Below are 144,179 nucleotides of genomic sequence, written 5' to 3' on the forward strand. Positions count from 1 at the left end.
CTCCTCTCTGTTGTTGAGATCATAATACAGCTCCCTCCGAGGCTGTTGGGGAGGATCTATAAGGGGATTGCTTTTTTTTTACTGAAGTGTAGTTAATTTGCAAAGTTGTGTTAGTTTCAAGCGTACAGCAATGTGATTCAGTTGTACATACATATATACTTTTTCAGATTATTTTCCATTATAGGTTATTATAAGATATTGAGTAGAGTTCCCTCTGCTATACAGTAGGTCCTTGTTGTTTATCTATTTTACGTAGTGTGTATGTTAATCCCAAACTGCTAATTTATTCCCTCCATCCCTTTCTGTAATGATAAGTTTGTTTTCTATGTCTGTGGGTTGACTTCTGTTTTGTAAATAAGTTCATTTGTATCATTTTTCTATACTCCGCAAATAAGTGGTATCATATAGTATTTGTTTTTCTCTGATTTACTTCGCTTTGTATGATAATCTCTAGGTCCATCCATGTTGCTGCCAACTGCTTTATTCTATTCTTTCTAAAGCTGAGTAATATTCCATTAAATATATGTACCACGTCTTCTTTATCCATTCATCTGTCAGTGGACACTTAGGTTGCTTCCATGTCTTGGCTATTGTAAATGGTAATGCTGTGAACATTGGGTTGCATGTGTCTTTTTGAATTATGGTTTTCTCTGGATATATGCCCAGAAGTGGGATTGCTGGATCATATGGTAACTCTGTTTTTAATTTTTTAAGGAACCTCCATACTGTTCTCCAAAGTGGTTGCATCAATTTACATTCCCACCAACAATGTAGGAGGGTTCCCTTTTCTCCATACCCTCTCCAGTATTTATTGTTTGTAGATTTTTTGATGATGGCCATTCTGACTGGTGTGAGGTGATACCTCATTGTAGTTTTGATTTTCATTTCTCTAGTAATTAGCAATGTTGAGCATCTTTTCATGTGCCTGTTGGCCATCTGTATGTCTTCTTTGGAGAAATGACTATTTAGGTCTTCTGCCCATTTTGTGACTGGATTGTTTGTTTTTCAATATTAAGCTGTATGAGCCGTTTGTATATTTTAGAAATTAATTCTTTGTCAGTCACATCGCTTGCAAATATTTTCTCCCAATCCGTAGGTTGTCTTTTTGTTTGCTTGTTTATTGTTTCCTTTGCTGTGCAAAAGCTTTTAAGTTTAATTAGGTACCATTTGTTTATTTTTCTTTTTATTTCCACTACTCTAGGAGACAGATCCAAAAAAATATTGCTGCGATTTATGTCAAAGAGTGTTCTGCCGATGTTTTCCTCTAGGAGTTTTATAGTATCTGGTCTTACATTTAGGTCTTTAATCCATTTTGAGTTTATTTTAGTATATGGTGTTAAGGAGTGTTCTAATTTCATTCTTTTCCTATAGCTGTCCAGTTTTCCCAGCACCACTTATTGAACAGACTGTCTTTTCTCCACTGTATATCCTTGCCTCCTTTGTCATAGATTAATTGATCATAAGTGTGTGGGTTTATTTCTGGGCTTTCTATCCTGTTCCATTGATCATTATGTCTGTTTTCTGTGCCCGTACCATATTGTTTTTTTGTTTTTAATAAATTTATTTTTGTTTGCATTGGGTCTTCGTTGCTGTGTGCAGGCTTTCTCTAGTTGCAGCGAGCAGAGGCTCCTCTTCGTTGTGGTGCATGGGCTTCTCATCGCGGTGGCTTCTCCTGTTGTGGAGCGTGGGCTTCAGTAGTTGTGGCTCACGGGCTCTAGAGCGCAGACTCAGTAGTTGTGGCGCACAGGCTTAGTTGCTCTGCGGCATGTGGGATCTTCCCGGACCAGGGCTCGAACCCATGTCCCCTGCATTGGCAGGGGGATTCTTAACCAATTTGCCACCAGGGAAGCCCACTATGTAGCTTTGTAGTATAGTCTGAAGTCAGGGAGCCTGATTCCTCCAGCACTGTTCTCTCTCAAGTTAGTTTTGGCTATTTGGAGTCTTTTGTGTCTCCATACATATTTTTAAAAATTTTATTCTAGTGCTGTGAAAAATGCCATTGGTAACTTGAGAGGGATTGCATTGAATCTGTAGATTGCATTGAACAGTATGGTCATCTTAACAGTATTGAGTCTTCCAATCCAAGAACACAGTATATCTTTCTGTTTGTTACAGGGAATTCTTGCAAAGCACTCTGAACAGGTCTTGGCCTGCAGCCAGGCTGTAGGACCAGTGCCGCCTCTCTGTCTTGCCTGGCCTGGCCCACACCTCCGTCCTGTTTCAGAAGAGCCCCAAGCCTGTCCCCCTCCCAGCGCTAGGGAGAGCAGCAGTGCCCTGTGCACAGCTCTGGCCCCCAGCGACTCTGGCCCAGCCACATAAATATACCCGGTGTGACCCGGAGCCTGCCAACACACCCTCCAAGACAAGGTGCTCACTCCCTCCTGCATAGCTGATGGCGAGAGGCTGTTCCTCTGCTCACAGAGCTGTGGTTCTTCCAGCCAGGCCCAGCCCTGCGCTCTGGGCTCATCCTGCCCTGGAGCCCATTTGGAGACTCAGGGGCATTGCTGGGCCCCGACCCAAGCTAAAGGGACTCCATACAGCAGACCCAGCACTCACCTGCCTCAGTGGCTTCCCCTGCACACAGAACAAAATCCGTAGTCCCCACTCAAGCCTCATGCCTGGGCCCTGCAACCTCGAGCCCCACACCCCTTCCTGGCCTCCTTTCTCTTCCTGAGCCCACCAACCTCATTCCACCTCACTTGCACTTGTTGTGCCCTCTGCCTGGGACACTCTACCTCTAGATATCAGCACAAATGTCACCCCGACCCCTGAACTAAAGCCCCCGGTCACTCTATCCCATGACTCTCTGGTTCTCTCCGCTGCACTGTCTACCTCTTAGAATAATTCCTTATGACTCGCTCACTGGTTCACTGTCTTGCACGAGAATATAACCCTCCTGCATGCCAACAGGTCCTCATCTGTCTTGTTCATGAAGTTTGCCAAGGCGGTAGAACGATGCATACTATGTTAGTGCTTTTTGAATTAATGCATTAATCAAAAGCAGGTGAGATGCGACAAGATCCAGAAGAAAGATGACTCTTGCCAACCTCTGATTTTCTTCTTTATTTTAAATTGACGAATAGTTCATTTAAAATACTGTTAGGTTCTGAAATACCCCGGAGTGATTCAGATATATATGTATATATAAATTTAAATATAGGGCTTCCTTGGTAGCGCAGTGGTTAAGAATGCACCTGCCAGTGCAGGGGATACGGGTTCGAGCCCTGGTGTCAGAAGATCCCACATGTCGTGGAGCAACTAAGCCCAGGAGCTACAACTGCTGAGCCTGCGCTCTAGAGCCCGTGTGCCACAACGACTGAAGCCCGTGCGCCTACAGCCCGTGCTCCGCAGCAAGAGAAGCCACTGCAATGAGAAGCCCGCGCACCACAACGAAGAGTAGCCCCCGCTCGCCGCAACTAGAGAAAGCCCGCACGCAGCAACGAAGACCCAACGCAGCCAAAAATAAATAGATAAATTTTTAAAAATTAAAAATAAACTTAATTTAAAAATATATTCTTTTTCAGATTCGTTTCCATTATAGGTAATTAGAGGATATTGAATCTAATTCCCGGTATGTATACTAGGACACTGTTGATTATGCACTATGTGTATAGTAGTCTGTATCCCTGAAACCCAACCTCCTATTTATCCTTCCCCCACACATGTCTCCTTTGGTAACCGTAAGTTTCTTGTCTATTTCTGTTTTGTAAATAAGTTCGTGAGTATCATTCTTCTAAATTCCACATGTAGGTGATATTATAAAATATTTCTTTTCTCTGACGTCTTTCACTTAGTATGATAATCACTAGGTCTGTCCATCTTGCCAAAAATGGCATTATTTTATTCTTTTTGATAGTTGAGTATTCTGCTTTGTGTGTATGTATATATATACACACACATGCCACATCTTCTGTGCAATTTGTCTCTCACTAGACACTTAGGTTGCTTCCATGTCCTGGCTATTTTAAATAGCGTTCCTATGAACGCTGGGGTGCATGTGTCCTTTCGAACTATGGTTTTCTCCAGATACATGCCCAGGACTAGGATTTCTGGATTGCTAGGTAGCTCATGTTTTGGATTTTTAAAAATCCTACACACTTTTCTCCATAGTGGCTGTTCCCAATGTGCATTACGACCAGCGGCCGAAGAGGTTCCCACTTTATCCATATCCTCTCCAGAATTTATACTTTGTACTCATTTTGACGATACACATTCTGACTAGTGCAAAGTTATCTCAATGTAGTTTTCATTTGCATTTCTGTAATAATTACTAATATTGAGCAGCATGTCATATACATTTGTATTATTACAATGTGAGTAAACTTTGCCATTTAAAATTCGGCTTCTTGAAACTCTGTGTCTTTCGATTTTTTTTTCGATTACCTAACCCACGTCATTTTTGAGGACAGGTGTCATTAAAAGCCCCACAGCTTCATGAATACCAGGTGCCCTGAGGCACGCTTTGTAAAGCTGTTGTTACAGGAAATGTCCACAAGGTGGCGGAATTTCTTCGTGCCCAACTCTTTTCCCTCTGCAAACAAAAGCTTTAGGAACAGTCACCTTACTGGGTGTGAATTAGAGGGGAAGGTGCCAAACGGAACACTCAAGGCCTTGTGTGTCACTACCTCTTCCCCGTTAACCTTCTCACCCCGCCCGGAAAATTCCGAACCCTGGCTAAACCACCCTGCTGGGGGTGCTGCACTGTGTAGGTGGGGTGACTCCTGGCAAGGAAGCTGGGTGTGGGAACCCCAACACCAGCAGCCGTGGAGTCTCAGTCACTTTTTGAACCTCCTGAGGCCCAGACGGGCCACCAGGGTTTGGGTGCACTTGGCTTCCTTTTAGCTCTAGGAAGGCCCACCTAGGTTTTGAAGTTTTGGTTCCACCCAGAAAGGAAGAGACACGACAGCTTTAAGGGGCTGCATTTGCAGGCACATCCTCCTCACGTCTCTCCGCTCCACCTCAGTGCACCCTTGGGACCGCAGGCTGCTGAGGCTGTGGGGATGTGACACCAGCGCATATCACCGAGGCAGGAGGCGAAAAGTGTACCCATTTCTGTCCTTTTGCATTCATTTTTAGTTGAATTCTTATGGTATGTTGCATTAGGGGTAATTTACAGTGTGGTGTTTGGTGTAGGTGAACAGCAAGCTGATTCAGTTACACATGTAATGTAGCTACTGTTTTTTGGATTCCTTTTATATATAGATTATTGCAGAACGTTGTCTAGAGGTCCTCGTGTTTTACACTAGTCCTTGTCGAGTGCGTGTTTTATACATATGTTTATAGGTATTTTACTGTGTATGTGTTCATGGGAACCGCCTAACTTATATCTCCTACCCCACTTACTTTTTGGTAACTCTAGGTTTATTTTGAAAGTCGGTGAGTCTGTTTCTCTTTTGTAAACTAGTTCAGTTGTGTGTTTCCATTCCTCCTATAAGTGATATTATATACTATGTGTCCTCCTCTATCTGGCTGACTTCACTCAGTATTTGGGCATCCCAGGTCCATCCATGTTGCTTCTAATGGCATTGTTTCATTCTTTTTCCTGGCTGAGTAACAGTCCCTTGTATACACGTAGGACCTCCTCTTTATGTATTCATCAGTTGCTGGACTATTGGTTTCTGTGTCTTGGCGAGTGTACATTTTCAACAATGAACGTTGGGGTGCATGTGTCTTGTTGAGTTATGGATTTTGCCGAGTGACGCCCGGAAGTGGGACTGCAGAAGTATAGGTTCACTCTCCCTTTCGTTTTCTAGGAACTCGGATACAGTGCTTTCTAGGGGCGGTTCTCAATGTACGTTTCCGCTCACCGAATGGGAAGGTACCCTTTTCTCCACACTCACTCCCCCATCGACTGTTTGGAGACATTTTCGTGCTGGCCATTTTGCATGCCGCGAGGCGATGCCGCGCTATACGTTGCGTTTGCATTTCTCCAATATTGAGCGATGTTCTGCATCGTGTCGTGGTGTGAATTTTTTTTTTTTAAACAGTGCTAGTAAACTTTCCCTCTTGAAATTTGGCTTCTTGATAGTCTGTGTTTTTGGAATTATTTTTCGGTTACCTAACTCAGATCACTTTTGAGAACACGTGTCATTAAAAGCCCCACAGGCTTTGTGAATATGAGGTGCCCTGAAGCACCGGTTGTAACGTTGTTGTTACGGAAAGCGTCCACAAGGCGGCAGCATTTCTTCGTGCCCGACTCTTTTCCCTCTGCAAACAAAAGCTTTAGGTAGAGTCATCTTACTGGATGTGAATTAGAGGAGAAGGTGCCAGAGGGAACACCCAAGGGCTTGTGTGTCACTACCTCTTCCCCGTTAAGCTTCTCGCCCCGGAAAATTCCGAACCCTGGCTAAACCACCCTGTGGCGGGTGCTGCGATGGTTAGGTGCGGTGACTCCTGGCAAGGAGGCTGGATGTGGTAACCCCAACACCAGCAGCCTTTCGGGCTCGGTCACTTTTTGAATCCCCTGCAGCCCAGATGATCCCCCACGGTTTGGGTGCACTTGGCTTCATTTTACCTGTATGAAGGCGCACCTAGATTCTGAAGTTTTGGTTCCACCCAGAAAGGAAGAGACACGACAGCTTTAAGGGGCTGCATTTGCAGGCACATCCTCCTCAGGTCTCTCCGCTCCACCTCAGTGCGCCCTTGGGACCGCAGGCTGCTGAGGCTGTGGGGATGTGACACCAGCGCATATCACCGAGGCAGGAGGCGAAAAGTGTACCCATTTCTGTCCTTTTGCATTCATTTTTAGTTGAATTCTTATGGTATGTTGCATTAGGGGTAATTTACAGTGTGGTGTTTGGTGTAGGTGAACAGCAAGCTGATTCAGTTACACATGTAATGTAGCTACTGTTTTTTGGATTCCTTTTATATATAGGTTATTGCAGAACGTTGTCTAGAGGTCCTCGTGTTTTACACTAGTCCTTGTCGAGTGCGTGTTTTATACATATGTTTATAGGTATTTTACTGTGTATGTGTTCATGGGAACCGCCTAACTTATATCTCCTACCCCACTTACTTTTTGGTAACTCTAGGTTTATTTTGAAAGTCGGTGAGTCTGTTTCTCCTTTGTAAACTAGTTCAGTTGTGTGTTTCCATTCCTCCTATAAGTGATATTATATACTATGTGTCCTCCTCTATCTGGCTGACTTCACTCAGTATTTGGGCATCCCAGGTCCATCCATGTTGCTTCTAATGGCATTGTTTCATTCTTTTTCCTGGCTGAGTAACAGTCCCTTGTATACACGTAGGACCTCCTCTTTATTCATCAGTTGCTGGACTATTGGTTTCTGTGTCTTGGCGAGTGTACATTTTCAACAATGAACGTTGGGGTGCATGTGTCTTGTTGAGTTATGGATTTTGCCGAGTGACGCCCGGAAGTGGGACTGCAGAAGTATAGGTTCACTCTCCCTTTCGTTTTCTAGGAACTCGGATACAGTGCTTTCTAGGGGCGGTTCTCAATGTACGTTTCCGCTCACCGAATGGGAAGGTACCCTTTTCTCCACACTCACTCCCCCATCGACTGTTTGGAGACTTTTTCGTGCTGGCCATTTTGCATGCCGCGAGGCGATGCCTCGCTATACGTTGGGTTTGCCTTTCTCCAATATTGAGCGATGTTCTGCATCGTGTCGTGGTGTGAATTTTTTTTTTTTAAACAGTGCTAGTAAACTTTCCCTCTTGAAATTTGGCTTCTTGATAGTCTGTGTTTCTGGAATTATTTTTCGGTTACCTAACTCAGATCACTTTTGAGAACACGTGTCATTAAAAGCCCCACAGGCTTTGTGAATATGAGGTGCCCTGAAGCACCGGTTGTAACGTTGTTGTTACGGAAAGCGTCCACAAGGCGGCAGCATTTCTTCGTGCCCGACTCTTTTCCCTCTGCAAACAAAAGCTTTAGGTAGAGTCATCTTACTGGATGTGAATTAGAGGAGAAGGTGCCAGAGGGAACACCCAAGGGCTTGTGTGTCACTACCTCTTCCCCGTTAAGCTTCTCGCCCCGGAAAATTCCGAACCCTGGCTAAACCACCCTGTGGCGGGTGCTGCGGTGGTTAGGTGCGGTGACTCCTGGCAAGGGGGCTGGATGTGGTAACCCCAACACCAGCAGCCTTTCGGGCTCGGTCACTTTTTGAATCCCCTGCAGCCCAGATGATCCCCCACGGTTTGGGTGCACTTGGCTTCATTTTACCTGTATGAAGGCGCACCTAGATTCTGAAGTTTTGGTTCCACCCAGAAAGGAAGAGACACGACAGCTTTAAGGGGCTGCATTTGCAGGCACATCCTCCTCAGGTCTCTCCGCTCCACCTCAGTGCACCCTTGGGACCGCAGGCTGCTGAGGCTGTGGGGATGTGACACCAGCGCATATCACCGAGGCAGGAGGCGAAAAGTGTACCCATTTCTGTCCTTTTGCATTCATTTTTAGTTGAATTCTTATGGTATGTTGCATTAGGGGTAATTTACAGTGTGGTGTTTGGTGTAGGTGAACAGCAAGCTGATTCAGTTACACATGTAATATAGCTACTGTTTTTTGGATTCCTTTTATATATAGGTTATTGCAGAACGTTGTCTAGAGGTCCTCGTGTTTTACACTAGTCCTTGTCGGGTGCGTGTTTTATATATATGTTTATAGGTATTTTACTGTGTATGTGTTCATGGGAACCGCCTAACTTATATCTCCTACCCCACTTACTTTTTGGTAACTCTAGGTTTATTTTGAAAGTCGGTGAGTCTGTTTCTCTTTTGTAAACTAGTTCAGTTGTGTGTTTCCATTCCTCCTATAAGTGGTATTATATACTATGTGTCCTCCTCTATCTGGCTGACTTCACTCAGTATTTGGGCATCCCAGGTCCATCCAAGTTGCTTCTAATGGCATTGTTTCATTCTTTTTCCTGGCTGAGTAACAGTCCCTTGTATACACGTAGGACCTCCTCTTTATGTATTCATCAGTTGCTGGACTATTGGTTTCTGTGTCTTGGCGAGTGTACATTTTCAACAATGAACGTTGGGGTGCATGTGTCTTGTTGAGTTATGGATTTTGCCGAGTGACGCCCGGAAGTGGGACTGCAGAAGTATAGGTTCACTCTCCCTTTCGTTTTCTAGGAACTCGGATACAGTGCTTTCTAGGGGCGGTTCTCAATGTACGTTTCCGCTCACCGAATGGGAAGGTACCCTTTTCTCCACACTCACTCCCCCATCGACTGTTTGGAGACTTTTTCGTGCTGGCCATTTTGCATGCCGCGAGGCGATGCCTCGCTATACGTTGGGTTTGCCTTTCTCCAATATTGAGCGATGTTCTGCATCGTGTCGTGGTGTGAATTTTTTTTTTTATACGGTGCTAGTAAACTTTCCCTCTTGAAATTTGGCTTCTTGATAGTCTGTGTTTTTGGAATTATTTTTCGGTTACCTAACTCAGATCACTTTTGAGAACACGTGTCATTAAAAGCCCCCAGGCTTTGTGAATATGAGGTGCCCTGAAGCACCGGTTGTAACGTTGTTGTTACAGAAAACGTCCACAAGGCGGCAGCATTTCTAAGTGCCCATATCTTTGTCCTGGGTAACCAAAAGCTTTAGGTAGAGTCATCTTACTGGATGTGAATTAGAGGAGAAGGTGCCAGAGGGAACACCCAAGGGCTTGTGTGTCACTACCTATTCCCCGTTAAGCTTCTCGCCCCGGAAAATTCCGAACCCTGGCTAAACCACCCTGTTGTGGGTGCTGCGGTGTGTAGGTGGGGTGACTCCTGGGAAGGAGGCCTGATGCGGGAACCTCAGCACCAGCAGCCGTGGAGACTGGGTCACTCTTTGAATCTCCTGCATCCCAGATGATCCCACACGATTTGGGTGCACTTAGCTTCTTTTTATCTGTAGGAAGGTGCACCTAGATTCTGAAATTTTTTTGCACCCTAAAAGCAAGTGACACGACAGCCTTAAGGGGCTCCATTTGCAGGCACATCCTCCTCAGGTCTCTCCGCTCCACCAGAGTGCACCCTTGGGACCGCAGGCTGCTCAGGCTGGGGGGATGTGACACCAGCGCATATCACCGAGGCCAGAGGCGAAAAGTGTACCCATGTCTTTCCTTTTGCGTTCTTTTTTAGATTAATTCATATGGTATGTTGCATTAGGGGTAATTTACAGTGTGGTGTTTGGTGTAGGTGAACAGCAAGCTGATTCACTTACACATGTAATATAGCTACTGTTTTTCGGATTCCTTTTCCGTATAGGTTATTGCAGAACGTTGACTAGAGGTCCTCATGTTTTACACCAGTCCTTGTCGAGTGCGTGTTTTATATATATGTTTATAGGTATTTTACTGTGTATGTTTTCATGGGAACCGCCTAACTTATACCTCCTCGCCACCTATGGTTTTTAGTAACCCTAGGTTTATTTTGAAAGTCAGTGAGTCTGTTTCTGTTTTGTAAACTAGTTCAGTTGTATGTATGTTTCCATTCCTCCTTTAAGTGGTATTATATACTATGGGTCCTCCTCTGTCTGACTCACTTCACTCAGTGTTTGAGCATCCCAGGTCTGTCCATGTTGCTTCTAATGGCATAATTTCATTCTTTTTCCTGGCTGAGGAACAGTCCCTTCTATACACATAGAACCTCCTCTTTATGTATTCATCACTTGCTGGACTATTTTGTAGTTTCTGTGTCTTGGCGATTGTAAATATTGCAGCTGTGAATGTTGGGGTTTGTGTCTTTTTGAATTATGGATTTTCCCGAATCACGCTTAGAAGTGGGACTGCAGAAGTATAGGTTCACTCTCTGTTTAGTTTTCGAAGAACTGTGATACAGTGCTCTTTTCTAGTGGCGGTTACTAATGTACTGTTCCACTCACCGAATGGGAAAGTTCCCGTTTATCCACACTCATTCCCCATAGATTGTTTGTAGACTTTTTGATGCTGGCCATACTGTCTGCTGCGGGGTGATGCGTCTTTATACTTTTGATTTGCATTTCTAGAATAATCAGCGATTTTCTGTTTCCTGTCGTGGTCGGGTTTTTTTTTATATAAACAATGTGAGTAAGCTTTCCCTTTTGAAATTTGGCTTCTTGAATGTCTGAGTGTTCCGAATATTTTTCGGTTACCTAACCCAGGTCATTTCTGAGGACAAGTGTTTTTAAAAGCCCCACAGGCTTTGTGAATATTAGGTGGCCTGCAGCACCGGTTGTAAGGTTGTTGTTACGGGAAGAGTCCACAAGGCGGCAGCAGTTCTTCGTGCCCATCTCTGGTTCCTAGGGAAAAAAAAGCTTTAGAAAGAGTCATCTTCCTGGGCTGTGAATTAGAGGGCATGGTGCCAGAGGCAACACCCAAGGGCTTGTGTGTCACTACTTCTTCCCCCGTTCAGATTCAGGCTCCCGAAAATTCCTAACCCTGGCCAAACCAACCTGCTGGTGGTGCTATGGTGTGTAGGTGGGGTGACTCCTGGCAGGGAGGCTAGATGTGGGAAGCCCACCAGCAGCAGACGTGGAGGCTCGGTCACTTTTTGAATCTCCTGCAGCCTAGATGGTCCCCCATGGTTGGGGTGCACTTGGCTTCCTTTTAGCTCTAGGAAGGCCCACCTAGATTCTGAAGTTTTGGTTCCACCCAGAAAGGAAGAGACACGACAGCTTTAAGGGGCTGCATTTGCAGGCACATCCTCCTCAGGTCTCTCCGCTCCACCTCAGTGCACCCTTGGGACCCCAGGCTGCTGAGGCTGCGGGGATGTGACACCAGCGCATATCACCGAGGCAGGAGTCGAAAAGTGTACCCATTTCTGTCCTTTTGCATTCATTTTTAGTTTAATTCTTATGGTATGTTGCATTAGGGGTAATTTACAGTGTGGTGTTTGGTGTAGGTGTAAAGCAAGCTGATTCAGTTACACATGTAATATAGCTGCTGTTTTTCGGATTCGTTTTTCCTTATAGGTTATTGCAGAACATTTAGTAGAGGTCCTGGTGTTGTACAGTAGTCCTTGTTGAGTGCGTGTTTTATATTTATGTTTATAGGTATTTTACTGTGTATGCGTTCATATGAACTGCCTAACTTGCATCTCCTACCCCACTTACTTTTTGGTAACCCTACGTTTATTTTGATAGTCAGTGAGTCTGTTTCTGTTTTGTAAACTAGTTCAGTTGTATGTATGTTTCCATTCCTCCTATAAGTGATATTATATACTATGGGTCCTCCTCTCTCTGGCTGACTTCACTCAGTGTTTGGGCATCCCAGGTCCACCCATGTTGCTTCTAATGGCATTATTTCATTCTTTTTCCTGGCTGAGTAACAGTCCCTTGTATACACGTAGCACTTCTTTATGTATTCATTACTCGCTGGACTATTTGTTTTTATGTCTTGGCGATTGTAAATAGTGGCGCAATGAACGTTGGGGTGCATGTGTCTTGTTGAATTATGGATTTTCTCGGGTAACACAGGAGTGGGACAGGAGAAATATAGGGTTGCATTCTCCGTAGTTTTCTAGCCACTGGGATACAGTGCTTTCTAGTGGCGGTCACCAATGTACATTCCCACTCACCGAGTGGGAAGGTTCCCTCTTCTCCACACTCACAGCCCCATCGATTGTTTGTAGACTTTTTGATACTGGCAATTTTGCCTGTTGGGAGGCGATGCGTCGTTACACTTTGGATTTTTATTTCTCCAATAATGAGCGATGTTCTGCATCTTGTTGTGGTGTGTATTTTTTTTAAAGTGTGTGTAAAGTTTCCCTCTTGAAATTTGGGTTCGTGGAAGTCTGTGTGTTTCGAATCCTTTTTCGGTTACCTAACCCAGGTTATTTTTGAGGACACGCGTCATTAAAAGCCTCACAGGCTTCGTGAATATGAGGTGCTCTGAAGCACCGGTTGGAAAGTTGTTGTTCCGGGAAACGTCCACAAGGCGGCAGCATTTCTTCGTGCCCAACTCTAGTTCGTTGGCAACCAAAAGCTTTAGGAAGAGTCATCTTACTGGGCTGCGAATTAGAGGGGAAGGTGCCAGAGGCAACACCCAAGGACTTGTGTGTTACTACCTCTTCCCCGTTAAGCTTCACGCCCCCGAAAATTCCGAACCCTGGCTAAACCACCCTGCTGGGGGTCCTGAGGTGTGTAGGTGTGGTGACTCCTGGCAAGGAGGCTGGATGTGGGAACCCCACCACCAGCAGCCGTGGAGGCTCGGTCGCTTTTTGAAGCTCCTGCATCCCCGACAGTCCCCCATGGTTTGGCTTCACTCAGCTTCGTTTAGCTGTCGGAGGGCCCACCTGCAGCTGGTGATTGTGGTTCCATGGAGAAGTGACAGAAAGTGCAGCTCTTTGGGATTCTCCTTTGTGGGCACATCCTCTCCTGCTCTCCCACCTCCACTTCAGTCCAGCTTTGGGTCCGAAGCCTCCTCATGCTTAGGGTATATGATACCAGCCTAGAGCACCCTGGCCGGAGGGGAATGTAGTAGGCATTTCTCTTCTTTTCTTTTTTAATTTAACATTTATGGTATGTTGGTATATAGTTGATTTACAATGTGGTGTTTTTTGAAGGTGTACAGTAACCTGATTCATTTATATGTATAGTTATGTCCTTTTTTGTTTTGTTTTCCATATAGGTTTTTGCAGAACGTTGAGTAGACTTCCTTTTGCTGTACAGTAAGTCCTTGTTCATTATTTTTTGTATATTATTGTGTATACATTAATCTAAATGTCCTTATTTATTTCTTCCCCTGAGCTTTCCTGTTTGGGAATCCTAAGTTTGTTTCCTAAATCTGTGAGTCTGTTGTGTAAATAAGTTCATTTGTATCATTTTTTTAGGTTCTAGCTATAAGTGATATCATATGCTATTTGTCTTTCTCTGACTGACTTCACTTAGTCTATGATCATCCCTGTTCCATCCATGTTTCTTCCTTTGGCATTATTTAGTTGTTGTTTATGGCTAAGAGTCCATTGTACACAGGTACCATATCTTCTTTATGCATTCATCTATATGTGGGTAATTTGGGTGTTTTTTTGTCTTGGCTATTGTAAATAGTGCTGCAATCAACAGTGGGGTACATGTATCTTCTTCAATCATGGATTTCTCCAGAAATACACCCCCATGTGGGACTGCTGGAACGTAGGGTAGCTCTCTTTTTAGTTTTATAGGGATTTCGATACTGCCCTTTATAGTGGCTGTTACCAATGTACATCCCCACGAACAGTTTAGGAGGATTCTTATTTCTCCACACCGTCTGCAGCATTTAGTATTTGTGGACTCTTTGATGATGGCCATTGTGACTGCAGTGAAGTGGTAGTTCCTTGTAGTTTTGACTTGCATTTCTCTAATAACTAGTGATGTTGAGCATCTTTTCTCGTGTCTGTTGACCATCTGCACGTGTTCTTTATGAAATGTTTATTCTTCCTATTTTTATTGGTTTTTTTGTTGTTGTTGATTTTTATAAGCTGTTTGTGTATTTTGGAAATTAAGCCTTTGTCATGAGATCATTTCCAAATATTTTCTCCCCATCTCAGGTTGTCTTTTCGTTTTGTGTATGTTTTCCTTTGCTGCACAAACACTTTCAAGTTTTGTTTAGGTCCTATTTCTTTGCTCTTTTATTTCTATTGCTTTGGGAGACTGGCTTATGAAAACATTGTTATGTTGTGTGTCAGAATATTTTGCCTATGTTCTCTTCTAGGAGTTTTGTAGTGTCATGTCTCCTATTTAAGCCAATCTGAGTTTATTTTTGTGCATGGCATAAGGGAGTGTTCTGATGTCATTGATCGATCGATTTACATGCAGCTGTCCGACTTTCCCAGCACCACTTGCTGAATAGACTGTCTTTCTCCATCGTATATTCTTGTCTTTCTCCATCGTATATTCTTACCTCCTCTGTCGAAAATTAATTGACCATAAGTGTGTGGGTTTTTTTCTGGGCTTTCTATTCTGTTCCATTGATCCATATGTCCATTTTGTGCCAATACCGTGCTGCTTTGATTACTGTAACTTTGTAGTATTGTGTAAAGTTTGGGAGGATTATTCCTCCAGGTTTGTTCTTTTTCCTCAGAATTACTTTGGCAATTCTGGGTCTTTTGTGGTTCGACAGAAATTTTAGGATTATTTGTCCTAGTTTTGTGAAAACTGTCATGGGTAATTAGATAGGTATCACCAGCCTATGTTTTTTTGTTTTAAAAAGACACACTAATCCAAGTGCTTTTAAATAATTTTTTTAAAAAAGATCATCTCAACAGCACCCCCCTCCCCCCACTCCCACGTCACTGCAAGTCGGTAGGGCAAATGTACACGTGGGCCCCAAGGAGACCCCAAGTGGCCTTTACAGTGCCACCCCTTGGCATGTGTGCTTCCCGAGAGCCCTAAGAAAACCCCATGTAGAAAAATACAAGGAATATGCTCCAATCTCAGCCAGAGAAAAATACAGCTTTTAGGGGGTGGAAGGGGCATGTCCCAGGGGCTGTACCCAAAATGCATAGGCAGGCAGGATGCTCACTGGGGGACAGGTGTCAGGAGGTGTCAATTCTGGGGTGAACAATCCCCATGAGAAGACAGAGGAATATTGCATATGAGAAGGCCGGCGTGGCCAGGAGATCCACCTGCCTGGCCTGGTTGCATACGTCTGGGGGAATCGCAGAGGCCTCAGCCCGAGGAGGGCAGAAAACTGTTCAGGGTCGCTGCATCTTCCTCGGCTGCTGTGGAGCGTAGCTTTCCCAAGCCCAGCGGGCAGACATGGTTCCGCCCTGACAGGCAGGCCAGTACCTGCTCAGAGACTGTCAACCCCTTAATTGTCCAGGGGGGTCAGACCAGAGGAGTTCACACAGCACGAGCAGGGACCCAGGGTGGAAGGAAGAGACGTCTTGACTCCCTATCGAGTCCCTTGAGTGGAAGAGCCTTTTTCAGGCTTCCAGGGATTCAGGGGTAGAGGAGGAGGAAGGTGGGAGTGGGCACCCCCTGTTTTCCTGAGACCCTGTTAAGAGCTGGGAAGGGGCAGAACAGGTCCCAAGACCTGGCTGAATCCTTTCTGCCCACCTCCATCTCAGGGGCCACAGCCCAGGCCACCAGGTGGAGACCCCGGGCCCTTCTCAAAACCAAAAGGGTTTCTGGGCTGCAGAAAATGAGGAAAGCGGTTTTAAGGGATACCGGTGCTTCCAGATTTCAAGTGAGAATCAACTTCCTTGAATGACCACTTTGGACACTGTCGCTGCGGGGTGTGAGAAAGAATGGCCTGTCTCCCCTGCCTGTCTGTCCGGCTCTGCTTCTCTCTCCTCCTTCACTGATTTATTTGGCTAGGAACTCTATCATCTTACATATCCTACTTATTGCCATGGTTTTCCCATCTTCACAGTAATAGCAGCTGAATGGAACCCCCTGGGTCTTTTGTCCTGAAATGACTCCCACCCACCCTGAGAGGCCTGGGCTAAGACGGGTGTACTCATGGTCCAGTGGCCACACGTCCTACTGAAGCAGCAGGAGGGGCTGACAGCGCAAAGCCTGACACCAAGCTCGCCCAATGGGCCCAGAACTGCGGTCTCAAACTACAGAGGCTTCGACCAGAGTCTCAGAAATGAAAGAACCCCTCAAAGGGCAGTGCTTCCTGGGAATCCAGACACCCCAGTTCAGAGTCTCCTAAGTGAGGATGCTGGTGAGCCCTGAACACCAGAGTCTGGAGAAGGGAAGCGGCTGGCCTCTTCCGCTGAGCAGCCTCCTTCCTGGTGGGAGGCTGTCCAGATGAAGTAGCCCCCACCTTCCCCCTCAATGCTCCCCCGGGGGACGCTAACCACCTGAGCCAGCATGACGCATCGCCGGGAAGCTGCACCCACCTGCCTGCGACCGCACACGTGGGATCAGGTCCCGCCCTGCTCACCTCCTGAGACACGGCACTCACTCCTCCCTCACAGCCACTCAGGCTGCATAGCTCTTCTGGGAGAAGACTCCTTACGTGGAGCTGAGCTGTCCCCGCACTAGACGCTATTCCCAGGGGTTCTAGAGGTACCTGGGGCAGCCCCTGTACTCCCAGCTGAGCAGCCTGCCTTGACCCCTACTGGGCAGGCCCCACACTGGGCATCTTGGAGGTCCAACTGGAGAAAGACCTCGATATCACCGCAACTGGGCCCGGCCCCCTGTTGCCGCAGACGTGGAGAAGAGTCTGGTCAGAGCCTGCCAGATGACAGATGGACGAGTGGGTGGCCACTTCTTCAGCCTGGCTGCATGTGTGGGCGCCAGGATCTTCCAAGGTGTCCAGACCACGTGCTGACATCACAGCATCCGTGGGCCTCTGGGGCCCGGTGCTCGTGGGGCCCGGCTGCTCTGGGCCAGCGGGTTGCGGCTGATGACCAGCTCCACGACATCGCCCGCCTCAGCCAGGAGCGGCACCGTCAGGCAGCAGTCAAGGTCCCGCGTGTGAACGTGGTTGACCTGCACGTGCACAGCCATGGGGCAGAAGGCGTCAGCTCAGCCTGCACTGAAGTAGGTGAGAATTTCCTCAAATACAGACCCTGCCCAGCCCAGACACAGGGTGAATCTGAGCACTCACACAGAGGAAGGCACTCTCATTTCAGTCTTTCAACCCTTCCATGCATCCTTCACCCTCCAGCACCTGCATGTCTCCCTTTTTTTTTCTCATCTGAAAAATCTTATTTATTTTTTGCGGTACACGGGCCTCTCGCTGTTGTGGCCTCTCCCGCTGCGGAGCACAGGCTCCGGACGCGCAGGCTCAGTGGCCGTGGCTCACGGGCCCAGCCGTTCCGCGGCACGTGGGATCTTCCCGGACCGAGGCACGAACCTGTGTCCCCTGCATCGGCAGGCGGACTCTCAACCACTGCACCGCTAGGGAAGACCCTTAGTTATTTATTTTTTAAATGTTTCTTTATTGTGGTAAAAGTCACATAATATAAAACATACTATTTTAACCGTATTTAACTGTAGAGTTTAGTGGCACTAAGTGCATTCACATTGTTGTACAGCTCTCACCATCATCCGTCTCCTGAATTTTTCACCCTCCTAAACTGAAACTCTGTCCCCATTAAACACTAACTCTGAAATCCACCCCCAACCACTGGCCCCTGGCATCTACCAGTGTACTTTCTGACTATGAATTTGGCCATTCTAGGTACCTCATATAAGTGGAGTCAAACAGTGTTTGTCTGCACATCATGTATATTGGAATGCATTTTTAAGGTTAACTTAATATATGTCCTGCAAACAGACTGGACCTTTTTTTCCCCCCATGCTATACAGTAGGCCCTCACTAGCCATCTACTTCATATATAGTAGTGTACATACATCAATCCCAATCTCCCAATCCATCCCACCCCCCTCCCCACTTGGTGTCCATATGTTTTATACATCGGTGTCTCTATTTCTGTTTTGCAAATAGGTTCATCTCTACCTTTTTTCTAAATTCCACATATATGTGTTAATATACGATATTTGTTTTTTCCTTTCTGACTTACTTCACCCTATATGACAGTCTCTAGGAATAAACCTACTAAGGAGGCAAAAGACCTGTACTCAGAAAACTATAAGACACTGATGAAAGAAATCAAAGACAACACAAAAAGATGGAGAGATATACATGTTCTTGGATTGAAAGAATATTGTGAAAATGACTATACTACCCAAAGCAATCTACAGACTCAATGCAATTCCTGTCAAATTACCAATAGTGTTTTTCACAGAATTAGAACAAAATATTTTACAACGTGTATGGAAACACAAAAGACCACAAATAGCCAAAGCAATCTTGAGAAAGAAAATGGAGCTGAAGGAATCAGGCTCCCTGACTTCAGATTATACTACAAAGCAACAGTAATCAAGACAGTCTAGTATTGGCACCAAAACAGAAATATAGATCAATGGAACAGGATAGAAAGCCCAGAGATAAACCCACGCACCTATGGTCAACTAATCCATGACAAAGGGGGCAAGGATATACAATGGAGAAAAGAGTCTCTCCAATAAGTGGTGCTGGGAAAACTGGACAGCTACATGTAAAGGAATGAAATTAGAACACGCCCTAACACCATACACAAAAATAAACTCCAAATGGATTAAGGACCCAAATGTAAGGCTGGACACTATAAAACTCTTAGACAAAAGCATAGGCAGCACACTCTTTGACATAAATCACAGGAAGATCTTTTTTGATTCACCTCCTAGAGTAATGAAAATAAAAACAAAAATAAACAAATGGGACCTAATGAAACTTAAAAGCTTTTGCACAGCAAAGGAAACCATAAACAAGACGAAAAGACAACCCTCAGATTGGGAGAAAATATTTTCAAACGAATCAATGGACAAAGGATTAATCTCCGAAATATATAAACAGCTCATGCAGCTCAATATTAGAAAAACAAACAACTCTATCCAAAAATGGGCAGAAGACCTAAATTGACATTTCTCCAAAGACAACATCAGATGGCCAAGAAGCACATGAAAGGCTGCTCAACATCACTAATTATTAGAGAAATGCAAATCAAAACTACAATGAGGTATCACCTCACACCAGTTAGAATGGGCATCATCGGAAAATCTACAAACAACAAATGCTGGAGAGGCTGTGGAGAAAAGGGAACCCTCTTGCACTGTTGGTGGGAATGTAAGTTGATACAGCCACTATGGAGAACAGTATGGAGGTTCCTTAAAAAACTACAAATAGAACTACCATACGATCCAGCAATCCCACTACTGGGCATATACCCAGAGAAAACCATAATTCAAAAAGACATATGCACCCCAATGTTCACTGCAGCACTATTTACAATAGGCAGGTCATGGAAAAAAAAAAAACTACAATGAGGTATCACCTCACACCAGTCGGAATGGGCATCATCAGAAAATCTACAAACAACAAACGCTGGAGAGGGTGTGGAGAAAAGGGAACCCTCTTGCACTGTTGGTGGGAATGTAAATTGGTACAGCCACTATGGAGAACAGTATGGAGGTTCCTTAAAAAACTACAAATAGAACTACCATACGATCCAGCAGTCCCACTCTTGCGCATATACCCAGCGAAGACCCTGATTCCGAAAGACACATGCACCCCAATGTTCACTGCAGCACTATTTACAATAGGCTATCCATTGACAGACGAATGGATAAAGAAGATGTGGTACATATATACAATGGAATATTAGCCAAAAAAGGAACGAAATTGGGTCATTTGTTGAGACATGGATGAACCTAGAGACTGTCATACAGAGTGAAGTAAGTCAGAAAGAGAAAAATAAATATCTTATATTAACACATATATGTGGAATCTAGAAAAATGGTACAGATGAACCGGTTTGCAGAAATTGAGACAAAGATGTAGAGAACAAACGTATGGACACCAAGCAGGGGAAAGCAGCAGGAGGGCGGGGGTGGTGGTGGGATGAATTGTGTGATTGGGATTGACATGTATTCAGTGATGTGTGTAAAATTCATGACTAATAAGAACCTGCTGTATATATAAAAAAAAAACTACAATGAGGTACCACCTCACACCAGTCGGAATGGGCATCATCAGAAAATCTACAAACAACAAACGCTGGAGAGGGTGTGGAGAAAAGGGAACCCTCTTGCCCTGTTGATGGGAATGTAAATTGGTACAGCCACTATGGAGAACAGTATGGAGGTTCCTTAAAAAACTACAAATAGAACTACCATATGATCCAGCAATCCTACTCTTGCACGTATACCCAGAGAAGACCATGATTCCGAAAGACACATGCACCCCCAATGTTCACTGCAGCACTATTTACAATAGGCAGGTCATGGAAGCAACCTAAATGTCCACCAACAGAGGAATGGATAAAGAAGATGTAGTACATATATACAATGGAATATTACTCAGCCATAAAAAGGAACAAAATTGTGCCATTTGCAGAGACGTGGATGGACCTAGAGACTGTCTCCATTTTTTTAACATCACAAGCAGACCACACGCTGAGCCTCCTGCCTAGAATGTGGGGCATAGGAAAGGGTGTGCCGGAGATGCCCCACAGCTTCTATCTGCCCACTCACATTTCCCAGGCTCCCTTGCTGTGAGATCACATGACTTAGTTGCCATGGAGTCCAAGGCATTTACTAGAGGGTGGAGCCTCCACCAATCCAGGTGGAGCAAGGCCCACACTGGCCCACAGTGGACATAATCATATAAGTGATAAATAAATGTTCATGTGTATTAAACCACTGAGATTTGGGATTGTTTGTTCCTGCAGCATAATTTAGCCTAACCTCACCAATACAACTGTGTTGTCATTCCCTTCTTTCAGATGAGAAACCTGGGGCTCAGGGCTTCCCTGGTGGTGCAGTGGTTAAGAATCTGCCTGCCAATGCAGGGGACACGGGTTTGAGCCCTGGTCCGGGAAGATCCCACATGCCGTGGAGCAGCTAAGCCCGTGCGCCACAACTACTGAGCCTGCACTCTAGAGCCCGTGAGCCACAACTGCTGAAGCCCACGCACCACAACGAAGAGTAGCCCCAGCTCACCACAACGAGAGAAGGCCCGTGCACAGCAACGAAGACTCAACACAGCCAAAAACAAACAAACTAATTAATTAATTAATTAAATCTATAAAAAATAAAGGATTATTTTTAAAAAAAAAAAAGAAACCTGGGGCTCAGAGAGAGGAGGCAACCTGCTCAAGGCCACTCAGCCAATGTAGAAGTCAGGCTTTCTCCCCACTATGGGGCTAGGAACGGCCACTCCATCAATAGTGCCACCACCCAGCATTACCTGGAGGACCCTGTCAAAGGGCCGGAGACCCCCACGTTGAGCCGGCCCATCAGGGCGCACAGTGTGGACATAGACGCCCTTCTCCAGGAGGCCATCTGAGACACTAAAACCAAAGTCACTCCGTACAGGGTCCTTGTGCAGTGTCACCTGGGAACAGGAGGAGGAGACCTCTGGAGCCCCGATCTTTCCCCCTAGCCTCCCACAGCTGCCTAAGCCCCTTGGTCTGGCATCTGATGCCTCCGGGACCCAGCCCTAGCCCACCTGGCTGTTCTTCCACGTGTGTTACTGCCTCGGCATCGTGCCCAAGCCTTGGCTTCTGGAGCACCCCCTCCCCTCCACCTCCGCTGACCCTCCATCTACAGCACTCAGTCACAGTGGAAGCTGTAGGAAAAGGAGTTCCTTTCAGTTCTTTTTCAATCTTCCTGCTTCCGTTCCAGGAGAAAGTCTCAGTGGGGTGGACATGTGTTTTCACCACCCTTTGACACTTCCCATCTCCCCGTCCACCAAAGAGCTGGCTTCAGGCTCAGAGCCTTCTGAAGGTTATTATGGGCCGAGAGGTCTTTTTTCTCTTCTGTGTTTTGTTTTCCTAGACAGTAGCCTATAGATGGCAAAAACGCTGGCCTCTCATTTAAGGTACTGATATGCACGCACACATATATATATATACACACACATATAGAAGCCTTTATATTATACACGCACACGATAAGTAGGGAAAAAGTGAGTCTACTTAAAGAAAAGTATCACGAGTGTGTGTGTGTGTGTGTGTGTGTGTGTGTGTGTGTGTGTGTGTGTGTATCGCCCAAATGGCAGGAGTTTTGGAAAACTCTGCCTTCTATAAAATCTGTGTTTTATTGGTGGAGGAGAATGAAGCCCAGAGAGGGGCGGGGGCCATCTGGAGCTATGGCGAATACCCACGGCATCAGGACATGCATCCAGGCCTCCTGTGCTCCCCCAGCACCCACCTTGTGCATCTCCAAGGGTGTCGGCAGCAGCACCTCCTGCATTTCTTCTGGGGAAGCTCGTATCTCCTGGTTCCTCCTCCAGGGCCGGTGGCCAGGCCTGCCCTCGAGGGCCACGTTCTGCACGGTGCCTGTCATGATGGATGCCTGTAGGGACACAGCTCTTCACTCAGATGCTTCCTGCTCTGTGTGCGGTCAACATCTATGGACACCTACTGTGTGCCAGCCTTCAAGGTCACAATGGTTAACAGAATAGATGAGGTCCCTGCCCTCCTAGGGCTCTCAGCCCAATGATGAGCAATCAGAATAATAATCATTGGCACTGAATTATTAGCACTTATACTGCGTTGGACTCAGTTCCAAGCACTTGACACACAGAACTCATTTTATGCTCTACAATATTATGAGCCAGGCAAATAACTTCCCCCCACCGCCGCCCATTTTACAGAAGAGGAAACTGAGGCTTAGAAAGATTAAGATCTGAACTCAGAGTCTGGCTCCAGGGTCGAGGGTCTTAACCACTCTGCTAACTTGCTAGTCACAAAAATAAAGAAGGTGAAATTACACATGGCAGTAAATGTCACAGAGGCCAAGGTACACAGAATGTGAGCGGCTGGAACAGTGAAACTGTCAGTATGAGGGATCGGGAAAGCTTCCAGAGCCGAGATCTGAAAGATGAGCAAGAAACGGGGAGGAAGGAGAGTCCCTGGCAGGAAGCGGAAACAGCATGTGCACGACCCCAGCAACGGACAGATGCGGACGGAGGCCCTGCATTCGAGAGAGTGCAAGGATGGGGCTGGGAGCGCAGAGGCTTAACCCTGCAGCGCGTCCTCAGTGGCAGTGCTGGGGCCCCAGGGCAGTGGCTGGTGCCACGGAATGGGGGGAAGACGCAGCTAGGGGCAAGCGGGACTGTCAGTGGCCAGCTAGAACAGGGGCAGATGACATGGGGCGGAGAGTGGTGACACAGGACGCCTGGGAAGAGAGACAGACGGAGAGACAGGCGGCGGGGGGGGGGGGGGATCCATGGTGCAGCGCCAGAGGACAGTGTAGGACTTGAATAGACCATAAAAGTACAACTTAAACCCTGTGGGAGGCAGGTAAGTGCTTACAGGTAAATTCCTATCTTTAAATGCACGATGTTAGGGAGCAAGAAAGACTGAAGACTAAGGAGTTAAGAAACCAGGAAAAGTATCAAGATTTAAAGACAAAGTCGAAGGAAGGGAATATCGAAGCTAGACATACAAAAGAGTAAGGTAGGAGACAATGAAATATGAGACATAGTTAACAAAAACAAAACTTGGTTCTTTGATGAGCCTAGTAATTGGCAAGGCTGATAGAGAAAAAAAAAGGCTCAATCAATAATTTTAGGAACAAAAATAGGGCAAAAGCACAGACAAACAGAGTGTAAATTACTGCTCTCAGAATATGAAGGAGCTTCAGAATTGACCCAATGAGATCCTCCCTAGGTCTCCCCAGGCAGCCTTTCCCATCGTGGGCAAGGCTGACCTCACAGAAAGCCGCATTCACCTCTCGGCCTCTCATGTCCCATGCTGTTACTGATGTTGACATCCACAAGCTTCCACTGGGCATGCTAACGACATGCACACACAGACACCACAACTGCCCTTATGCATCCCAATGTGCACACTGACACACGTGTTCTGACAATACTCAGCACTGTGCATGCATGAGCGTGCTCACCTGCACGCACACACACACGCCCCCCGTGCGCACACACACGTTTTATGCCGAACACGCTCACATGTGCACACACCCCGATTAACGTGCCACACCACGGTGCTCAGTCACACTTGCACACGGGTCCATCCACAGTCTGTATGCACGTGAAGGCACCTTTACACAGAGGGTGCCAGGTGAGTACCCTTGTACGTGTTACACAAGAGCACAATGCCATCAACGTGCCACCTCCCACGGGGGCCTGGGGGGGGCAGGGCGTACCTCCAGCTCCCTCAGCAGCTCCGACTGACCACATGACTCCAGGTCTTCAAGGGCTTCCCCGAACATGCGCCAGAAGCCCTCCTCGCAGGTGGGGCCGGGGGCGGGGCTGTAACGTAGGAACCAGAGAGCGTCAGCTCCTGGCGGGTGGGCTGGGGCCTGAGGAGTCTTCCGGGCCCTGGGGCCCTGCGTTGGGCTCAAGGGGCCATTGGGTGGGTGGGCGGGCGGGCAGGAAGGCAGGCGTCCTCGGTGGCAGTGCCGGGGGCCCGGGGTGGTGGTTGGTGACACGGAATGGGGGGAAGACGCAGTTAGGGGCAACCGGGACTGTCGATGGCCAGCTAGAACAGGGGCAGATGAGACGGGGTGGAGAGCGGTGACACAGGACGCCTGAGAAGAGAGACAGACGGACGGACGGACAGACAGACAGACAGACAGACAGGAGATCCATGGTGTAGCCCCAGAGGAAAACCCCAGGTCCCACCCAGACACAAGGCATTGCAGGACAGTGACAGGGACAGAGCTGGAGCTGGCAAGGACACAGATGGATGGAGACGATGGAGTATTAGGGCTGGGGAAAGGGCTGTGCCACCCTATAACTTCCATCACGGGAGGTATGGCCCGTTATCAGCTCTAAAATCGGGTCTCATCAGAATGGTAACAAGCCACGTTTTCACGCTTCACCGTTTACAAAGCCCTTTGCCATCTACAAAGCCCTGGACGTTATCAAGTGTGCTGTGGTGTGCAAAGCACTCTCACGAAGGCATGCAGGCTTTCCTCTCAAAGGGAGTGGCCAGGACAGTGACGCAAATTAGGTGCCTCCTTCCCTTCCCGTTTCAGAGATGAGAAGACTTAGACTGAAGGCCATCTGCTCCATTCAAGTCAGTTCTACAAACGTTCTGAGCCAGGCCCTCTCCTGGGCACAGGGCTATGGAGGGGAATAAGGTGAAGGCCCTGTTCTTAAGGATCTGAGGGTCCCTCATGGAGCGCGTGTGAGCAGCTACTGGATGCCTGGCTGAGCTCGGGATGCCAAGTAGAAGACACGACAGCCAGATGATTAACAGGTAGACCACCAGTGCCACCAGGAGGGTGAGCAGCTGTGGGTACCAGCAGAGGGAGGGAGGATCAGGGAAGCCTCCCAGAGGCAGGTCTAAAGGATGAGTAGGCATCGGCCAGGAGAGGGGAGGGGACAGCATTCTAGGCAGAAGGAACTGCCCGGCCAAAGCAGAGCCGTGGGAAGCTGGTGGCTGGGGCCGCACGAGGACCAGCATTTCTCCACCGGGTGTGCTTCCCGCAGGAGCATCTGAATTCACCACAGAAACCACCACGTCCCCAGCCCAGGGCTGGTGCTTGTAACCATGACCCGAGGGCCACTGCAGGAGGCCATGACCATCTGGGCCAAGTCGGGAGGGTGTGGGTCCGAGCCCTCAGTGTCTGGGAACAGCTGAACACCAGGTGTGGGGAGGGCCGGCCAGGCTGCCTCTCCAGCCTCACACCTTTGCCCCTGCTGTGCCCTCCGGCCAGCGTGCCCTTCCCCCGCCTCAGCCTTCTGAGATGGCTCTGCTCCACACTTCCTCTCCTCTCCCAGGAGGTGCCCTCCTGAGGCCAGACAAGACTTGCCCATCGCCCCCATCGCCTTGGCACAGGGACTGGCTCCCCGCACCCGTCCTGGCCAAGAGGGCGAGCCGGTGTCCCCCCGTGGAGTCCCCACCACAGACCTAGCTGGTGGCCCCCAGTCGTCTTCCTCTTCCTCCTCGGGGAAGCTCTCGTCGGCAGGGGCTGGGGTGTAGCTCGTCCTCCGGGGCTCGGTGGGTGGGGGACTGCTTCTCAGCCGGCTGCACCGCCACTCCTGGGGGGTCACGCCCCGGGCTGCCGCCTGTGGAGTGTAGGAACCTGGCAGGTGGACAGAGCGGGCGCCTATATCCTCTCTGTGCCCTTAGCTTGCCCTCCTTCCTGCCCCATCTCTAGCTGTGCTGGGTGGCCCGGGAGAGGTCTTTGCCCTCTCTGGGCCTGCCTGACTACCCAGAGTCCCCTGAGGACCCCTGCCACCCGGACCCCTACCCCAGAACCCCCTTGATCTCCTGATCAACAGCAGACTTAATGCTGGGGCTCCAGGATCCTGTCCCAGCTCCACGGGGCTCGGCTTGGCCGATCCCTGCCTGAGAGGGAGGTCCACTGTGTTAACCATCCTCTTCTCCCTGCCAGCTCTGAAGGTCTTACCCCAGGGGGTGATGCTGAGAGATGCTGACCCACCTCTGGAGTTGGAGAAGCTGAGACTGAGATCGGGCAGATATCCAGTGAGTGAGGACCAGGGCCGAGGGCCACCTGAGGCTACCTAGAGGCCTCACTCCACTACTCCCTGAGCTGGGCCTTGGGGAGTCCCTGTGGTTCTGGGTCCCAGAGGCCAGAAGGCCAGCCACCAGATTCAGATACCCCCCAAGGGCACCCATGGGTCTCAACACGCATGGGCAGGGGAGCTTGTGTCCTTGGGGGCGCCCTGCGGGTGTCCACCCAAGAGGGTCTCATAGGATGGGGTGGGAGGGGGCTTTCTACCTTCCCGCCTTCAATGGGATGCAATCAACACCGAGCACTTGCTGTGTGCTGGCTGTCGGGCTGGGAACGAAGGAGGCAGAAGTAAGACCACTTGGTCCCAGGCCTCGTGGGGGGGATCTGAATGGGCAGCTGCAGTGCTGTGGATGCCGATCAAAGCCCAGGAAGGCCTGCAGTCCACACTCTCAGGAGTGAGCTGCCCTCAGGAATGGCTAATGGGGGCCCAATCAGGTCTGCCTTCAGGAAGTGTCCCTAAAGGATGGGGCCAGCAGAAGGGGAGCAAGAAGGGTTAGGCGGAGGGAACAGCCCCTACAAGGGCCCACGGAGAACACGGTGCTTGTCCAGGGGCCCGAGGGTGTTACCTGGGCCCCCAAAGCCACCCTCAGTGGCCAAGCTGCCCCAGGACTCACTGCGCTGTCCACACTGGGCACAGTGGACGAGGATCGGGCTGCCAGCAGGCCACCTTTCAGCGCCTCCTGGCGGGTCCTCATCTGCATCGCTGGCTTCACTGAGGCTGCCCGATTTGCGGGGTAGGAGGGGGCCTGGGAGAAAAAGCGGGGTGTCACTGCCACTGGCTTCTGACCTTGGAGACAAAGGTGCTCAACCTAGCATCCTCAGTTTCCCCACCTTCGCCCTGGTTTTGGGAACTCACAGGCCCTGGGCTCCCTGAGCCTCCTGCTGGGCAAGCTGACAGGTGAGATGGGAGGCACGCCAATAGGCAAACCCGTTTCAGAGATGTGAAAACTGAGGCTCAGAAAGGCTGCACAGCATGCCCAAGGTCACACGGTGAGCAACAGTGGAGCCCAGATAAGAAGGAAGGCTTTAAAGCTCAGGCTCCATCCACTCCCTACCAAAGCATGGGGGACAGATTCAGGGGAAACTGAGGAATGTATGAATGACGGCTACAAGGCAAAACAAGCAGGCACCTCAAGAGGCAGGAGGTGATGAAGAGCATGGTTCAGGCCCAGAGGGCCCCACACTGGCTGTATGACCTCAGGCCCATCGCTCCCATCACTCTGAGCCTTGTCTCCTCTGTCTCCACTGTCCCAGGTACCCTCCCACCTCCACGGGGTGAGCAACAATTCAGTGAGGTTGGGCCTCACAAAGCTTGGCACAGAGGCTGAGGGAGCTCTCTTCCTAAATGGGCTGGACGGCACCCAGGTGTGGGGTGAGGCTCACGGTCTAGCTGCTTCTTGATCTTCAGGGTGACGGTCTCACCAGCCACCTGCAAGAGGTGGATGGCCTCACTCAATGGCCGGCCCTTGAGGCTAACGCTGTTGATGGCCAGGATACGGTCCCCAACGTGGATAGCGCCAGTCCTGGAGAGGGGGCACAGGGTAGAGGATGGGAGTTAGACAGGGCCTTGAAGTGGGGGTCTGCCCTGGGGGAACTCAGGAACCCCGAAGCACAAGCCTGGCTGACCCCAGTTAAGCCCACCCTGGGTGGGGGGGAAAGCAAGTGTGATTGTATTAACAGAAGTATGAAGTCTAGCATCTGGGAGGGGCTTATCCTGCTCAAGTGTAAAAGTTAGGTTCTGGAACCAGTGTCTAGCGTGAGTTTTCAGGATGGTTTGAATGCCACATACTAGCTGACAACTGCTATGTGGTCTTAGGCCAGTTCTTTTTTTTTTTTTTTTTTTTTTTTTTTTTTTTTTTTTTTCGGTATGCGGGCCTCTCACTGTTGTGGCCTCTCCCATTGCGGAGCACAGACTCAGCGGCCATGGCTCACGGGCCCAGCCGCTCTGCGGCATGTGGGATCTTCCCAGACCGGGGCACGAACCCATGTCCCCTGCATCGGCAGGCGGACTCTCAACCACTGCGCCACCAGGGAAGCCCTAGGCCAGTTCTTTAACTTCCCTGAGTCTCAGTTCTTTCATCTGTAAAGTAAGGGTGATAATACGTATTTTATCAAATTATAATTGAAGGATGGATGGGTGGAATGAATTCACGTTTCCCTCCAGCTGAAATCCATGTGTAGCCTTTCCCTCTCCTTGGGTCTCAGTTTCCCCACCTAGAGAATAAGCCTAAGCCCCAGGGTCCAGCTGACTTCAGAGAGGGCTATGGTGGTGGGGGGGGGGGGGGGATGAAAAGGCCAAGCAGTAGCAGTGTACTAGCCCAATGGTTTTCTACCTAGATACTATTAGAATTACCTAAGGAGCTTTTTAAAAAGGGCAGATGCCTGGCCCCTCCCCCTGACCAATGAAATCGTAACCCTGGGAGCAGGGCCAGGGAAGATAATTCTGAGAAGCAGCCAGGGCTGAGGGTGGGGAGGGGGGTTGCAGCAGGTGCTGAGATGCACCTGACCTGGGTGGGGGAGAAGGAAGCAGTGGACTGGAGTGGGGGGGTCTTAAACTCTAAATGTAGATTTTGTTCTCCATGCCCAGCATTGCCCAGCAAGCTCCCTGAGGGCCTAGGGGAGTGACTGAGTCAGAATATGGTGGATTTGGGGGGAAGGCCAGAGCTGTGCCGTCCAGTATGATGGCCACCAGCCACATGTGGCTACTGGGCTCCTGAATTGTGGCTGGCCTGAACGGAGACATGCTGGAGGTGTAAAATACACACCAGATTGTGAAGACATAATATGGAAGAAGAATGTAAAATACTTTGTTAATTATTTTTATATTGATTACATGTTGAAATAAGTACATATTTAAGATCTAAAAAATTTCTTTTTACTTTTCTAATGTGGCTGCTAAAAAGTTTATAAATAAATTTGTGGCTCACATTATACTTCAGTTAGACAGCGCTGACCTGGATCGGCCAGGCAAAGGCAGACAGGTTGTCTACTGTGCCCTGTAGGGCTGGCGCACAGTAGGTACTCAGAAAATGCCAGAGTGGATGAAGACATTTGAGGTCAGAACGGGTCCCACTGGCCTCTGCAGTCTGCTGGACACCCCGCAGGGGGCGATCCAGCAGTACAGACTCCAACAGGTTGACGCCTCAGCCCCAGAATCCTTCCCATCCTCCTGCACCACCCCACCATGGTTTCGCCCCTTGTGCTGTGTCCTCCTCCAAGGGGCCATTCTGCCCGCCAGGCTGGGCAAGGCTTCCTTTTTACAGAAAGCTCTTCTCAGTGCCTGGAGCTCACTGCAAAGCTGTCCAGAGAAAGGCTGTCTCACCCACACTGGGGTTGCCTCCCTGTGACCCTCGTGGGGACCAGTTCCACTTCTGGGCCCAGATCCACCTGCTTCCCCCTCCAAACTGGACAGCCTGGACACCCCTCTTCTCACATCTCTCCCTTCTGCCACAATTTCAGGGAAACTTTCTAGGGGAGAGGATAGCAGGGACCCCTGCCCCAATGCCTCAAGAGAGGTGCCAGGCTGTGCTGGGACCCAGGTACCAGGGACATGGCCCCTGTACTATGAAGGCACATAGCAGGTGCTCCAAAAAGACTCACATGCTGACTTTCCAGAAATGGGGTGATCTCCAGGTTTGGGGGAGCAGAGGGATGAGCATACATTTATCCAGCAGTTACCTGAAGTAGGAGGTCTGCCAGGGGCTGGCCCGCATCTGAGGAACTGAGGCGCAGAGAGGGATGGGACAGGCCCCAGGTCACCCAGGCCATCGATGTTGGAACAAAGGTAAGATCCAGTTTGGCTGATCCCAAAGCCCAGCTCCTGCCCCATGGGGTCCCTGGGCTCACCTGTGTGTCCCCACAGAGCCCCGGCTCACCTCTCAGCCAAGCCACGCTTGGTGAGTCCTGAGATGACAATGGGATCGAAAGGCTCCTCTGTGCCTGAGATGGTGATGCCCAGGGGGCCCCCGTAGCGTTTCAACTCCACCGTGTAGCTGACGGCACCTGTGGCCTGTTCATCTGCAGGGGGGGTAAGCATCAGGGCTGGGGGACACCCATCAGGGGTAGGCCGTAGGAATGGGCACTCCCAGAGCCCCGCCAAGCTTTAATGCACTTCCACTCATCATACTCATCCATTAATTCACCCACTCCCTCAGACATTAATTCACTGATTTACGCAGCCACTAATACACCGATTCCCTAGGCCACTAATACAGCCATTCCCTCAGCCATTAGTTCAACCATTCTCTCAGATTTAATTCAGCCATTCCCTCAGCCATTAATTCACCTATATCCATCTGTCAGTAATACACCCATTGCCTGAGCTATTAGTTCACCCATTCCATTATGCCAATAATACACCCATTCTGTCACCCATTCATTCATTCATTTCCTAAGCCACTAACAAATCCATTCCCTCAGCCAATAGTTCACTCTTTCCTTCATGCCATTAATAAACCCATTCCCTTAGCCTTAATACACACATTCTCTCAGCCATTACTTCACCTGTTTCTTCACCATTAAGCCTCCATTTCCTCTTACATTAAATCACTGATTCCCTCATCCAAAAATATGTGTCGGATACCCACATTCCCTCAGCCATTAATATACCCATTCCCTCATGCCATGAATTCACCCATTCCCTTAACATTAATTCACCCATTCCCTCAGCTAATAATTCACCCATTTTATTAGCCATTAATACACCCATTCCCTCAGGCATTAATTTACCCATTCCCTCATCCAGTAATTGACCCATTCCCGCATGCCATTAATACATGCACTCCCTCAGCCATTAAGTCACCTAATCCCTCAGCTATTAACACACTCATTCCCTCATGCCATTGATTCACTCATTCACTCACCTATTAATACACACATTTCCACATCCATTACTTCACACACTCTCTCCCATTAATTCACCTATTTCCTCAGCCATTAATACACCCAATTCCTCATACTGTTAATTCACCCATTCCCCTCAGCTCTAATACACATATTGCATAGCCATTAATTCACCCCTTCCCTCAGCCATTAATTCATCCATTCCTACAGGCATCAATACACCCATTCCATCAGGCCATTAATACAACCATTCCCTCGGCAACTAATATACCTGTTCCCTAAGCCATTAATTCACCCATTCCCTCAATCATTAGTTCACCCATTCACTCATGGTAATAACGCATCCAATCCCAAAGGCACTATCATACCCATTACCACAGCCATTAATTCATCCATTCCCTCAGCTATTGATTCTCCATTCTCTCAGCCGTCAATTCACCCATTCCATCACCCATTAATTCCCCCATTCTTCCAGCCATTAATTTACTCATTTCGTCAGCCATTAATTCACCCATCAACCAGGCATAATACACTAATTCCCTCATGGCATTAATACACCCATTCCCTCAGCGGATTAGTTCACACATTCATTCATGCCATTAATAGTCCCATTCCCTCAGCCATTCATTCAGTCATTCCCTCTGCAATTAATTCACCTCTTCCCTCAGCCACTAATTCCCTCAGCCATTAATACAACTCCCTCATGACGACGTTAACACCCATTCCCTCACCAATTAGTTGACCCATTCATTCATTCATGCCATTAACAGACCATTCCCTCTGCCATTAACATACCCATTCCCTCAGCCGTAATTAATCCCTCCATTATTTCACCAGTTACTTCAGCCATTAATTCACCCATTAATCAGGCATTAACTTCACCTACCCTGCAGCCATTAACACACCCATTCCCTTTTCCTTTAATATATCCATTCCCTCATGCCATTAATACATCCATTTCCTCATGCCATTAATTCACACCTCTCCTAGCCATTAATTCACCTCTTCCCTCAGCCATTAATTCACCCATTCCCAGCCATTAATCACCCATTCCCTCAGTCATTAATACACACATTGCCTCATGCTATCATTTCACCCATTCCCTAGGCCATTCATTCAGCCATTCCCCCAGCCATCAATTCACCTATTTCCTCAGCCATTAATTCACCATTCCCTCAGCCTTTAGTTCACCCTTTCCTTCATGCCATTAATACACCCATTCACTCAGCATTTTAAATTCATCGATTCCCTCAGCTATTAATTCACCCTTTCCCCCAGCCACTAATTCACTCATTCCCTCAGCCAGTATTTCAAACATTCTGTCAGCCATTATTTCAGGCTTTCCCTCAGCCATTAAGTCATATTCCCTCAGCCACTAAAACACCCATTCTCTCAGCCATTACTTCACCCATTCCCTCAATGATTTTTTTCCAAAGCACTTTACTTTTATTAAACTCACATAACTCTCATAACAACTTTAGATACAGGTGTTATTTTAACCTTCATTTTGCAGATGAAGAAACTGAAACACTGAGGTAAGTTGTTCACAGTCACAACTTAGTAAATGGTGCAGTTATAAGCAATCTGGCTCTAGATTCTGTGCTCTGAAATAGAAGACTCTTGCCTTTCTAGAATATATGTAATCTGGGAGCTCTTACATTAGGTGAAAATGTCAAGTTATGTCATTATTGGGGTAAAATTGAGTTTTTTTAAGTTTCTAAGGATCAGATTTATCAAAGCTGCATTGAATATCTACTGATATCCATTGTTCCTGCCCTTACAGAGACAAAAAAGCAACTGTCCCCTGGGATACAGAGCCAGGAACAGCAGTGAGAAGACACCTAACCAAACAAACACAAATCAGCAGAGTAACATAAGAAAACTGCTGGGTCCAGCCCTGCCTAACAGCCTCATTAGTGCCCCTACTTAAATATGTCTTATTTTCACTAATAACTTAGAAAATATCTGGTCAGACAGAGTGGCTTGCCTTTCAGAGCAGTAAATAGGTATATCTATCAATTATATATACTGGGAGAAACAAGAACATTTCCAAACACATCATGTTTGAAAATCTCAACAGTAATATTCCCTTGTCAAATAGAAATAATCTAATATTCACTTCTATTTTTTTTCATGGAAAGGCACTTTTAAAAAATTTTATTTAATTTACTTTTGGCTGCGTTGGGTCTTCACTGCTGCGTGTGGGCTTTTTCTAGTTGTGGTGAGCGGGGGCTACTCTTTGTTGCAGTGCACGGGCTTCTCACTGCAGCGGCTTCTCTTGTTGCGGAGCACAGACTCTAGGCGTGTGGGCCTCAGTAGTTGTGGCACGCAGACTCAGTACTTGTGGCTCGTGGGCTCTAGAGCTCAGGCTCAGTAGTTGTGGCACACAGGCTTAGTTGCTCTGCAGCATGTGGGATCTTCCCAGACCAGGGCTCGAACCCATGTCCCCTGAATTGGCAGGCGGATTCTTAGCCACTGTGCCACCAGGGAAGCCCGGAAAGGCACTTTATTTTAAATATAGCAGTGTGTACATGTCAATCCCAAACTCCCAATCTATCCCTTCCTGCCCACCATCCCCCTTGGTAACCATAATTTCGTTCTCTTAAGTCTGTCAGTCCGTTTCTGTTTTGTAAATAAGTTTATTTGTATCTTTTTTTGTATTCTGCATATAAGCAATATCATATGATATTTGTTCTTCTCTGCCTTACTTCACTTAGTATAATATTCTCCAGGTCCATCCATGTTGCTGCAAGTGTTTATGTCATTCTTTTTAATAGCTGAGAAATATTCCATTGTATATATGTACATCTTCTTTATCCATTCTTCTGCTGATGGACATTTAGGTTGCTTCCATGTCTTGGCTATTGTAAACAGTGCTACAATGAACATTGGGGTGTATGTATCCTTTTGAACCATGTTTTTCACTGGATGTATGCCAAGGAGTGGAATTGCTGGATCATATGGTAGCTCTATTTTTAGGGTTTTTTTTTTTTTTTTGGCGGTATGCGGGCCTCTCACTGTTGTGGCCTCTCCCGTTGCGGAGCACAGGCTCCGGACGCGCAGGCTCAGTGGCCATGGCTCACGGGCCTAGCCGCTCCGCGGCATGTGGGATCTTCCCAGACTGGGGCACGAACACATGTCCCCCTGCACTGGCAGGCGGACTCTCAACCACTGCGCCACCAGGGAAGCCCTATTTTTAGTTTTTTTAAGGAACCTCCATACTGTTCTCCATAGTGGCTGCACCAATTTACATTCCCACCAACAGTGTAGCAGTGTTCCCTTTTCTCCTCACCCTCTCCAGCATTTACTGTTTGCAGATATTTTGGTGATGGCCATTCTGACTGGTGTGAGGTGATACCTCATTGTAGTTTTGATTTGCATTTCTCTAATAATTAGCGACCTCGAGCATCTTTTCATGTGCCTGTTGGCCATCTGTATGTCTTCTTTGGAGAAATGTCTCTTTAGGTCTTCTGCCCATTTTTTGATTGGGTTGCTTGTTTTTCTGATATTGAGCTACATGAGCTGTTTGTAAATTTTAGAGATTAATCCTTTGTCAGTCGCATCGTTAGCAAATATTTTCTCCCATTCTCTGGGTTGTCTTTTTGTTCTGTTTATGGTTTCCTTTGCTGTGCAAAAGCTTTTCAGTTTAAGTAGGTCCCATTTGTTTTTGTTTTTACTTCCATTACTCTGGGAGATGGATCGAAAAGGATATTGCTGCAATTTATGTCAGTGTTCCACCTATGTTTTCCTCTAAGAGTTTTATGGTATCTGGTCTTACATTTAGGTCTCTAGTCCATTTTGAGTTATTCTTGTGTGTGGTGTTAAAGAATGTTCTAATTCCATTTTTGCACATGTAGCAGTCCAGTGTTTCCAGCACCATTTATTGAAGAGATTGTCTTTCCTCCATTTTATAGTCTTGCCTCTTTTGTTGTAGATAATTGACCATAGGTGCGTGGGTTTATTTCTGAGCTTTTTATCCTGTTCCCTAAACGATTAATTCACCTATTCCCTCAGCCATTAATACACCAAGTTCCTCATCCCAATACATCCACTGCCTCAGCCATTAGTTCACCCATTCTCTCATGCCATTAATGAACCATTCCCTAATGGGTCACCAATTCCCCCATGCTATTAATATGATTCCCTAAGCCATCAATTCATCTATTCCCTCAGCCATTAATACACCCATTAATTCACCCCTTCCCTCAGCCATTAATTCACTCATTCCCACAGCCACCAATATACCCATTCCCCCAGCCATTAATGATTCCATTTACTCCACCACTAAAACACCATTACCTCAGCCATTAATTCAGCCATTCCGCCAGCCATTAATTCAGCCATTCCCTCAGCCATTAACTCACCTATTCCCTCAGCCATTAACTCACCTATTCCCTCATGAAATTGTTATATCCAACTGTCAGCCATTAGTTCACCCATTCATTCATGCCATTAAGATACCCATTCCCTCTGCCATTAATGCACCCATTCCCTTAGGCATTAATTCACCCATTCCCTCAGCCATATTTAAAACATTGTCTCAGGCATTAATATAGCCATTCCCTCTTCCTTTAATATATCCATTAGTTCATGCCATTAATATATCCATTTCCTCATGCCATTAATTCACCCATTATTACACACATTCCCTCAGCCATTAATTCACCCATGTCACCAACATTGATTCACTATATCCCTAAGCCATTAATTCACCCATTCCCTTAGTCATTAATTCACCTATTCCATCAGCCATTGGTTAACCTTTCATCTGTTATTAAAACACCCGTTCCCTCAGCCATTAATTCAGCCATTCCAACAGCCATTGATTCACCTTTTCCCTAAGCTACTGATTGAGCCATTCCCTCAGTCATTATCTCAAACATTCCCTCAGGCATTAATTCAGCCATTCCCTCAAGTACTAACACACCTATTCCCTCAGTCATTAGTTCACCCATTCATTCAGGAAATTAAACCCATTCCCTCAGCCATAGTTCACCCATTCCCTTTGCCATTAGTTCACCCATTCCCTTAGCCATGAAAAACCCATCCCCTCAGCCATGAAAACCCCATTCCCTCAGCCATAGTTCATCCGTTCCCTTAGCCATGAAAAACCCATCCCCTCAGCCATTAATACACCCATTCCTTCATCCATTAGTTCACCCTTTCCTTCATGCCATTAATACACCCACATCATCAACCTTTAATTCATCCATTCAGTCAGGCATTAATTCACCCATTCCTTCAGCCATTATGCCATTAATTCACCCATTCCATCAGCCATTAATTCACCCATTCCCTCATGACATTGATACACCTATTGCTCGGCCATCGTTCATTTATTCCCTCAAAAACTAATACATGCATTTCCTCAGCCATTAATTCACCCATTGCCTCAGCCGTTAAACCACACATTCCCTCAGCCCTTAATACACCCATTCTTCAGCCATTAATTCATCCTTTCCTTCAGCTAATACACCCATTCCCTCGGTGACTAATGCACCCATTGCTTCATGCCACTAATTTACCCATTCCCTCAGCCCTAATACACACATTCCCTCAGCCTTTAAAATCACCCATTCCCTGTCCATTAATTCACCACACCTCGAAGCCATTAATTCATCCATTCCTTCACCCATTAATATATCCATTGCCTCATGCCACTGAAATACCCATTTCCTCAGCCATTAATTCATCTATTCCCTCACCCATTAATACACCCATTCTGCCATCCATTAATTCACCCATCCCAAAGCCATTAATTCAGGCAATCCCTCAGCCATGAATTCACCCACTCCTCTGCCATTAACTCATGCATTCCCACGGCCATTAAAACACCCATTCCCTCATGCCATTATAGTTCACCCATTCATTCAGCGATTTTTTCACACATTCCCTCAGCTATTACTTCAACCATTCCCTCAGCCATTAATTCAGCCATTCCCTCATCCATTAATACACCCATTCCTTACGCATTTAAATCACCAATTCCCTCAGCCACTGATTGTCCCATTCTTTTAGCCATTACTCAACCATTCCCTCAGCCATTTTTTTTTGCGGTTCGCGGGCCTCTCACTGTTGTGGCCTCTCCCGCTGCACAGGCTCCAGACGCGCAGGCTCAGTGGCCATGGCTCACGGGCCCAGCCGCTCCGCGGCATGTGGGATCTTCCCGGACTGGGGCACGAACCCGTGTCCCCTGCATCGGCAGGCCCACTCTCAACCACTGCGCCACCAGGGAAGCCCTCCCTGAGCCTTTGAAACACCAGTTGCTGCAACCATTAATACATACATTCCCCCTTGCATTAATTTACCCATTCCCTCAGCCATAATTCACTTATACCCTCAAACATTGATACACCTATACCTTCAGCCATTTTTACACTAATTTCCTCACGCCTAATACACCCACCTCCTGAGCGATTCGTTCACCCACTCCCTCAACCACTAATTCACCACTCCTCTCAGCCATTAATTCACCCATTCCCTCATCATCAGTTTACACATTCCCTCAGCCATTACACACCCATTCCCTCTCTCATTAGTACACCTATTCCCTCCCCCATTAATTAACCCATTCTTTCCACCATTAGTTCACTCATTCTCTAATCTACTAATTCACCTAGTCCTTCAGGTATTAATTCATCCATTCCCTCAGCCATTAGTCACCCATTCCCTCAACCACCATAGAACCATTTACTAGGCCTCTAATGCACCCATCTCTCAGCCATTAATTCAACCATATTCTCAGCCATTAACTCAGTCATTCCTTCAGCCTGCCATACACCAATTCCCTCAGCCATTAATACACACATTTCTCCATCTGGTTTAATTCGCGCACTCCCGTATCCATTAATTCACCCATTCCCTAAGCTGTTAATTCAGGCATTCCCTCACACACGAATTCATCCAGTCCCTCCGCCATTAATTCACCTAAACCCACAACCATTAATACACTAATTTGCCCGTGCCTAATACACCCATCCCGTTAGTGATTCGTTCACCCATTCCCTCAGCCATTAATTCAAGCACTTTCTCAGCCACTAATACCTCCATTCCCATAGCCATTAAATCACCCATTCTCTCAACATTAATTGATCCCTTCCCACAGCCATTAATTCAGCCATTCCCTCAGCCATTAATACACCCATTCCCTCATGACATTGATACACCCATGCCATTGATCAGTGATGATCAATGGTATGGGTGTATCATTGATCAATCAGCCATTGATCACTTAATCCCTCAACCACTGATACATGCATTCCCTCAGTAATTAATTCAACTATTCAGTCGACCACTAATTCACCCATTCCCTCATCCACTAACTCACCCATGCCTTCAGCCATTACTTCAACTATTCCCTCAGCCCCTAATTCAGCTTTCCCTCAGCCTTTGATACACCAATTCCCTCAGCTATTAATACACACATTCCCACATCCATTAATTCACCCATGCCTGGATTCACTAATTCACCCTTTCACTCAGCCATTAATTCAGCCAACCCCTCAGCCATTAATTCACCATTCCCTCACCTATTTCCTCAGCCATTATATACTCATTCCCTCCGCCATTAGTTAATACATTCCTTCATCCATTACTTCACATATTCCCTCAGCCAATAATTCACCCATTTCCTAAGCCATTAACTCACCTATACCTTCAGCCATTAATAAACCAATTCCCACAGGTCTAATACATCTATTCCCTCAGCCATTAATTCACCCCTTCCCACAGCCATTAATACACCCATTCCCTCATGCCATTACTTCACTTGTTAATTCAGTGATTATTTCACCCATTTCTTCAGCTATTTATTCAACCATTCCCTCAGCCATTAATACACCCATTCCATCTGAATTTAAATCAACAATTCCTTTAGCTATCATTATACTTATTCCCTCAGCCACTGATTCTCCCTTCCCTTTAACCATTACTCAACCATTCCCTCAGCCTTTGAAACACCAGTTCCCACAACTGTTAATACACATATCCCCTCCAACCATTAATTTACCCATTCCCTCAGATATTAATTCAGACACTCCCAGAAGCCAATAATTCAGCCAGTCCTGAATCCATTAATTCAGCCATTCCCACAGCCACTAATCCACCTATACTCTCAACCATTAATTCACCTATACCCTCAGCAATTTTTACATCAATTTCTCATGCTTAATACACACATCCCCTCATGATTATTTCACACATTCTCTCAGCCATTGATACACCCTTTCCTTCATCCATTAATACACCCATTCCCTCAGTCATTAATTCATCTATTCCCTCAGCCATTACACATTTCCTCATGCCATTAATTCGCCAGTCCTCTCAGCCATTAATTCACCCATTCCCTCAGCCACTAATACACCTATTCCCTCAGCAATTCCCCCATTCCATCAGCCATAGATACACCCATTCCTTCATCAATTAATACACCTATCCCTCATGCCATTAATACACCCATACCCTCAGGCATTAAATCATCTATTCCCTCAGTCATTAATACACACATTTCCTCATGCCATTAATTTACCTATTCCCTCAGCCCTATACACACATTCCCTCACCCTTTAATTCACTCATTCCCTCTCCATTAATTCATCCATTCCATCACACATTAATATACCCATTGCCTCATGCCATTAATACACCCATCCTCTCAGCCATTAATTCACCCTTTCCCTTAGCCATTAATTCAGTCAGTCCCTCAGCCACTGATTCACTCTTTCCCTGCATCATTAACTCACCTATTACCTCAGCCATTAATACACTCATTCCCTTAGCCATTAATTCACCTATTCCATCAGCCATTAATACACCAATTCCCTCAGGCCTAATAAACCCATTCCTTTAGTGATTAGTTCACCCATTCCCTCATGACATTAATACTCCCATTCCCTCATGTCATTAATAAACCCAATCCTTAAGCCATTGGTTCACCATTCCCTCAATCATTAATTCACAGATTCCCTGAGCCATTAGTTTATCCATTCCCTCAGCCCTTACTACACACATTCCTTCACCATTAATTCATCCATTCCCTCACCTACAAATACACCCATTTCTTCAGGCCATTAATTTACCCATTTCTTCAGCCATAATACCCACATTCCCTTAGCCTTTAATTCATCCATTCAGTCCTTATTTCACTCATTCCCTCAGCCATTAATTCACCCATTCCCTAAGCCACTAATTCACCCATTCCATAAGTCATTAATTTACCCATTTTCAGCTGTTATTCAACCATTTCCTCAGCCACTTATTCAACCATTCCTTCAGACTTTGATACACCAGTACCTTCAGGCATTAATACACACAATGCCCACATCCATTAATTCACTCTTACCCTCAGCCATTAATTGTGGTATTCTCTCAGCCATTTATTCAGCCAATGCTTAAGCCATTAATTCACCCATTCCCTCAGTCATTAACTCACCTATTCCCTCAGTCATTAATACACTCATTCCCTCAGCCATTACTTCACACATTCCCTCAGCCATGAATTCACCCATTCTCTCAGCCATTAATATACCCATTTCCTCATGTCATTAATTCACACAAGCTGTCAATCCTAATACAAACTTTTCGTCAGCTATTAATACACCCATTCCCCCAGCCATTAGTTCTCCCATTCTCTCAGCCATCAGTACACCATTTCCCGAAGTCATTAATTCACCCATTACTTGTGCCATTAATTCACCCATCCTTTCTGCCATTAGTTTACTTATTGTCCAAACCACTAATGCACCCAGTTCCTCAGGCATTAATTCATCTATTCCCTCAGCCATTAGTTCACCCATTCTGACAGCCATATTCACCCATTTCCTAAGGCATTACCACTAATTACCATTTCCTAAGGTATTAACCACTAATACACCAATTTTCAGCCACTAATGCAACCATTCTCTCAGCCATTTATTCACCCATTCCCTCAGCCATCAATTCATCCATTCCCTAAGCCACTAATACATTCATTTCCTCAGCCATTACTTCACACATCCCCTCAGTCATGAAATCACCCATTTCTCAGCCATTAATACACCCATTTCCTCATGCCATTAATTCATGCAATCCATCAGTCCTAATACCTTTTCGTCAGCTATTAATACATACATTCTCTCAGCCATTAGTTTACCCGGTTCTCTCAGCCACCAATATACCATTTGAGGAAGTCATTAATTCACCCATTACCCCTGCCATTAATTCACACATTCTTTCTGCCATTAGTTCACTCACTCTCTAAGCCACTAATGCACCTAGTTCCTCAGGGATTGATTCACCCATTCTCTCAGCCATTAGTGCACCCATTCTGACAGCCATATTCACCCATTTCCTGACATTAGTTCACCCATTCCCTCAACCACTAATATACCAATTTTTCAGCCACTATTGCAACCGTTCTCTCAGTCACTTATTCACCCATTCCCTCAGTCATTAATTCAGCCAATCCCTCTGCCATTATTACACCCATTCCCTCAGTCATTAATACACCAATACTTTTATGCCTCATATACCTACCCATTCGGTCACTGATTAGTTCACCCATATCCTCAGCTATTAATTCAGCTAATCCCTCAGCCATTAATACACCCATTCCATCTGCATTTAAATCACCAATTCCTTCAGCTGTTAATTCACTCATTCCATCAGCCACTGATTCTCCCTTCCCTTTAACCATTACTCAACCACTCCCTCAGCCTTTGAAACACCAGTTCCCACAACCACTAATACACACATCCTCCATCCCTTAATTTACCCATTCCCTCAGACATTAATTCAGACAGTCCCTCAGCCAATAATTTATCCAATCCCGAATTCATTAATTCAGCCATTCTCTCAGCCATTAATTCACTTAGAACCTCAGACATTTTTACACCAATTTCCTTATGCCTAATACACCCATCCCCTCAGGAATTGATTCACACATTTTCTCAACCATTGATACACCCATTTCTTCATCCATTAATATACCCATCCCCTCATACCATTAATACAGCAATTCCCTCTGTCATTAATGCATCTATTGCCTCGGCCATTAATACACACATTTCCTCATGCCCTAATTCACCACTCCTCTCAGCCATTAATTCACCCATTCCTTAGTCATTAATACACCCATTCCCTCATTAATAGTCATTAGCTCGGCCATTAATTCACCCATTTCCTCAGCCATTAATACACCCATTTCCGCATGCTATTAATTTACCCATTCCCTCAGCCCTATACACATTCCCTCTGCCTTTAATTCACCCTTTCCCGTAGCCATTAATTCAGCCCACCCCTCAGCCATTAATTCACCCATTACCTGAGTCATTAAATCACCTATTCCTTTAGCCATTAATACATATATCCCCCATCCATTATTTTACTCGTTCCTTCAGACATTAATTCAGACATTCCCTCAGCCAATAATTCAGCCAATCCCTAATCCATTAATTCAGCCAGTCCCTCAGCCATTAATTCAGCCATTTACTTAGCCTTTGATACACCAATTCCCTCAACCATTAATACAGATTCCCTGATTCTTTTATTACCTATTCAGGCCTCCATAATTGACCTATTCCCTTAGCCATTAATTCAGGCATTCCCTAAACCATTAATTAAGTCAATCCCTCATTCATTAATTCATCCCATCCCTCAGCCTTTAATTCCCCATTCCCTCAGCCATTAATTCACCTATCTATACCGTCACCTATTAATTCACCTATACCTTCAGCCATTAATTCACCCATTCCCCCAGGCATTAATTCAGCTATTCCCTCAGCCCTTATTTCACCTATACCTTAATTCACCTATTCCCTCAGTGATTTGTTCACCCATTCCCTCATTAATAGTCATTAGCTCAGCCATTAATTCACCCACTCCCCCAGGCGTTAATTCACCTATTCCCTCAGCCATTAATTCACCCATCCCCCACACATTAATTCACCTATTCCCTCAGCCCTTACACCACCCATTCCATCAGCCACATTCACCAATTTCCTACGAAACTAGTTCACCCACTAGTTCCCCTGTTCCCTTAAACTCTAATACTCCCATTCATTCAGTCATTAACTCACCGGTTTCCCTCAGCTATTTAACTAAGCCATTCCCTCAGCCATTAATTCAGCCATACTCATCACCATTAAGTAAGCCATTTTCTCTTCCATTATTTCACCCATTCTTTCAGCCACTAATACACTTATTCTGCAGCTATTCATTTATCCATTCCTTCAGCCATTAATTCACTAATTCTGTTAGGAGTAGTTCACCCACTCCCTCAGCCAAAATTCACCCATTCCCTCAGCCTTTAGTTCATCCATTTCCTCAGCCATTAATTCACCCATACCCTCAGGCAATAATTCACCCATTAACTCAACTATTAATTCACCTTATCCCTCAGCCATTAATACACCTATTGCCTTACCTATAATACACCCATTCCTTCAGTCATTTTTCATCAATTCCCTCAGCCATTAATACACCCATTTCCTCATGGAATTAATTAACAAATACCCTCAGCCCTAATACCAACTTTCTATCAGCTATTTTTAAAAACTAATTAATTAATTAGTTTTATTTTTGGCTGCTTTGGGTCTTTGTTGCTGCGCACAGGCTTTCTGTAGTTGCGGCAAGTGGGGGCCACTCTTCGTTGCGGTGAGTGGGCTTCTCATCGCCGTGGTTCCTCTTGTTGGGGAGCTCGGGCTCCAGGCGCACGGGCCTCAGTAGGTGTGGCGCTTAGACCTCAGTAGTTGTGGCGTTCGGGCTCTAGAGTGCAGGCTCAGCAGCTGTGGTGCATGGGCATCGTAGCTCCGCGGCATGTGGGATCTTCCCGGACCAGGGCTCGAACCCACGTGTCCCACACTGGCAGGCGGATTCTTAACCACTGCGCCACCAGCGAAGTCCTAATTCACCCATTCTTTCTGCCGTTAGTTCAGTCATTCTCTAAGCCACTAATGCACCCAGTCCTTCCGGCATTAATTCACCTATTACCTCAGCCATTAGTTCACCCAGTCCATCAGCCACATTCACCCACTTCCTAAAAAATTAGTTCACCCATCCCCTCAAATTGTAATATACCCATTTTCTAGGCGACTAGTGCACCCATTCTCTCAATTATTAATTCACCCATTCTGTCACCCACTAATTCAGCCAATGTCTGAGACATTCTCTCGGCCATTAATTATACTATTTCTTCAGCCTTTCCCCCATTCTCTCAGCCATTAATACACCCATCCCTTCAGTGATTAGTTCACTCATTAGCTCAGCCATTATTTTACCCCAACCTAATGCAATGAGTTCACCCATTCCTTCAGTTATTATTTCAACCATTCCTTCAGGCACTCTTTCAGCCATTAATTCAGCCAATCCCTCGGCATTATTTCGGTCATTCACAAAGCATTTGATATACCAATTCCCTCAACCATTAATACCACACTCCCCCATCCATTACTTATCCATTTCCTTAGCCATTAATTCAGGCAATCCCTCAGCCATTAATTCACCCATTCCATCAGCCAATAATACACCAATTCTTTCTTTCCTAATACACCCATTCCCTCAGCAATTACTTCACCCAACCTCAGCCATTACTTCAGCCATTCCCCCCAGCCTTCAATACACCAATTCCCTCAACCATTAAAACACACATTATTTCATCTGTTAATTCACCCATCCCTCAGCCATGAATTCAGGCAATCCCTTAGCTTTTCATTCACCCTTCCCTTCAGCCATGAATTCACCAAGTCTCTTTCCGCCATTAATTCACCTATACCTTCAGCCATTTATACACCAATTCCCACAGGTCTAATACATCCATCCCCTCAGCGATTAGTTCACCCATTCCCTCAGCCATTAACACATCCATTCCCTCATGCCATTACTTCACCTGTTAATTCAGCGATTATTTCACCCTTTGCCCCAGCTATTATTCGATCATTCCCTCAGCCATTAATACACCCATTCCATCCACATTTAAATCACCAATTCCTTCAGCTGTCATTACATTTATTGCCTCAGCCAGATTGCCCCTTTCCTTTAGCCATTACTCAACCATTCCCTCAGCCTTTGAAACACCAGTTACCGCAACCATTAATACACACATCCCCCCATCCATTAATTTACCCATTTCCTCAGTCATTAACTCACCTATTCCCTCAGCCATTATTTCACCCATTCCCTCAGTCATTTATACACCAATACTTTTAAGCCTAATATACCCATTCAGTCACTGATTAGTTCACCCATATCCTCAGCCAGTAATTCAGCTAATCCCTCAGTCATTAATACACCCATTCCATCTGCATTTAAATCACCAATCCCTTCAGTTGTCAAGTCACTCATTCCCTTAGCCACTGATTCTCCCTTCCCTTTAGCCAGTATTCAACCATTCCCTCAGCCTTTCAAACACCTGTTCCCGCAACCATTAATACACACATCCCCACCATCCATTAATTTACCCATTCCCTCAGCCATTATTTCACCCATTCCCTCAGCCATTATTTCACCCATTCCCTCAGCCATTAATACACCCATTTCCTCATGCCATTAATTCATGCAATCCTTCAGTCCTAATACAGCCTTTCTGTCAGCTATCAATACTTCCATTCTGTCAGCCATTAGTTCACCATTCTCTCCATTATTACTTCACAGATTCCCTCAGACATTAGTTTATGGATACCCTCAGTGTTTAAAACACGCATTCCCCCAGCCATTAATTCATCCATATCCTCAGCTATTAATACACCCCTTACCCCAGGGACTAATATACCCACTTCCTCAGTCATTATTTCTCCCTTTCCCTCAGCCATAGTTCACCTATTCCCTCAGCCATTAAGTCACCCAACCCCTTCACCATAAATTCACCTACTATCTCAGCTATTCCCTGAGCCATTAAAACACCCTTTCCCTCAGCCATGATTCACCCATTTCTCAGCCATTAATATACCCATTTCATGCCATTAATTCACGCAATCTGTCAGCCCTAATACAAATTTTCTGTCAGCTATTAATACATCCATTCACTCAGCCATTAGTTCACCCATTCTCTCAGCCACCAATACACCATTTCTGGAAGTCATTAATTCACCCATTCTTTCTGTCATTAGTTTACTCGTTGTCCAAGGCATTAATGCAACCAGATCCTCAGGCATTAATTCAGACATTCCCTCAGCCCATAATTCAGCCAATCCTGAAATCATTAATTCAGTCATTCTCTCAGCCATTAATTCATCTACACCCTCAGCCATTTTTACACCAATTTCTCATGCCTAATACACCCCTCCGCTCACCGATGAGTTCACACATTCTATCAGCCATTGATACACCCTTTCCTTCATCCATTAATATACCCATTCCCACATGCCGTTAATACACCCATTCCCTCAGTCATTAATTCATCTATTGCCTCAGCCATTAATACACACATTTCCTCATGCCCTAATTCATCACTCCTCTCAGCCATTAATTCACCCATTCCCACAGCCATTATATATCCATTCCCTTATGACAATAATACACCCATTCCTTCAACCATTAGTTTACCCCTTCCCTCATCCATTAGTACACCCATTCTCTCAGGCATTAATTCACCCATTCCCTCAGTCATTAATACACACATTGCCTCCTGCCATCCTTTCACCCATTCCCTCAACCATTAATACACCCTTGCACTCAGACGTTAATTCACCCATTCCTTAGCCACTAATACACCTATTCCCTCAGCAATTTGTTCTTCCATTCCCTCATGCCATTAATAGAGTCATTAGCTTGGCCATTAGTTTACCCATTTCCTATGTCATTATTTCACTCATTCCCTCAGCCACTAATTCACCCATTCCCTCAGCCAATAATTCACCCATTCCTTTAGTTGTTATTCAATTATTCCCTCAGTCATTCCTTCAGCCTTGGATACACCAATTCTATCAGCCATTAACACACAACCCCCACATCCATTTATTCGCCCATTCCTGCATCCATTAATTCACTCTTTCCATCAGCCATTAATTCTGGTATTCTCTCAGACATTAAACCAGCCAATCTCTCAGCCATTAATTTGCCCATTCCCTCAGTCATTAACTCACCTATTCCCTCAGCCATTAATACACTCATTCCCTCAGCCATTACTTCACACATTCCCTCAGCCATTAATATACCCATTTCCTCATATCATTAATTCACACAAGCCATCAGTCCTAATACAAACTTTTTGTCAGCTATTAATACATCCATTCTCTCAGCCATTAGTTCTCCCATTCTCTCAGCCATCAATACATCATTTCCCGAAGTCATTAATTCACCCATTACTTCTGCCATTAATTCACCCATTCTTTCTGCCATTAGTTTACTTATTGTCCAAACCACTAATGCACCCAGTTCCTCAGGCATTAATTCATCTATTCCCTCAGCCATTAGTTCACCCATTCTGACGGCCACATTCACCCATTTCCTAAGACAGTAGTTCACCCATCCCTCAACCACTAATACACCAATTTTTCAGCCACTAATGCAACCATTCTCTCAGCCATTTATTCACCCATTCCCTAAGCCATCAATTCATCCATTCCCTCAGCCATTAATACACCATTCCCTCGTGAGAATGATACACCCAACACTCAGCCATTGTTTATTTCCTCAAAAAATAATACATGCCTTCACACAGCCATAAATTCACACGTTGCCTCAGCCATTAATTTATCTATTCCCACAGGCATTAATACAGCCATTTCCTATTGCCGTTAATTCACCCATTCTCGAGTCCCTCCCATCAGGAAGGTTGCACGAGCTTCTTAGATAGCCTCATCCACCAGAGGGCAGACAGGAGAAGCAAGAAGAACTACAATTCTGCAGCCTGTGGAACGAAAACCACATTCACCGAAAGATAGACATAAGGAAAAGGCAGAGGACTTTGTACCAGATGAAGGAACAAGATAAAACCCGCAGAAAAACAACTAAATGAAGTGGAGATAGGCAACCTTCCAGGAAAAGAATTCAGAATGATGATAGTGAAGATGATCCAGGACCTCAGAAAAAGAATGGAGCAAAGATTCAGAAGATGCAAGAAATGTTTAACAAAGACCTAGAAGAATTAAAGAACAAACACCTAGAAGAATTAAAGAACAAACAAACAGAGATGAACAATACAATAACTGAAATGAAAAATACACTGGAAGGAATCAATAGCAGAATAACTGAGGCAGAACGGATAAGTGACCTGGAAGACAGAATGGTGAAATTCACTGCTGTGGAACAGAATAAAGAAAAAAGAATGAAAAGAAATGAAGACAGCCTAAGAGACCTCTGGGACAACATTAAACGCAACAACATTCGCATTATAAGTGTCCCAGAAGGAGAAGAGAGAGAGAAAGGACCCGAGAAAACATTTGAAGAGATTATAGTTGAAAACTTCCCTAACATGGGAAAGGAAATAGCCACCCAAGTCCAGGAAATGCAGAGAATCCCAGGCAGGATAAACCCAAGGAGAAACATGCTGAGACACATAGTAATCAAATTGACAAAAATTAAAGACAAAGAAAAATTACTGAAAGAAACAAAGGAAAAATGACAAATAACATACAAGGGAACTCCCATAAGGTTAACAGCTGATTTCTCAGCAGAAACTCTAGAAGCCAGAAGGGAGTGGAATGATATATTTAAAGTGATGAAAGGAAAGAACCTACAACCAAGATTACTCTACCTGGCAAGGATTTCATTCAGATTCGATGGAGAAATCAAAAGTTTTACAGACAAGAAAAGCTAAGAGAATTCAGCACCACCAAACCACCTCTACAACAAGTGCTAAAGGAACTTCTCTAAGTGGGAAACACAAGATAAGAAAAGGACCTACAGAAGGACAGCGGGAAGATGGCAGAAGAGTAAGACGCGAAGATCACCTTCCTCCCCACAGATACACCAGAAATACATCTATACGTGGAACAACTCCTACAGAGCACCTACTGAACGCCGGCAGAAGACCTCAGACCTCCCAAAAGGCAAGAAACCCCCCATGTACCTGGTTAGGGCAAAAGAAAAAAATAAACAGAGACAAAAGGATAGGGACGGGTCCTGCACCAGCGGGAGGGAGCTGTGAAGGAAGGAAAGTGTCCACACACTAGGAAGCCCCTTCGCGGGCGGAGACTGCGGGTGGCGGAGTGGGGGAGCTTCGCAGCCGCGGAGGAGAGCACAGCAACAGGGGTGCGGAGGACAAAGAGGAGAGATTCCAGCGCAGAGGATCAGGGCCAACCGGCACTCACCAGCCCGGGCAGGCGGGGCTGGGAGCTGAGGCTCCGGCTTTAGCCGGAGCGCCGGGAGAGGACTGGGGTTGGCGGCGTGAACACAGCCTGCAGGGGGTTAGTGCACCGCGGCTAGCCGGGAGGGAGTCCGGGGAAGAGTCTGGACCTGCCGAAGAGGCAAGAGACTTTTTCTTCCCTCTTTATTTCCTGGTGCGCGAGGAGAGGGGATTAAGAACACTGCTTGAAGGAGCTCCAGAGACGGGCGCGAGCCGCGGCTAAAAGCGCGGACCCCAGAGACAGACATGAGACGCTAAAGGCCGCTGCTGCCGCCACCAAGAAGCCTGTGTGCGAACACAGGTCACTATCCACACCCCGCTTCCGGGAAGCCTGTGCAGCCCGCCACTGCCAGGGTCCCGGGATCCAGGGACAACTCCCCCGGGAGAACACACGGCGCGCCGCAGGCTGGTGCAACGTCACGCCGGCCTCTGCCGCCGCAGGCCTGCCCCGCACTCCGTGACCCTCCCTACCCCCCGGCCTGAGTGAGCCAGAGCCTCCGAATCAGCGGCTCCTTTAACCCCGTCCTGTCTGAGCAAAGAACAGACGCCCTCCAGCGACCTACACGCACAGGCGGGGCCAAATCCAAAGCTGAGCCCCTGGGAGCTGTGAGAACAAAGAAGAGAAAGGGAAATCTCTCCCAGCAGCCCCAGAAGCAGCGGATTAAAGCTCCACAATCAACTTGATGTACCCTGCATCTGTGGAATACCTGAATAGACAACGAATCATCCCAAATTAAGGAGCTCTGTGGATGAAAGGCTCTTGGTGCTGCAGCCAGGAGTTAGTGCTGTGCCTCTGAGGTGGGAGAGCCAACTTCAGGACACTGGTCCACAAGAGGCCTCCCAGCTGCACATAATATCAAACGGCGAAAATCTCCCAGAGATCTATTTCAACGCCAGCACCCAGCTTCACTCAACGACCAGCAAGCTACAGTGCTGGACATCCTATGCCGAACAACTAGCAAGACAGGAACACAACCCCACCCATTAGCAGAGAGGCTGCCCAAAATCATACTAAGTCTACAAACACCCCAAAACACACCACCAGATGTGGACCTGCCCACCAGAAAGACAAGATCCAGCCTCATCCACCAGAACACAGGCACTAGTACCCTCCACCAGGAAGCCTACACAACCCACTGAACCAACCTTAGCCACTGGGGACAGACACTAAAAACAACAGGAACTACGAACTTTCAGCCTGCAAAAAGGGGACCCCAAACACAGTAAGATAAGCAAAATGAAAAGACAGAAAAATACAGCAGATGAAGGAGCAAGATAAAAACCCACCAGACCTAACAAATGAAGAGGAAATAGGCAGTCTACCTGAAAAAGAATTCAGAATAATGATAGTAAAGATGATCCAAAATCTTGGAAATAGAAGAGACAAAATGCAAGAAACAGTTAACAAGGACCTAGAAGAACTAAAGATGAAACAAACAATGATGAACAACACAATAAATGAAATGAAAAATACTCTAGATGGGATCAATAGCAGAATAACTGAGGCAGAAGAATGGATAAGTGACCTGGAAGATAAAATAGTGGAAATAACTACTGCAGAGCAGAATAAAGAAAAAAGAATGAAAAGAACTGAGGACAGTCTCAGAGACCTCTGGGACAACATTAAACGCACCAACATTCGAATTATAGGGGTTCCAGAAGAAGAAGAGAAAAAGAAAGGGACTGAGAAAATATTTGAAGAGATTATAGTTGAAAACTTCCCTAATATGGGAAAGGAAATAGTTAATCAAGTCCAGGAAGCACAGAGAGTCCCATACAGGATAAATCCAAGGAGAAATACACCAAGACACATATTAATCAAACTGCCAAAAATTAAATACAAAGAAAGCATATTAAAAGCAGCAAGGGAAAAACAACAAATAACACACAAGGGAATCCCCATAAGGTTAACAGCTGATCTTTCAGCAGAAACTCTGCAAGCCAGAAGGGAGTGGCAGGACATATTGAAAGTGTTGAAGGAGAAAAACCTGCAACCAAGATTACTCTACCCAGCAAGGATCTCATTCAGATTTGATGGAGAAATTAAAACCTTTACAGACAAACAAAAGCTGAGAGAGTTCAGCACCACCAAACCAGCTCCACAACAACGGCTAAAGGAACTTCTCTAGGCAAGAAACACAAAAGAAGGAAAAGACCTACAATAACAAACCCAAAACAATTAAGAAAATGGGAATAGGAACATACATATCGATAATTACCTTAAATGTAAATGGACTAAATGCTCCCACCAAAAGACACAGATTGGCTGAATGGATACAAAAACAAGACGCATATATTTGCTGTCTACAAGAGACCCACTTCAGACCTAGAGACACATACAGACTGAAAGGGGATAGAAAAAGGTATTTCTTGCAAATGGAAGCCAAAAGAAAGCTGGAGTAGCAATTCTCATATCAGACAAAATAGACTTTAAAATAAAGACTATTAGAAGAGACAGAGAAGGACACTACATAATGATCAAGGGATCGATCCAAGAAGAAGATATAACAATTGTAAATATTTATGCACCCAACATAGGAGCACCTCAATACATAAGGCAAATACTAACAGCCATAAAAGGGGAAATCGACAGTAACACATTCATAGTAGGGGACTTTAACACCCCACTTTCACCAATCGACAGATCATCCAAAATGAAAATAAATAAGGAAACACAAGCTTTAAATGATACATTAAACAAGATGGACTTAATTGATATTTATAGGACATTCCATCCAAAAACAACAGAATACACATTTTTCTCAAGTGCTCATGGAACATTCTCCAGAATAGCTCATATCTTGGGTCACAAATCAAGCCTTGGTAAATTTAAGAAAATTGAAATTGTATCAAGTATCTTTTCTGACCACAACGCTATAAGACTAGATATCAATTACAGGAAAAGATCTGTAAAAAATACAAACACATGGAGGCTAAACAATACACTACTTAATAATGAAGTGATCACTGAAAAACTCAAAGAGGAAATCAAAAAATACCTAGAAACAAATGACAATGGAGACACAACGACTCAAAATCTATGGGATGCAGCAAAAGCAGTTCTAAGAGGGAAGTTTATAGCAATACAATCCTACCTTAAGAAACAGGAAACATCTCGAATAAACAACCTAACATTGCACCTAAAGCAATTAGAGAAAGAAGAACAAAAAAACCCCAAAGTTAGCAGAAGGAAAGAAATCATAAAAATCAGATCAGAAATAAATGAAAAAGAAATGAAGGAAACGATAGCAAAGATCAATAAAACTAAAAGCTGGTTCCTTGAAAGGATAAACAAAATTGATAAACCATTAGCCAGACTCATCAAGAAAAAAAGGGAGAAGACTGAAATCAATAAAATTAGAAATGAAAAAGGAGAAGTAACAAGTGACACTGCAGAAATACAAAAGATCATGAGAGATTACTACAAGCAACTCTATGCCAATAAAATGGACAACCTGGAAGAAATGGACAAATTCTTAGAAAGGCACAACCTGCCAAGACTGAACCAGGAAGAAATAGAAAATATGAACAGACCAATCACAAGCACTGAAATTGAAACTGTGATTAAAAATCTTCCAACAAGCAAAAGCCCAGGACCAGATGGCTTCACAGGCGAATTCTATCAAACATTTAGAGAACAGCTATCACCTATCCTTCTCAAACTCTTCCAAAATATAGCAGAGGGAGGAACACTCCCAAACTCATTCTACGAGGCCACCATCACCCTGATACCAAAACCAGACAAGGATGTCACAAAGAAAGAAAACTACAGGCCAATATCACTGATGAACATAGATGCAAAAATCCTCAACAAAATACTAGCAAACAGAATCCAACAGCACATTAAAAGGATCATACGCCATGATCAAGTGGGGTTTATTCCAGGAATGCAAGGATTCTTCAATATACGCAAATCAATCAACATGATACACCATATTAACAAATTGAAGGAGAAAAACCATATGATCATCTCAATAGATGCAGAGAAAGCTTTCGACAAAATTCAACACCCATTTATGATAAAAACCCTGCAGAAAGTAGGCATAGAGGGAACTTTCCTCAACATAATAAAGGCCATATATGACAAACCCACAGCCAACATCATCCTCAATGGTGAAAAACTGAAAGCATTTCCCCTAAGATCAGGAACAAGACAAGGTTGCCCACTCTCACCACTCCTATTCAACATAGTTTTGGAAGCTTTAGCCACAGCAGTCAGAGAAGAAAAGGAAATAAAAGAAATTCAAATCGGAAAAGAAGAAGTAAAGCTGTCACTGTTTGCAGATGACATGATACTCTACATAGAGAATCCTAAAGAGGCTACAAGAAAACTACTAGAGCTAATCAATGAATTTGGCAAAGTTGCAGGATACAAAATTAATGCACAGAAATCTCTGGCATTCCTATACACTAATGATGAAAAATCTGAAAGTGAAATCAAGAAAACATTCCCATTTACCATTGCAACAAAAAGAATAAAATATCTAGGAATAAACCTACCTAAGGAGACAAAAGACCTGTATGCAGAAAATTATAAGACACTGATGAAAGAAATTAAAGATGATACAAATAGATGGAGAGATATACCATGTTCTTGGATTGGAAGAATCAACACTGTGAAAATGACTCTACTACCCAAAGCAATCTACAGATTCAATGCACTCCCTATCAAACTACCACTGGCATTTTTCACAGAACTGGAACGAAAAATTTCACAATTTGTATGGAAACACAAAAGACCCCGAATAGCCAAAGCAACCTTGAGAACGAAAAACGGAGCTGGAGGAATCAGGCTCCCTGACTTCAGACTATACTACAAAGCTACAGTAATCAAGACAGTATGGTACTGGCACAAAAACAGAAAGATAGATCATTGGAACAGGATAGAAAGCCCAGAGATAAACCCACACACCTAGGGTCAGCTCATCTATGACAAAGGAGGCAGGAATGTACAGTGGAGAAAGGACAGCCTCTTCAATAAGTGGTGCTGGGAAAACTGGACAGCTCCATGTAAAAGAATGAAATTAGAACACTCCCTAACACCATACACAAAAATAAACTCAAAATGGATTCGAGACCTAAATGTAAGACCGGACACTATAACACCCTTAGAGGAAAACATAGGAAGAACACTCTTTGACACAGATCACAGCAAGATCTTTTCCCCCACCCCCAGTTTTAGCTGCTTTAATTGTTTAAACTCATTGTTTAGCATTCTTCCATGCTTTTTTTTAAACATCTTTATTGGAGTATAATTGCTTTACAATAGTGTATTAGTTTCTGCTTTATAACAAAGTGAGTCAGTTATACATATACATATGTTCCCATATCTCTTCCCTCTCGTGTCTCCCTCCCTCCCACCCTCCCTACCCCACCCCTCTAGGTGGTCACAAAGCACTGAGCTGATCTCCCTGTGCTATGCGGCTGCTTCCCACTAGCTACCTATTTTACGATTGGTAGTGTATATATGTCCATGCCACTCTCTCACTTTATCACAGCTTACCCTTCCCCCTCCCCATATCCTCAAGTCCATTCTCTAGTAGGTCTGTGTCTTTATTCCTGTCTTACCTCTAGGTTATTCATGACATTTTTCCCCCTTAGATTCCATATACATGTGTTAGCATACGGTATTTGTCTTTCTCTTTCTGACTTACTTCACTCTGTATGACAGATTCTAGGTCCATTCACCTCACTACAAATAACTCAATTTCGTTTCTTTTTATGGCTGAGTAATATTCCATTGTATATATGTGCCACAGCTTCTTTATCCATTCATCTGTCGATGGACACTTAGGTTGTTTCCATCTCCTGGCTATTGTAAATAGAGCTGCAATGAACATTGGGATGCGTAAGTCTTTTTGAATTATGGTTTTCTCAGGGTATATGCCCAGTAGGGGGATTGCTGGGTCATATGGTAGCTCTATTTGTAGTTTTTTAAGGAACCTCCATACTGTTCTCCATAGTGGCTGTACCAATTCACATTCCCACCAGTAGTGCAAGAGGGTTCCCTTTTCTCCAACCCTCTCTAGCATTTATTGTTTCTAGATGTTTTGATGATGGCCATTCTGACTGGTGTGAGATGATACCTCATTGTAGTTTTGATTTGCATTTCTCTAATGATTAATGATGTTGAGCATTCTTTCATGTGTTTCTTGGCAATCTGTATATCTTCTTAGGAGAAATGTCTATTTAGTTCTTCTGCCCATTTTTGGATTGGGTTGTTTGTTTTTTTGATACTGAGCTGCATGAGCTGCTTGTAAATTTTGGAGATTAGTCCTTTGTCAGTTTCTTCATTTGCAAATGTTTTCTCCCATTCTGAGGGTTGTCTTTTGGTCTTGTTTATGGTTTCCTTTGCTGTGCAAAAGCTTTGAAGTTTCATTAGGTCCCATTTGTTTATTTTTGTTTTTATTTCCATTTCTCTAGAAGGTGAGTCAAAAAGGATCTTGCTGTGATTTATGTCATAGAGTGTTCTGCCTATGTTTTCCTCTAAGAGTTTGATAGTTTCTGGCCTTATATTTAGGTCTTTAATCCATTTTGAGCTTATTTTTGTGTATGGTATTAGGGAGTGCTCTAATCTCATATTTTTAGATGTACCTGTCCAGTTTTCCTAGCACTACTTATTGAAGAGGGTGTCCTTTCTCCACTGTACATTCCTGCCTCATTTATCAAAGATAAGGTAACCATATGTGCGTGGGTTTATCTCTGGGCTTTCTATCCTGTTCCATTGATCTATATTTCTGTTTTTGTGCCAGTACCATACTGTCTTGATTACTGTAGCTTTGTAGTATAGTCTGAAGTCAGGAAGCCTGATTCCTCCAGCTCCGTTTTTCATTCTCAAGATCAGCAAGAACTTTTTTGATCCACCTCTTAGAGTAATGGAAATAGAAACAAAAATAAACAAATGGGACCTAATGAAACTTCAAAGCTTTTGCACAGCAAAGGAAACCATAAACAAGACCAAAAGACAACCCTCAGAATGGGAGAAAATATTTGCAAACGAATCAACAGACAAAGGATTAATCTCCAAAATATATAAACAGCTCATGCAGCTCAATATTAAAAAAACAAACAACCCAATCCAAAAATGGGCCAGAAATCCTAAACAGACATTTCTCCAAAGAAGACATACAGATAGATGGCCAAGAAGCAAATGAAAAGCTGCTCAGCCTCACTAATTATTAGAGAAATGCAAATCAAAACTACAATGAGGTATCACCTCACACCAGTTAGACTAGGCATCATCAGAAAATCTACAAACAACAAATGCCGGAGAGGGTGTGGAGAAAAGGGAACCCTCTTGCACTGTTGGTGGGAATGTAAATTGATACAGCCACTATGGAGAACAGTATGGAGGTTCCTTAAAAAACTAAAAATAGAATTACCTTATGACCCAGCAAACCCACTACTGGGCATACACCCAGAGGAAACCATAATTCAAAAAGACACATGCATCCCAAGGTTCACTGCAGCACTGTTTACAACAGCCAGGTCATGGAAGCAACATAAATGCCCATCAATATTTAGGATATTTAGACGAATGGATAAGGAAGATGTGGCACATATATACAATGGGATATTACTCAGCCATAAAACGGAAAGAAACTGGGTCATTTGTAGAGATGTGGGTGGATCTAGAGACTGTCATACAGAGTGAAGTAAGTCAGAAAGAGAAAAACAAATATCGTATATTAACTCATATATGTGGAACCTAGAAAAATGGTACAGATGAACCGGTTTGCAGGGCAGAAATACAGACACAGATGTAGGGAACAAACGTTTGGACACCAAGCAGGGGAAAGTGGCGGGTGGTGGTGGTGGTGGTGGTATGAACTGGGAGATTGGGATTGACATATATACACTAACATGTATAAAATAGATAACTAATAAGAACCTGCTGTATAAAAAATTAAATTCCAAGAAAAAAATTCACCCATTCCCTCAACATTAATTGACCTCTTCCCACGGCCATTAATTCATCCATTCCCTCAGCCATTAATACACCTTTTCCTCATGATACTGATATGCCCATCCCTCAGCCATTGTTCATTTATTTCCTCAAAAACGAATACATGCATTCACGTAGCCATAAATTCAACCATTGCCTCAGCTATTAATTTATCTATTCCCACAGGCATTAATATAGCCATTTCCTTATGCCATCATCCACCCATTCCCTTGCCATTAACTCACCAATTACTTCAGCCATTAATTTACCTATACCCTCAGCCAAAGTTCACCCAATCCCTAAGCCATTAATTTACCTATTCCTTCCACCATTAATACACCGATTCCCTCAGTCTAATACACCCATTCCCTTAGTCATTAGGTCACTCATTCCCTCATGACATTTACCCCTTCCTTCAGCTCTTTTTTTTTTTTTTTTTTTTCAGCTCTTTTTTTTTTTTCCTTCAGCTCTTATACACACATTCCCTCAGCCCTTAATTCATCCATTGCCTCTCCATTAATTCACCACTCCTCTCAGCCATTAATTCATCCATTCCATCACCCATTAATATACCCGTGCTTCATGCCATTAATACACTCATTCTCCCAGCCATTAATTCATCTATTTCCTCAGCATTAATACAACCATTGTTTCCTGCCATTAATTTACCCATTCCCTCAACCATTAATACACCCTTTCCTTCAGTCATTATTACTCATTCCCTTAGCCACTAATACACCCATTCCATAGTCACTAATTCACTCATTCCCTTAGCCATTAATTCACCCATTTCCTCATGCCACTGATACATCCATTCCCTCATGACATTGATACACCCATCGCTCAGCCATTGTTCATTTATTCCCTCAAAAACTAATACATGCATTTCCTCAGCCTTTAATTCACCCACCACCTCAGCCCTTAATTCACTTATTCCTTCAGCCATTACTTGAACTATTCCCTCAGCCATTAATTCAGCCATCCTCTCAGCCTTTGATACACCAATTCCATCAGCCTTTAATACACACATTCCCACACCCATTAATTCACCCATTCTCTCAGCTATTAATTCAGCCAATCCCTCAGCCATTACTTCACACATTCCCTCAGCAATAATTCACCCATTCCTTCGGCTATTAATTCACCCATTCCCTCTGCTGTTGATAAACCTCAGCCACTGACATACCTATTCCTTCATGCCATTATTCACCATTCCCTTGTCCCTAATAATGATTCCCTCAGCCATTAATTCACCCATTCCCTCAGCCCTAATATAGACTCCCTCAGCTATTCAGCCATTTCCTCAGCCATTAATATATCCACTCCCTCAGCCATTAATATATCCATTCTCTCAGCCATTAATTCACCCATTTCCTCGTGCCATTAACTCACCCATTCCCTCGGCCCTCAAGCAAGCTTTCCGCTACCTATTAATTCATCCGTTCTCTCAGCCTTAACTTCACTCATGCTCTCAGCCACAAATACACGATTTCCGTAAATCATTAATTCACCTATTCCCTCTGCCATATTTCACTCATTCTATCCACCGTTTGTCTTTCCACTCATTCTCTAAGGCACTAATGCACCCAGTCCCTCAGGCATTAATTCACCTATTCCCCAGCCGTTAGTTCACCCATTCCATCAGCTACATTCACCCATTTCCTAAGACATTAATTCACCCATTCCCTCAGCCACTAATATACCCATTTCCTAGCCCACTAATACACCCATTCTTTCAGTCATTAATTCAGTACTCCCTCAGCCTTTAATTAACCTATACCCTCAGCTGTTAATTCACTCATTCCATCAGCAACATTCACCCATTTCCTAAGACATTCGTTCACCCATTCCCTCAGCCACTAATGTACCAATTTCCTAGCCAACTAATATACCCATTCTCTCAGTCATTAATTCAGTACTCCCTCAGCCTTTAATTCACCCATTCCTTCAGCCATTAATAAACCTATACCCTCAGGTGTTAATTCAACCATTCCCTCAGGCATTAATAAACCTATACCCTCAGGTGTTAATTCAACCATTCCCTCAGGCATTAATTCACCTATTCCCTCAGCTATTAGTTCAGCCATTACATCAGCCACATTCACCCATTTCCTAAGACATTGGTTCACCCATTCCATTAGACTCAAATATACCCATTCACTCAGCTAACTCACCCTTTCCCTCTGCTATTCCCTCATCCATTAATACACCTATTCTTCAATCCATTAATGTACCCATTCCCTCATGCCACTAGTTCACCCATTCCCTCATCCACTAACACAGCCATTCCCTCCACATTAATTCACCCATTCCCTCAGCTGTTATGACTCATCCCGTCAGCCATTAATTCATCCATTCTGTCCATCATTAAGTCAGCCATTTTATCACCCATTCTTTCAGCCACTAATACATCTCTTCTGGCAGCTATTCATTCATCCATCCCCTCATCCATTAGTTTACTGATTACCGTAGGAATTAGTTCACCCATTCCCTCAGGCAATAATTCACCCATTAACTCAACTGTTAATTCACCTTATCCCTCAGCCCTTAATACACCCATTCCCTGAGCCATTGATACACCTATTCCTTCATCTGTAATATACCCATTGTCTCATGCCATTAATACAACCATTCCCTCAACCACTAATACATCCATTTTCTAGGCCACTAATGCACACATTCTTTCAACCATTAATTCACCCATTCCATCAGCCATTAATACACCAATTGTTTTATTCCTATACACCCATTCACTCAGCAGTTAGTTCACCCATATCCCCGCCATTAATTCAGCCAGTCCCTCAGCCATTATTTCACCCATTCTCAAAGCCTTTGATACACCAATTCCCTCAACCATTAATACACACATTCCCCCATCCACTAATTCACTCATTCACACCTCCATTAATTCACCCATTCCTTCAGCCATTTATTCAGTTTTCCCTCAGCCATTAAGTCAGCCAATCCTTCACCCACTAAATCACCCATTCCTCACCATTAATTCACCCATTCTCTCCAACATTAAGCCGGCCATATTCTCATCCAGTTTCACCCATTCTTGTAGCCACTAATACACCTCCTGGAGCCATTCATTCATTCATTCCCTCAGCCATTAATTCACTAGTTAACTTAGGAATTAGTTCACTTACTACCTCAGCCATTAGTTTATCCATTCTCTCAGCCATTAGTTTACCCATCCCCTCAACCATTAATTCACCTATTCCCTGAGCCTTTAATACACCCATTCCCTGAGCCATTAATACACATATCCCCTTATCTATAATATACCCATTCCATCATGCCATTAATACACCCATTCCTTCAGCCATTAATTCATCTATTCCCTCAGCCATTAATACACTCACTTCCTCTTGGCATTAATTAATGCATACCCTCAGGCCTAACACAAACTTTCCTTCAGCTATTAATTCATCCATCCGCTCAGCCACTAACCCACCATTTCCGTAAGTCATTCATTCACCCATTTTTTTCTGCCATAAGTTCAGTCATTCTCTAAGCCACTAATGAACCTAGTTCCTCCAAGCATTAATTCACCTATTACATCAGCCATTAGTTCACCCATTCCATAAGCTACATTCGCCCATTTCTTAAGAAATTAGTTCACCCATTCCCTCAAACAGTAATACACCCATTATCTAGGCGACTAATGCACCCATTTTCTCACCCATTAATTCAGCCAATCCCTGAGACATTCTCTCGGCCATTAATTAAACTATTTCTTCAGCCATTCCCCCATTCTCTCAGCCACAAATACACCCACATCTTCGGCCATTAATGCACCCATTTTCTCAGGTATTAATTTATCCGCTGTGTCAGTCATTAATACAGCCAATCCCTCAGCCATTATTTCAGCCATTCCCATAACCTTTGATACAGCAATTCCCTTAACCATTAATACACACACTCCTCCATCCATTAATTCACCCATACCCGTCTGTTAATTCACCCATCCCTAGCCATTAATTCATCCATTTCCTCAGCCATTAATTTACCCATTCCCTCTACCATTAATTCACCCATTCTTTCCGCCTTAGTTCACCCATACTGTAACCCACTAATCCACCCAGTCCTTCAGGCATTAATTCACACATTCCCTCTGCCATTAGTTCACTCATTCCCTCAACCACTAATACACCCATTTACTAGGCCTTCAATGCACCCATTCTCTCAGCACTAACTCAACCATTCTCTCAGCCATTAATTCAGCCATTCCCTTAGCCATTAATACACACATTTCTCCATTTCATTTTTTTATTTTATTGTTTAAAAATTTTTTTTTGATGATGACCATTTTTAAGGTCTTTTTAAACTGCTACAATATTGCTTCTGTTTTATGTTTTGGTTTTTGGCCACGAGGCATGTGAGATCTTAGCTCCCCGACCAGGTTTCAAACCCACACCCCCTGCATTGGTAGGCGAAGTCTTAAACACTGGACTGTCAGGCAAGTCCCTCTCCATTTCATTTAAATCATACACTCCGGCACCCATTCCCTCAGCCACTCATACACCCACAACCTAGGTCACTAATGCATCCATTCCTCCAGCCATTACTTCAGCTAGTCCCTCAGCCATTAATACAGCCATTCTCTCAGCCTCTGATACACCAATTCCCTCAGCTCTTAATACTGTACAGGCATTCCCACGTCCATTAATTCACCCATTCCCGTATCCATTAATTCACCTTTTCTCTCAGCCATTAATTCAGGCATTCCCTCAGTCATTAATTCACCCATCTCTAAGTCATTAACTCACCTATTCCCTCAGCCACTAATATACTCATTCCTTTAGTCATTACTTCACACATTCCCTCAGCCATAATTCACCTATTCCTGCAACCATTAATACACCGATTCCCTAATGCCTAATACACCCATTCTCTTAGCAATTAGTCCACCCATGCCCTCATACCGTTAATACACCCGTTCCCTGTCTCATTTATAAACCCATTTGCTCAACCATTAGTTCACTGTTACCTCAATCATTAGTTCACAGGTCCCTGAGCCATTAGTTTATCCATTGCCTCATTCCTTAATATACCCAGTCTTTCAGGCACTCAATCACACTTTCCTTTAGCCTCTAATCCTCAGCCATTATTTAAGCCATTCCCTCAGCCTTTGATACACCAATTCCCTCAGGCACTAATACATACATTCCCACATCCATTAATTCACCCATTTCCTCAGCCATTAATTGAGACAATCCCTGAGACATTAATTCAGGCATTCTCTCCACCATTAATTCAGCCAATCCGTCAGCCATTAATTCACCCATACCCTGAGTCATTAACTCACTTATTCCTTCAGCCATTAATACACTCATTCCCTCAGTCATTACTTTACACATTCACTCAGCCATTAATTCACCTCTTCCCTCTGCCATTAATACACCAATTCCCTCATGCCTAAAAAACCCATTCTCTTAGCCATTAGTTCATCCATTCCCTCATGCCATTATGGAGCCATTGCCTTGACCATTATGTCACCCATTCCCTAAGCCATTAATTCATCTATTTCCTCATGCCATTCATTTACCCATTCCCTGAGTCATAATACACAGATTCCTGCAGCCTTTAATTCATCCATTCCGTCTCCATTAATTCACCACTCCCCTCAGCCTTTAGCTCATCCATACCTGAACTCATTAATATACCCAATGCCTCAACCAATAATATACCCATTCCATCATGCCATTAAAACACCTATTCTCTCATCCTGTAGTTTACTCACTCCCTTAGCCCGGTAATCAACCATTCCCTCATGCCATTAATTCACCCTTTCCCTCAGCTCTAATCCAAAGATTCCCTCAGCCATTAATTCACCCATTCCCTCAGCCATTAATACACCCATTCCATCCTGCCATTTAAACACCTATTCTCTCCACCTTTAGTTCACCCCTTCCCTCAGCCTTCAATTCACCCATTCCCTCAGCCCTAATATAGATTCCCTCAGCCATTAATTCAGCCTTTCCCTAAGCCATTAACTCACCCATGCCTTCATGCCATTAATTCACCCATTCCTTCATGCCATTAATACACCCATTCCCTAAGCCATTAATTTACCCATTCCCTCTCCATTAATTCACCACTCTTCTCAGCCATTATTTCATCCATTCCTTCAGCCATTAATACACCCATTGTCTCAGCCATTAAAACACCCATTGCCTCCTGCCATTAATTTACCCATTCCCTCAACCATTAATGCACCCATTTTCTCTACCATTAGTTCAACCATTCCCTGATGCCATTAATACACCCTTTCCATCAGCCTAATTCATGTACTCTCTCAGCCACTAATACACACATTCCCTCAGCCACTCATACACCTATTCCTCCAGCCATTAATATAGCTATTCCCTCTGCCATTAATTCACTCATTACCTCAGCCATTAATTCACCCATTCTCTCAGTCATTAATTCAGCCATTCCCTCATGCCCTTACTCCACCCTTTCCCTCAGCCATTATATCATGCATTCCTTTTGCCACTAATACACCCATTCTTTCATGCCATTAATACACCTATTTCCTCAGCCATTAGTTCAAACATTCCATCAGTCATTAATTCACCCATTCCTCCCACATTAATACATCCATTCCCCCATGCCAGGACTTCAGATGGCACCAACTGAGGCCATCTTCTGCTTCCAGAAATGTCTCCTTCCACTCAAACAGCTATTCTAAAAAGGACAGAAATGTGGAAGCAGCATTTTATAATAAAGATTTCACACACCACACAAAATAACAAGGATATGGTGGTGATGATAATATCGACAGTAAGAAAACCCCAGATTTCCAGTTTTTCTTAAAAAAATTTGAAAGCTGCCCACAAGTGATCCTCTTTCCCAGGGTAGGAGCTGGCAGCAGCTGCCCGTCTGAACAAGAGATTCTCTCCCCTTCCTTCTGTCTACCCAAACTGTATTGTTTTTCTTACCTTCAGCCCAATTCACTCACTCCTATCAGCTGTTCAGCCTCAGATGTGTCTGAGTTTGCAGCCTCGGCTTACTCACAGCCACCCATGGAGTGGTACATCTCCCACCCCCACCCATTCACCAACCCACCCAATCATTTGCCCACAGCGGCTTTGCGCAGGGCTTGTTGGATCCAAGCTGCTGTCAAACTCCAGCCAACCTCGCAAGGGCCCTTGGAGAAGCCCAGACCCGGGGTAGGGAGGAATCTGCCATCCACCCCACTGCATCCTCATTCAAGGGGTCTCCACCAGCAGCCCCTGGGTGGCACCCACCACGCTCCCTCCTTGGCCGCAGGGAGCCCCGGACTGCCAGCTGGGCACTGTCTGGACTGCGCGGGCAGGGTCGGGGGCTGGTGGTGGAGCGGTCAGGGCCCTCACCGGAGTTGTCCTCATCCTTGCGGATCTTCAGCTTCACCAGGTCCTCACACTGGCGCAGGATTTGTACAGCGTCCTCCATGGGGCAGTTGTCCAGGCGGATGTTGTCGATGGCCAGCAGCTTGTCGCCCGGCTCAAGGGTGCCCGTCCTGCAGGAACAGGGTGGGGACAGGAAGGAGCCTGGCACACGCAGGCCCCGAGCCCATCCTTGTGGGCCAGCCCCCCGCCCTGCCAGGGGCTCCCCTACCTGTGCGCCACGCTGCCTTTCTTGATGTCGGAGATGACCAGGGTGCTCCCCTCGCTTTCCTGCTGGCCCGCTGGAGGGAAGGAGCCATGAAGCCCACCTTTGGTCACTTCAGCCTTGGGGGGCCCAGGAGCTGGGCGTATACTTGGATCCACGCGCCCTGCTCCCACAGCTCCCTGGCTGGCTGACTGTGGGCAAATCAGCTCCTCTCTCTGTGCCTCAATTTCCCCTCTGTAAAATGGGGATGAGGCCACAGAGTTCACGGGGACATCAGAGATTAACTAGACAAAGTGCGACAACACCTCCCATGCTCAGCCCATCTCCCAGCAAACAGAGCTCCCTGAGGGGCTGTGTCTGGCTGGTGTCTGTGTCCCCAGCACCTGGCACAGGGCCAGGTCCCAGAACTAGGTGACTTCAACAATTGAGTTCTTCCTTCCCCTGCTGCAGGGAATGCTGGCTGCCACAGCTCACAGCAGGATCCCACTGGGGAATGGCTTTTGGCTGAGGGAGCAGCCTTACCCAATAAAGTGCCTATACCCAATGACTGGTTCACGTAGTGGTGCCAAGGCAAGGCTCCCAGCCTCAGCTCAGGACAACTCCCGTGGCCTCCCCAGCAAAGAGCTCCCCGTGGGATTGGCCGAGCCCTCTACCGGGACTACATCGCAGCACAGCTCCTCCCTTTGCCTGGTCCTGAGGCCTCGTCCGCCCACAGGTGTTGACCCTGAGAGCCCTCCTCAATAAGGTAACTCCTAGCGTGAAAAGCTGTTTCCCAGGGAGCACGATCTAAGACAATGGGTGGCTGAGTTTTCCTGCAGAAAGAATCCATTGGGGCTAATGGGTTTTTCCATGAGTGACCAGGTGTAAGGCGGTCCTTCTAGCCCATGCAGCACCTTTGCAAATGAGACAAAGGTGCCCCTTCTAATTAGTCTGTTGAGAAAATGTTAGAAAACTGTAAGTGTACCTTGAATGGGCACCTTGTGTCCTGCACAACCTGAGCAACTGCACCTGGTTGCCCTGCCTAGTGGTTCCTGGGCTGGAAGAAGCTTCTCCCCCTTGATTGCTCAAACTCCCACCACCACTGACTGCAGGGTCTGGGGCAGGAAGGAGCTGCGGCAGCAGCCCTTCTGGACAGTTACCCCTCCGGGGCATGACGAGGAGACGGCAGGAGATGAAATCAGAGGACTTCGGCTTTTCCTGAGTGAGATGCAGGCTGGGGAGGGCTCTGACTGTTACCATGCTTATGTATTCTACTTTTCTCTTTCCATTCTGCAGTCCCTCACTTTCATTCCTTTGACAAACATGAATTAAGCACCTACTGTGTTCTAGGCCTTTTCTGGGCCCTGGGAACACAGAGGCAAACAGAAAACTAAACCTGGCCTGTATGTCTGGCGCCTTACAAACCATTTCACTACCCCCGGAGACTAAAAAGGCCAGGAGATTCCCGTTGTGCAGAATGGGAAACCGAGGCCTTGAGAAGCCTTGCCTAAGGACACACAACCGGGCACTGCGGTGGAGGGAAGCCACGTCAGACAGCCCTCCCACCCACCCAGAGCCTTCCCGCCCGGCCAGGTGCTGGGCATTTTCTCGGGGCAGGCGGAGAGCGTGCGGGGAGCGGACTCACAGCTGATGGTGATGCCCAGCTCCACGCCACGCCTCTTGGGCAGCTTCACGTGGAAGGTGCCGCTGCTCGGGATGACGGACTCTGGGTGCAAACAGACACACACCCACGTGAGACTCAAGGGAAGGGCCTCAGGGAGTCCCTGCCCCACACCCATTCTGGTCCAGTGGGGAGGGACCCCAAACAACCCCATCCTGCTTCTTGCACCCACAGATGAGGAAACTGAGACATGGTGCACCGACTTGTTGGAGACAAGCACCCATCAGGTCAGAGCAGAGTCAGTACTAGAACCCAAACTTTACGGCTGCCGCCTCTCCAGGGGCCCCATGGCCCAGCCCAGTCCGTTCGGATCCAGCAATGACTTACTGGACGCCTCTCACGGGCCGGGCCTCAGCTGATGCTTTCACACGCTTTATCTCATCTAGTCTGAACAACGCCCCTTGTGATAGAGGATTCTATTCACTATTTTACACTGGGGGGAACTAAGGGTGGGGGAGGAAGGGTCCTGTCCAAAGTCACACAGTGTCCAAATCACAGAACCAGAATTCTAACCAAGTTGTTTGGGGGTCTTTGCATAAACCCTCATCCCACCCCACCCCCCAGCTCCTGTTCCACTACAAAAACCCTCATCAACCCTCACACTGGCATGTGCAATTCCTTCCACCCCGGCGAGCGCCTTTCTCCCACCATTAGTGCGGGGGACACACTGCAAATGCGGGGAGAAGGATCAGGGCAGGGCGGGAGGTTGCGGGGAGCAGGGTAGTGAGAGGAGGGAGCACAGGGTCCCGAAGGAGAGCAGGAAGCTCGGGGCACCCACTCACCGGCAACGTCAAACTCCACCTCCAGCAGGACCTTGTGGGCCAGCGCCGCGTCCCGCAGCAGCTGGTTGGCTTCCTCCCATCGTCCCGTCCTCGGTGGCAACGCCATTGATGGCCAGGATGCGGTCCCCTACCTGCAGCAGCCCACACCTGAACCGGACAGCCCGGCAGAGAGAAGAGGCCCCGTTGGGAGACAGGAACATTGTGCAGGAGCAGGGCCAGGCCCAAACCTGGGCCCCACCTCCCGGGCGGGGGTGGAAAGCTCAGCTCCACCCTGTGCCAGCTGTAGATCCTCAGGCAATTTACCACAGGACTCTGGCTAAAGTGTGACCTTGCTGGGCCTCAGTTTCTCTGTCTGTCCAATGCGGATGATGCCATGCCTTAGGAGATGTATATAGAGGACTCTGACTTCAGTCACACAGGGGTTCACGTCCTGGGTCACTCGAGTTGTGTGACCCTAGGCAGGTGAAATCAGCTTCTCTGAGCCTCAGATTCCTCATCTACAAAATGGGGCTGGTAACGGGGTTGACGTGATAGTTGATGAGATACAACTGTGCAGCCAGGCTTGGTGTGTGACTTGGTTTCCCTGGCTGCCCGTAAGCCCCCCACCCCCGAATTGGAGAGTGGTAGGCCCAGTGGGTTGGGGGCAGTAGGCTCACCTCTCCGCCGGGCTGTCAGGCTCAATAAAACGCACGAGGGGTGGGGAGGACAGGGTCTCGGTGGCGAAGATGCCTCCCTGCAGCTGGAGACCGAAGCCGCTGAGGGGGTCTCCGCAGAGCATGACCTCGGTGGTCTCTGTGTGCACAATCTGGCCGCCTGGCCCCACGGTGCTGGAGGCCAGCGACACTGCGGGGCAGGCAGGCACGGCGCTCAAGGCACAGCCCCAGGGACGCCTTCCTGCCAAAGCCCATCCTCCCTCGGCCCAGACACCTGAAGTCAGAGAGGTGAGTGAGCGGGAGGCCTGACTGGCCCGGGGTGGGGCGGGGCAAAGTTGAGGCCCATTCTAAGCCTTGGTTTCCTCACCTGAGCAATGAGATCATGAGTCCCACCTGGCAGAGCTGTGGCAAGGATTAAGGAAGACAGCTCTCGGGACTGCCGTGTTGTAAAACAGAGGCTCTGAGGGTCGGTGATACTATGTCATGTCATGTTGTGTGATGTTATATTTCAATTTATTTTATTATTATATCATATACCAAATATCACATTATATTACTGTTAGATACGATAGTATATATTATGCCATTTTTGGTAACAGCTTTATTGAGATACAATTTGGCTACCACAGTATACACCCACAGAGTGTACAATTCAACACTCTGTTTTTAGTATATTGAATACTTAGTACGTTCAAGTTGTACAGCCATCCCCTCACTCAATTTTGGGACATTTTCAATCCCTTAAAGAAACCCTGTTGCCTTTAGTTAATCACCCAAATCCTCCCATCTCTTCCAGCCCTAAGCACCCACTAATCTACTTTCAATGTCTTTAGAGTTGCCTATTCAGGACATTTCATATCAAAGGGATCATACTATACATGGTCTTTTGTGTCTGGTTTCTTTCAATTAGCATAATGTTTTCAGGATTCATCCATGTAGCACATATCAAAACTCCCTTCCTTCTTGAAGCTGGCTAATATCTAACTGTATGATGATAGCACATTTTTAAAATCCATCCATTGATGGACATCTGGGTTGTTTCCACCTTTTGGGTATTATGAATAACACTGTATAAACGTGTAAATATGTTTTTGGGTGAACAAGACATATGTTTTCATTTTTCTTGGGCATTTACTTAAGAGTGGAATTTCTGGGTCATATGATAACTCTGTTTAACTATTTGATATGTTATTTAATATATTTTATTTTATATTCCATATATAGAATACATTTGTATTATTAATATGGATAAGGATATCGATAAGGATATCAATTATTAAATAAAACTTATTATATTTCTTTCTATTAATTATACTGTTGTGTCTTTATATATTATTTTCTTATACTATTATATATACATTACAATATATGTAACACTTTATTGTTGGGTATATTGTGTTATTATATTTATATTCACTATTTTTTTCACTATTGATTTTTTCACTATTTCATTATTTTTTCACCTCAATGATAAGAATTGTACCTGGAACATTGGAGGTGTTCAAAAAATTTTATTTAACTAATTAATTGTTATCATCAAGGAAGGAGACAGGTAAGGGGTCCCAAGAGTTTCCCAGGCTCCATAAGCTCCTGCCTGTGAATGACACTTGTGAATCTTTTCACCTACACATCCCCTGCTTCAGTGGGTGACAAAGGTGCTGGTAAAGGTGTATTGTATCTCTCATCTGACTCTGAATTCTGTTTCCCTTTTCACCTTGGCTGCCAGGAAGCTCATATCCATATTTAGCTCCTTTCAGGTGCCAGATGACTTATATTTCTCTTTTCCCTCACCTGGTCCAATCCTAAATGGCCCAGTTCGACCTTCCATTCTTTCTGGAGGCCTCCCCAACTCACATGGAAGGAGGCTGGGAACACTTTCAACATCAACAAAGGAAAGATTCTTCCCAGGAAAGATTTCAAAATTCTGGGCATTCTTGTGACTTTTGCTACTTCCACATGTTTCCTGCATTATCATTCATTACTATTTGTCTTTACATTTATTCATTTTTAAAAATACTTAAATACGGGCTTCGCTGGTGGCACAGTGGTTGAGAATCCGCCTGCCGATGCAGGGGACACGGGTTTGTGCCCCAGTCCGGGAAGATCCCACGTGCCGCGGAGCGGCTGGGCACGTGAGCCATGGCTGCTGAGCCTGCGCGTCCGGAGCCTGTGCTCCACAACGGGAGAGGACGCAACGGTGAGAGGCCCGCATACCGCAAAAAAAAACAAAACCTTAAATACCTTCATTTCAAAAGGAACTACATATAGTGATCATAAATAAAGAGAAATGTTTATAAGCAAAAGTTAAGTAGAAATATATATCTAATAAAACTAAAAATTACTATGTTCTGGATGGCTAGTTTCAGGCCTGTGTGTCTCTGTCTTAGGGAAAATTAACAAATGTCAGAGAGGCGGTAAAGACAAAGTAACACCACACCCTGGAATGGATCAGAGGGCTGAAGGAGAGAAAAATGAAATGGAGTTACTGTGAGACCTTCGTGCAAATCTGAAAAGGCATCCTTTCCTCAAGACACTTTGCCACCACCTGCTGGGAATTTTTCATAATAAAAATACAAGACAAAGTGTACAAAGTAACTGTCACCCCTCAGGTGTGCCCTTGTGCAGTGCACAACCTGCCCAACCATCCGCAGCAGCCTGGTGTACCACGCATGCTATTTAATGCCCCCCACCCACCCCCAGCCCTGCCCCAAATACCCCATACCCTTTAGCAAATCTCTCTCTCAGGCACAGAGGCAGCCCAGAGGGGAGGGAAGAGACCATGGCTTACATGAGCTCTTGTGTTCTCTTCTTCGCTGCCTCCTCCGTCCCATTGTGGTCCGGGGGCTCATGGGCTGGGATCCGCGAGGAAGGGTGCTGGGATTGGTGCAGGGAAAGGCGTGGTTCATGGTCGGCGAGGAAAAGGGAGATGAGGACAAGGCTGGGGGAGATGAGAGCACAGAACCATGAGCCCCAGCAGAGCCCTTCACCCTGCCTCAGGGAGACACAGGGATGCCTTCCCCCCTCCACCATGCTCGCTGTGTAACCTCTGTGAGCCAGTCTCTCCCACTCTGGGCCTCAAAGCTTGCAGGGTTTTCACAGACCTGGTGAAACCCAGCTGCCAGACAGGGGCCCATCTCGTCACTAATGTGTGAGGTGATGCTGCAAGGACCCCTGACTTCTCTGAGTCTTGGCCTCCTTCCCTATAAAGCAGGCTCCAGCCCCTCCCTAGGAATAGGGGAGAGTGACAGCGGGGAGGGCACTTTACATCGGCTCTGGTCCTGGCTGGCAGGGGTGGCCCAGGTGGGTGTCCTGCAGTGGCCGGGCCGGGGGCTGTGGCAGGAGGGCACGCAGGGGTCCCAGCGATGTGGCTGCTCGCTCCTCTGCACCTTCACTGTGGCGGAGAAAGAGGAGAGACAGACGCTGGGGGCTGAGCAGGTCTGGATCACCACACCCCTGAAGGATGAGCTCCTGTCCGCACAATGAGGGGAGGAGAGCAGGAAGAGAAGATCCAGAGTTTCCCAAGCCAAGCCAGGCATTCGAGATTTTGCCCACATGTCCTGGATGCCCACCGTGTGCCAGGCACTGTGCTCAGGGCTCAGCCCGAGAGGCAGGGACAGGAGAGAGGGAAAGCTGGCTCAGATCAAGGCCCACAGCTGGGAGGTGCTGGAGGAGCAGGATGTGAACCAGGCTGACTGGCTTTGGAGCTCAAGAACTGACCGGTCAGCTCCGAGGAGTGCAGTTTGCAGACGGTGACCAGCTGCAGCACCTTCAGAGTCTGCCGCAGTGCTGCAGCCTGGGCCGGGGGCTGGGCATGCAGGGCACCAGGGCCTGGCATTTCTGCCCCGCGCGGGGCTCTCGGGTGCCACCTGGGTCCCTGTTGGGTTGGCCCAGGCCTGCCCGGACCTGCATCGCAGTCTGAGGCTGTTCCCGCTTCCTCCCCTCCACCGTCCACAGGCATCAACCCCAGCGAACTCTTTACTCCAGCTAAGCATCTGCTTCCCAGGGGACCCCGCAGACCCTCTACCAGATCCTGCCCCCCTCACATCCCCAGCATCCCCCTCCTACCCACTGCCCCAGGCTCTGTACTGGTTCTTCCTTCTGCTGCAGGACTTGTGGGGGGATGTCCAGCCTGGTGCAACATGTTCTTGGAGGGATGGGTGAGGTCCCGGTGATCTCAGCCCACTGACTCTGCCTCCCTGTTTGGTGACACCAACCCCACCCGGGGGCTGGGCCACCTCTGGGGCCAGCAGCCGGGTCCAATCCTGGCTCCATCACTGACCAGCTGTGGGACTGGAATAAGTCACTTAGCCCCCCTGTGCCTCATTGTCACATCTGTAAAATGGGACAAAGACAGTGGCTACTTCCTAGGGAAGCTGGGAGGATCAGAATGAGTTAGCACGTGTGACGTGCTTACAGCAGTGCTGGGTGCTTAGCAGAGGCTTATTCAGTGAGAGCCAGGGGCACTGTCAGCAGCTGTGTGCTCTCGGAAGGACCTGCCCTGCTGGGCGCCTCAGCGCCTCTGTACCAACCCTGTAGACTTGTCATGTGGGTGAACCCACATGACCCGTGAGAAGCCCAGGCACCACAGCAGCGGGTAGGGGAACAGAGGACGGGATTTCAAGCCCCAAAGCCTCCTCCATCAGCCCTTGCTGTGGCTTGTCAGGGTCTTTACCGACCCTGGCAGAGACCAGAGATACCGGTCCCCACACATCTGATCTGCAGAATTTTTCTCTTCTGGAAGATTGGGCTTGCAAAGGGTGGGGCAGGCAGACTCCATCCTCGCCCCCCTCCCGCACTGTGCCCCAAGGGCTGAATTCACAGCCTGACCACCATGACCAAGCCTGGTGTACTCGGGGTCCTGACGCCTATTTACAGATGAGGCAGCTGAGGCTCAGAGAGGCAAAGCACCTGTCCAGCTGTTAGGGACGAAGCTGGGATGTGAACTCGAAACCCAAGGGTTAGGCTGCTCGAAGCACTTGCCTGCCCTGAGCAGGAGGCTGCCTTCCTCTGACTACCCTCCAGCCTGCCCCAGGCCCCCACTCTGCCCTCTGGGACCCCAGACCATCTGCTCCCTCTTCTCTTAGAACTGCCCAGCGCCTAGGTCCCTGGTCCAAGCTGGGAGCCCCGACTCCTCACAGGGGAGGCTCTAGGCCCTCCCTGACTGCTTGGCTGCCTCCTCTGGACCTGCCGAGGGCCCTGAGCTGAGGTCCAGGGTCCAAACTCTGAGTAGCACAGGGCACAGAAGACTGTCCCCTCCCTTGTTCTAGCCCTTATACTTCTATTAATGTAACCAGAGATGGAACTAGCTTTTGGGCCATCCATGCCAGCAAGCTGTCAAATCAAACACCCAAGTTGTTTATCCGCCCCACCTCCCCACCCCTTAGCTGCTGCACTTGACAGTTCGAGCTTCCCTGTGGGAATGGACATTTGTTCCAGTAAATTTTAGCCTGCCCAGGGCTTTGGTCCATTAGCCTTCAGGTTTGAGCTCTGAGGTCTGCCAAGGGGACCCACCTGCCTCTGAGGGCTTCAGGGGCCGCCGACTCTGGGGCGCAGGTAGGATCTCCAGCCGCACTTTCTCCGACACGCTAGCCAGGAGCTTGGTGGCTTCAAGCAGCGAGCAGTGTTCAGTGCTGGTGCCATCGATGGACAGGATGCGGTCTCCGGCATGCAGGGCCCCACTCCTGGCCAGGTCAGGGAGCAAAGGGGGAGGCTGGTCCAGCCGGACAGAGCTCTGGGCAGCTCTCCCCCTGCAGCCCCCACGCTGTGGCAGCTCGCAGTGGGTGCCCACCTGTCCACCACACTGGCCGGCTTGATGCGGTCGATGGTGATGACTGGATTGTTCCGGTGGGAGCCGGTGGTGAGCGAGATCCCCAAGGTGGACCCTGGTGTCTTGGTTATTTCCACTATCAAGGGCCCTGAAGCGTTGGCCACTGTGTCTGGTAAGTGGAAGGAAAGAAGAGTTTGAGATGCAAATATTGAGCACCTTTCTCCATCTCGACTTAACCCTCACTGCCAGGGAGGGATCACTGCACCCACTTTACAGACAAGAAAACTGAGGTGCATGGAGGCAAAGACCTCGTCCAAGGTCACACAGCCACTCAGAAGCAGATGAGGGGTAGGAATTCAGGTCTCAGGGGCTCTGAACCCAGGCCTTTGCTGGACAATACTAATCTGCTCGCATATATTCGAGAGCCGACTGAATACACGGAACTGTGGGTTTCACTACGAGCCTTCCCCCTTTCAGAAAACGGCATCCCATTCACCCCACCCAGTGGCTGGAAAACAAAACCCGGCTCCTCCTACCCCTCACCCCCACCCCCACGTCCAAACATCAGCAAACCAGGCCAGTGGACCTTCATTGTACTTCCTGAATCTGACCCCGTCTATCCCCCAGCTCAACCCCTGGTCCAGCCACCATCACCCTTCTCTCACCTGGACAGCTGCAGATTAGAGGGCATCACGCAGCCTTCCCACCTCTCTCCCTGATGTGTTTACACACTTATCATCATCTGACACACTCTATATGTGATTTATTCCATCTATTGTCCGTCTCTCCCCACCAGAATCTCAGCCCCATGCGAATGGAGACCTCATCTGTGTTGTTCTCAGGTGGATCCCCAGTGCAACAAACAACGCCTGGCAGAGTATTACTACCCAGAGAGGCTCAGAGAGGCTGTGACTGGGCCAAGGTCACACAGCCTTTGCAGTGGTGAGGATCTGTACCCGCTACCCCCTTCCCTCTATCCCTGGGCCTCTTCCTGCTCCAACCTTAGCCCTTAGGCCCCCAACTCACCTGGAATGGCCACATCATACTCCACCTGGAAGAGTGCCTCGTGGCTGCACTGCCGCAGGGTGGCCAGAGCAGTGGCGTGGCTGGCCCCATGCAGCAGGATCCCGTCAACGCTGAGTAGCCTGTCCCCCACCTTCAAGGAGCCCTCCCTGCGGGGAAGGGCCCGGTCAGTCAGCCTCGCCCAGCGCTAGCCAGAGAACAGAGGGAGGGCAGGGAGCGGGTGAAGGAGAAAGGGACAGAGCGGATGAGGGAAGGAATGCACATGTGGGTGAAAGAACCAGGGAGGTTATGTGGAAACAGCTGAATAACTGAAGCGGGCACTGAAGATGGGGGTCGGGTCAGCTCCGACCCCTCCCAGAGGCGCTTAATAAATTCAGTCCCAGCTCAGCCCTCCAGCGTCTGAGCTGGGGATGCCCTTCGAGGTCACCACCAGGGCCCCAACAGGGTCCCAGCCCTGCCGGGCCACTCAGCATCAGGGGCGGGCAGTCTGGAGGCTTCGAGCTGCCAGCACAGCGGTCCCTGCCCAGGTCCCCACCCTGGTTCTCAGCAGTGATTCTGGGCTGGTGAGAAACATGCCTGGGAAGGAATTCCACTGGGCCCCAGGGGAGGGGCCTGAGGGGGTTCACCTTGGTTTGGGTCACATCCCAGCTCTGGAATGCCTGCCCAAACAGGTGGCCAAAGCTATTCTGGGAGGTTCTATGAATAACTCATCACAGACCCGTCCCAAGGTCAGGTTTAGATTTCTGACAAGGCCTTTCCAGGCGTTTCTTAAAATGGCCAGGAATCTCCCGCCGGGAGGTCATGGGGTCAGGAGTTGGAAGCTGGGTGTGTTCCTACTCCACACTCTCTCCTCCTGGCGCTTCTGAGCTTCTGAGCGGGGCTCAGGCAGGGCCAGGCTGGCAGCGCAGCCAGGACTGGGGAAGCTGCGTCACAGAGGACCACAGTGACGCTGGTCACCATGCCCCACACTTCCTTCACAGCAGCTCTTAGGGGCTGCACTATTGGACCCACTCCACAGACAGGAAAATGAAGGCCAGGGAAGGGGTAATATGACACTAAAGCTCACTCTCCATCCCCATCCCGCCCCCCCCTGCCCCCCACCCCCACCCCGAGACAGCAGGACCTTGAGGAAGAAAGGTTGGGGGAAGCTCTCATTTGGGGTTTAGTGCTGGCTCCACCAATAATCCGCTGAGCGACTCTGGGCAGGGGTGTCCCCTGTCTGGACCTCAGTTTGCTCATCTGGAGAATGTGTATGATGTCCCTTCTGCCTTCTTCCTAGGGGAGCTGGGGGAGGGCAGTGCAGGGTGAGGCTGTAAGCTGCATCCCGGCTCAGGCTCACCTGTCGGCAGGGCCGCCGGGCCGCACGTAGGTCAGGACGAGTGGCCGGGACTTGTGCCCGTCTTCATGGGCACCTCCTGGACAGAATTCAACAGTCACCTATCCACTCCCTCCCTGGCGCCCGGAGGCCCCAACCCAGACCTTAAGCAGGCTTCCTTAATTAAATCTGCTTGAGGACTCTGTCCTTGCTTTTCATAGTCCCTCCTATGAGATATCAACTGTAAATCCCACCCAGAGTTCGGACAAAAAGTAGGGAATAGGACCAAAGTTCTCTCTCTGTTAAACAGCTTGCTTCCTTTCCTGCGACCTCATCCTATTTCCCTTTTTCCTCTGGTTGCTAGGCAGCTCCAAACTTCATTTTCTGTTACAGCTTTTCCCTCTCACTCCCCCCAGTCATTTGTTGCTTGGCGAATTTTTCCATTTAATACTTGATTTTAATGGTTGCTTGGCCACTTTGTTGCTTGGCCAATTTTTCCGTTTAATACTTGATTTTAATGGTTCTTAAAAGTCAGAAGGAAGATTATACATGTAGGTAATTCATTAGAGCAAAACAGAACATACATAGAATTGGCATTAGCCTTCCCGTCCCTTGACCCCAAAGGTGACTCTTACACTGACCTCTGAGGACAAAGCCAAAGCTATTGCCCTCCTTGTAGAGGGAGACATCCACTGTCTTTGAAACGATCCCTGGGTTGTTCTCAGGGGCTGGGGAGAAATGGAGGACTCCTTGAGTCCTTCAGTTGCATCACCAAGCTGGCAGATGTCCCCAAAGCTCATTCCAGGAGAGCTGGGTGACCAGTCAAAGACATTACAGGAAGGGTAAATTCCCCTTGCCCCATTTTACAGGTAGGACAAGTGAAGCTTAGATGCACCCTCTTCCCTAAAACCCACTCAGTCCACCACTTAGAGAGGTGAAAGGGCCGGCCCATGCTCCCACAGAGATAACAGCAGAACTCAGGCTTGAGTCCATGGCTCACAGTCTTAGGCCAGAGATGAATTCCAGACAGTCACTCAATTTTCAAGACTTCAGGCCAACTCTGAAAATTCAGAGCTAAGCTAAACCCTAGGCCACTGTACTCAGTGAAGCATGGGAGGGCGGGGAACAATTTATTCAGCGACATTCCTAAAACCTTCCCTCCTAAAGGAGAAGCATCTGGAAACTAAATATGCAGGATGACAAGGGGTTATAAGCAGGTCCCTACCACCTCCTGGTGACAGCGTACCGCAGTTGTAGGCAAGGCCCCAGGTGCAGCATGGGTGTTTGTGGCCAGTCTCCAGGACCAGCCCACCCCAGCTGGCATGATCCCCACCCACCACCCAGGTGTTGGCAAGGAGGCAGCTTTGTCCACCCATGACCAAGGCAGTGGAGAAAGTTCCCGGTCCAAGGGCACCCACCGGGCGGGGGCAGCTCATACTCCACCTCCAGCACCACACGCTCTCCCACATTCTTGAGCAGAGTGATGATCTCATCGTGGCGGAGCCTGGTCAGGTGGATCCCGTTCACTGACCGAATGTAGTCGCCCACATTCAGCAGGTCACTCCTGGGAGAAAGGAGGCCAGAGCACATGCGTGGTAACAGGTGCTGGCATTTCATGTCCCCCCTCCCACTGAATCCTTATGGTCTCTGGATCCCCATTTTACAGATGGGCAAGCTGAGGCTCAGAGAGGTCAGACATGTCCAGGGTCAGACAGGGAGTGAGTTAGGAGAGTGGGGATTCTAACCTAGACCTGCCCGACACCCAGGCCAGCTTTTCCCCTGATGCTGGTCTGCCCGCTTTCCCTCCTGCTGAGGTGTCACCCTCATAGTTATAGCTCTAACCAGCCCCAGACAGCCCACAGAGTGGCCAGATCATCACCTCCTTTGCTATTCCTTAATGCTCTTCCTGGGCCCAGAGGGGCAGTGATAGAGAGGCTAACTCCTAGGTTTCATGGAACTCATGGTCCAAGGGACCCCAGAGGTAAAATAATAGGTGCAGGCAGTGTGTGCAGAAGTGGCACACAGGGCTGTGCCAGCAGAGCCGAACGCCTGCCTCAGCCTGGGGTGCTGGGGGCTTCCTAGAGGCAGTGTGTGGGGATGAACAGGATGCAAAGGCCTGGAGGGCCCGAGAGCGGTGAGCATGGGATGCTGTGGCCGAGCTGAGTCACCTCTGGTGTAAAGGGAAAGAAGCAGCCGGGGCCTAGAATCCCAGCCTCCACTGGGGGCCTTCCCTCCACAGACACCAAGCTCTTAGGTGCTCCAGGAAACAGCTGTCTGATTGCTCTGCCGAAGGCCCTAGTACCCTCCTCCACTGCCCCCTGGCCCCCTTCCTGCTGCCCCCACTGAGCCCACTTCTCACCTGGCTGCGAGCCCCCCAGGCCTCAGGTTGGAGACCCTGGGCTTCCCATCCTTGTCGGTGCCACCCGAGATGGTCAGGCCCAGCGTGCTGCCTTCCTTCTTGGTCAGCTCCACCATGGTGACCCCTCGGAACTCCTCTGCCGACAGATAGGGGGTGAGTGGGCAGCGTGGGGGCAATTCTAGGCCCCCAGCTCCAGGACAAGTGAGGCCAATACTTGGTAAGTCCCCTCAGTACCCTTGGCTGCATGACACTGGGTGAAATCATGTCCTTCTTATGAAGGAGGATCAGAGAGGTTAAGTGACTAGTCTAAGGTCACAAAGTGAGTTAGCTGCAGAGCCGATGCTGTCTGACCCCCACCTGGAGCTCTCTGTGCTCCAGGACAGAGAAGGGGAAGGAGAGGAGGCTGGTTACCTGGAATGCTCTGCCTGCGGCACGCCAGAGCCACATCAGCCCCTCCTGCGTCCTTGCCTCCTTTGGAGTAAGGCCCATCGTCTGCAGGAGAGAAAGAGAGGAAAGGCCCTGAGTTCCGCTGTCATTTCCATCAGGCAAAGCCCTCCTGCCTTGGGAATCTTCTGCTTCGTGGATGTGGCCTGTTAGAGGGGTTCCTTCCTGCCACCAGCTCTACCTGGGTCTCCGCTGGGGGAGCCTCATGGCTTCTCCCTGCAAGGGCAACTCTGTCTGTGCTCTTGAGTAACGCTCTTTGGAGCACCCACCACAGACTGGGCTCTGCGTGACGGTCCAGTGATTAACCGTCTCCACAACTATCATTCCACGTATACAGAAAGAAGCTGAGGCTCAGAGAGGGACAACTCGTGCCCACGGTCATACAACCCTTGGCCACGACAGCCTCTGCTAATAGCCAGGACCAGACCCCAGGCGCCTCTGCCCACCCTGCCCCATGCTCCAGGCTCCCTTGACCAGGTTCTTTTTGCCACATTCCTTCTCCAAGTCCCTTCTCAGCCCTGGACTGTGATGGGTAAGGTCAACTGGCAAACCGTCAAGCGGGCCGGCTCTCCCATGCTGCCTCTGGGGCCACCCCTGCCCCTCCAGGCACCTGTACACCCCCCCCAGACTTCTGCTGCTGTCTCAGGCCTCACCCAAGCCTACACCCTGCCCCCCTCCCCGCTCTGCCCCCACCCCCATTCACCATTCACCAGCTGTGGGCAGGCCACTCCCTCCCCAGCCCCCTGGCCACAGCAAGCCCTCACTGACAGGACTGTCCCCCTCCTCACTCTTCAGAGGAGGGGGAGAGAGGGGGCTAGGGAGCAAATCAGCCCCAGCGGCGGGCAGAAGCCTCTTATCCCATCCCAGCCACATTCTTTTCACGAGGTGGGGAGGGGCTCAGATTAGCGTTCGGCCAGAGGTGTTGTCAACCTGGGTCAAGATCAGGACACAGCCTGGCCAAGGTCCGGGCTCAGTCAGAACCAGAAATCTACAACCTACAATCTACAGCAGGTTTCTCAACCTCCGCACTATTGACATTCTTTTTTGCTGGATTGCTGTACGATGTTTAGCAGCATCCCTGCCCTCTAACCACTAGATGACAGTAGCATCCCACCCCAGTCACCACACCAAAAATGACTCTAGACAACCCACATGTGCCCTAGGGGAGCAATACTGTCGCCCCCAACCCCGCCCTGCCCCTCACTGAGAATCACTGCTTTAGAGTCAGGGGTGGGGCTCAGGCTGGGTCGGGGTCAGGTTCAGCTTGGGGTCAAGGCTGTAGTTCAACCTGGGACCAAGGAAGCCTGAGAACCTTCACCACCTGCAGCTCTAACCATTGAGATATAGCTTCTCCAGACCAGGGATAGGTTCCCTTAGCTTTGCCAGAAGGTGGGAAATAACGAATCATTTCCAGGGCCCCGGGAATTGGCCCCCAGCAGCTTTGCTCACCTCCCCCACCCCCAGGCCCTGTGTTCACATCCACAGCCACGGATTCAGGCAACACCCCATTAAGTATAAAGCCTCCTATTACGGTTCCCTAATTTGCACTTCATTTAGATTCAACAAGACGTTTCTGAGCTAATAAAATTAAAAAGACTGGGTTCTATCAACTGTGTGACAGTGAACATCTCTGGTATTTCATGCGGGCAATTCTGGAATTAAAATCTATCTTATCCCATGCAAATTAGACTCTGCCACTGGAAAATCCTTCTCTCCGGGCTGTCCTGGGAAGACCAGAGATAAGCTTGCTGGCTCCAAGTTTAGGAGTCTGGAGGTGGGGGAGGGGGAAGATTATCTCCTACGGACAAGAAAGCAGAGAATCAAGTTTGCCAAATTCAGAGCCGTAGAATCCCAAAGAATGGAGCGGAACAGTGGTGGGTTAACGCTGATGCTGAAGCAGAGGAACACCCATTTCCTGCGGTGTCTCTGTGGTGTGTCTTCAACACTACCTCTCTGCCCTTTCCTCATCCCAATATTCAAATTTTGATCCAGTGAATGACACGGTGCCAAACTGGGCTGCGATGGCACACTTGGCACAGCTGAGATGTGGGGGTCTGCTGCCTTTGGGCTCAGCTGTCAGACAGGCCTGACTGTGTGATGATGCAAACCAAGACTCATACAACTGTGTGCAGAGTCAGTGGGCAATAAGTGAGGACTTGAGAGACTCTTCTGTAGAGAACGCACGTGCATTTTGGGGTGTGGCCTTGATGACCTCTCTCGGCGGTGGAGGCCACTCAGGATAGCTGATGGCCAGATACGGGGCTTCTGGATATCTAAGACCCCTGCCACATTCAGAAAGGCGCCCATAAGGAATGCTACAATGTCTGCTGATGCTTGTTCAGAGGGGACAGTGCCCCAGTCTCACAAACATCCTCAGGTCAGGGGGGGAACAGGCAGCATTAAAACCAAGAATCAAGGCAAGGACAGAATTACCAGTTAACCGTGTGACTTGAGTCTCTATTTCTTTACCTGTAAAACGGGGGTGTCTCCCCCTATCGCTGGCTCCAACCAGCCCAGGCATGAGAATTTGAGGGAATTATTTTATTTATAGAAAACCCCAGGAGGGTTCGGACCCCAGTCCTCCTCCCTCGGAGAACATGCCTGCTCTCTCCCGCTCTCTCTCTATTTTTTGTTCTGGGACCTGGTAATTATATGCTTATAGATGAAGGCTTTTCAAAAACATCTTTCCCACCAATTTTCAGCTGGAAAAGTGCACAAAAAACAGAGATATTTTTATCCGAGTGTTTTTCCTGTCTCCTCCTTCCAGCAATGGGCAATTATGAGCTTTTTCCTTCAGTCAATCTGTCCTGTAAGAACTCGCTTCAGAGGGAAATTCATTTCGCAGCAATGCCAGCCCATCCGGCAGACTCAGGCTGGGCAAGTCGGGGGAGCAGGAGGGAGAGACAACCGTACTGAGCACAGACCGCACACCTGGTCCCCGGCCCCCAAGCTGCAGCCCGGGTGGATGGCTTTCTTTTTTATTTTACTTCTCCTGAAAGCATTGCTAATTTGCCTTCATTATCTCCGTTTCTCTGGAGCCCCAGGGAGCCACTGAGCTTTGAGAAAGGGAACAAGGAAGTCAGCCCTTGGCCAGGCTGCCTTTGTCAGGGTCCCGCCTAAGCAGGACAGGGGCTTGGGAAGCGGGGGCTGAGGAGGGCTGTCGATGGGGGCGTGACTGATGCCTGGCTCTGCGGGCCTCCAGGAGGGAGCGTTCACCATCAGAGAGGGGTCACTGGGAAAACCAATGACCGGAGGCTCAACTTGGGCTGAAGAGAAAATAACCGCTTGACAGAATGCCAGCAGCAGGGCCAGCCGGCCCAAGTGCCGCTGGGGAGAAGGGGGCCCCCAGTCGCCCCTGAGTCCAACCACAACTGCACACAGCAGCCCATTGCTGATTGCACTCCGACAAGCGATCGGCCAATCCTGGATGGGTCGGCCCCACCTCCGAAGGCATCGCTGGCTCGATGGAAAGGGTAGGATGGGCTTTGGATCCTAAATCTGCTGCCGACCGGCTAAGGGATCTGGGACAAGTCGCTTCTCCTCTCTGAGTCTCGGCACAGTGGAGGAGCCAGTGCCCACCTCATGGGTTGGTGGGAGGCATCAGCGAGGTTATGTGGTACACAGAGCCAGGACACATGGAAGTTCTCTCTCTGGCCCTTTTACTCACCTCGTTAGAAAGATTTTCCCATTAGTAATGGTAACCACTCCTCCTGATTAAGTGCCAAGGTGCTGTGCTAGGTGCTTCACAAGCTTTGTCTCATGTATCCCCATCACCTTCTGAGGTGGGATGATCGTTATTTCCATTTCACAGATGGTGGAGCTGAGGCACGGGCAGGTTAGGCGACTTCCCATTGTAAGGGGCAGGGTCAGGATTTGAACCCAGGCCACATTCTAAGAAATTTTAAATTATTACCACTTTATCCCATGATAATCTTATGTGGTGGGGGTCGTGATCATCCCCACATTATAGATGAGGAAACTGAGGCACAGAGAGGTGGTTAAGGGAACTGCCTAGGGTCACACAGCTCCTAAGCGGCAGAGCCATGGGCCCCTCCTGCCTTCTCCCCTCACCCCATGACAGTCCTGGGGGGACTCGGGTAATGCCTGTGGCCCTCCTGGCAGCAGCCCCGGATCCTTTGGGCACTCCTGACCCACTGAATGATCGCCCTCTGGCCATGGCAGGCTGGACCAGGTCAGACAGCTGGATGGAGAAGCATCAAAGCCGGTGGCAGGCTGACCTCAGAGTGACAGCCCCGATTTCTGTAGCTGACAGGCCTCCCCAGAAGCCGTGAAGAGACCGGCTCAGCCACGGGGTGACCCTTGCTCTGTTCAATGCATGTTTTTAAGGGAAACAAAAAGAAATATATCAATAGATTTAAAAAGCAGATGCCTGCTTCACTTGGTGCCAAGGACTGAAAAAAAAAAAAAAGACTGACAAAGGAGCCCAGGGCTTGGCCCGCCCAGTGCCAGGACCACTCCAAGCACTTGACCGGCACTGACATGTTTAACTCTTCTGCGAGCTCACTAACAATCCCATTTTACAGACAAGGAGACTGAAGCCCAGACAGGCCACTCAGCTGGGGAGCTGCAGAAGACAGACTGGAATTGGTCTGTCTGGCCCCCAGCAGACCACATCCTTAATCCTCAGCTCTGCTCTCTCCCTCCAAACACAAGGGCAACAGACCCCAAAAGAGGGGCGCCCAGGAGGCCCACGTTAGCGCTCGGGCACCCACAGGCTGGACACGGACCAGAGAGGTTGCCAGCCCTGCAATCCCTCTTCCACAAGGCGTGCGGGGCCCCTGGCACTGGGCCCTGAGCCCACGCTTGGGCTGACACCCCCCTCCATGGGACCACGATGGCCCCAATGTCATGTGGGGCGGGGATGCAGGCTCCAGAGGGGCCGTGGCCTTCTAGGTCTGTGCTCTCCCACGTCCCTCTCAAACCCACAAAACTGGGTCACCAGCGGAGCAGTGAGGACTCAGTCCACCCGGCGGAGAATAAAAGCAAACGTTCTCCCCACAACTGACAGTCCCCGGGCCTCCCTGACCTCACCTCCTAATGCTCTCTCCTGGGCTGCCTCCACTCCGGTGCGCTGGTCTCCTCGCCGTTCCACACACCAGACTCAAGCTCACCTCAGGGCCTTTGAACTGGCTGTTTCCTCTGCCAAGAATGCTCCTTCCCAGACACCCACAAAACCCCCTTCCTCACCTCCTTCAGGAACCTGTGGAATCTTCACCTTCTCATCTTTCCCAAGCGGCCTGTTTGAACTTACACCTACACTCCCAACACCTCCAGCACTTCCCATCACCTTCCTTACCTGGCAGACCTCACTTTTTTTTCTTTTAACTTAGTGATCTTATTTCCTATCTGCCCCTTCCCACTATGATGTCAGCCCTGGGGGGCTGGTTTTTTGCCTGTCTGTTCACTGCTGTTTTTGGCATAGAGAGTCTGGCACACAGTAAATTCTCAGTAAATCATGTGAAATTCAATTCCCACTTACAGATTAGGAGAATGGGGATCAAAGAGGTGGAATGAGTTGTTCAAGGTCGTAGAATCAGGAAGAGGCAGAGATAGGATGCAAACCCAGGCCTCCCTGGGTCTGGAGGCCTTGGCCTCCGTGGTCTGGGAACTGGGGTTTCTCCCACAGTCGTGGCCCTGAGGAGGTCCGGCCTGCCAGAAGATCCAGGTGGTTCTGGTGAGGGCCCCCCGGAGGAGTGGGCAGCTCAGGCCATGGCAGAAGTACCCTCCCACCCACCCCAACACACACACACCCTGTCTGAGCCTTCCCAGGAGCTGGGAACAAAGACCACTTGGTGGCCAGGAGTCAGAGGAGGGTGGACACTGTGGGGCACGGGAGTTTCCTGCCCGAATCTGCTTTCAAGCCTACTGTGCGCCCCAGGCCCAGTCACATCCCTTCCTGCAGGGGCTTAGGGTTAGTGGGGTGAACAAGCCTCCCAGGACCAAGACAGCATGGTCAGGGCATGGGCCTGAGAAAGGACTCGTGCTGGCAGAGTCCATTGGGGAGGAGAAAGGGCCCTGGGCACTGTGCCCCACTGGCCCCAAACCCCAGCCTGGCTCTCCCTGAGGAGCACTGCATGTGGCCTGACTGCTCAGGGTCTCAGCCTGCTCTGTGAAATGTGGAGGGTGCAGGGAGTGGCCACCTGTTGGGGACGTTTGCTGAAACTGTTGGAAACAGTTTCTCTTTCCTTGAGGAGGATCAAGCTGTCTGACCATAAGCTCTTAAGGTACTAGGGGCCCTCTGGGAGCCTCAAGGAGAGGAGTCTGCGTGGAAATAAAGCTCACCTAAAAAGAAGCAGAGGCCTGGAGTCCTAATCATGTTAACTGAGCACCTGGATCCCACTGTGCCTGAAGCTCCCTCTTTAGACTTTTCTTTAAAAAAGCCTCAGTGTTGACACCAAGTGAGACACGTGTGATCATGAAGCTCTGTGACCTGGGGAGGAGACTAGGGTGGGGGCTGCAGGGGTGAGGGTGGGGGTCAAGGAAGTCATCAGAGAGAGAAAAAGCCAGGGAGATCATGAAGGGCCTTGAATGCCAGGATAAGAAGCTGCGATCAAACCTGAGTTTTAGCAAACTCCCTCCTACAGCAGCATGGAGGGGGTGGGGTGCGGTGGGGGATGAGGGCCAGGAAGCCAGGGAGGAGACTGGGGCTAAGGTCTAGGCAGGCGATGCTGAGGCCTGAGCCTGGGTAGTGGGGGCAGCTCCATGAGGAAGAGGAAGACACCTCCTTGGCGGTGCCCCAGATGAGGTCTCCAGGGCACTGCTGCCCTTGTGGCTCTGACCACTGCAGGACGAGGTGACCCCACTTCCTGGGTCTGATGTTGAGAGGACAGATGTGCCCAAGCCAGGAGGGCAGTGGAGTCACCAGGAGGGGGCAGGGGCAGACCGCATGGGGTCGAACCCCAGCTGTGCTACTTCTAGCTTTAGCCTTGGACAAGTCACTTAACACCCCTGTGCCTCAGTTTCCCCAACTGTAAAATGGGGAGAATAACAGTGCTGAATACACAGTGGTGTGAGGATTAAATGAGAAAATGTACAGAGAGAGCTCCGAACAGAGCCTGGCACGGAGTAAGGTCTCAACAGCTGTAAGCTACTATTATTAATCACATTATTATGATCTGGGGACCTAGGGGTAATCCTGTCTCTGCCCTCTGCGACAGGCGGGGAGGTGGGAGCCTAAGTTCACGGGCCCTCGGAAGCATGGTTGGGGGAGCTCTGCTATGAAAGTCATCAGGGGGCCAATCCCGGCTCAGCCACTATGGGCCTTGGTCAGCCACTGGCCCCTCCGAGCCTCAGCTTCCCCATCTGTCTGTCCACTGGGACCACAGTCCCTACCCTTGGAGCTGCTGCAAGGACGTAACACCAGTACATCGACTATGGGAAGGCACTGACAGGACGGCCCAGGCACGGAGTGAAGGGTGACCTAGCCAGCCCCAGAGCCCCTCCCAGGGTCCCAGCCCCGGGCCCACCCAGGAATGTGGCAGCTGAGCAACACCTGTCCCCTCTGCATTCCCAGAGCCTGAGGCTCACCGACCAGACAGCACCACGCCGGGGCCTCTGCCTCTTGCCGTGAGCCCATGTAGAAGCTCCCCCCAAAGCACCCTGACCAGGGAGCCGGCGCCCACAGCTCACGCAGGGGCAGGATGCGTCTCCCTGGGGCACGCCTGAGGCAGGAGCGCTGCCCTCTGGCCGTGCCATGCGGGACAGCCCAGCGGACTCAGTCCCGCAGCCACGGTCAGACAGACAGCCCTTTCCCCTGCCCACCGGCCAGGTGTCCCATGCCTGCCCTCCCTCCAAGCTCTGGGTCTGGGAGTGGCTGTCCCAGGCTTCGCCATCCCAGGCCCCTCTCTGGGTGGCAGTTCCAGAGGGATCAGAGGGTTTGGCCCCGCCACTCTGCCTACTGGTCCCCGTTACTCACCCGCCTCTCCAGGGGTCTCCCGGCTGAGCCCACACAGCATGTCTGCTCTTGTCTCCCCGGTGCCACTGACTCCCTTGGGAGCCAGGGAGGGGCTATGGGAGGGGAGCTCAGAGCTCCCACTGGCTGGGCAAGAGTCCACCCACTGCAGCGGGCGGCTCTCTGCTTAAAGGGGACACGGCCCTTGTCACGGCTGATCCTTGGATGTGGTTCAACACCCCCCCCTCCAGCCTGAGTCTGGGCAGGGGTCTTTGAAGATGGCAGGCCTCCCCCAGGGTCCCCAGGCAGACAGACCCCTGAGGCCAGCTCTGCCCCTAACTCGCCCTGGGTCTTTGGTAAACGATTGCCTCCCAGCCCAGACTCAGTTTTTCTACCTGGAAAAGAGGAACAGGGCCTTCCAAACTTTTTTTTCTCTTTTTTTAAGTAGCAGATTCCAACAGAGTCTTGCACAGAATTCCCAGGACATAAGCCGGATAAAACGCAGCCGTGGAACAACGCCAGGGTGTGTCTCAGTTTAGAAATCCTTGCACTCGCAGTCCCCTGGGCCCTTCCACTGAAGTTCCAGCTACCTCTCCCAGGCCTCGGTTTCCTTTCCTGTAAGATGGGACTTGGGGAAGATCAGCCCAGCAGCCTGTTATCCAGAGCATCCCCCAGCTCTGTGGGAAGACAGAGCGAGCTGTGCGTCCCGGGTTGATGGGCAGGGGCAGCTGGTCACAACTCCAGCCCTGGCTGGGCCTCAGCCCAGCACACTCCTAGCTTCCTCCGCATCAGCTCAGGATGACCCTGACGGACACCCAGGGCCCCTCCTCCAGCTCTCTAGCTGCTCCTGCTCTCCACCCACCAGTGCGTGTTGCTACCACCTGAGAGCCAGACACCGCAGAGGTGCTGGGGAGAAGGATGGGCGATAGTGACTCGGGGTGTCAACAGCCTGTACAACTAACGACTTATTGCATCCAGCTGAACGCAGCAGAGAACGAGACAGATAAGGTCCCGGCTCCCATGGAAGCTCTCAGATGCATGGGAACAAGGGGGCTCAAAATCACCTCTGTCTTGCAGCAAATGGGAGGGTGCAGCCCCGTGGTTAAGGACCAGGGACTGCATCTGAGTTTCTTCCTCAGCGGGGATGCCCACCGCAGAGTCCAGCCCACAGTTCCTGGGCTGCCCATGCTGGCTCCTGCCAGCCCCACTAACGGCACATTCAGACAATCCAGGCTCTGAGGATGGGGTGGGGTCACTTGTATGCCTGCATCCACAGGTCATATTCCTTGCCCCGCTCCCAAGGGTGCCATCCTCTTTGGATGACTTTAGGTATGTCTCAGGGGCAGGGACCCTTGGGCCAGTAGTGAGGCCAAAGGTCAAAGAGAGATGCAAAGGTCCCAGCCATGGGAGGGATGGTGAGCACTGGGTCAGACTGGGGGGACCTGAACTGGGAGGCGTTTGCTGGGAGAATCAGGCCAGGCAGGAAGGGAATGTAGACTCTCAGTGTGGTCCACGGTGCCCTGCAACGGTCACAACAAGGCTGTTGATGAAGACCCTGACAATCCCCAGGGCACTGAGAGCCATCCTGGAGCAGTCCCAGCTACATACCAGGCAGAAAGGGACACGGCTCTTAACAGACCCTCGCTCTCTTTCCCCCCATTTACAGCCCCTTCAGGGAGGAGGGCTGTGTGGTGCACAGACCTTTGGAGTTCCGTCTACCCCCTCTCGTAGAAAATATTTGCTCTCTGTACAGACGCATTTAAATGAGCGATTAAGACGGAAGATCCAAAACCTTGCCGTGGTTCTGTCTCTCTCGCTGCTCCTTTGGAATTTACTTTTGTGGACGAGAAGCTCCTGGAAAGGTCATGCCATGGATTATGGGAGAGCTTCCACGTAGCATTTCTCTGAGCACCTGCTGTGCCAGGCAGTGGGGACTCAGACACCAGGAGACAGGCAAGGATCAGTATCTTCCCTCTGTCCTCTGTTCCTGTCAGCCCGCCAAGCACATTTTCACTTCATTCATTTTATCCAAAGGTGGGTTTGGAAGCAACTGTTGCTCCATTCTGGAACAAGGTAGGGTTTAAATAAATATTTGGCACAGAAGGGTTAACTGATTTGCCCAAGGTCACCCAGCTGTAAGTGTGGAGCCAGGTTCACACCTAAGAGGTCTGTTCTTAAAGGCGCTGCTATGTGCCTCTCAAGATAAAGGGGTCTGGGAGTGCAGATGAGGGGCAATCAGCTCTGTCGGGGGTCCACCGAGGAGGTGTTTTTGAGCCTGACTTTGAAGGATGGGAATGAAGGTGCCATGAACACAGTCCCAAGTGACAAGTGAGGAAGAGACCAGGCAGGAGGTGCAGCTGGAGCCAGGCCACAGGCGGCCTGGCCACACTCGCTCCTCCAGGTGCGGTCTGACGACCAGCAGCAGCAGCAGCATCACCGGCACTGCCGGGGGCTCGTCAGCAATTCCGGCTCCCAGGCCCCACCCGGACCTGCTGAACCAGAAGCTGCATTTTCACCAGCTCCCCAGAGGATGCATACGAAGTTTAAGAAATGCTGTGTTATGGGTTTGGCTTCCATCCTGCAGGCAACGGGAACCACAGATGGTTGCAGAGCAAGGGTGTGAGAGGCTCTGCAAGGACCTCAGACACAGAGCGTCTCTGAGAGAGAAGGGAGGAGGGCCTGGGATGAGCAGCAAGAGCCCCTTCTGGGAGCCGAGAGTGGGTGAAGCTGCTGCTGGGCCCTGCTCCAAACACGACCCCTCTCTCCCAATGCGGCCAGACCTTGGGGAAGCAGAGGGAAAGGGGGACAGATTGCTGGGCCTGCACTGTGGCTAGAAGCCAGGTTTGCTAGGGGCCCGGCCTACCAGCAGCTCCTGGTCACAGAGTGTGAGTGTTCTACATTTCCAACACTGTGGATGACAGTGACGGGGGCTGGGCCGCCTGGGGAAGGTGGCGGGGCCACTGAGCTGATAGGCAGCCCCTCCATGGTCAGGAGAGGCCCTGACACCTCCACGTCCTCAGGTTTTATGAGACAACTGAAAGATGGATCGCTGTATGGCCTGGGACATGTGTCCAAGGCTCTCTGGGCCTCAGCTTCCTTAGCTGCACAATGGGAATAACAAAATCACCACCTACTAGGGTTAGGGAGTCCACATATTGGGTCAGGAAGCATTTAGGTTCAAACCCCAGCCCTGCCACCCAAGAACCTTGTCATTCCGGGCAACTCACTTCTTTCTGCCTGAGCCTCTGCTTCCCAACCCGTGAGGAGTGAGGGCGAAGAGACCTCGGAAGGTCTGCCCAGCACACACTCTTGCCCTCTTCCCCACGTGTGGCCAGGCCTGCAGGGCCTTCTCAGGGTCTCTTAACGGGGAGCCACTGGCACCACTGCTGAGTGGGCTGTCCTCACACTGCAGGACACCGGCATCCCTGGCCCCCGCCCACCCAGGGGTCGTGACCCCCACAAGTGGGAACCGACCCCATGCTGCACAGATGGGAAAACCGAGACTCAGAAAGGACGGTGTCTGAGGCCCCCCAGAGCAGAGAGGGGCCTGGACCCTGGCCTCTTTCCTTCCTCTCAGGCCCCAGGGCTGGTTAGTCATAAGCACAGCAGACTGCCAGGGACCCCGAGTGACAGCCGGAAATGAAGTCTGGGTGGGAAGGACGCAGAGATGGCGATTCGATAACAAGATATAAACCCTTTGTTGTTGTTCTGCTGCTTCTCCCTTTGTCCCTTTCTCCCTCCCTCCCTCCTCACACCACCCCGAGGGCCAGGCCAGGACAATCCCTCCCCTCTCCTGGTTGTAAGACATTCCCATAAGGTGGGCACTGTCGCCCCCATTTTACAGATGGGGACACTGAAACCCAGTCTGTGATGCCACCAGCCACAGGTGAGGGCCACGAGGTGACCCCGCCTTAGGGGGTGCTGTTTGGCTGTGGCGCCCCACTCCGCCAAGCTGCCCCATAGCCCCAGCCCCACGGCCCGTCACCTGACTTCAGGGGTAATGCCACACCAGTGGGCTGCACGCGGGCTAGGCCCCCAGGCCCACACCTGCCAGTTCCCAGCGCCCTTCACCGCGGCTTTCCTCTGGCCCTGGAGGGCACAGGGGCAGGCAGGGCCACGGGGTAGCAGGGCCTGCAAGAGCAAAGAACACAGGCTGTGTGCAGAGACCAGGGAAGGGCCAGGCTCGGGGTGGAGGTGAGAGGAACCACAGCTGGCTCTCTACACAGAACCTCTGTACCAGGCCGTGTTCTCAGCATTCTACACCTATCTTCTCATTGCATCCCCATCTCAGAGATGAGGAAACAGCGGCCCAGAGAGGTGAAGCCACTTGCTCTTAGTCACACAGAGTATGAGGCATGAGCAGGGATTTAAGCCCAGGCCCTGCTGACGCCATCTACAAAAGCACCCCATCCACAGCCCCCTGAGAAATGCACACTCACGGATACAGGAAGAAAGAGAGGGACTGTTGGGCGGCGGGGTCCCCACGCTGCTGCTCCTGGGGAGTCTCTCTAAATCCTCTGACTAGGGAGGGCCAAGGGGCCACAGGCCCAGGCCTGGCCACAGATGGGGCAGCTCCTTGGGGCTCCCTCTTGGCCTCCACGCTTAACACTTGCAATGGCTTCCCTCCTGGAGGAGAAACATGGGGCCATAACCATGCAGGGGGCCTCTCTGAGCCTCAGCTCCCTCCTCTTAATGATGAAGATGTCTGTGCTCACAGGGTTTGTTGAGGAACTCTGTGAATAAACAAAACGCCTGAAAAACTGTAGAGTGCAGGGCCCGTGGAGGTGGTCAGTGTGAACACGGCCTGGCCCTACCTCTCTGGTCACTCAGTCACACAAAAGCACCCACTACCTGCCAGAAACTCAGCTGGGCGCGAGGTTTCCAAGTGGGCAAAGCAGATGTAGAGCCTGCCTCTCAGACCGCTGGTCTAGCAGAGGGACAGAGATCAAAGGAGAAAACCCTGCAAATACAGGTAAGTCATCGAGATGGTGAGGAGGGCGAGGGGGGCCAGGACAACACGAGGTGGGGGGTTGGGGAGCCTCTCAGAGGAGGTGCCTCTAGGCTGAGACAGGATGGGAAGGAGCCTAGGGCGGCTGCAGGGAGAAGACTCCAGGCGAGCGTGGGCTGCCTGGGGAGCAGGCAGGAGGAGGAGAGAAGTCGGGATTCTGCTCCAGATGCAGCACCAGGGGAGACACTGCAGGGTTTTTAACTGGGTCCTGTGCGATCTGACTTGTTTCCAAATGGCAGCAGAAGGGGATGGGCTGCAAGGGTCTGGACGGCATGGGGGGGACCAGAGGCAGGGGGGAGGGCAAGGCACTTCAGGGGCAGGAGACCTGGAAGCCAATTTTCTCTGTGCCTCGGGCCTGTCCCTTCCTGCTCTGAGCCTGTTTCCCTTCTGATGACGAGGGCCAGCAGTGCGAGTGTGGGGACCTGCCAGTGTTAGAGGTCAAAAGCATGGAGTCAGGATGCATCGCGATGCAAAACAAGAAGAAAAAGGAAAACGGGGACGATGATGGACAGGCAGGGCACCAGGCGTGAAGGAAACGGCCCCAAATTCACGCAGAGCCGCCCCACTCACTGGTAAGCAGAGAAGTGAAGGGGAAATGATGCTTCTCCCACTGGACTCTTCAGGGTGGCAAACATGAGAAATGCAGGCAAGACCAGGTGCTGGTGAGCATCGCGGAGATGGAGAGGCAGAGGCACTGCTGGGGGGCGGAAAACTGAGGCAGGCATGAGAGAGCCAGCGCCCTCCCTCCTGGTAGTTATCCTTGGGTGACCCCCCACCCCCGACGGATCCCTAAACGGGAATAGGAATGTCATTGGTGAAGATGACCTGCATCTCCATCCTGGGGGAGGGGACAGGTAACGCGATGGCCACACCCCATGGAGGACAACCTGACTGAGAAGCACAGCCGCGTGAATAGGTTTAGAGACACAGTGTGAGTTAAAGGGAGAAAGGAAGGGGGGAGGAGGAAGGTGAAGGGGTGGGGAGAAGGGAGGGAGGACAGGGCAGGGAAGAGAGGAGGCAGGGAGAGGGCAGGAAAGAGAATGATATTTCCCTGTACTACCACTTATGTAAACTAAAAACATACATAAAGCACTACATGTGCCGTAAGGGCACATACATGTGTAAAGATCTGTTTCACAGAGTGAAGGTTTCGAGGGAGGTAACTGGGAGTGGGGGTAGGGCATGAAGGAGACAAAGTAAGATAGAACAGCCAGAGCAGGTGCCAGCTGGCTCAGGACCAGGTGTGCCACACACTGAGGAATTCAGCTCACCCCCCAGAGCCTGGGATTCAAAATAAAACATAAATAATGGCCTTGAATGGCATGTTAAGAAGTCGAAGCTCTCTCCTGAGGATACTGGAGAGCCGTGGAAGGGTTTAGAGGGAGGGAGGAATGAGGACAAGCTAAGTTCCTTAGAAAAATAACTGAACTGGGTGCTGAGAGAGCCCCTGGGTGGGGGTGGGGGTGGGGGCCTTGGCTGACCTCAGTCAACCTCAGCCACCCTCTTCCCCACGGGGACCACTCAGACTCTGCCCACCTGCCCTCTTGGTACCTGAGCAAAACGGGAAAATAAGTGGTCAGGCTGTCAGGGCTCAGCCCCGTCATGTGTCCTCATCTCAGGGTGCCAAGGACACCATGGCAGTGTCCTACCCCCCCACACACACATCCAGCCCTAGAGAGAACCCTGGGCTGGGGGTCAAGAAACCCAGGTTCAAGGCCTAGCTACTGCCCACACAGGACCAACTCTGTTCCAAGAACATTACACATGATGCAGAACATCAGTGTCTCTTGCGGAAAGGACTACACTCAACAAGGATTCACTACGAACCCAAACAAAACAAAGGGGGCCAAACAGTCAGGCCACTCAGGGAGGCATCAGGGAAAGCTGCCCGGAGGAGGCGTTGTCTAAGCTAAGTCTTGATGGACATAGGAACCAAACCCTCCAAGATGATGCAGGGAGGGAATTCCAGGCAGAGGGGCAGCCTGGACAAAGGGTGAGAGGGGGAAGGTGCGAAGTATGGTAGGGAGAGGCACCAGCCCGCATGGCTGGGGTCGGAGGTCCCGCAGGAGCAGGTGGGGTGGGCTGGGCAGGCAAGGGGGCGGGTCCTGACAGATGGAGACCTGCTTCGGGGGAGAGAATGCACTGAATGGGGCATCCCGGCACTATGGCCGCCTCATGGGTGACATTTAAGGAGGGGCGGGCTCTCCTGAGCCCCCTCGATAAGATGCTGGCAGGGTGACACATGGAGGGCCTGGGCAGCCACACGACTGAGCTGTCGGGAACAGGGCAGGAGTGGACCACACAGGAGCCTGAGGACAGCAACGCCCCCTCGCGGCTGGTGATCGATGAGGCTTTGGGAGCGGCAGGTGCAGCCCCTCATCCTGTGCCCTCGGCATCCAAGTGGAGCAGGAGGTTGGACTCAGGTTCAGCCTGTGGCCAACACTGTCCCTGGACTCCCACCACCCACCCTCTTGATCAAGCATTACCCTTTGGGGCTTCCCTGGTGGCGCAGTGGTTAACAATCCACCTGCCGATGCAGGGGAAAAGGGTTCGATCCCTGATCTGGGAAGATCCCACATGCTGCGCAGCAACTAAGCCCATGCTCCACAGCTACTGAGCCTGTGCTCTAGAGCCTGCAGGCCACAACCACTGAGCCCACACGCCTAGAGCCCGTGCTCCGCAACGACAGAAGCCACCACAATGAGAAGCCCGCACACAGCAACGAAGACCCAATGCAGCCAAAACAATAATAATAATAATTTTTTTTTTTTTTTTTTTTGAGGTACGCGGGCCTCTCACTGTTGTGGCCTCTCCCGTTGTGGAGCACAGGCTCCGGACACGCAGGCTCAGCGGCCATGGCTCATGGGCCCCGCCGCTCCGTGGCATGTGGGATCTTCCCGGACCGGGGCACGAACCCGTGACCCCTGCATCGGCAGGTGGACTCTCAACCACTGCGCCACCAGGGAAGCCCAATAAATAAATTCTTTTAAAAAAGCATCACCCTCTATGTGTAAATGCCCTAGAAAAAGGGTATTTACACAAGGTTTTACCACTTTATTGAGCACAGTGTCTCATGGAAACTTTCATAGAGCCCTTTGAGGTAGGCACTGCTGCTCCTGTCTTACAGAGGGAAAACTGAGGCCCAGAGAGGGGAAGGGATTTGGCCAAGGCCCCCAGCTAAGATGGGCTGAGGGTCAGATCGTCAGACTCAGATGCTCCCTCCTTGGGCTCCTCCTTCTTCCTGGAACGCCCTTCCCCCTCCATCCTTAGAGACTGACCGAAATGCCACCTCCACCAAGAAGCCTGCCCTGACCACACCAGGTGGGTCCCCTTTACCCTCTCCCAGCCTTTCCTCCAATGCATTTGCTCACCTGTTCTTTTCCACCAAAGAGGGGACCCTCAACTGTCTTGCTCATTTATTTTGACCCTATGCCCAGGGCTGGGCCTCACACACAGTAAGCGCTAAATAAGTGTTTGCCGAATGAATGAATGAGAAATAAATGATGACTATACATCACCTCTGGATTGCTATACTGGAAAGAAACCAATAATTCATCCCTCCACAATCTGATGCAGGAATCCTTTCTGCTGTCTGGTAGAGCTTGCATACCTCCACAAACAGGGAGCTCACCACCTCCTGAGCAGCCCACCCTATTCCTGAACAGTCATGAGGATGGGAGTCACTCCATTCTCCTAAGCTGGAGCCTGTCTCCCTGTGGCTCCTCCAGGCCCCTGCCCCAGGACCAGCCTGCAGAGACCCAGTGGCCGTGCCTGGACCCAGGTCATGGCCTCTGAGCCCTGTAGGGAGATGCCACAGTTCAGAGTCTGGATGTGGCTCCAGTGGGGTCCCGTCAGCTCCCTGCCCACCTTGAGGCCCTCTCCTGGGTGTGTGGCTGGAAAGAGCAGGTGGCCATCCAAACCGTTCCCCGCCCCAAGTCTGGGGTCAGGCTCTTTAATCCACACTGGACGTCAGTGTGTTTTTAACTTCCAGTGGCATTTGCTTCAGGCCCATGAGGTTGGCACAATCAACCTCTTTTTACAGACGAGGAAACTGGAGTCCAGAGGGGCAGGAGACAAGAACCCGGGTGTCTGGCTCCAAAGCCTTAATCCCAGCCCAACAGACACACATTCTCAAAAGGGCTTTGTGTGATAGTCTTACTTTTTGTCCTCTTGGTGGACTACTTGAAAGAGAGCCCTGCAGTTGTGAACTCATTAGTGGTAGAAGCTCAAGCAGGGAGAGAATTTGGGAAGGCCCATCCAAGGAGCCCGTACAGCCCAGCTGAGACTATACCAATGAGATCCAGGCAGGAGGACCCCAATGGTGGAGGTGGGGGGCAGGGGCTGCAGGGCTGTGGTGGGCCCTGGCAGAGGCCACTTACCTGAGGACAAGGCTTGACACTGAGATTTCTGGGCCAGCGCCTGCTACCTGAGGTACCCCACATTCCACGGCCCCCTCAGCACCATTTAGGAAGAATCCTTGGGAGGTCGCCAACCGGTGTCCAAAACTGGCCACCCGCCTGTGCAGCCTCGTCTCCCTCCATTCCCAGCACCCTGAGCCCATTCCCACCTCCAAGCCTTCACACTCTCAGTGACCCAAGAATGCGCTGGCCCTAATCCCTCCTCTGCCTGGCCAAATCCTGCAAGTCCCCCAGGGTTGCCCACTGTCACCTCCTGGGGGATACTCCAGCTGGTTGGTGTCCCATCTGCGTTTCCAAAGCCCTCGGGCATCCCTCAGTCCCACTGTCAACTCCCCGGACATCTCCCTCTGCCTTGCCCTTCCATCCCCGGATAAGCCTGACTCCTAAGAGGTGATGAACATTCCACGTTGCCAGCACCGCCCCCTCCAGCAGTGGCAGCATGGGGGCCTGAGAGGGGACCCTGGGTTCAGGTCCTATCTCCACCCCTGACCGGCTGGGTGATCTTGAACAAAACTGGCCTCAACCTTCTCATGTATAAAATGGGGGTACATGCGTGGGCTGGGGCAGGAGCAGGACCTGTAGTCTCTGGGGGCTGCTTCAGCTCCAACCTTGCCAGTCTGGGACACCCTCACCTCCGTCCCCAGCTTGGGCTCCAAACGACCCAAACCTCAAACAAACTTTCCTCAACAGACTATTTTGCAAATGGGGTACCAAGACTCAGTGAGGGGCAGGGACTGTCCTTAAGGTTACCTGCAGGGACCGCAGCTGCCCCAGTTGTGTGGCTGTAAGAGGTTGCTGGGTAGGTGCCTGCTCCCCTTGTCCGCTCACCTGTCCACACATCTGCTTATGAGTTGCCATCACCTCGGCCAAGTTGGCGAAATGCAGGGGCTGGAGAGACAAGGTCAGCCTAAGGAGAGCGATGGGTGGATGGTGGGGAGGGTGAGCAGGGTTCCAGCTACGGGACAGCAGGGTTGGGGCACACAAGGGAAACTGAGGGGCAATTCCCAGGAGGAGCAGGGAACTGCTCCAGGACCACGGAGAGGGCGGTTATCCAGCCAGCCCTGCCTGATAGATGTTCTTTCTGCTCCATCAGCCCATCTCCCCAGGGAGGAGACAGGACCGGCAGCCTTCACAATTATCTGGGCAATTAAGACAGGCAGATGGTCCTGCTGGACTGAACATTCAAGCCAACGAACGGACACAATGCTGGAACATTGGCTAACAAGATCAGCACTGGTGCTGGTGGATGACACGGCTGCTCAGCTTGGAGGGGAACCCTGGGGGACCCCATCGCTGTTTCTGCAGGGCTGTCCTGGGGCGGGGGGAGCAGAGGGAGGGCGGATAACCTTGGGGGAGCCTGGGGAAGACAGACCAGTAGCTACACGCTGGGAACGCAACAGAGGGGTCCCCTGCTCCTGGTGGGGAGGCCAGATAACTGACCACTGAGAAATATACCCATAGTGAGATGTTTGGACTTGGAAGTCAGACGGCCTGGGTGGGTGGGTGGGTGGGTGGGGTGGGGCCGGTGCACAGACTCCACCATTTCCTTCCTGGCTGTGTGACCTTGGAAAGTTGTAAACTCACTTCCTCTTTAAGCCTCAGTTTCCTCACCTGTAAAATGGGGCGATTTAGTTCATAGCTCACAGGACTGTTGTGAGGATGAGAAAGTACACATGAAGTACTTAGCACAGCACCTGGCAAACAACAAGTGCTTAATAAACGCTTGGGAAACAAAGAACAGGTACAGAGGTTCACTCCAGGCTGCTGGGATTCCAGGAATTATTCCAGAGATGAGAGTTTACCCTTGGCTTCTTGATAAAGGGAGAAGGCCCTGGGGTCTCTAGACACCATAGGTGATCTGAAATTCTGGTGCTCCCAGCATCAAGGAAGGCAGAGGCCGGGGAAGTGGTTGCTGTCTAGGCACTGGTGGGAGGAGGCTCGTTTCCACATCGAGAGTCAGATCTGAGACCCCAGCGCAGCTGCCGCAGTGTGAGAAATGCCGGGAGCCGGATGTGGAGAAGAGAGGCAGACAGAGGAGAGTCTCATTATGGAGGGGAAGGAAGGAGTGAATAATTCATCACAGATGTGCGCCACTGAGTGGGGGCAGAAGGAGAAAGCTTGCGAGGGCCCGCGCAGGAGGCCGCGCTCAGCCGGCGGGGGGATTACTATCCTGAATAACCTCATCACTGGGCTTCCCTGGTGGTGCAGTGGTTAAGAATCCGTCTGCCAATGCAGGGGACACGGGTTTGATCCCTGGTCCGGGAAGATCTCACACGCCGCGGAGCAACTAAGCCCGTGTGCCACAACTACTGAAGCCTGCACGCCTAGAGCCGGTGCTCCACAGCAAAAGAAGCCACCAAAATGAGAAGCCCGCACACCGCAACAAAGAGCAGCCCCCGCTCGCCGCAACTACAGAAAGCCCGCGCGCGGCAACGAGGACACAACGCAGCCAAAAATAAATAAATTAATTAAAAAAGAAAAAAAAAAAAAGCTCGTCATCCCTAGACTGCCTGTGGCTCCTCCAGAAGCACAGGGGCCAGACCAGAGGCCCCTCACCCATCCTGCTCCAGCCTTGCCAGCTTGGGGACACCCAACACGTCCGCCGTCCCAGGGCCTTTGCACTGGCTGTAGCCTCTGCCAGCCGCACTCTTCCCCTGGATAGCCACCTGCCTCCCTCTCCCACCTCCGTCAGGGCTTTGCGCTAATGTCACCTTCTCAGTGTGGCCTTCCCTCAACACCCCATTTGAAACTGTACCCCACTACTCACACACCCCATGCCCTCTCCCTGCCTCATCTTTCTTCACAGCATGTGTCACTACCAAATAAGGGAAATATATTACCCTTATTCGTCTTGTCCCTTGGCTGTCACCCCTCCTAGAAGGTCAGCTCCACGAGGGCAGGGATTTTTGTCCATCTTGTTCCCTGTTGTACCCTCACGGTCTAGAACAGTACCTGACACGTAACAGGTGCTCAGTAGGTATCCTTTAAATGAGTGGATGGCACAGGGTATTCTCCTGCCTCAACAAACATCGACTGAGCCCCAGCTCCTCACCTCTCACCTGGACTCCAGCCCAGTCTCTCCCCGTATCCCTGCCTGTGGTCAGCACAGCAGCCAGAGCCCATTCTAACACTCAGAACTGTCCTCCACTCCCTGCTGCTCACGGGCCTTCCACGGCTCCCACTGCCCCCAGGACAAAGTCCAAGCTCCACGGTCTCCCACCTCCTCTGCCCTGGTTCCCTTCTGTGCCAAACCCTTCATGCTGGCCAAAGTCAGCTGACCGCTTCTCTAAGGCAGATCTTTTAAATCTCCAGGCATTGGTACAAGCTGTTCCCTTTGCCTAAAAGCTCTCTTCCTCCCTTAGCTGCCCGGAAAACTCCTACTCATCCTTAAAGACCCTGCTCTGGGAGCTTCCCCTGACCTCTTGCAAGCAAAATCATTGCTTCCTTCTCCAGGCACCAATGGGACTCTGTCTGCCCACCTCCCTGATGCCCTGACATCATCTACAAGTCGTTTCTCCCCGGGTCTGAGCCCTTTGGGTCAGGAACTGCAGGTGGTCCCCTTCTGGTGCTCTGACACCTAGCACTTTGAAAGTATCATCTCAGTGGTCCTCGCAGCCACTCAGTATTAATCCCATTTCACAGATGGGAAACCAGAGGCCCAGAGAGGTGAAGGCACTTGCCCTGGTGGCACAGCTGGGACTTACACTTGGCCACTGGCTCCAGGACCTGTGTATCCTGCCTTGGCACACCAGCACGCATCAAATTAAATCTCTCACTCTTTGAATTGAATGTAACCATTTTGTGCGTCCAGAGGCCCAAGCCTAGCTCAGGGGTGCAGCACTTGGGCGTTAGAGTCGGTCCAGCTCTGCAGGCCCCTCCCCTCCTCAAGCCTCTGCTTCCCTACTGTCCAGATGTGGAAAAAAAGGCCACTGTCAGGACTGAAGTGGGCAAGGGGTAGACACTGAGTGTCCAGCAGGGTAGAAGCGCTCCCACTGCCGTGTGCACACAGCAGGGGCTCCCTCGGCTTCTTGGGCTGTGGCAGAAATTGGCAGGCCAGCCAGTCTGCACCCCTTTCTCCAGTTCCAGCCCCGGGCAGGAAGCACTGCTCCTCAATTTAAGCAAAGCCTCAAATCCCAGTCTGGGGGACATGGGAGAGGTTGCAGATAGCTATGGGGCCCAGGGACCCCCCACTTAAGCAGTCACAGGGTGAGGAACTTGGGGGTCTTACCCAGAAAAGATGGAAAACAGGAAGGTTTGTCTATTAAAAAATATGGGCTGGAAGTGGGAAGATGTGTCCTCACGCGTTAAAAAAAATACTTTGGCAAAGAAGAAGAAACCCTCCCCTTCCCCCAGCGTCTTGAATCCCTCTCCCCTGAGAATTCCCATTTTATTTATTTTTTCATTTTTTTGGCCGCTGTGCAGCATGCAGGATCTTAGTTCCCCGACCAGGAACTGAACCTGTGCCCCCTGCAATGGACGCACAGAGTCTTAACCACTAGACCAGCAGGGAAGTCCTGATAAATCCCGTTTTAAATGGATGTGCAGGCTCACTATACGGGCGAACAAGGTCCCTGTGCTTCCCTTCGAGGTCCCCTAAAGGAGTGGAGAGATGCCATAGTACCTGGCAGCCATCAGCACACAGTGTGCCCTCACAGTCACGCCGTGCTCCCTTCTGCTTTCTTTGTTTCTTTCCTGTTAGAGGCTTGTTGGTCCCAGACACAAGCAGCCTGGGGTCCGTGTGTTTGTGGGGTGGGGGCGGAGGGTTGAGGGGGAAGAGGAAGCTCAGCCGCCGATGGAAAGATGAAAATCAAGATTACCAGGAGTCCACCGTGTGCCAGTCCCTCCCCCAATCCTTCCTAACCGTCACTGCAATCTTGGGAGGGTGGCTTGTCTTGGGTACATTCTACCAATGAGGAAACTGAGGTTCTGAGTGAGCCACACAGGAAGAAAGAGCCAGGGGCACGATTTGAATCCAGGTCTGTTGGGGAAAATACAGGCACTTCCTGAATCTCCAAGACCCAGAATCTGATTCACGGCATGTAGTTGGCTGTTCTCCATATCCTGGGGAACACGCAAATCGGAAGCAGGTCAGACTATCCCTGCATGTGTCTGTCTATCCCTCCAGCATGGGAGGATTCCACTGGGTTCTCTGGGGCTGTGGACCTGAACAGGAGGATAACAGTCTTGATGGGGGAGGGGACTTCTCCCTTGGGGACAGTCCCAGCACAGGGGGTTCCTGGGAAGCCCCAAGGGAAATACTGTTCCTAATGCTCTCCAGGCACCAGCTACTCTGTCCCCAGGGAAGGGGCTTCCAGGGACCTCTGGGATGTCAGACCACCAGTTGTCCGTGGCCAGTGCAGGGTCTAGAGCCCTCTGTCATCCCACAGACCCTGCTACCTCTTGACCTCTCCTGAAGCAGCCCTTCCCCCCATGTAGGTCTCTCAGTGTCTAGAAAATGCTCATGGCAGTTATAAGAATCGGCTTGAGAAAACCTCTGGATGTCAGCTGTGTGACCATGGGCAAGTTACTTAACCTCTCTGTGCCTCAGTTTCCCCCGTGTACATTCAGGATAAGGACAGGGCCAACCTTGCAGGGCTGTTGTGAGGAATTAGTGAGTTAGCAGAATGCCTGGCACACAGTAGCACTGAATTAATGTCAGTTACTCTTGTTCTTATGAACAGCACAATTATTCTTAGTTCTGAGGCCTGAAGCATAGAGGCTGCGAATCCACCATCTCCTGCCACCCCATGATGCAGATGAGACCGCAACACAGGGAGGCCACAGCTGAGACCTGGGGTCACAGGGCCTGGAGGCCTGGACTCCCTGCTCTAGACACTCCTCCCTCCCCCGACTCCCACCACAGCCTCGCCTCCTTCAGGAGCCCCCTTCTGGGGCTCAGGCACCCAGGTCCAAGTCCTGCATTTGCCCACGGCCCCCTGCCCCAGCTCCCCACCTCGCCCCCCCCCCCACACACACACACTAGCTCCACCCGGACAGCCCCATGCCCTGAATCAGGAGAAAAGGAAAGGCCGCCAGGGACATGCCATGTGAGGGGGCGATGAAGGAGACGGTGGCAAAGAAAAGTAGCGAGCAAGGGAGACAGTCACAGAGAGAGCAGGAGAGGACAGAGACAGGGACAAAAAGAGCAAGACAGAGCAGGAGAGAAGACAAGTAGCAGAGAGGTCGGCTCAGAGGCAGAGAGGTGGAGGGAGGAGAGAGGGAACCAGACAAAGAGAGACAGAAAGAGATAGAGGTGGAGGGAAAGATGAAGAGACGGAGTTAGAGAGACTCAGACAGACAAAGAGATGGAGACATGGGGAAACGGCCAGGGCAGAGAAAGGAGTCACACGCACAGATTCAGGGACAGAGACCCAGAACCCAGCGGCACACAGGCAGATAGGGTCGAGGCGGAGCAAGGGGTAACAGGGCGGGGAGGAGAAGCCGGGACTCCCCAAGGCCCCTCGGCCACCGCCCCCCATCCAGACCCGGGTCCAGCCCCAGTCCCCGGGGCCCCGTACCTTTGGGCCGTCGCCTCACCACGCCCAGCCGCCACTTGAGCGACACAGCCAGCATCACGCTGCCTGCCCTTGGGGCCCAGGGCCCGGCTGCCTGAGCCGCCCGGCGCTGCGCCGCGTTCCTCGGAGCTGCCTGCGCTACTGCTAGAGGCTGGGCACTCCCTGCTCCGCCCTCCCCAGTTGCTAAAATAGATAATCCTCCCCGGAGCCAGCAGCGGTGGCATCAGTAGGGCCCTTCCTCCCCCACAGCCCCGGCCTGGGGAGTGCGGTTCCCGGCTCCCGGCTGTACCAGACCCGGTGGTAAGCCTCCACCGCCCGACCTGGTCCTCTTACTCCCGGAGTGCTCGCCTCGCCCACCCCTTCTTTTGCCAAAAATCTGCCAATCCCCCTCCCTCCTCCCTAGGCTGGGCTGTTTGATGCCCCCAGGCCTTTGCACTGCAGGCCCTCCCCCAGGAATGCTCCTCCTCTCCGGCTTGATGCCTCGAATTTCTCTGCACAAGGAGGCTTGCTCAGCCTTCAGACATCCCTGCCTGCTGGAGTCCTCGCCTGCTGGGTCTCAGTAATGCTTTTCATACGAGGTTGAGATTGACCCCCTCCAAGCCTGGAAGCCACTGCAGACAAGGAGGTCAGCACAGGCATCTCAGGGGCCATCAGTGTAGAATGCTGAGTCCGAGGCCCTCCTGCTTCAACACCAATTGCCACACTTACCCCGGTTTGTAACACAGGATAATGAGAGAATCCCCACCCAAGTGGCTGGGTGGGTGGAGTCGATGGATACCTATGAGTGCTCCAGGCGGCCAGCAAGTGCTCAATAAATGTATCTGGCGTCCCTTCCTGTCTCACACACAGCTAGCCTCCTTTCTGATTCCCCCCCCTACCCCCCACCCCCCCGCCTAGCCCCTGAGGTGGGCAGGACAAGAAGCATTACACTCAGAGACACGCAGGGGCGGCAGGGGGCTCAGGGTCACGGAGCAGGTGCGTGGCAGAGGTGGACTGGATGCTAGGCTCTGGTCCCTCCCCACCAGGGCAGCTCATGCTTCCTCGTCCTTTCTCCAAACCACTGAGGCCCCAACAATGGATCAGGCCACAGAACACCTTCACGGGGAGGGCCAGATACCCTCTCGGGAATCACAGCACCACACAAATCAGAGTTCGTGCTTGAACCAGCAGCTGGGCCTCCATTCAGAAAGTCGGAGGTTTCTCCCGCACACAGACTTCCTGCCAATCCCTGTCACTCTGCAATAATCCCACCTCCAGGCCTTGGCCCCGTGTTCACCAAGGTGCAGGATCCCTACTATGGATGGAGTGCAGGGCAATTTCAAGTAAACAGATCCAGCAGTTACTAGAAATGAATTACACAGTGAGACACTGATTCCCTCCTCACTGATCTCCCAGTCCTTCTGAGTCCACCCAGGAGTCTCCATTTGGTTCTGTCACGTCATAATGCCACCCTGAAGTTTGCAGATCAACCTGTTTTAACAAAGAGAGCAGGCCCTAGGCTCAGAGGGCCTCCCCAGCGTGGATTCCAGCCATATGCATCGGGAGACTCTTGCTGGCAGAGGTCGGGCTTGGGAAAGCCCTGCTGGGGCGACTCAGTGAGGCCAGCATTCCTGGGTCCTTTCTACTGACTCCAGTGGGGAATTCTGTCCCTTCATCCTTACGGCGAGGGTGGCAGAGGCCACTAGGGGGCAGCCCAGAAAGATGGAAGCGGGCACCTGAGAGAGATCACACAGCTCCTTCCCGAGACGCGAGACAGGGTATGGGCCACCCCCATCCCAAACCTACCCACTCCACTGCAAGCCCTCCCAAGGGAAGGGAGGCCCGGCGTCTCGCTGAACAGCAAATCTCCAAGAGAGCTGTGCAGAGTGAGGGGAGAAATCAGAGAACACAAGCCTGCGAGGATGGGCAGGCCTGAGTTTGAATCCTGACTCAGTGTGCCCCACTGAGCTTCAGTTGACTTGTTTCCCAACTCTTCCCAAGTTCAAAGTGCCGTGGGTTGTCTCCATCTAAAGGGGCACAGAATCCACTCAGAAGTCACTCAAGTCCAGCCACTCGGAACTGATTTGGGAGGTGGCTCCCTGGGTGCCAGAAGACCCAGGTCCTACCAAGACGCTCCCTGGGACTGTGTCAGGTGCTACCCAAGGAGCAGAGCGAGGAGGAGCGAGGAGGACGTGGTCCCTGTCCTCTAAGAGCTCCCAGCTGAGCAAGTTTCCCCATCTGCACCCTGGGGACAAGGATCTGCACTGCACGATGATTTTACATATTGGAGCATCTGTATACAGTAGGTGCTCAACGCTCACCTCCTCTCCCCATGCGCAGTCCAGCTTCTCCTCTAGACCGTGAGCTCTCCGAGAACTGGCATCTGCGTGGACCCCTGCTCTTTCTGCCTCCTGTTCCCTCTTCTTCTGGCAGCATCATCCCACTTTCCTGGGGGAGCCGCTCCTCCACTGCACTCAGGCTGGGTGGAGCTCAGCACCCCCAGCTCCGGGAGGGCCCTTGACCCAGAGCCTGCAAACCAGCACACTCCCAGCCCGGCCACGGTGATGGGACAAGCACACAACCCAAGTCAACCCAGTGAGAGACGATCCCGGGACTTAACCAAACGCCTGGGAAGGGGAATTCTGTCCACTGCGGGGTGCAGGGAAGTGGCGTCATGCTGGAGCTGCTAGTGGCCACTGTGACACCAAAACAGAAGGGGAGTGGTGAGAATGATCACATCCTGATGATGAGGTCACCTTAGCACCTGGAGCCCACCGTGCCTGATGTCAGTAATATCCCTTTTCTGTTACTGGAGCCAATAAATTCCCTTCTTTGCTTTAAGCCAGTTGGGCTGGGTTTTTGGTAATGTGGACCCCCAAAGAGTCTTCCTCATCTCAGGTTCCAGTGCAGAACAGGGGCTCAGCAAATGCAGAATGAATGAATGAATGAACACAAGTAAACAGAACATAGATTGATATGCTCCTCCAACTCTGCCTTTAGTGGTGGTCCCAAACCCTGGACTTGAGTTGAAGGAGGCCACAGCTGGATGATGGGTTCCTTGCTGGCACAGGAGTCCTGATCAGCAGGGCTTGAGAAGGGAGATTGGGGGTTCTGGTTTCCAGCCATCGAGAGCTTGCCTGTCATCTGAGCTGCACCTGCCAGGTGCTCCACTCCATGGTCCCCAGATTTTCACAGGGCTCCTTCTGCAGAAATGGTAGCTTCAGGGAGAGTGTGGGAGAGCACACGACCCCCTCAAGGAGATGAGACCAGGGATGAAAGAGCAGATCAGCCCAGGCAGGGAGCCAGGAGGCCTGAGTCCAGGTCCCAGCCAGCCCTGGGCTACAGGGTAGCCCCAAGCAAGTCTCTGCTGTTCTCTGGCCTCATGGGCTATAGTCCATGGTCTTCCCTGGGTTCACCCTCCCTGTGAGTCTCACTTCCTCTGCCCCAAGGCCCGGAGATGTTCCTCCCATCACCTAAGGTCACACAGCCACTGAGGCAGCCAGGTCAGGATTCAAACACAGGGCCAACTGACTTCCCTCCAAAATGAGGTGACAGAGCCCAGGAGATGGGCTAAGAGAAGGAAACCAATCACAGAGGGATCCAGGCCGGGCTCCACCCTGGATTCTGCTTTTCCATCCCTGCCTCAGCCTCACAAAGCCCCAGAGGCCACGGGTTGTTGCCACCCCCACCTGCTTCCTGAAACAAATTTACATCTCATCAGACATATCTTTCATCTTCTCAGCCTGGCCCTTTCTTCCCCAGGGGCCAAGTGGTGTGACATTTCTGCCGCCCAGCTCTGCTGATCTGAATAAGACAGAGGCCCCCAGGCTCTACAGGTGGAGTAGAGGGGGTGGGGGCAGACCTCTCTTAACCACTTCTCCAGGCTTCAGGAGGGAGAGGACAATGGCCATCCGTCCATCCATCCATTCACTCTTTCAACAAATGGTTTTTTTGTTTGGCTGGTTTTTTTAAAAATTATTTTATTTATTTTTGGCTGCGTTGGGTCTTCGTTGCTGCGTGCAGGTTTCTCTAGCTGTGTCGAGCGGGGGCTGCCCTTCGTTGTGGTGTGCAGGTGCCTCACGGTGGGGGCTTCTCTTGTTGCACAGGCTCTAGGGCCGCAGGCTTCAGTAGTTGTGGCACATGGTCTTAGTTGCTCTGCGGCATGTGGGATCTTCCTGGACCAGGGCTCGAACCCATGTCCCCTGCATTAGCAGGCGGATTCCTAACCACTGCACCACCAGGGAAGCCCCTCAACAAATGTTTTATTAAGTGCCTTCTGTATGCCAGGCTGGAAGGTACAGCCACAAACAACCAAGCCTTCACAGTGCTGATATTCTAGTGGGAAGACAGAGAGTAGATGACCAATGTAAGAATCAAGTAAATGTCACAGGATGTTAGAAGGTGAACCATGCTAGAAATAAATGGAGCGGAGTGAGGGGTATCTGAGCACAGAGGGAGATGTTGCCAATTCTAAAGGGGGTGGTCTCCTCAGAACCCAGGCGGTGGTCTCTAAATACCTCTTCCCACTAAAAGGGTCCCCAGGGCTCCTCCGAGAAGAGGCTGATTCCAGGACTGGTGCAGGGAACATTCAAGATGAGCCTGGCACAACTTGTGTTCCCATAAAGTAAGGACATGCTTGAAGGCTGATGGGGAGGATTGAAAGGACACAGAAGCCAGCTTGAAGGGCTCCCACTGGCCAAATGTGGGCCAAGTTGAGCATCAGAAAGAATAATGACTACAAAACTGTAAAAATCCATGTGTTCAAAATTCTCAAAAGAAAGAAAAACCTCCTTGGTTCCTTTGCAGGTAGTCCAGGCACCAAGTGAGTATTCTATAAGCAGAAAAGGCAGGTAAAGAATGAAGCATTTATCCTGTCATCCTGTATGAACAGTATTTTAGGGGAACCTAATAAGGGAAAGTCATCCTTTATAGAAGAACCACTGCAAATAGGTGCAGAAGAAATAACAGAATGGAAATCCTAATGAAATAAAGGATCCAGCATTGGACATCAATGGAATGTTGAACAGAACTATATGACACAGGGACCAGGCAGACCGCACTTGAACCCCTGGACTGATCTTAGCATCACCAAAAGTGCAACATTCTGGCACATGTGCGTCTTGCTAGGATGTGGAAGGAAGCCCAGAGCACCACCTGTGACATAGCCTTGCCTGCAAAATCGGACCTGAATTAAATCCAGCTCTAGATCCAAATCCTAGTGGACAGAAAGTACAGGGGACAGAAGAATGTATTAATGACACCGTGAGGCCATTCCACAGGACAAATGACGGGTTTTGCCAACAAATAATTAGAGTGGAAAAAAAGAAAAAAAGAGGGAGAAGGCACTGTTACAGATTAAGAGAGATTTGAGAGACCGATCAACCAAATGCAGTTCTAGGACCTTGGCTGGATCCTGATTTGACAAAACCAAGTGTGAAAAGACATTTTGGGAGACAACGGGGGAAACTGCACAAGGACTGAATAGGAGGCAAGATTTAAAAATATGGTGAATTCTGTTGGGTTGACGCTGTTATTTTAATTATATATATATAAAAAGTCTTTATCTGTTGGAGATACAGATGAAAGAAAAAAGTTCACGATTTGCCCTTAAAACGCCTCAGGGATACTCCTGGGTTATATGTGCCATTTAGAAGTAAATGAAACATTGAAATATAAAATAAAAAGAAATAGGGGGGTCCTAAAAGGCCTCACTTAGTGGGGAGCACTTGAAGAAAGGCTGAAAAGAAGGAGGGGATCATGGGGGGTTCTCCAGCAGGGAGGGGCCAGAGACAGCCTGGAGTAACCAAGGAGGAGGGGGTGCACCGGGGGGTAGAGGGGGTGTAAAGCGGGGCCTCCTAAGGACTCTGACTTTTCCTCTGGGGAAGGTAGAAGCCACTGTAGTGCACCGAGCAGAGGAGGGATGTGGCCTGACCTGTGATTTAACAGCATCCTCTAGCTGCTGGAGGGAGAAGGGACACCAGGTGGCTAGGGGGTAGGTAGGGAGGCCAGGGAGGGGGTCTCTGCACACGTTGGGGGAGGGTCAAGGGTCCCTGGCCCCAGGTGGGGACAGAGGAAGTGAAGAGATGGGTGGCATCTGGTTTCTTTTGAAAGTCACAAAGCCTTTGTCTGCCAGGGTTAAACATTTGCAGAATGGGAAACAGTCTTAGGAGTGTGAGCTCTGGGGTCCAAAAGGCCTGGCTCAGAGGCCAGCTCTCCCCCTACTCTCGCGTGGTTGCTTCCCCACTCTGGTCCTCAGTTTCCCCATCAGTATAATGGGGAGGAGGATTAAGAACTCAGACAAACATTAAGCTGCTCTGTGGAGATAAACGAGGTGAAAATGTCCTGCAAGCTGGTAAGGGCTGGGCATGCGTTGCCGAGAGGCAAACAGCCTTTATTGGGCACCTACAAGGCGCCAGGCACAGAGTTCAGGGCTCCGAAGGCATCAAGCGTCACCTTATGACAAGTGTTATCACCTGGGGAGCTTAAAACAACTATGGCTGAATCAGAAACATTTCGGGTGCCAGGATGGAGAGCCGCTGTCTCATTGCCACCCTGTAACAAAGTCAGGGCACGGATTTTCAGACAGGGAAAGTGACTGCTCCAGCATCACACAGCTTCCAAGTGGCAGAGGAGGGATTTCCAACACAACCCAGCCTACTACCCTCTCTGCCCATCCCCTGCCGTCCACCCTCATCAGAGCTGTTCTGAGCAGAAGCAGCCCCACGGGAGGCTCAAAGGCCACCAGGCGAGCAGCTTATCCATCTGATGGTTCTGAAACTTTCCTGAGCCAGAAACAAAATGCCACCAAGCATTTTCCGAGTGGGCCAGGATGGCTGCCCGACAGGTGCACCAACAGGGCCACCTGCCAGGAAACAGGGGGCATATGCCTGTTAATAGTCCTGGCACTGCCTTCACGGCGCAATAATTAGGAGCAAACGCCTGGGCAGGCACACTGAGTGTGCAGATTAAGTCGTGGGGCCCTTGGGTGGAGGTGACGGAAATGCTGCAATTATAGTAGGGCCCATGTGCCACAGGGGCTCCCCACTAGGCACGCCTGCACCCACGCCTTCCCCACTCTGACCCCCAGGCCTCTTGCCCACTGAGTCCCCAGGAGGGGACGGCCTGGAGCAGGGAGGTTTAGAGTCCAACAGCACTGCGTTCAAATCCTGCACTTCCCTCATCCGTGAAGTGGGTATGACATCGCCCAAGCATCCCATGGTTGTAACAGCTTCACGAAATAACGCAGGTCTGGGGCTGGCCAGGGCTCTGTGAAAGGGACCTGCCTTATTATTACATGCCAGGCATTTGCTCTCATACTACAGTTTCCTTGTCTGAAAAATTGGGATAAAAATAACTAAAGTTTGAGTTTTCCTCTGCGGTAGACACTGCCCAGCTTTTGCATACAGCAACCCCCGCCCCATAACCCCATGACGTGGGGCTATGATTAATCCCATGTACCTGGTATAGACCTAGGCGTGTGGAGCAGGGCGGAGGGCCAGGGGTGCATGGCTCTGAGCCTGAAGCCCACAGCTAGGCTCCAGGCCCACCCTCACACCCACTCCGCTGTTCCTTCCAAACACAGATGCCTCTGTTGTGGTCCCTGTGAGAGTGTGTGGGTGCGTGTGATTAAATACAGCAAATGTGGGAAAATGAGGATCAGGGGCACAGCCCACACCAGGGCCTGGGCGAGCTTCCAGCCTCTGTGCCCTTCCCACCTTGTTTTCTACCATGTGGCCATCCCTGCAGGCAGGCAGCTCCGGGGCCTGCGCTTAGAGGCAGACCAGGGCCGGGCCGTCCAGGGCTCTGACCAGCCATGTGACCCTCAGCTCCACCTCCCCTCGGCCATCATGGGGCTATCACCCGGCATTTCGGGAGGTTCGGAAAGCTCGCCTGGGTCTGCCCGTCTTCCTTAAGTGGACACAAGGCTGCAGGGCGGACAACACCACAGCCTGGGGGAGCCAGTGGGAGGCCCCCGGAGGGAGCCATGTCTGAGCATCACCCTTCCTGGGGTGGCCTGCAGGCCTGTATCCCCCAGCCGGGCACATAGAAGACCAGGAGCCCTCACAACACTGCTGGGTACAAGCACAGGGGTACAAATCCCCTTTATTGGGCACCTACAAGGCACCAGGCACAGAGTTCAGGGCAACTGGAACTCATACACAGCTTGGGGCAATATAAAATGGTACGACAACTTTAGAAAGAAGTTCGGCAGTATCTCTCCAAATATGCATATCCTAAAACATAATTCAATAAAGCTGTTAAGAATATGCTAACCCTGGACTTCCCTGGTGGCACAGTGATTAAGAATCTACCTACCATGACATGATATTATACATAGAGAATCCTAAAGATGCCACCAGAAAACTACTAGAGCTAATCAATGAATTTGGTAAAGTTGCAGGATACAAAGTTAATGCACAGAAATCTCTTGCATTGCTATACACTAACAACAAAAGATCAGAAAGAGAAACTAAGGAAACAATCCCACTCACCATTGCAGCAAAAAGAATAAAATACCTAGGAATAAACCTACGTAAGGAGACAAAAGACCTGTACTCAGAAAACTATAAGACACTGATGAAAGAAATCAAAGATGACACAAACAGATGGAGAGATATACCATGTCCTTGGATTGGAAGAATCAATATTGTGAAAATGACTATACTACCCAAAGCAATCTACAGATTCAATGCAACCCCTATCAAATTACCAACCTCATTTTTCACAGAATTAGAACAAAAAAGTTTACAACTTGTATGGAAACACAAAAGACCCTGAATATGCAAAGCAATCTTGAGAAAGAAAAATGGAGCTGGAGGAATCAGGCTGCCTGACTTCAGACTATACTACAAAGCTACAATAATCAGGACAGCATGGTACTGGCACAAAAACAGAAATACAGATCAATGGAACAGGATAGAAAGCCCAGAGATAAACCCATGCACCTATGGTCACCAAATCTGCAACAAAGGAGGCAAAAATATATAATGGAGAAAAGACAGTCTCTTCAATAAGTAGTGCTGGGAAAACTGGACAGCTCCATGTAAAAGAATGAAATTAGGACACTCCCTAACACCGTACACAAAAATAAAACTCAAAATGGATTAGAGACCTAAATGTAAGACCGGACACTATAAAACTCTTAAAGGAAAACATAGGAAGAACATTCTTTGACATAAATCACAGCAAGACCTTTTGGATCCGCCTCCTATAGTAATGGAAATAAAAACAAAAATAAACAAATGGGACCTAATGAAACTTCAAAGCTTTTGCAAAGCAAAGGAAACTATAAACAAGGTGAAAAGACAACCCTCAGAATGGGAGAATATTTGCAAACGAATCAACAGACAAAGGATTAATCTCCAAAATAAATAAACAGCTCATGCAGCTCAATATTAGAAAAACAAACAACCCAATCCAAAAATGGGCAGAAGACCTAAATTGACATTTCTCCAAAGACAACATACAGATGGCCAAGAAGCACATGAAAAGCTGCTCAACATCACTAATTATTAGAGAAATGCAAATCAAAACTACAATGAGGTATCACCTCACACCAGTTAGAATGGGCATCATCAGAAAATCTACAAACAACAAATGCTGGAGAGGGTGTGGAGAAAAGAAACCCTCTTGCACTGTTGGTGGGAATGTAAATTGATACAGCCACTATGGAGAACAGTATGGAGGTTCCTTAAAAAACGAAAAATAGAATTACCATATGACCCAGCAATCCCACTACTGGGCATATACCCAGAGAAAACCATAATTCAGAAAGACACATGCACCCCAATGTTCATTGCAGCACTATTTACAATAGCCAGGTCATGGAAGTAACCTAAATGCCCATTGACATTTAGGATATTTAGACGAATGGACAAAGAAGATATGGTACATATATATATACAATGGAATATTACTCATCCATAAAAAGGAACGAAATTGGGTCATTTGTAGAGACGTGGATGGATCTAGAGACTGTCATACGGAGTGCAGTAAGTCAGAAAGAGAAAAACAAATATCGTATATTAACTCATATATGTGGAACCTAGAAAAATGCTACAGATGAACTGGTCTGCAGGGCAGAAATAGAGACACAGATGTAGGGAACAAACGTATGGACACCAAGGGGGAAAGTGGCAGGGGGCTGGTGGTGGTGGTGGGATGAATTGGGAGATTGGGATTGACATTTATTCACTAATATGTATAAAAAAGATAACTAATAAGAACCTGCTGTATAAAAAATAAATAAAATAAAATTCAAAATTTCAAAAAAAAATAAATTAATTAAAAAAAAAGAATCCACCTGCCAATGCAAGAGATACGGGTCGAGCCCTGGTCCAGGAAGGTCCCACATACTGCGGAGCAAGTAAACCCATGCACCACAACTACTGAGCCTGCGCTCTAGAGCCGGCGAGCCACAACTACTGAAGCCCACGTGCCTAGAGCCTGTGCTCTGCAACAAAAGAAGCCACTGCAATGAGAAGCCCTCGCACCACAATGAAAAGTAGCCCCTGCTCGCCGCAACTAGAGAAAGCCCGCATGCAGCAACAAAGACCCAACACAGCCAAAAATAAATAAAATAAAATAAATAAATTTATTTTAAAAAAATGTTTACCCTATGGGCTGGCAACTGCACTTGAAGGTATGCACACAACAGAAATGTGTGCATCTGGCTACCAGGAGGCAGGTTCAAGAATATTCAGAGCAGCATTTTTCATAAAAGTCAAAAATTGGAAACAATCTAGAAGTCCATCAATAGTAGAATAGATGAATAAAAATGGTGGTGCAGGCACTTCTGTGGCGGTGCAGGCACTTCTGTGGCGGTGCAGTGGTTAAGAATCTGCCTGCCAATGCAGGGGACATGGGTTTGAGCCCTGATCTGGGAAGATCCCACATGCCGCAGAGCAACTAAGCCCGTGCACCACAACTACTGAGCCTGAGCTCTAGAGCCTGTGAGCCACAACTGCTGAGCCCATGTGCCACAACTACTGAAGCCCGCGTGCCTGGAGTCTGTGCTCTGCAGCAAGAGAAGCCACCGCAATGAGAAGCCCGCGCACCACAATGAAGAGTAGCCCCCGCTCACCACAACTAGAGAAAGCCCGAGCGCAGCAACGAAGACCCAGCGCAGCCAAAAATAAAATAAATAAACTTATTTTTAAAAAAAGAAATGGTGGTGCATTCATGCAACGGAATACTACTGAGCGATGAAAAAGAACACGTTGCTGTTACACACAACACAATGGATGGAGCTCAAAAACATGGTGGTGAGGGGAAAGAGCTGGACAGAGAAGACTACACACTATGAGATTCCATTTATGTGAAGTTCAAGAACAGGCAAAAACAAACTTTGTCGTGTAGTGATATATGTTGATACAAGGGGGTAACACCATAAAGAAAACGGAGAGAATGATCATCCAAAAAGTCAGGACCGTGGGTACCTCTGGGTGGAGGAGTAAGGGGGATGCCGTTTGAGATGAACCCCTGGGTGGAGGAGTAAGGGGATGCCATTTGAGATGAACCCCAGGGAACTTCTAAGGGGCTGGCAGTGTTCTATTTCTTAACCAGCGCAGTTACAAGGGTGTTCACTTTTCTTTATCTTTATACTCCTCCTCTGTGTTATAACCAGATGTTTATTTTACCATTTTATTTATTTATTTATGGCTGCATTGGGTCTAAGTTGCTGCGTGCGGGCTTTCTCTAGTTGTGGCGAGTGGGGGCTACTCTTCGTTGCGGTGTGCAGGTTTCTCATTGTGGTGGCTTCTCTTGTTGTGGAGCATGGGCTCTAGGTGCATGGGCTTCAGTAGTTGTGGCTCACAGGCTCTAAAGTGCAGGCTCAGTAGTTGTGACACACGGGCTTAGTTGCTCCACGACATGTGGCATCTTCCCGGACCAGGGCTCGAACCCGTATCCCCTGCACTGGCAGGCAGATACTTAACCACTGCGCCACCCGGGAAGTACCGATTTTACGATTTTAAGTTGAAGGGAAACTAAAGTGTTGCCGTCCCACTCCCAGCAATGCTGATTCCTGAGGCTTGGGTTGGGGCCTGGGGACGAGCATTTTAAACATCCCCCCACCCCCCCCAGAGATTCTGATTCCCAAGGCCCTGTGGCTACACCAGGGTCTAAAACAGCCACTGAGCATGTGTCGGGATGAGGAGTCCAGAAAGCCAGCCTCCAGTTGGCAAGCTGGACCATTGCTGGTAAGAACCCAGAGGACCGCCAGCACCATGGCCGGCCCACAGCAGGTCCATTTCATGCCGGTGCCCTAAAGAATGGCCTTGTGGGCTTAACGAAGGAATTCCTACTGGTGGGTGCCACTCTGGATGCGGGTGATACTGGAAGGGAGGGCGGGACACAGCTGATGAGTCACTGAGGGGCTGGCAGAGGGGCTAGCAGCCTACTGTGTCCACTCTGGGGGCCGTGCTCGGCGACAGCCCTTTAAGGAAAACAAAAAGGATGGGGTGGAAGCAATTAAGAGGCTGTCATCAGGGAGGCAGCTGGCATCTGCTCAGGCATCTGCCGAGACTCATTCTGTCTCTTCAGAGCCCAGGTGGCAGAGGGGTGGGGTGGGGGGGACGATACCGGGGAAGCTTCAGGCCCACCCTCTGTGTGAGAGGCCACGGAAGACAGAGCTGCATGGATGCTATGAATCCTATCAGCCACGGGTGGCGCTGGCGAGTCTCAAACCCACCCCCGTTACCACCAGATGGAGTGGGCTACCGCCCAGCAGCCCCTGAATTGCTGATCGCCTGCTAAGTGCCAGGCTCTGGGGCAATGCTGGGGATAGAAGGATGGCAGAACCAGCCAGCAGCTGTAGGGCTCAGGGCGTGAGAGGGTGTAACAGGGAGCAATGGGAGGCTTTCCTACAGAGAGGATGCTGGGCTGAGGTCCGCAGGATTAGTGGGGAGTAACCAGAGAAGCCCCCACCAGCCCCCGATGCAGAGAGAACAGCGTGGGCAAGGTCCTGGGATGGGAGTAAGAATGAACACCCCTGAGTGCTCCCCTGAGGCAGGCTTGGCTCTATGGCTTTCCTGCATTAACGCAGCTTATTGCATGATGACACTCTCAGGCAGGCACTACTATTCCCATTTTACAGATGAAGAAACACAGAGAGGTTAGGTAACCTGCACAAGGTCACACAGCTCATAAGGAGCAGAGAATGAATTTGAACCCCCCGTGCTACGCTGCCTCTCATTTGGCTGTTTTCCTGCAAGAATGGACAGGAGGCCAGTGTGGCTGGAGCCCAGAGATGGCAGAGGGAAGCAGTGGGAGGGAGGGTGGAGAGGGTGGTAGTGGTGGGCCACATGGGAGAATGCTGACTTTGATCCTGGCAGCAGTGAGGAGTCACTGAAGATAGGAGGAAGTGAAGGTTTTAAAGGTGTACAGCCAGGGTACAGCCAAAGTCGAGCAACGTTGGACCGTTCACAAACACCTCCTCTCTCGTTCTGCATTAACTGAGCACTTGAAGGCACCATGGTCTTTCCTACAGATGTCATGGTCTATATTGACCCCTGTTAGGTGGCAAGGACATCTTGAATACAAATGCACAAATTTTACAACTTGATGAACGCGAGGAAGCACTTTCTGGCACGAGCCCCAAAGACCCCATTTAAGCCACTGTTTAATCCTCTACAAAGTGCAGTTAAGCCACTTCCACGGTTTCCGTTGCCGTTTTTGTTTTATTGAGGTCGATTTCACTGAAATGGAGTCTTTCCTAATTAAAATTTGCAATGAAGATTTGACTCATCAATCAGTTCCTTTGCCCACAGCACACACACCACCAATTGCAGCAACTTCTGCCACCATGGATTCCCTGTTCCAGCCGTGATTTCTGTCAATTTCAATTCTCTCGGATCAGATTTTTGCAGATCTTAATGTTGGCATGGAGACTTGAATCTTCTGTTGATTTCTAGATCAATAACTATTTTTACTGTGCACGGTTTTAGCCAATGTCAGTTTTATTTTGTGATGGTTATTTCTACTGGTGATGTTCATGACAGATTGGATTGGAGACAAATGGTCCGTGATTCCTTCTTAGGGAATCTGTGGGAAGTGGAAACATGCTCGCAAACCAGAAAAAGAAAAGGACTCTGAAGACAGAGAGAGAGGTCCAGACCCAGACAGAGACCACAGGTAGAGGCTGACAGGAAGAGAGAGAAAGACACAGAGACAGAGACAAAGAGGGGGAGGGAGACCCGTGAAATGACAGTTTAGCTCCTGACAGCTCAGCAGAGTCCAAACCAGCAGCCCACACTGCCCTGCTTCCTCTCTAGCCCCAGTCTGAACAGCCCCACCTCCAGGCTGTGGTCCTGCCTGGGAGGCCCTTCCCTTCTTGACACTCAGCTCAGGGTCTGCTCATCCCACTTCTCAGTAAAGTTTTATCAAAGTAAGAATCAAGGTCACTCGGATTGTATCCCAGCAGGTAGGACCTCTGGGCAGATACTGACCAGCTAACAACATCCCAGGTCCAAGTAAAACCAGGTCCACGGCTTCCCTGGTGGCGCAGTGGTTAAGAACCTGCCTGCCACGCAGGGAACATGGGTTCGAGCCCTGGTCCGGGAAGATCCCACATGCCGCAGAGCAACTAAGCCCGGGCACCACAACTACTGAGCCTGCGCTCTGGAGCCCGCGAGCCACAACTGTTGAAGCGTGCGCACCTGGAGCCCATGCTCTGCAACGGGAGAAGCCACCGCAATGAGAAGCCCACGCACGACGACAAAGAGTAGCCCTCGCTCACCGCAACTGGAGAGAGCCCACGTGCAGCAGCGAAGCCCCGACGCAGCCAAAAATAAAATTAATTAATAATAAATAAATAATAAATAAAACCAGGTCCAGCCCTTGGCCTGGAGCCAGGGAAGTCCCAGCAAAAGGAGGACTGTGGATGTGGCAGAGGGAGCTTGGGCGCTGGGCCAGGCAGGCCGGGCTTTGAGTCTGTCTCTTCTCGGTTTCTAGGCCTCAGATCTCAGCTGCCTCATCTGAGAACGGGAGATAAACATCCAGCTTGCAGGGTGCATGTCAGACCTGGGCCTCATGTGAAGCACGTAACAGGCCCCTCTGCCTGGACGCCCTCTCCAGCCCCCACCAGTTGGCCTGGCTGGGAAGGTGCAGACCCGCACATCTCTGGCTTCAGAGCAACAGCCCCCTCCTCGCCCCAGGCTGTGGGGCGAAGAGGTTCTGAGCTTGTAGTCCTTTGTGGCTCAGCCTTTGGCTGGGGAGGGCCCTTCTGCCGGGCAGACCTGGACTCTGAGATGGGCCAGGGCCAGGGCTGGTTGTGGTAGCTCTTGTCTTGCCTGCCTTCCCGATCCAGCATGAGTGGCTGCGTGGAGCTGTGTTAAAAAAGCCTCCGAGGCTGAGTCAGCAGGAAAGACTGCAGTGATCAACTGGCAATGGGCTGGACAGTGGGGTCTTGTGTTCTCTGCTTCTCTAGTTGGTGCAATGAAAGACCAAGGGCCTAGAGATCTGAGTTTGAGTCTCAGCCACACCGTCACCTCTCTGGGCCTCCATTCTTCATCTGGGAAATGGGCATAATACTATGATTGGTCTCATGGGAACTGTTGTGAGCATTAAGTGAAATAAATGGTGTATACATAGGTGCTAATAAACATTATGAATGAAAGGGTTTTCTTATTTATTGGGTGAGTCAATGAGGAGGTAAGAGAGAGAGCCCTGGGCTGGGTTGTCTCGCACTGGGTGAGCCACGTCAGCTGCTTTCTCTCTCTGACCCTCGATTTCTTCATCCATAAAATGGGTCTGCTTCTTATAAGTTAAACATACACTTGGCCTGCAACCCCGTAATCCCACTCCTGCGTATTTAGCCAACAGAGATGGAAATGTGTGTTCACACAAACCCTTTTCTATAAGGGCACCTGGCAGCTTAAGTCACAGCAACCCAAGACCAGGAACCACCCAAATGCCCATGAAAAAGAGACTGAATAAAGACAGTCCTTGGATACACTCGGCAAGAAAAAGAACGAGATACTGAGACAAAGCAGCATGTGGGGATCTCAAGACATGCTGAATGTGCAAAAACTATACACGTATGATCCCATTTCTATGAAACTCTAAAAAAGACAAATCGGGACTTCCCTGGTGGTCCAGTGGATAAGACTCCGTGCTCCCAATGCAGGGGGCCGGGGTTCAATCCCTGATTGGGGAACTAGAGCCCGCATGCATGCCGCAACTAGAAGTCCGCATACACAACGAAGAGTCCATGTGCTGCAACTAAGACCCGGTGCAGCCTAAATAAATAAATTTTTTTTTAAAGACAAATCAAATTTATACTGATGAACAGCAAATGGGTGCTTGCCAGGGAGAGGCAGGAAAAGGAGGGGCACAAGATAGCGTTGGTGGGTGATGAGAACACTCTAATTATGCATGGACTGGGGCGGTGGTTATGCAGGTGTATACAACTGTCAAAACTTTCAAACTGTACACTGAAAATGAGTACATTTTACTGTATGTAAGTTATACCTCAATACAGTTAATTTTAAGAAGGTTCCCGAGACAACCTTCTTGCAAACTTTTCCTGGGCCGGTCTGTGATCGGATATCACGTGACAGTGGACAGGCTGCACTTTGTCACCCTGCAATCAACTCTACAGGTGGGAGGAACTGGGGGCATTTCTTTGGGTGGTACCAGAAGAGGAGCCCAGGGTGGTGGCTGCGTTGGGATTCCCCCATGAAGGTGGCAATGCCACAGCTCTGGGATCAGGCTGACATGGACTGGAATCCAGCCTCCCGCCTTCACCAACCTGCTATGCCACCTGGGGCAAAGTAGTTTCTCTTCCTGAGTCTCAGTTTCTGGAACATTCCTCTGGGTCAAGGTGAACAGAGCTCCTGGCTCTGGGCTGAACACCAGGCATGCAGTCAGCCCTCATCTAAACCGGGAGACCAGCACAGAGAGGGAGCACCTCCCCAGAGGCTCCCAGCTCCACTGTGGCAGAGGTGGCCAGAAGCTCTTCCACACCATTCCTCTGGGCAGTGAGGCAGGCCTGTCCGTCGCATGCATAATGGTCTCCTCTGCCACTAATTACCGTAATCCTCCTGTCAGTGTCACAGCATGCCCCTTTCCTCCAGCATAGCGGCTGATGGCTAAACCACCTCACGTCAGGGCACTCAGAGAGCCGCTGACCCCACCATGGGACTTCATGCCGATGCAGGAACTGCTTCCCCAGCAGCCTGGGGGACTTCATAGGGTGAACTGCGTCCCCTGCCAGCTGGAGGACCCTGCAGGACAGAGCTGGTCTGGCCACCCCTGCACCCCAGAACCCAGAGCAGATGTGAACCAACACCTGTTAATGAGTAGGGAGTGAAAACCACACGCAGTTCCCAGTGGTCCCAAAAGGTTCTCCTCCCTTCTCCTTCTGCTGAGGTCATGTGGCCTCTCCTGACCTTCCCTCAGTGGTTTCTCCCAGCCTCAGGTGAGAAGGGGACAAATACATCTTTACATTGCCACATGGTGCTTATTTAAATAAGCACCTTTGTTGCTCTGTGGTGGTTCACTTTTTGTGTCAACTTGACTGGGCTATGGTACCCAGCCATTTGGTCAAACCCCAGTCTAGACATTGCTGTCAAGATATTTTGTAGATGTGATTGACGTTTACAATCACCTGACTCTGAGTGAAGCAGATGACCCTCCATTATGTGGGTGGGCCTCACCCCATCAATTGAACGTCTTAAAAACAAAGACCGAGGTTCCCCCCAGAAGAATTCTGCCTAAAGAGTACAGCGTAGAAACCCTGCCCGAGTCTCCAGCCTGCCTGAGCTGCCCTATGGATTTCTGTATGCCAACTCCACCATCATGTCAGCCAATTCTTTACAATAAATTGCTTTTCTGATAAATATATAAATAGATAGATCTCTTATCCATTCTGTTTCTCTGGAACTAATACACTCCGAGCCCACTCTCCTCATCCAAATGAACTGAGGCCTCCACCGTGGATGTCAGTTGTTTCTGTTCACCCAACATCTAGATTCTGGTCTTCTGGTAACAACACTCTAATTTTGCTCTGGGGAGATGCCCTCCCCCACCCTCTGTCCATGCAGTTCATGGGGCTGACCTTGCCTCCAAGGCGGGCATAGCCAGGTGTAGCCGGTCAGAGCAGTTCATTCTCCAGGCCACAGTGACTGGCTGAGGAAAAGACATGTGACCCAACACTGTCCAGTGGGGGACGGCCCCAGAACTTTTGCTGGAGCCATCTGTGCATTCTTTTTCCACCGGACTGGAGAATGGTATGAGTCTGGAGCGAAGCCATCAGCACAGAGAAAGAAAGACAGGGAGTAGAGAGACAGAGCTCTGATGTCATCCTTTGAGCCCCTGGATTCAGCCCCTTCTGAAGCTGTTATGCGCATGTAAGTTCTCTTTCTTGCTTGTGCCAGCTGGGGTTGGGTTTCTGTCACTCATAACCCAAAGTTTCCTGCCTGATACTGCCTCCTCTACAGGCTTGAGAGTGAGCAGGTGGCCATGGCTCAGCTGACAGGGCCTGGTTTGGTTCGGACCCTGGTGTGTGCAAGCCTGAAGCAGAGCTGATGAGCAGAGCGGCCAAGGGAAGGCTGAGGAGGGAGGAGTGGGCAAAGAGACCCAGCACCGGGCTGCCAGGGGGACAGGCTGGGAGACAGGAGACAGCAGTTGGTGAATCTATCCCGTGTGGCTGTGGGTGTGATACACCTGCACTTCCTCTCTCCAGGGAGCCTGCAGTAAAGTGACGTTTCCACTCCCACCCTCAGTGCATGATGGTCCCACTGCTCCACCTCCACACAGACACTCAGCAGTTTCAGCCTTTTCAGCATGGGCCCTCTGATGGGTACCTCTCTGTGGTTTAATCCCCATTTCCCTCTGTGAGATGCTGCTGAGCACCTTTTCACACATTTACTGAGCATTTGGATCTCCTTTGTGAAGTGCCTGTTCAGGTCTCTGGGCCAATTTGCTATTAGGTTGTCTGTCCTTTTCTTATTGATTTATAAGAGCTCTTTATATATTCTGGATGAGTCCTTTGTCTGCTGGCAATACATGATACATATGACTGCAAGGTGGGCACAGAGAGAGACCACAGGCCATTCAAGAGACTCAGGCTTATTCAGGATGAGTCTAAAAGAGGTCAAGTTGCAAAGCTTAGATATTTTAGGAATCTCTGACCCTCACACCTTGATTACATGAAGGACTCAAGCACAGGCCAGGGAGAGCAAGAAAGCAGGAGGGCCGGGGAAGGAGGAAGAGGACCAACAAGTATTTGCCCTGTGCCAGGCCCTATGCCAGAGGTGTCACTTGCTTCGCCTCATGTGCCTGTGCAGCCCTGGCCTTCCCAGAACATGCAGACCTGTCCGCACCTCAGGACCACTGCACTGGCTATTCCCTCTGCCTGTGCAATTCCCTGCAGAGTGGGCTCCTTCTCATCATCCAACTGTGTGCTTGACCATCACCTCCTCAGAGCAGCCTTCCTGAGGACCACAGCTGAGGGGGGTCTCCACTCCCTGAACACCCTGCCTTGGCTACATTCTCATTTCACGGCCTGTCACTAGAGCGGACATCCATTTGTTGACAAGGCGCTTGGCTGGCTCGCACACTAGGACATAAGATCCATTGGCCAAGGTCCTGTCTTATTCACACTGTACCCGCAGGGCCTGAGGCAGTGTCTTCACATATCAGCTGCTCAGCAAACATTTGTCGAACAAACAAATGAACAAGTCTCATGACAAACCTGTCAGGTAAATACCAACACTGCCCATTTCACAGGTGAAGACACTGAGACTCAGAGGAGTAGGGTAATTTGTCCAAGGTCTCAGAAGGAGTGAGGGGAATCCCAGTCCTTCTGAGTCTGCAGGCTGCCCCTGCCCCCTGCCCCTCTCCACGTTTCTTTCAGCTCTGGGGGTGGCAGTTCCCTGAATTGTTATCCTGTCTTATAACTGGACTTCCTGGCTCCCAGATGAGCTGGGTGAGGGGAACAGAAGAACTGAATGCAGTGGGGAGAGTGTGAGGCTGGGGCCCCTGCCAAGACGCCAGTGCACGAACCAGAAACAGGTCAAGTATGCAAAAACTCGGCCCACCAGAGTGGCCAAAGCATCTCCAGAGATGCCCCGGGAGTCCCCCAGCCCAAACCCCACCAGCCTTGACGGGGAGCTCACCCCCTCCCAGGGCAGTCTGGCCCAGTTCAGAGGGGAGCAAGAGGTGTTGGGGCCTTCCTTAACCTGAGCTTAGCTGGGAAGCCTGGAGGGGATGCCCAGCACTTCCTGAACTGGGAATTCTAAGCGCTGCTGGACACATGGCAAGAAATTAGGTTAAAGCAGGAACAATCAGCTCATTAGCCCCCTTGCTAGACTCCACACACACACAGAGCCTGCCTCAGAGCGACGCTGCCTACTGTCGCTGTCTGCCGGGATCTGGGTGGAACGGTACAAGTGAGATATTTTATGTATGTGTCATGCATATTTATTAGGAAGAAGTAAATAAATTAGCTGCTTGCCATCTGCAACCACCAGCCCACATTAAGTTCCCTCCCTCCTCCTCCGCCTCGGGAGGGGCCACACCAGCAAAGCCCAGGTCCTGTAAAGAAGGGGCTCCTTTCTAGTAAGATTTTTCTCCAGAGTTTGAACAGCCCTAGAATTACAATTTTTCTGAAAAGAAATTGATATCGGGTACTATTCTAGGCCATTTGCCAATAGCTGATCCTCCCATCAAGCCTGGGAGGTGGGCATACTGTAATCCTCATTTTAAAGATGAAGACATGGAGGCTCAGAGAGGTCAGGTCACTTGCCCAGGGTGACACAGCAAATGAGTGGAGGAGCTGAGCTCAAGTCAGGGGAGGCTGAAGGACTTCTGCATTGTACTGGGGAGAAAAGCTGGACCAGGAGGCAATTATATTCTAGTTCTGTTGCTAGTTGCTGTGGGGTCCAGCCCGATCCCTTAACTCTCCTGGCCCTTCTCTGTTGAATGGGAAAATGAAACACAATAGGACAGACTTCACATGGGGGAAAGGCAAATCGCCCCCCACCCCCGTTGAAAACCTGAGTGGCCTTCAAGCACACCACGGAGGTTCCTGACTTCCCACACTTAAAGGGGCCAGACAACCCCCCACACCTGCCCCAGACTTGCTGTACAGCTCTGGGCACATCAGTGAACCTCTCAGAGCCTCAGTGTTCTCCTCTGTAAAATGGAAAAACAACTGGGTTGGGGAGGGCACAGGCTGTGGGGAAGAGGATCTCATGGATATGGAAAGCCTCGTAGGCCTGGTGGAGGCAGGCAGCAGGCTGGGGCCAAGGACAGAGGGGCAGGAGGGAACCCAGAATGCCTGATGGTGCTCCAGAGCCCAGAGACGGGCTGTGACTTGCCCGGGGCCACAGAGCAATCACAGCCATGGGGAGTCTCAGACCATCTGCCTCCCAGGCTGCGGAGACAGTCCAGGGCGCTGAGCGCAGCACCATCCAAGCTCAGCCTGGATCTGAATGTTTTATGAAGCGCCATGAATCTCTCCAGAAACACTCCTGCCTGCAACCCGCAAGCTCTGCCTTACTGCCTCTGCCTCTGCCTGCCTGCAGGTCCTTTTCATTAAATTAAGTGCAGAATCCAATGCAATTGCTTTTTATTTTCCCCAAGCGGCCACCTGCCACCTCCCTCCAGGGTGCCCGCAGGGCCAGGGCTGCTGCAGGGCGCTCACACATACCCTCACAGACACTATAGAGATTTCTAGATAAAAATTTTTTTTTTTTTTGTGGTACGCGGGCCTCTCACTGCTGTGGCCTCTCCCGTTGCGGAGCACAGGCTCCGGACGCGCAGGCTCAGCAGCCATGGCTCATGGGCCCAGCCGCTCCGCGGCATGTGGGATCTTCCCGGACCGGGGCTCGAACCCGTGTCCCCTGCATCGGCAGGCGGACTCTCAACCACTGCGCCACCAGGGAAGCCCTAAAAAATAATTTTTTAAGATGTTTGATTTAGTATCTTCACAGCTGACGTTAGTGAGCCCCCACTAGGTGCAAGCACAGCCCCCTGAAAGCCCCAGGAGGCAGAATCAGCCCAGTTCACACAGAGGGACAGTTCAGAGCAAACACAGGCCCACAGGGTCACCAGTTCCTGGGCCGAGGGAGTTAGGGGGTGGGGCGCTGCAGACGCACAGAGCCAGCTTGTCCTAGGGCCACTGTCAGAGAGAACAGGTGTGAGATGCAGCAGGAAGGAAACAGGTCAGACTCGAAGGAGGCCAGACGGCAACCCTGGTGCACTGTGCATTGAGCAAGTCTCAGCCCTCCGACTCCTTCACGAGGAGGGAACAACAGTAACAGCAGTTGTTCAACTGGGCACATAATGTGGGCCCGGCCCTGCAAAGGCTTCCCAGGACTCTCTGAAGAAATCCAGACTCCTCCCCTCGGCCTGCGGGGCCCTTCTGAGCCCTCCCGGCCTCACCCTGCTCCACTCTCCTGCACGCTGGCCTCCATTCCTCAACACACCAGGCACATTCCTGCCTCAGGGCCTCTCCCTGCTCTTCCCTCTGCCTGCAGAGCTTCTCTCCCAGGTCTTCCCTTGGCTGGTCCCAGCACAAATGTCATCTCCTCCAGAAGGCCCTCCTTGACCACCTCGTCACCCTTTATCAGCTCATCCCATTTCCTTGTCTTCCTTTGCTTCTGTGAACTCTTTATTTATTTGCTCACCTATTCATGGCCCAGCGCCCCTACTCCGTAAGGACGAAGACTGTCTCGTTCGCTGCTGTAGCCCCAGCACTTAGAGCAGTGACTAGCACCTAACAGGTTGTGGTTAAACAACTGAAAAATGAATGAAAGCAGGGAAGGAAGGAATCAGCCCACACGGGGTCTGGTGCTGGGGCCAGGACACAGGCAGGAGGGAGGCAGCAAATGCCTGGGGTCCTGAAAGATGACGACAGCCCCTTCCCTGCCCCCACCCCCCCCCCCAAGGTTAGTTCCCTGAATCCAAGGTGCTCAGGGGAGGGGGTGGCTTCCCAGAGGGAGCAGGGAGACCTCATGGGATACAGAGAGGGAGAAATGGTCTAGAACACGAGGAATAGCAACACTCCAGGAGATTAGGTAGCCATTAATAGTGACAAGCGTGAGAAATAACATCTGCAGAGGAAAAAGCCCAAGTGGAACTGCCTTACAGGCTGATGACAACCACAAGTAAGCTGAGTCTCACTGCACCTCAGCAAAATGCTGCAAACAACTTTGTTATCCAACTTGCAGGGGAGAGGAGCAGGTAAATAAACTATGCCCCATACAGCCACTTGACGGGGCATTCTGCAGCTAGAATAATCCAGGGAGACGCTGACCCTATAAAGCTAAGTGAAGAAAAAGCAAAACATAAAATGGTATATGTCATATGATCTAAACAAAAATAAGACAGTGGAAAAAAGACTGGAAGGAAATGTACCAAAGCGTCCCTGGATAGTGAGCTAATGGAGGATGATCTTAGTTTTCTTCTTGGTCTTTATCCTTCTTTTCAAAATGGTCTACATTTAACAATAACTGCATGCTTAATCAGGGAGAAAGTAACTTAATTTAAAACGATACTCTTATTATTATTTTTTTAATGATAGCAAGAGGCCAGAGGAGTGTGCCCTTACCAGTGCTGCACGGGGTGGGGGGCTCTGCAATATCTTTTTTTAAATTGATATCGCTGTATTTAATTATTTTAAATAGTTTGAATGCCCAAAAAACATTTTACAAGATTTCTTTTTTGGAAATATAGACAAAGGAAGAACCAGGAAACTGGTCAACAGGAGGCCAGTCCCAGCTCAGGGACCAAGTGGGGCCTTCTCCCTTCTGGGCCTCAGTCTCCTGGTCTGTAGAATGGGCTTAACCATCTTTGCCTCCCATTGTTGCTATAGGATCCAGGCCTCTAGAGAAGTGGTGTGCCCATGTCCAGCACTTAGCAGACGCTCAGTAAATGCTGGTGCCCTCTGCCCTCCAAGCAAGGGAGACCCCAGCCAGGGTCCTTCCTACTGCTACACTCCCATCAGGTAGGCAGGGAGTGGTCTCCAAACCCTTTTTTTTTTTTTTTTTTTTTTTTTTTAATGCGTTACGCGGGCCTCTCACTGTCGTGGCCTCTCCCGTTGCGGAGCACAGGCTCCGGACGCGCAGGCTCAGCGGCCATGGCCCACGGGCCCAGCCGCTCCGCGGCATGTGGGATCCTCCCAGACCGGGGCACGAACCCGCGTCCCCTGCATCGGCAGGCGGACTCTCAACCACTGCGCCACCAGGGAAGCCCTCCAAACCCTTTTGATCTTGCACTCCCATCTACAGAAAATGTACATTCCTCTGCAGTAACATATGCATACTATGTATGTAATACCCATGTTTCACTATATCTATGTATCACATCATACGATACACACAGACATAGAAAAAATTAAACTGTGATAAAACATAAACGTAAAGCAAAACTCTTAATACTTTCTCCATCTTCCTCCTCAAGAAATGTCCCGCGTGTGGCAGCCACACCCCGCTATGGGGACCACTAGCTGAATCTGTGAGCTCCTGCAGGGCGGAGGTCACCGAGGGCTCAGGCAGCAAATCGTCCCAGCAAGTTGTTGATGCTCACTGGGGAGCAGTTTGGAGGGAGGTTCAGGCTGGTTTACATTTGAAAGAAACAAAACAACCGCAAAAAGAAAATCACTCAAACCAGAATCTGACCCCTCCACTGAGAACCCGAGAGAGCTGGACCAGGTAATCTCTGAGGGGGGTCCTTCCTGCTGTCCCCAGGCATCACCCCTCCCCCAGCCCCTCCCCACCCACTTGAGGGAGGTGGCCTCTCTTGGGAGGCCGGGAGGCCACAGTGATTTACACCCTCCTAGGGCCCAGCCTCACTATAAAATACAGCTGCCCTCCAGGACTCCTGCCAACCCAGAGCCAGCTGCCCATAAACCCCAGACGTAAATCTCGAGACCCAGTTCCGTCAGGACAGAAGGCAGACTAAATTCATGGCTCCAGGGCCTCTGGCAGCAGACCCTCCTGGGAGAATTCATTTTTCACCCTAGGATAAATTACCCTTGCTGGAGGGGAGAGGTGAAGAATTTGTTTAGTCGGTTGAAAAAATGGTTGTTTGAAGGGCACCCCCATGGGGCTCCCCAACGGGGCTGCCAGCTCCCAGGGCTACGCAGCCAGATGCCTGCAGGACTGGGGTCTCTCGGCAGGCCCCTCTCACTCAGCGCCCTAAAACGCATTCCTGCACATCCCCCAGCGCAGTGAAAGATACCGGCGTAACCCCCCAGGCCCTGAGGAATCCCTGTCAGGAAACCCTGAGTGTCACCAGGTCGGCCAGGTCCCCGGCACGGTCCTCTGCCATGTCTGGCCTATTCCGCTGCCTGCTTCCCTCTGCTTGGGGCTTCAGCCTCCACCCAGCTGGACAGACAGGCCTGAGGCCAAACCAAAGCCACTACCTATCTAGCTTGGGGGAACTCGAACAAGTAAAACCACCTCAAATCTTTATCTTTTTTGTAAAATCACACAAATTCCCTAAGGGAGTGTAAGTCAGAACAGCCATTTTGGAAAGCCTCGTGGCCTCGGGGCTGGGAGTGATCTATTTCTCATCCCCAGTCGGATGTATCAGTGATCACTTTATGTTGATCTTTTAAAAGTACCAATGTTTGAATCACTCTTCTTTGTGTCCAATATATCTCCTAATAAAAGAGCAGAGTGCAGAAATCCATGGTAGCAGGCCACCACTTGTGTAAAACAAGGGGAAAGAATAGGAATGTACAGCTGCTTATTATGCATAGAAGAAACTTCTAGAGGAATACGCTAGAAACAGATGATGGTGGTTACCTCCTGTGAGAGAGGCGGGGACTTGGCAAACAGAAGACAGATGCTGGAGAATGACTCTTGGCTGGTGTTTTGAGGTGTTTTTTGGTTTCTTTTTATCTGAACCATGGGACCCTTGAGTTCTCACGCCAGTCCCCTGTTGATGGACAGCTGGTTTATGCCCTTTGGTTTTCTTCATTAACACTGCAATGAACATCCTTATCCACTTTGCTTTATGCATCTATGTTTGATTTGTCTCGAGAATACTTAGAAAAGGGATGGCTGACTCAAAGGCTATGAGCACTTTCCATATTGACAGGTAACTGTCAAACTGGCCCCCAAAATGACCCTACGCGCTTGTTGCATACGTCAGTCTCCGCTCCCCCATGGTCTCACCAACAGTAGACACTACTCATTTTTTCCATTTCCCCTCAACATTGATATTGTACTGTGGTTTCTATGAGCCTTTTCCTAATGCTAACAGAATCATCCCCTGAGATGTCGAGGTTGACCATCTTTTCATTCACTTTCTGGCCATTTGTGTTTCTTCATCTAGTAACTTCCTGCTTGCATCCATTACAGCCTCCTAGACTGCTTATCTTTTCTTACTGATTTGCAGACCTCCTTGCACTCTGGATACTATTCTTTATCAGGGGTGTATGTTTTAAAGACTTTTCCTCCTGGTCTGTGGCTTGTCTTTGAACCTTGTGAATGGTTTCCCTGGTCATATAAAAGTTTTACATTTTTATGTGGTCCAATCTCTCCATTCTTCCTTTCATGGCATCTGCTTTTCGAGCTTCTATCTCCTCATCTGCTCACCTGGCCTTCCTTGCAGGGTTGATACAAGGAGTGAATAAGACATCCAGCAATGCTGAGCAAATGACAAGGAGAGTCATTTGGGGGGGGTCTCCCTGCCTCACCCTGCCTCCCAGCCCCCTCACAGCCAGCAGGAGCTTTTTGAAAATAATCACTCTCCTGCTTGAAACCTTTCAGCTACCTAAAGAAATGATGCTTAAACTCCTTTAGCTGGTGAGTTCAAGGTCTCACGCACTGGGCAAGTGCGTGAACGTGTCATCGGTTGGATGGGGGCTGTGGTGACCACGCTCCACAAGGAACAGCAGAAACGCAAGTCCAGGGTTGCCAGATCATCTGAAGAAAGCTGCACATCTGTTTTTCCTATGTGAAATCTCCCCCTGCCTTCTCCCACACACACTTAAAATTTAATGGCAACTAATTTTTTTAAGCCACTGCCAGCGTCAAGCGAGGTCTATTTACGAGTTGGATGTGGCCATCTCTACCCTCACAATCTAGCCCCAACCCACCGTTCCCGAATTGTGCCCCACTCCCCGCAGGTACACATACCTCACGCAGCTGACATGCAAGCCACCCTGCACAGCTGTGGACACAGCATGTGTTTTTGAACTCTGTTTTGCACATGCTGATCTCTTGGCCTGAAATGCCCTTCCCTGCTCCTTTCCTTCCTGGACAACTCATCATTGCTCTTTGAAACACTGCTCTTTGAAACTCAAGTCAGGTGTCAACTTCAATTCCCCAACCCAGACAAAATTCCATGCTCCTTCCTTGAGCACCCCATCACTCGTGACTCTTGGGACTGGAATTCCAAAGGAAGCAACCTGGGGTCACAGAAAGAGCCCTGGCTCGGGAGAAAGACATTCCTGGGATGAAATTCCTGCTCTGCCACGTCCCAGCAGTGCATTCTTGGGCAAGTGACTTAACCTCTCTGTGCTTCAGGCGCCCAACTGTGAGACAGAGATAACGAGCCCTATACGTGGTTGGGTTTCTGGGAAGAGAAAATAAAACGGTATAAGAGAATGACACAGCACATAGTAGGGACTTAATAATAGTTTGCGGAATGAAAGAATAAACTTTAAAAACGAACAAACAGTGCTCGCTTCGGCAGCACGTATACTAAAATTGGAACAATACAGAGAAGATTAGCATGGCCCCTGCACAAGGATGACACACAAATTCGTGAAGCGTTCCATATTTTTAAAAAAAAACGAACAAATATTTCCTCAGAATGCTCTGAACTCAGCACATGGAAAAGTTAGCTAATTTTCCGGAATGGAGCCTGGGGGTTATCTAAAGTCCTGTGCCTGCCCTTTATTGCCATCTCCTGATTTCAGAGAAGGCCGTGGACCACCTAGCCCTCAGTGGCATGCACTCTGAGGAGCTATTCAAGCCAAGGACTGCAGAAGACTGAGTCCCTGGAGTGTAAACTGAGGCAGACCAGCCAAAGGAAGAAGAGTGGGCACATCCAAGCCGCTGGTGTTTGGGAAGCACAGCAAGAGGCAGCAGCCCACAGGGCTCAGCCCCACATCTGTAGGCTCTGTGAGATCAGAGGCCTTCTTGACCTTCAGTACTGTGTGCTCACGTCTGGCATACAATAGGTGCTCAAAAAGTGTCTGCCAGTTGAATGAATTATTACTTAAATAATACAAATAAGGATGCTTTGCAAAGCATAAACTGCCGTACAAATGCAGCTCCCCGTGAGCGGGGTCCCTGCCGCCTCCACACTCAGGCCTGTGCTGGCCTGCTCCCAGGTTGGCGTCCCTGGGCTGGATACTGCAGACCCACAGATGGATGGGATGGGGTTTCTGCCCCATGGAGCTCTGAATCTAGCGGAGGAGACAGATGAACAAACACACAGTTATCCTCCAACAGGAGAGGGGCCGGACAAAAACATGGTGGGAGACAGGGGGAGGGGGCAACAGGAAGCTGCACCTTGGCCTGGTCTCAGATCGGAACTAGAGGAAACGATAATTTGCTGGGTGAAGGAGACGGTAGGGGAGAGGCACTCCAGGCAGAGGCAGCAGCCTGAGCAAAGGCTCAGAGGTCCAGGGCAGAGCAAGGTCTGTGCACAATTAAGGAGGAAAGAAAGGTTACTGCAGCCAGATCCCAGAGGGCTTTGAATATCAGAGGTCTCCAGCTTCAAAGCGAGTGTCGTTGGACCCCTCTGAGTGCGTCTGAATTGGTGTTCAGCATTTTAAAGTTGGGAGGTAGCACATCAAACTCTGGTTTTTTAGCTTCTCTAGAAAAAAATCAGAAGATCTGGTGGGCTGAGCCAGGGCTCCTATAAAGTCTAACTCTCTGGTTCAACTTTGTCCCCCAGGCCCATTTCACTCCCTTTGCCCACAAATATTTATTCAGCAACTACTACGTGTCGGGCAATGAGCCAGTTCCTGAGGATACAATGAAGAATAAGACAGGCATAGTCATAGCCCTCATGGTACTTACATATTGGTGGGAGAGAAAGGCAATAAACAAGAACATGACATAAGGTCAGGCAGTACAAAGAGCTGGGAAGGAAAAGAAAGTTACAGGACTAAAGGGTGCAATTTTAGATGGGATGGCTGGGAAGGCCTCTGTGAGGAGGAGACAGTTGTGCAGATCTAAATGTAGTGAGTGAACCATGCCCATATAAGATGAAAGGTCAACCCAGAAAAAGGAACATCGAGTACAAAGGCCCTGCGGCCTCCTTCATCTTTTGGGTCACTTGCCTTGCCCCTTTAAGCGCTTAAGTGTGAGACCCCTACTCTAGGTAATGGAGCATAATGGGTAATGGGTAAGCAGGTGTAAACCACCCCCAGATGCATGTTTCAGATAAAACCCTTCTGACCAGTAGTGAGGGAGGCACGGGAAATAGGGATATGGGTGGAAGGCATTGCATGGTTTTTTCCCGTTGGAAAAAAGTAATAGGATGACAAGGAAAAGGCAGAGAAGGTTCATCGTACGTGGCACATTCAAACTTGAGCCCAGGACAGAGAAGCCAAGAGTGAGAGGAGGGAAATCCCCATTTCCTTCCTCACAAGCTGCATCACCTGCTACGCCCTGCAAAGTGGGAAGCAGGGGCGGGAGGAGAGAGACAGATAATGATAAATCTCCCGCAGCCCTGGAGCTGTTTGCTGTCATTGTTGTGTTTTTTTTCCCCCAAGCCTACCTGGGCTGCTGCTGTAGAAAGTCAACTGCAAAGGAAACACTTTGATGGGGTTTTGGTTTTTTGTCTCCCCATCCCCTTTCTAAGCAAAATTAAAGGGTAGATTCCTTGTCCTTTTGCCCACAAAGTAAAAGAAAGAGAGATACTATTGTTTTAAAAGAGGAGAGGAGAGAAAAACCCTACAATCTCATACCATTCTTCTTGGCTCCACCAGGGGAAGGAGGCGATTCTGCACACTGACATCATAGTCTGTGTCACGGGACATAACTTCCGCCACTCAAAGCTTTACGTGCATTTTTGAAGGTACAGGGAAATGTTTAAAATCGGCTTCAGTGTTGACACTGCAGTTGTTAAAACCAAACAAAAGATCCTTTCCCAAGTCTGGCTGGTTCTTCTTAAATTTATCTGGGCCCCCACTACCTGATTTAAGGCAATGAGCAGATGTTTCACAGCAGGAAGCGCATTAGCTCCAGATGCCGCCGCTTTGTTCTAGACGTACACATATATACACTGGCAGACACACACACACACACACAGACACAAACACACACACACGGAGGACTTGGGGCAGCAAACGTTCGCAGCTCCCCTGCCAGCACTTGGCATGCCAGCATGGACCATGTGTAACCTCTGCCTGCAGTTCTGACACAGAGATGAGCAGCGGGAGTAAACAGCCAATCAGATCCCACCCCATCGTCTTCCCGTTGTCTCCTAGGTAACAGGCAAAGGGCCACATCAGCTAGCTGGATACCACAGGGACTGGGACACACACACACACACACACACACACACACACACACACAAGATCCCCTAAAAGTCCATAACTGCAGAGCCGCTGAATGTGCCTATCAGAACCCTGGACAGTTCCCCAAAGGTATTCAACGCCTTTGGTTCCTGCGCACCCGGCAGCCACAGCTCCTACAGCTTTCCCACCTCCGCCCCTTTACGCATGCATGCCATTCCTCTGCCGGGCATGCCTCTCCCCACTGCCATCTCCATCACTCAAAACCTTGCTCATCTTCGGATCCAGCCCAAGTCCTTGGTCAAGACTTCCGATGGCTCCCATCACAGAATAAAATACACGCTCCTCCCCTGTGGTGAGCTGGCCTTTCATGATCTGGCTCTTGCAGCCTCCTCGCTCATCACTCTCCTCCCTCACTCCTTCTTTCTCTTCCTCCAACAGGTCAAACCGGCCCTCCCCACATTATCCCCTGCAGACCAGGGCTCTTCGTGGTACTTGCTGTTCCCTCTGCCTACACAGCTCTTCCTTCTGCTCTTGGCATGGCTGAGCTTTCTTGTTCTTTAGTCTTGGCTCAAAAGTTACCTTCTCAGAGAGGCCTCCCCTTGACCACCCTACCTGAAGAAGTCCCCTCCCCTGGGACTCTCCACCACATCACCTTATGTTCCTGTGTCGTCTTCATTACACTGCTGACTCTGAAACGATCCCATTCTTATTTACTTGTTTACTTGTTCTGTCTCCACCATTAAAATGTACAGTCTGTTACGGCAGGGTCTTTGTTTTGTTCATGGCTGTATCCCCAGCCCCCAGAACAGGACCCAATAAATATTTGTTGAATGAATAAAAAGTCATTTCTTCCTGACTGCTTCTATATTTCCCCCTCTCTCTAATAAGAGAGCTGGACGTGATGACTTCTATTAAGCCTCCTGGCTAACATTCCAAGAGTCCATTAGAGAGCAGAAAGGACTGGCATAAGGAGGAAAATTAATCAGGCCACACCACGGGAAGAACCTGCCGGTGGAGATCTGACCTTCTCCACTGGGTCACAGCGCTCTCCTCCTCTGAGTGGCCTCCCTGATGGGAACTGGCTGCTGCTTTCAACTTCACGTTCCCCAGGCACTGGGCACCTTGAACTTTTGTTTTCTGAGGGACTGGGAGCAACTTGAAGCTGAGGACTGGGTTTTATTTTTCTGATCCCACAAAGAGACCAGGAAGAGCCTGGGGGAGGGGGGTGGGAGCACTCTAGAAGCATTTACTGTAGTGAATAGAAGAGAAGGTGTCACTGTCTACAGGGCCACAAGCCTCAAGGTGGAGGCTCATTAGAACACAAGTCTCTCTCTCTCTCTCTCTCTCTCACACACACACACACACACACACACACACACACACACACACACACACTCAAAGCATCATGAAGCTAGAATCACAGAGTTCCCCAATCCCTGTGGCTGCATGTGTTTCTCTTCAAGGGACGTGACTACTACGTAAGGTCCTAAAAACTGTGCAGTGATCCAAACACATATGCTGTGTAAGTGTGTGCTGAGCACAACCACACTTTTGGCCAACCTCACTGGGCAAGGCTGGGAGATGGATTCAAGTAGCCACATGGTAGACACAACCCAGATTGGACCCCCCAAACCCCAGGAGAGGGGAGCCTCAAGCTGATCATTCAGAATCCAGAAACGCACCGAGTCCTGAGTTCTCCAATGACCAGTACACCAGATCACTTCTGAAGTGGATGTAAAGATCCAGAAAGGAAGAGCAGGATTAGTATTTCTTGAGCACCTACAACGTGCTAGGCCCTGTTAACATTGACTCTTCAAGACCACCTGCAAGGTTACCTTTCCCACTTTATGGATGAAAAAACCTGAAGCTCAGAAGAATTAAGTAGTGTACCCAAGGTCACACAGCTAGCTAGCAGAGGGGCTCAGCTGGGAACATAAATCTGGTCTCCAAGTCCACTCTTCTTTCCCCAGGGCCTTAAATTACACCACATGATAAGCAGATAAGCTGGTCTTGTTCAAAATGTCCTGCTGGCCGAAGCTCTCCTCTGAGGATGTCAGGCCTGTTCCCCTATCTCTGCATCTCTCTCTGTCACACTCAAGCTTGGATGACCTCCCACCACAAGCCTCTCATCCAGCTGGACCCACATCTACATCTCAGAGTTTCTCATGTGAGACCCAGCCCATGGGAAACAATTTTCCCATGGCCCAGAGAAAGCTGGGGCTTCTGTCTTTTTAAAAAAGTAATTCCCTACGGGCACAGGTGGATGCACCAGCCACCCTCTGATTTAGTGCTGAGGTCAAATATCAACCTCAAGTAAGATTTTCCAAGGAAAACTCAAATGCTAGGTACCTCATGGCACTGAGGGAGGGAGAATTGGCCTCCTCTCAAGAATGTGGCCAGTGGCAGGCAAAAGACCCACACACAAGACCCACACACCTTATCTGTGTCACCCTTGAGCCTCGTGCACACCCACATGAATCTCAAACATGCCACCCATGTGCCTGCACACACACCACACACACACACACCACCCACATGCGCCACCCATGCCACACACACACGGGGAGTGGGGACCAGAAGCAAGAGAGCAACAACCTCCCTCTCAGGGCGTCACAGCCCCCACTTCTGAGCCTGCTCTGGGCTGTGCGCTGTGCCCTGGCCAAGACTTCATTTCATCCTTCCTAGGCCCTCCCCTCACAGACACAGAAAGTGAGCCTCGGAGAGAGGGAATGACTTGTTCAAGACCACAGCGCACGCCTGTGGCTGACTGCCGCATTTTCTGAAGTTTGGTGATGGGCACCTGGCTCTGCTTTTTTTTTTTTTTTTTGGCGGTACGCGGGCCTCTCACCGTTGTGGCCTCTCCCGCTGCGGAGCACAGGCTCCGGACGCGCAGGCTCAGCGGCCGTGGCTCACGGGCCCAGCCGCTCCGCGGCACGTGGGATCTTCCCGGACCGCGGCACGAACCCACGTCCCCTGCATCGGCAGGCGGACTCTCAACCACTAGGCCACCAGGGAAGCCCAAGATTTCCTTCTTAATGTACTCCACTCCTTGACTGGCAGCCCTGTCCATCTGCCTCCTCACTCACCAGAAAGGAAGGAAACTTGGGCACCCCCTGTGCAGGAGTTACACACCTGACTTAGCCTTGAGAACAGGACAGGAGGGGCAAGGACCCGCTCTCTCTGTCCTCCTCCTCCCTTCCCCCCATGCCCTAAACAGGAGCTTCTGGCCTCGTTTGTAAATGGACCCTTTCCCATGAACTGAGCCAGGCCCAGCTCGGGGGGCAGATGGGAAGGCGAGGGACTGGCACTACCAAAATCTTGCCGGTAACATAGACTTAGTTTCACCTCCCAGCTTTACCGCCTACTGCCTGTGTGACCTTGCTCAAGAGGCATTCTTCCTGAAGCTCAGTGCTCTCACCTGTAAGGTGGAAAGAACAGCGCCCTCCTGAGGCGTAGAAGTGAAGGTTAAAGACAGAGGCGGAAGTGAGGGCCTGGGTACACAGTGCCCACTGCCTGTAAGTCCGCCATCGTGCCCACTAAGTGAGCAGAGGGTGGGCAGCTGCCATCCCCACCTCACTCTGCCCCCGACGCGGTGCTGGCAATTCTCAATCAGCACCGAAGCCGAACTTCCCTCAGCGGTGGCAGGACCTGGGCGCGGGTCCTTCTTCTTCCTCCCTCCGCGGCCAGCGGCTCAGACGACAGGTAAACAGTGGAGCAGCCCCGGAGGCGGCCGGGCGAAGGGGGCTGCGCCGCAGCGCTGCTGCAGGGCCAGGCCGCGCAGGGGGCAGTAAGGCCGGGTCCACGCCCGGCCCGCACCCGCTCCCGCCTCTGGCCTCTTTGCAACTTTGAGCAACTGCAGACTCCGGGGTCGGGGCGGGGTTGCTGCAGGGCGCGCGAAGGAAAGTTGGGTCCCAGCGACTGCAGCCTCGGGATCCCAAGGCCCTCGCCGTGAGCGCCCGCACACTCGAAGCGCCGGCGAACTCTCGGGGGGCGAGGAGGCACGGGGTGGCCGAGCCGGCCCCGGCCGCTCCTGGAACCGGACCCGCGCGCCGGTCCTGGAGCGTCCAGAGCTTTCGCCGCAGCCTCGCGCGGTCGCACTGCCCGGGTCCCACCTCCGCGCGCCTCGTGCAGCCCCCTTGCCGTCTTCCTCCGGCCCGGATGCGCTCCGCACCGCATTTCCTGCGGTGACCCTTCGAGCTCCCAGCTTAAGGCGCTCCCCTCCCGCGCCTCGGAGGCAGGCGGACGTCCGCCCCCTCGCCTCCCGCGGGACCCTCAGCGGACGCCCGCGGTCAGCCCCGCGCTGGGCCCGCCCTCCGCGCCCCGCGCCTCGCCGCGCCGGTGCTAACCGGCCTGGGCGGCGGCCGCGTCCTACCTTCGTCCGGCAGCCGCTGCAGGCAGAGCGCGAGGTTCCTCCGCCAGCCCCGCATCCCCGCGGCCGCCCTGCGGCCCGGCCCGGCCTCGCCAGCCCAGCCCCGGCCCCGGCCCCGGCCCCGCCCCCGCCGGGCCCGGCGGCGCAGCGCAGCGCTGGGGAGGGCCGCGGGCCCAGGGCGCGGCGGGCATGGGCGGCTGCCGAGGGTCGTGGGGTCCGGGCGGCCGCCAGGCGCTCGGCTCAGCTCCGGAGCCCGCGGCTGAGCAGACGCTGCCGGAGAGCGCGCGCTTTCCCGGGCGCGGGGGCGGGGCGGCGGGCGCGGGCGGGGGCGGCGCGGAGCGAGACCGTGAGGTACCTGCAGCTGCTTGAGCCCGCTCGCCCGGCGAGCCTCCCACTGCCCAGCCCACAGCACGTCCCAATAACGCTAATTACCACGAATTAGTTAATGAACGAGCGAAACAATGAATGGTTAAATAAATGGGTGAATATGTGAGGGAATGAAAGAGTGAATGAATGAGTTGAATAAGCAGGTGTATGGATGAGTGAGAAAATGGTGACGGAATGAATGAATGAATAACTGAGTGACTGAATGAAAGAGTTAGTGAATTGATGTATGATTTATGTAAATTAATGAGTGAATAAATGGGTGAAGGAATATGTAAATAAATGACTGAGTAAATGAATGAATGGGTGAATCAATGAGTGAGGGAGTGCTCCCAGGCCTCAGGCCTGTACGAGGCAAAGGACCTTCCACAGGAGCCCTCACCCCTGCCCTGAGAGTGGGGTGTTCCAGTTGCATCTTGCAGAGGAGGCACAGGGGGCTCAGAGAGGGCAGGGCCTGTCCGTGGAGCCAGCAAAGGCTGGAGGCTTTGTGGTGAGGAGGTCTGTCTGTCTGCAAGCTTTGTCCACTGAACCCCATCACAGTTCCCCTCCATCAGCACGGCAGCCACTGAGCTCACCAGGTCTCAGAGGCTCTGAGGAAGAACAGGCGGGGAAGGGGCACAGGGGGTCCTATCCTCGGAAGTCAGATTTGCTTCTTCCATTAGAATGGGATGGAGGGGAGGTGTGTGAGCCATCCAGACAAAGGAGTACTACACAGCTATAAAAAAGGAGGAAGGTACTCTTTGGAAGAGGGCAAAGTGAAGTACGTGTTTATAATATGCGCAGAACAAAGGGGCGTAGGCTCTACCTTCATATTTCCTCTAGTGTGTGGAAAATTATCTCCAGTGGACACACCAATGCCCTTGGCAAGGGGAGTCAGGTGGCTGGGGGCAGGTGGGAGAGACTTGATTTTCATTGAATCCTCTTTTGTGCCTCTTGAAATTTTGAACCCTGGAGATGCATTACCTATCTAAAATGTAAAGTTTTTAAATAAATTAAATTTTATGACAATATGAAAAAGCATTTGTACCTCAGGAAATGCTGCCTCCCCTCTGCCCAGTCGAGTAAGCCTGTTTGCCTGGATGCCCTCCCTCCCACCTCCTGCTGAGGGAGGGAGAGGGTCTTGCTAGTCAACAGCAGAGGGAAATATGAACGTGGGGGTCAGTGTAGAGCACGCTACCACCCATGAATGCTGGGAGGAAAACAACTGGCCCCTGCTTGCATCTTGGGTTAGTCTGTTTTGAGCCAGGTTTCCTTGGGCAAACGACTTTATCTCTTTGAGCCTTAGATTCCCCACCTGCAAACTAGGGATCATCATAATGTCCTAACAGGATCCAGGAAAGCTGGAGCGAGGTGCTTGTATTCCAAAAGGGAGTCCAATGGTGGAACCCAGGCATCTTGATCCTGTCAAGGAAGCCACCTAAACTTTGGCCTTCAGAAGTACCCCTTCTGTAAGGTAAGGGTGGGCTCTTATGTGATCTTAGATCCCCGATACATCTGCAAGCCCATTTTACAAAGGAGGGCAATGTGGCCCAGAGAGCTTAAGTGTCTTATCCAAGGTCACACAGCCAGGAGTTGGCAGAACTGGCATTCAAACCCATATCTGCCCAGCTCCAAGCACCCCCAGACAGCGCTGCCCACACAGTCTATCTGATATACCTATTGCCTATTTGTGATCCTAAGACCCTCAGACAGGTCACATCCCAGCCCCATATTAATCTTGAATTATTAGTCACTTCAGTAAGTAGGGCGCAGGCCCAGGGGATTGGGGCGAGGGACGGGCATATCAGTACGCAGGCCCGTGTTTGCAGAGTGCTGACTCCACAACTTGTCTTAATGGCCGTGAGCTTTTGACGAAGAAGTGAGTCTCCCCCCGCAGCAGAATGTGAATCACTGCTGTCTGCATCCAGATTGATGGCCTCATAGTCAGGATGCCCGCTGCTCAGAGGACGACGGGGCTGGGATCACTGATGGGACAGGAAAAGGTGCCAGCGCCCAGGTCAGGAGGCTCTGAAAGAAAAGGTCAGTTAGGAGGGCAGGACAGAGGCCTGGTACCCCTCCAGTGGCGGGAGAGGAAGAGGAGTGATACGAGGACGATGGGCCATGTGAGTGAGGGGACAGTGTTCCAGTTACCTACTGCTGCATAGAAGGCCGCTCTAAACTTATGTGGCATAAAGCAACCATGTCATTATGGTTGTGAGTTCTACGCGTCAGGAACTTGGGCAGGGCGGATGGAATGTCTTAGCTCCATGATATCTGGGCCTCAGCTGGGAAGGCTGGGGGCTGGAATCATCTGGAGGCTTCTTGACTTGCTGGTGTCCAAGCTGGAATGACTCCCTGTGGCCTGGGATTCCTCACAGCATGGCGGCCTCAGGGCAGCTGAATTTCTCACATGGGGCTCAGAGGTCCCAGAGCAAGTGTGCCAGCAGGACAGGAGGAAGCCACTCCACTTTCATGACCCTGCGTCAGGAGTCACGAGCATCACTTCCTGCTAATCCTCGAAGCAGTCACAAGCCTTCCGAATTCCAGGCACAGACTCCCCCTCTTGTGGGAGGAATGTCAAAGCATTTGCAAGTATTTCTGAAACCCGCAGAAGGGAAAAAATGTCAGAGGAAAGAAGAGGAGGAAGAGTAATAGAAGAAATCCTATTAACTGAAGGAGAAGAAAGAAAAAGTAAGAGGGATGAGGAAGACTCGCGGAGGAAATCATTTGCCCGGAGGAGTGATCAGAGAAGTAGTGGTAATAGGAAGATGAGTGATGCTTGGAGAGGTAACATTCATTAAGGATAGTGACAAGAAAAACAGTAGCAGCCTGAACAGGAGGAACTGTAGTAGGAATGGGAGGGTTAAAATAGGAGAGGCCATTATACCTGGGGCGGCAGGGAGAGGAGAAAGCGAAGTTGTGCAAACAGCAGGGCAATATTTGGGGAGTGATGCAAGGAAGTAGTAATAAGAATGGCAGCAAATGAAGAACCTTGCAATGTAACAGAACGAGAGGAGGAAGGTAGTAGTAATGGGACGTTGTAAGCAGAGGAGGAGAAAAGGGAAGAGGAGCAATAGTGTGGGAGAAATGAATGCATGATGAGGGCGGGAGAAGCAGTAACGGGAGGTGGTGTGGAAGAGTGGTTTAGGACCCAGGAGGCTCTGGAAACAGGTGCCTGGTTTCAGATCCACCTCCAAACTGCATGGCCTCTGGTGAGTTTCTGAACCTTACCTCAGTTTTCTTGTCAGTAAAATGGGCATGGCGATAGTAATCACACCTCCCTGATGAGGCTGTTGTGAGGGTTGATGAGTTAATTTGTGTAACGCATTTAGTGCCTGGCTCATATGGGGCCTGTGTAAGTGTTAGCTACTGTTACTAGTTCCGTTAAGACCACGGAAATGGGAGAGGTATCCCGAGCCCACGACAGTTGCTGCAGGGGCGCCTGTCAGGGAAGCAGGACCAGCAGAATGAAGACTGTAAGCCCTGCCGCAGAGAACAAGTCGGGGCAGAACTCAGCCAAGGTCACTCACCAAGGGATGGCACCCAGGCCTCACCCAGGCCTCCAGGCCACGGGCCAGGGCTCTCTGGGGAGAAGGAGAGAAGGTTTGGGTCCAGGTGCTCAGGGCTGGTGTCCTAGAACATTCTTGACCCCAGACTCTGCCTGCACTTCCTGGGAACCAGCCAATCTTTGGTGAGGGGCAGGCACAATCTGATCCGGTGAAGCGGGGGGCTAAGCAAACCACCCAGCTGCAGGAAGGAACTATTACTACTTATCTTTCTCTTTATCGTTGAAAATATAAAGAAAGTAAGTTTACTGGTATTTAATACATGGATTGAGCATGGTACATATATTTAATTTATACTACGTACATATTTAGGGGGTACATGCTCCCAAATTGTTTTACCAAAAGGGGCTGAGACCACAAAATTCAGAGAACCGTGTGTGAAGGTAATCATACCCGAGCCAGCCAGCCAGCCCTCCGGGGAGTCTGCGTGGAGTCACGCCCTAACAATTGCTCTGCAATTACTGCAGGGCCCCAGCAGGGCTCCGAGCGCCTGTCCAAGGCCTCTCTGGGCCTTGCTTCTCTTTCTAAGCCCTGAGTCTAGGGCTGGGCTCCCCATCGTCCTGAGCTTTTCTTTCACTCCTTCCCTGATTACTGCCATCAAAAAATTGGCATTCTACATTTTTATATGTCCTTCCCCTTCCGAGAAAATAATCCAAATATTTCCAGACGGAGTGCCAAGACGCAGCATTGGGCACTGGAAAAAGCACAAGCTTCTGAGTCACCCAGGCCTAGGTTCAAATCCCAGCTCCACTCAGTGGATCCTTGCCGAGCACCTACTATGTGCAAGGCACTGCACTTTGTGCAGGCATAGATCAGCCACTTGGACAAAATCTTTGCTCTTACAGCTTACATCCTAAGAGAACAGCTGATTTGCTGCGTGACCTCAGGCAGGGTCACTGTACCTCTCTGAGTCTCAGTTTACTCATCTGTGAAGTGCGGCTCATAACCCCCAACCTTGCAGTACGGCTGTGATGAAAGGAGGTCTGGAGTCTGGGGCATTCGAGGGATGTCATCTCAGGGGCCTAGTCCTGCAAGGAAACTCAGCCCAACCCTCTATTCTGCAGCTATTGAGAAAAGCAGTTGAGTGATGGGTAGTGACTTGTCCAAGGTCACTCAGTGAGGTGGGGGCAGAGCAAGAACGGCCCAGGGGTCATCTGTTGTACTTTCCTCCAGTCTGAGGCTGTCTGCCTGGTCCAGCCAGGACTGAGGGCCATGATATTCCAGGGCAGAAGAAAGCACTTTGACTGCTTCTGCCGACCTCTTACCTCTCACTCTACCCCCCGAGGGGTCATGGGGGAAACGTACCCCGGCTCCGCTGGAGAAACAGCAACTTCAAGTGTCTGGGCTGGAAAAACCCGTGGGAGCCCCAGGCAGTCCAGCCTTTGAGTCACATGGCAAAAACTATTCTTTTAATACAGGTCCAGATCCATCCACTTCTCTACAAATGACCCAGTTTCATTCCTTTTTATGGCTGAGTAATATTCCATTGTATATAGGTACCACAGGATCTAGAGACTGTCATACAGAGTGAAGTAAGCCAGAAAGAGAAAAACAAATATTGTATATTAACGCATATATGTGGAACGTAGAAAAATGGTACAGATGAACCCGTTTGCAGGGCAGAAACTGAGACACAGATGAAGAGAACAAATGTATGGACAGCAAGGGGGGAAGTGGCGGGAGGTGGTGGTGGGATGAACTGGGGGATTGGGATTGACATATATACACTAATATGTATAAAATGGATAACTAATAAGAACCTGCTGTATAAAAAAATAAATAAAATTCTAAAATTCAAAAAAAAGCAAAAACCAGTCCAGCCTCAGATGCTCAGGGAAGAGGCCCAGCACAGCGCGGGGAAGGGTGAGGAGGCACGCGCAGCACCAGGAGCTCAGCTCCAACCACAAACCGGCACATCTTACCCAGGAAAACCAAAGCCTGATCCCTGTCCGAAGACAAGTCGGTGGGCATGCTTTCACCCTTCCTCTGGCTACGGGGGTTCATCAAAGGATGATTTCATTGAATCCACAGAGGACCCTACTCCAGAGCCCTGGG

At 49.9% G+C, this 144,179-nt stretch overlaps 1 protein-coding gene and 1 non-coding gene across 2 annotated transcripts; one reads left to right on the forward strand and one right to left on the reverse strand.

Moving 5' to 3' along the window:
* Nucleotides 1-14,990: 14,990 nt before the first annotated feature.
* Nucleotides 14,991-103,469, reverse strand: GRIP2 (glutamate receptor interacting protein 2). Its single transcript, XM_032647961.1, is given in 29 exon segments — nucleotides 14,991-17,346; nucleotides 21,650-21,796; nucleotides 22,615-22,758; nucleotides 24,571-24,676; nucleotides 26,283-26,457; nucleotides 27,477-27,524; nucleotides 27,527-27,590; nucleotides 27,592-27,656; nucleotides 28,294-28,433; nucleotides 30,786-30,927; nucleotides 65,318-65,463; nucleotides 65,562-65,631; nucleotides 67,180-67,260; nucleotides 67,998-68,073; nucleotides 68,075-68,144; nucleotides 68,654-68,840; nucleotides 71,439-71,588; nucleotides 71,916-72,041; nucleotides 74,162-74,331; nucleotides 74,439-74,586; nucleotides 75,444-75,589; nucleotides 76,780-76,855; nucleotides 77,397-77,483; nucleotides 78,174-78,319; nucleotides 79,115-79,250; nucleotides 79,526-79,643; nucleotides 89,860-89,959; nucleotides 91,910-92,096; nucleotides 103,415-103,469. Coding segments are annotated over 29 exon segments (3,465 nt in total). The 3' UTR covers nucleotides 14,991-17,187.
* A 27,559-nt stretch (nucleotides 103,470-131,028) lies between these two features.
* Nucleotides 131,029-131,135, forward strand: LOC116762987. The gene has a single exon (XR_004352404.1). It is a non-coding gene; the product is annotated as a U6 spliceosomal RNA (small nuclear RNA).
* Nucleotides 131,136-144,179: the final 13,044 nt, after the last annotated feature.

The sequence above is a fragment of the Phocoena sinus genome, chromosome 11 (assembly GCF_008692025.1).
Source record: "Phocoena sinus isolate mPhoSin1 chromosome 11, mPhoSin1.pri, whole genome shotgun sequence".
Lineage (NCBI taxonomy): Eukaryota > Metazoa > Chordata > Mammalia > Artiodactyla > Phocoenidae > Phocoena > Phocoena sinus.